Source organism: Meles meles, chromosome 19, assembly GCF_922984935.1.
Source record: "Meles meles chromosome 19, mMelMel3.1 paternal haplotype, whole genome shotgun sequence".
Taxonomy (NCBI): domain Eukaryota; kingdom Metazoa; phylum Chordata; class Mammalia; order Carnivora; family Mustelidae; genus Meles; species Meles meles.
Window position 1 is genome coordinate 27909819 of NC_060084.1, and position 130549 is coordinate 28040367.

The 130549-nt window shown below is 47.6% G+C and overlaps 2 protein-coding genes across 2 annotated transcripts; both read left to right on the top strand.

Annotated features, from left to right (window-relative positions):
• Positions 1 to 48176: 48176 nt before the first annotated feature.
• On the top strand, positions 48177 to 76617 carry CES5A (carboxylesterase 5A). The gene is made up of 13 exons (XM_045988165.1): positions 48177 to 48388; positions 49487 to 49691; positions 51508 to 51646; positions 53001 to 53134; positions 55539 to 55692; positions 57146 to 57250; positions 58966 to 59070; positions 60373 to 60513; positions 63297 to 63365; positions 65910 to 66057; positions 73417 to 73566; positions 75968 to 76040; positions 76155 to 76617. Exons 1-13 carry the CDS (start codon positions 48316 to 48318, stop codon positions 76378 to 76380), a joined length of 1722 nt encoding a protein of 573 aa, XP_045844121.1. The 5' UTR covers positions 48177 to 48315; the 3' UTR covers positions 76381 to 76617.
• A 12081-nt stretch (positions 76618 to 88698) lies between these two features.
• CES1 (carboxylesterase 1) lies at positions 88699 to 118202 on the top strand. The gene is made up of 14 exons (XM_045988409.1): positions 88699 to 88795; positions 91994 to 92201; positions 96218 to 96362; positions 98649 to 98782; positions 100809 to 100962; positions 102858 to 102962; positions 103902 to 104006; positions 106466 to 106504; positions 111067 to 111207; positions 112379 to 112459; positions 112734 to 112881; positions 116480 to 116611; positions 117538 to 117610; positions 117871 to 118202. Exons 1-14 carry the CDS (start codon positions 88744 to 88746, stop codon positions 118052 to 118054), a joined length of 1701 nt encoding a protein of 566 aa, XP_045844365.1. The 5' UTR covers positions 88699 to 88743; the 3' UTR covers positions 118055 to 118202.
• The last annotated feature ends 12347 nt before the right edge of the window (positions 118203 to 130549 follow it).

Consider the following 130549-nt stretch of genomic DNA (forward strand, 5'->3'; position numbering starts at 1 on the left):
ATGCTGTGTCCCAGGCAAGATGGCTCAGCAAAGGGAGTGGTCATTTCTGTTGGGGGCGGGGCGGGGGAGAGGTTAGAGAAGGCTGTACTGGAAAACACAGACCATGAGCTGACTCTCGAAGGATGCTTAAAATTCTTGAGGTAGGCAAGGCACGTAAGGGAATTCTGGCGAAGGATGTAGCCTCTCCAGACTCTCGTCTCTCATGGCATAGACCTTACTCGGCCTGTCTTGGTATTACTCGTGTGTATGGCTGTCTCCCGTAGCACATATGCTGCTGCATTTCACATCTTTGGGCCTCTGTTTCCTCATCTGTAAAGATAGAAACAGTGCTCCCTTATTAGAGCTGTTTTGAGGATTAAATTGTTCAATATGTATAAATAAGTATAAAGCATACAGGGGAGTGCCTTGTATATAGGAAGCACTCAGTAAAAGTTAAAGTACCATACTTTATAGATTATACATGCTCAAAAAATATTCTCCTCGTTATAGTGCTTCTTAACTTCAGTAACATCTCATCTAAAACAAAATCCTTATTCTGGCTGTTGGGAGCCCCTTATAGGCTCAGTCCTCAAAGGGCATGCCTCCTCTGAATGAGCTAATTCTCTGATCCCAATTGGTGTTGCTCAGTGATCAGCCAGGCCTGAGGGAATACCTACTAAAAGTCAAAGAGAGCGAGACATGAAGGAAAAAGTCTCAGGCCTCAGGCCTGCCTCTAAGACTTACGGATCAGCTGGAGAAATGTATAGGTGGGCCCAGCCCTAAGGAGACCCCCCCCCTCCCCAGAGCGACCTGGCTTTCGGGCTTGTGGGTGCTTTCACATCCTTGCTTCAACACTGGGAAAGTGGGCATCAGGGACCTCTCTGACTGGGCACAGAGATCCCAGCGGATTCTCAAGCAAGCACTCCAAACAGACGCACTAAGAACAGGAGATATTGGCCCACAGAGCTGCAAAGATGTCATTGTGAATCATAAACACCAGCCTCTCTTTTCTTGTTCTTTTCCACTTATTCTCTGAGGCATGGGAGGTAGAGTTCCAATTATCGTGGGAAGTGGGCAGTCAGGAGTGCTGCTGAGGATGAGCACAGCTCCTGGGGTCCTGGGTAGACTGGAGATGGCGGAGGCTCCAGGGAGGTATGAGAGTAGAAATGTCCCTTGAGAGAATGCTGAAGTCCAGGAGCTACCTGAGAACTCAGGCTCTCTTCTTTGGCGACCGTGAAGGACCCATCTACAGATTGGAGCTTTGGCAGCAAAGGCCATTTCAGCCTCTGTGTGTCATTTCTCTGACTCAATGTTTTTATATGTTGCTTCCTGTTTATTAAATTCTATTCCTGATAACTTTTGATGAGAGTGTTGGCAGGCACGCCTGTCTCATAGTTCATATGGTCCCAGGAAGACTAAGTAGAATGGGAGCAGAAGGGACGATATGCCAAAAAAGGCATTCATCATCGAAACAGATCACCAGGAGATTTCATGGACAGGTGCACTGACAGAGCAGTTACACACAGACATCCACCCAGAGAGAGACTGAGGTTGCCTCAGTTTATTAAAAAACAAAATGGAGAAGTCAGAGCTGGAAGAGAATGAGCTGGATGGTTCTCAAATGGGTCTTGAAGGATGGGTGGAATTAGGAGAAGAGATGGTATTCCGTGATGGGGAACAGAATTCGTGAAGCAAAGTTGTCCTAAATGAAAACTTGCTGAAACTCTGGTATGGCTCAGACATTGTGCTTGTTGCTCTCTGGGATCTAATTTCATCCTTAGGCTCAAGCTGTGGAACACATTCCTAAGTCTGGATCAATCTTGTGCCAATACGTAATTACCAAATGTTTATTGAACACCGACTGTGGATGGGAGTTTTCTCCACCCTACCTGGTGACACATTTCGTATATTTATTTACTTAATCAGCAGTCATTTCCTTAATGTGCACTAAATGGTTAGGATGCATCAGAGTACAAAGTAGTCATTCCTGTCCTCTTGAAGTTGACATTTTAGTTGGGGGAAGCAGAACAATAAACAACAGATCCAACCAATAAGTTGACTGGATAACATGTTAGATGACAGATGCCATAAAAATGTTGAGGGTAATGAAGGATTAAACCTACTGGGGGAGGGTTACAGTTTTAACTAGGGCAGTCAGTGAGCCCTTACTATGAAGGTAAAATTTGAGCAGAGAGGAGGAGGAGGTGAAGGAGGGAGCCATGCAGGTGTCTGGGGGACCACAGACCAGACTGGACAATGTGCAAAGGGCCTGAGGTGAGAACATGTCTGGTTCCTTTGAGGAATGGTAAGGAGACTGGTGTGGCTGGCCAGGAGTATGTGAGAAGGACTGTAGGAAGAGGTCAGGCCAAGTGAGGAGGAAGGCGAGGTCAGAGTATGTTCGGCTTTGTAGTCCATGTAAGGAATGTGGCTTTAATGCTGAGACAGGAGACAGCAGAAGAATAACTTAGTCTGCTTTAAGCTCTAGCAGAATCAGTCTGGCCACTGTGTTGTCGTGGCTCAGGGCTTGGACCAGAGTAGCAGCAATGAAGGTGAGAGATGTGATCAGATTCTGGATATGTCATCTGCCCATCCATCCATGCATCCATCCATCCATCCGTCTCTCTACCTATCTATCAACAGCTATATTGCAATATAATACACCATATAATTCACCCACTGAAAGTATACAATTCAAGAAAGAAGCAAAGGTTTTTGAGCTGGCAACCAGAAACATGGACTTGCCAACTAAGATGGAGAAAGAAGCAGGTGCATGGGAGGGGAAGAGCAGTGTTGTTTTGGGTGTGATAACTCTACATCACGTGCCAAGGCCAGAAACCTGGGATTTATCTCTGACTCTTGCCACTGCCTCCCCACCCCAAGCTCCAACCTCTGCACCTGACCCATCAAGTCAGATCACTTCTGTCTCTGAAAAGAAATCCATTTCTGGAGTCCATGGAGATAGCTCATGCCCTCCCCTGCATTTCCCATTTTGCAGATAGAGTCATGTGACTGGTTCTGGCCAATGAATTGTGAGCAGAGGTGACACAGGGCACTCCCTGGCCAAGGCTGTAAAGAACCAGTGTGCCTCCTTCGACTGTCTCTTTCCCTGACATGGTACCTTAGAGACCATGCGTTCCAGATGGCAGAGCTCCAGCGAGAGGGCTGCCCAACCCACACTGGACTTTTATGTGGGCAAGAAATAAACTATACATGTTTCAAATGTTAATTAACCACTGGGACTTCAGGTCTTTTCCTAATGCAATTTTACTTCTCTATTTCTCTCTGAGCACCCATCATCATTATTGCACTTAGTGGAATAGCCATCTAATTAGTGTCCCTGCTTCTACCCTTGCATGCCCAAGTTCATTTCTCACATAGCAGCTGGAGAGATTGAAAGTTAGAGCTCTTTGGGGGTGCCTGAGTGACTCAATCTGTTAAGTGACCGATGCTTGATTTCAGCTCAGATCATGATCTCAGGATCCTGAGGTCAAGCCCCATGTTGGGCTCCAGGCTCAGCATGGAGCCTGCTTAAGATTCTCTCTCTCCTTCTCCTTCTGCCTCTCCCCACCCCCACCCCTGCATGTGTGTGCACGCTCTCCATCTCTCAAATAAATAAATAAATAAATAAATAAATAAATAAATAAATTGTTTTTAAAAAGTGGTCAGAGCTCCTCAATGGCATCCCATTATGGTCGCACTTGTCCTCCAGTCGATATGTGACTTCCATCGCAGGGCCTTTGCTCTCATTTCCTCTGCCTGGCTCGTCCCGCAGCTGGCTCCTCACCCCTCAGGTCTCGCCTTCTCAGAGAGGCCTCCCTGACAACTCCACCTACAACTGCCCACCTGTCCTCCCTGTTATTCTCTGTCTACTTCAAACACTAATAATCCATCCTTTAATGAACTAATTAACACATCTACTCTGTCTCTCCCACTTGAAGTAAGCTCCAGAACAGGGACCTCTACTCGCCACTGCACTGCCTGGGTCTGGTACGTGTTTGACCAGTGGTAGATGCTCCATCACCGCCCTGTGATTCAGCCTCAGAGATCAGAGGTGCCCGGGGCGAGGTGGCTGTCCTCCAGGATCTCATGGCTGAGTAAGGAAGCAGGTCACTAAGAACTCTGAGTGAGAGGCCAGGGTACAGTGTGTCACAGGATTGCAAAGAATAGGCTCCTAGCCCAGTCTGAAGAGAAGCTAGAAGGACTTCCTGGAAGAGGGGAGCCCTGAGGCAGGCCCTGAAGGACTGGGGGCTGCTGGTCTGATACAGATGAAGAAAAGGGCATTTTAGGGGACGGAGGGATCAGCAGGGTGGGATTTGGCATGCTCAGTCTGGAAGTGGCCATAATGTGGAGTATGAGTTGGAGCAGTAGGAAATGAGGGGAGAGACAGCAGGAGCTTGTTCATAAAAGGCCTGGTATGTTAAGTTAAGGAGTTGAGACTTGACCTAGAAGCTGCAGGCAGTCACTGACTGACTACAAGTGTCTCATAGGCTTGGGCAAACTCATTTTAGGCATCATGGTGACCTCTGGTTAAAGGCTTTGCATTTGATACCCATTGGCTTCATGATTTCTCTTCCCTGTGGCTGTCTGATCTTTTCTTGTTGGGGTATCTACATTAGTGACTATGGCCTTGCTCCATTTCCAGGGCTAAGGGAATTTACAGACAGGATAAAGATATAGCCAGTGCTCCATCCTCCTCTAAAACCCTTAAATATTGCCAAATTATCCCACCAAATAACTTACTTAAAGATTTTATTTATTTATTTGAGAGACAGAGAGAGCATGAGTGGGGAAGAGAGGGAGAAGGAGACTTCTGCTGAGCAGGCAGCCCAACTTGGGGCTTGATGCAAGGACCCTGGGATCATGACCTGAACTGAAGGCAGATGCTTAACCAGTTGAACTATCCTGGCCCCCCTAAAAAAAATTTTTTTTAAATCACTTTTACTCCCAACAACAGAGTACCTGTTTTACTACATCTTTACCAATACTTCCTATTCACAGTCTCTTACATTTGGGGGGACTGAGTGAGTTATAATGATTTCATGGTTATTTTAATTATATTCCTTGAGTTCTACCAAAATTAAATACCTTTGCTTATGTTTATTGACCATTTTTATTTCCTCTTCTGTGTATTGCTCATTCATATGTTTGTCCATTTTTCTTTTGGGTTCTTTGTCATTTTATTGATTGATAAGAGCTTTTTACATATTATGGGTGTTGTCTGTTATTTCTTGCAAATACTTTCTCTGAATTTTCTAATCTGGCATTGTATTTTGCTCAGGAAGACTTTTCCCATCACATGATTTTGGAAAACTTCTTACATCTATTTGCACAAGTTTTTCGGGTCTTGGTTTATTTGATTTTTGTTTAGGTGTCTATTTAGGTCTCTACATTGGCTGGAATTCATGTTTGTTTATAGTGTGAGGAGGCAACTCTAATTTGAATAATTAGCCCCACTAGGTTTATTAAAAATGACAAAGGATGAGGCCAGACAGGTGGCTATTGAGAATATTGCTCAGGCAGGATCTGGGGGTCCTAAGTTGGTCAGCCATTTAGTCCTTTGCTTGCTGGATTGTGGGGAGTTCTAACAAGGTCCTGGGAGAGAAGCTAGGATGACAGGGGACTCTTGGAGTGGGGGCTGGTGTTTGGGATTGGGAAGTATTCCAATATTTTAACAACCCTTAGGGCCATATGGGTGTGTTCCAGATGACTACTGGTGGTGATGGTGAAGTGGGCAGGGATCCAACTGTGAGGTCGTAAAAGGCACCTACAAAGTTTCTCCTGTATCCTGACAGTATTGGGGAGGCATTGCTAGGAATGAAGAGGGTGGGTGACAAGACCACATTTTGTAGGACTGGGATCTGGATGAGGAAACTGAGGTGCTTGTCTTGGTTGAAGAATTTAACTGGGGGCCAAAAATCAGTAATTAAAATCAATAAGGGGCCCCTGATTGGCTCAGTCGGTTAAGTGTCTGACTCTTGATTTCAGCACAGGTCACGATCTTAGGGTCTTGGGATCAAGCCCAGCAGTCAGACTCCATAGTCAACAGGGAATCTGCTTGAGATTCTGTCTCTCCCTCTGCCCCTCCCCCTGCTTGCTGGCTCTCTCTTTAAAAAAAGAATAAGTATTTTAAGCAGTATTTTAAATTTTTAAAAGTAATGCAAAAAATCCACTATGAATGAAATATCAAAAATTTTTAAAAGATTTATTTATTTATTTATTTATTTATTTATTTATTATTTGAGAGAGAGATCACGCATGCTCATGCACACATGAGTGGGGGAAGGGGAAGAGGGAGAGGGGAAATCTCAAGCAGATTGCCCACTGAGTGCTGAGAATGACTCCGGGCTCGATCTCAGGATGCTGAGATCATGGCCTAACCAAAATCAAGAGTCAGACACTTAACTGACTGAACCACCCAGGCATTCCATGCCACAATTTTTTTCATGACGACATCTAACCCTATACTTGTAGGCCATGGCCTTATTTGCCTCAACCCAAACCCCATCCTCTCTGAGTCTGTCTTTGCATAAGTTTTTGATAGTTGTTCATCATGGATTTTTTTTTTTGCTTTAATTTTACTTTTAAAAACCATTGCACAGAAATATTATTTAGCTCGATTGCTGAGTAATTTAGGCGTCTCCATCAATTTTGTACCTCACCCAGCTCACCCTCATCCTGGCTCTGGCTTTGAGGTGGTAACTCAGGCTGGTTGGGGGTAGAGGCCTATGGGGCCAGCAGAGAGGGGAAAAGATCAGTGGAGGGGGGATGCACGTGAGAGATGCTGCCAGATTGTGTGAACATGGGGCGGGAGGAGATGTGCGGGCAGGCCTGCTGCTCGCTTCCCCTTCAGAATATTCTGAGGAGGGGGCACGAGGGGGATGCTGTCAGCAGCCCATCTGCGCTGTATGCCTGCCAACTAAGCTTGTGAGCCAAGCGCCCACTTCCCTCAGTGAGGCTGCTGGGGAACCATTTTCTCAGAAAGTAAGAAGTACCTTATGGTTGGACTTGGTCTTGCCTCGGGGTCGATCCCAGGGGGTCCCCAGGAGCTAATGGACCCATATCTGCTTCCTTCCAGTCCTGCTCTGACACACTCTTCTCCTCAATCACAGCACATGTGAGCCCTGGTCTCAGCTGTGACTTTTCTTAGGTGATCTGTGTAGAACTTTCCGCCCAGGGACCCTGAGACCTCATGGACACATGGACCAGCCTGTATCACTGACGTCTCTGTGCCCAGACAGTGAACGTAACCTATGTCTGTGGTCCTGCAGGAAGCAGACCTCAGAAATCCCTATGGAGCCTTGAGTACAGGGGCCTTCAAAGGTCATCCCAAGATGCAAGGTCAAAATCAAGTAGGACCTCTGCATCTCGAGGCCATGCTTGTCAAAATGGTGCAGGTCAGGAGAATGTCGTCTTCAGGCTCTAAACAAAGAAATCAGAGGGGACAGGAGAAAGGCCCTGACTCAGAAGTCAGCAGGCAGTTCTAGCTCTGCCTGCTGGGCCACCCACTCAGTGTGACCGTAAACAAATCCCCCAGTTCTCTGAGCCTCAGTTTCCCTATCTGTCATATTGAGAAATTAGGCTAGCAGAGTCCTATTGTTTCCAATACCTGAGTGTATACTAGGTACTATATGGGGAGCTCAAAAAAGAGAAGTTATTGTCCCGTTCTTGAGGCTGAATTATTAAGCCGGCATATAAGTTCCTGCCACAGTGATACCATGTGACAGAACAGCTCAGTCTCGGGGCCTTAGCACAGCAATCACTCATTCTCTTGCTCAGTCTCTCAGGTGAGCTGCTGTTCAGCTGGGCTAGGCTGGGCCCCAGGCTCTCAGCCACAGACTTAGTACAAAATTGTTTCACATGTCTCTCATCCTCCGTGGGCCACCAGCCCTTGGGTACATGCTCAGGATATGTGCTTTGCTCCACGGGCACCATGGCACAAGACAGGAGACCAGACTGGGCAAGCAGCCTCTTGCTGCTCACTTCACACTTTCAAATGTCTGTCGACCAAAGCAGCTCACATGGCCAACCCCAAATCATGAGGTGGGGGAGTTCACTCTATCCATCGGCAGCTATGGCAAAGATGTGGATGTATAACACTTGTGCAGAAGGGTGAAGAGTCAGGACCCACAACTCACCCTGCCACAGTTGAGGAAGACCAGAATAACCCAGAGAATTTGAGAAGGTGCTACATACCAGAGTGTGGCCAGTTGACATTTATGTGCCCCTTAGCAACTCAGCTTGGTGGCAATGGCATCACGAGCCAGCTCAGACTTTAAGGAGACCCAGGTCAGGTGTGGGATGATGAGACACTTGGAGACTCCCATATGGGAGAGAGCTTCAGCTTGTCAAAACCATCCCACTGTGTCTTCATTCCTCTGGCAGCCTTTGTATCACTATGTGGAGCCGGGGAATGAAGCTCACTGTGAAGTGCAGAACTGAACAGTTACAAGAAACCAGGTCCTGATACATCAGCACAGCACCTAGATACAGCGTTGCCTGAACCCAGACCTTCTCAGCTACAAGACTCCATATATTCCTCCTTTGTCTTAAACCAATGTTTGAAGTGGGTTTTCTGCCCTTACAATGGCAGGAGCAGTCTGTGCTCAATGCAAGAACTTAGCTACACAGGGGGATCCCACATGACAGAGGGGGGCAGGTACTGCCCAGGTGCAGTGTGGTATGGAGCCTCACCCCTCAAACTGTGGTTCTCGGATCAGAAGCGTAAGCATCACTTAGGGGCTTGTTAGAGATGCAGAATCTTGGGCCTGCAGTATCAAAATCTTCATTTTAATATCTTTTAACTAGAACCCCAGGTGATTCACGGGTGCATTAAAATTTGAGAAGCATTTGCACAGAGGAGCAGGACAAGCCTCTCCACCTCCCTGGGCCCTCCTCTGTGGCTGGGTGCAGTTTAGCAACTGACTGGAGTTGTCGACCAGGATTCAGATCTTGGCTTTGCTCCTTGTATGTTGAGGGGCAACAAGCAGGTATGTTTTAAGTATCTCTGAGCCTCAGTTCCTCTTCTGGAGAAGGAATAATAACAGTCACTACCTCCCAGGGTTTTTAAAAGGAGTCCGTGCATTTAACTCACAGAAAGTGCTGGGCACACTGCTAGGCAATGAAGAAGAGCTCAAAATGTGCTAGGTATGGTTATTTCCACAGCTCTCCAGTGGACCTGCTTTATGTTCAACCCACCTAATAACTCTTGATGGTTGAACAGCAGATGGGAAAACATGTCTGGGATGTATAAACTGATGAAAAAGTAGTGATTTTTCTAAATCTTAAAAGAAGATAATTCACAAGTGCTGATTCATCTGTATGATGTTACTGGTTGGTTGGTTTGCACCTGTACCTTTGGGCAAAGGTATGAGCCCGGTAAAGAGGTTAAGGAGAAGTCACTGTGTGACTTCCAAGTTGCATAAACCTCAGAAGAGCTCCAAGTGACGCTCCTTGAAGACCTGACACAGCCCAGCCCTACTGCAAGGGAACACAGTGGATAGTGGCCTGGAAGCTGGTGAAGGCCCTAAAGCGGGGAGGCCAGCTGCCTCCCAGGCTTCTGTGTATCTCCATGATTAACACTGCCCAGCTGCAGGCTTGGTCTGTGGCCTGGGGCTTTCTGTTATTGGTTTCGTGTGGGGTTGCGAGATGGGCCACCAGCCCACTTGAGACTGTGAGCTGAGAGAGGAATGGGGTAAAAAGAGACCCCAACAGGGCACTTCCCAGGATCCAGAATGAAATCTGCCACAATCTTGGAGAGGACACATGGATCTTCTGCTCAAAATAGCCCCGAGTGTTTTCAATTCCACTCTGAGGATCCATCCCAGGGGAGATGGCTTTTGGAATCTGTTGGGGGTAGAGGGACAAGTCATAGTACTTAGAATTCACTAAGTACTCTCAGGGCTCCCAATCTGTGGGTACCTGTGATGAAGACATTGAGACTGAGATGTTGAGAAACTCTCCCAAAGCCAGCCTCAGGCACGGGGAGGCATTATATATGATGAAGTGAATGGGCCAGAGATCAGGCAGAACTGGGCTCTTACTGTCTGTTTCATCACTTGCTCCATGAGATCATGGGCGAATCACTTCACTTCTTTGTACATTCATTTCCCCATCAAAAAAGTAGGCATGAATATGCCCATTTTGCAAGACTGATTTTAAACTCATCCACAGTAGCACAATTGCAGAACACTGTGCGGTAGATGGGACGGAATAAGGAGGTAAAGTTGGCTAAGAATGATTCAGAATCTGATGGTTTATGGGATCGGAACATGGGCCTGGCTGGTGAATTCAGGAAAGGCCTCTCTGAGCAGGTGCCACTTCAGCTGTGGCAAAAAGGAGGCAGCAGTATGGGAGAAAGAATTCACTATGGGAATTCATTGTCTTATTGTGGGAGAAACCAGGGCAGTGAAGTTTGGAAGGGGAAGGGTGAATTAAAAGATCAGAGAAAGAGCCAGTAATGGTCCTGAATGCCTGTGTAAGTGAATAAGTTGGACCAGTAGGGACCTCCAAGAAATCTAGCACATCTAGCCAGCAAGATGAGGCCATGAGGGGACTCATGGAGAGGGCTCTGGGGCTCTGTTGTCTCTGTGTGTCTGCCACTTCTCTGGGCACACAGCCACCTATCTGGAGGTGGGTCTGGGGTAGCTCTTGGTCACCTGTGGATCAGCAGTTAGGAAGATAAGCTAGACACAGCAGAGAAGAGTGAGGACAAGCTGCAAGGCTCCAGGGAGCTCTATGTCTGCTCAGCAGTGTATGTGGCTGCCATGATCTTCCATGAATAATGGCTGATCCTTCACTTCCTTCTCCCAGATCCTGTGCCAGCTCCCACTTTGGCCAACTCTGTCCCAGAACCATGCAATAGGGAGATTCTGGGAGATGTAGTTCCAGCTTATCCAAGTTGATAGGCCACTCCATTCTGATGCTGGTGCACCAGCTACTAAGATAGAGAAAATGTGGAGAGGAACAAGTTTGGGACGGGAAATATTAGGAGTTCTTTCCTGGGCGGGTTTAATTGAAGATGCCTATTTAAGATGCCCTCAATGATCCCTGTGTCCTGCTGTTCACGCCCTGTGTGGTCTTTTCATCTTGAGGTGAGCTGGATTTAGTGACTCACTTCTGGCCAACAGAATTGGGCAAAGGTGGTGGAGTGTCACTTCTGAGATCAAGTTATAAAATGACCATTGCTTCTGCCTTGGGTCCGCTTCCTTGTGCCCTTGCTCGCTTTCTCTGAAACAAGGCCATTGCCTTATTGTAAGTCTATGGAAAGACTCCCATGGAACAGCCATGGAAGTGAGCTTGGAAACAGACCCTCCCGCATCACACCTTCTGATGAGACTAGAGCCTCACCTATCAGCTTGAGAACCTCAGCCAGAGGCCCCCAGGTAAACGGCATCCAGATCCGTCACTCACAGAAACTTCAAGAGAACACGTTTATTGTTTTAAACTGCTACATTTGGGGGTGTTATGCAGCCAAAGATAACCGTAGGCATCCAAAGTGGATATTTATGCTGAAAGCTTAAGGGAGAGGTCAAGGGTGGATGTGTTTGTTTAGGAACCATTTGTGTTTGATGACATTTAGAGCCAAGGAGCTGAATCATGTTAGGTAGAAACAGTAGCTGGAGAAGAGCCGAGGTCTGAGGAATGAGCCTTGGGGCTTCCCACCATTCCACAGTCCCGCAAAAGTGAGAGATTCAGCAAAGCCAGCGGACACCCAGGTGGCTCGAGTGGAAGGAGGGAAAGCAGAAGGGTGCAGTGTCCGGAGTCAAGAGAAGGTCATGTGTCAAGGAGCAGGGGGCGCTCAGAGCTGCTGCAGGTCAGTCAAGTTGAAGACCTAAGAAACTGTCAGAGCTCATATGGATTTGGATGGTGACCTGGACAAGGCAGTTTGAGTGGGAGGCCACGTAGAAGGCCCTGAGAAAGGTGGGGGAGGGGGGGCATTCCGGGCCTGGCTGGGCAGCAGGGGGCCTGCCCAGAGAAATATGGACTTCCCCTTCCAATTCCACTGTAACTGTGTTGGCTTCCCTGTGTGGTTCTCGGCTTTGGGAGCTGGCGGGCAGAAGATGGCGGAGGTCGGGCAGAATGGAGGGTGGCCCTGAGGAACAGGAGAAAGTTTGGTGGCAGAGCCAGTGAGCTCAAGTGCAAGTGCTCGTTCATTCGGAGCATTTCTTTGTATAGTCTGAGCTAGAAATGCGAGTGAAAGCCGGTCGCTTGACAAACCCATACCGTGTGCAGACTCTGCCAGGAGGGAGTGACCTGTCATTTGGTTAGACATTGTCCTAGGAGGTATGTCCTGTGCTACCGGAGGGTAGGGGAAGGAGGACCTGGAGCATGCAGGGGGGTTGGGGGTGGTAAGGGGACAGTGAATGAAGACTTCCTGGAGGAGGTGGCCCTAAGCGGAAGCTTAGAGACTACTCTTGAGGACTTTACACTTAAAGCCCGGGAAGATTATTCCAGGTCCCTTCTCTTGCCTCCCCTCCAACCTACCTGCTTGCCCTCTTTTTCCAGCTCATAACCCTGCCCCCTTCTCTCTCCTTCTCTCCCTCCTCCTTCCCTGGCCCATGATGAAAGGCTTTCGTGGCCTCCTAGCTGATGAATTATTCATGCCCTTCAGCGGGTGTGCCTGGCATCCAATTAGGGCCTTGGCCAGGTTGATAACATAGATTAAAATGTAATTCATTGAGGTTGACATTTAAGCCCCAGTGTGAGTGGCAGGAAAGAGAAGCAGTGCTTCCCCAGAATCCTTGTGTTTGGGGGTGGGGGATGGGGAGACACTCAGCTACCTGCACTTGCTTAACCAACGCAAGCTGAGTCCAGGCAGCCTGTGGGCTGGGCCTTCTGATGCACCACCGCACTGGGGAAAGGCGCAGGGCAGGCTTTGAGCCAAAATAAGCTTTTTTTTTTTTTTTTTAACTTGGAAATAATATGAGATTTACACAAGAGTTGCGATGATAGTACAGAGAGTTCCCATATATCCCTCGCTGCGTTCTCCCTAATGTTACCGTCTTATGTAACTGTGGTACAATGATTAACATGGGTACAATACCATTAACTGAACTACGATGTTTCTTCAGATTTCGCCCGGTTTCCCTAGCATGTCCTTTTTCTGTTCCAGGATCCATTGCAGGATCCCACAGGTCAATGCAGGCTTCCGGGATTGCCTCTCAGCAGGGACAGGAGTCCCTCTCCACGTCCCAGGCCAGTAGTTCTCAAATCTCTGAGTCCAGGGAGTTACCTGGGATTTTGTTCAACAGGCATATTCTTGGGGCATCTGGGCAGCTCGGTTGGTTAGCATCTGCCTTTGGCTCAGGTCACAACCCCAGGATCTTGGGATCAAGCCCCACATGGGGCTCCCCGCTCAGTAGGGAGTTTGCTTCTCCCTCTCCCTCTGCCCTTCACCTCCCACTCCTGCTCGCTCTCTCTAGAGTTCTCTGTTTTCTCTCTTTCAAACAAATAAAATCTTGAAACATAAACAATTAAAAAAATAAAAGGCACGTTTTCTCCTAGACTTTATGATTCGTTAAAGCTTGCAGAGAACCCCGACATCTATATTTTTGAACAAGCACCCCAGACTAACGGAGGGCTGCGGGCCCTGACCAGCACTCCAAGCAAAGTTGGGTTGGTTCCTGGTTCCTTGGGCAAGGCAGGTGTCAACCTGCATATTTCCCTCACCCCCTGACTCAGCCCTAGGACAGAGCAGGGCCACCCCCATGCAGACCCTGGGGGGAGGAGGGCTAACATGCCAGCCAGGGCAAAACCCCAGGCAAGTCACAAGGGAGAGGAGAGGAGAGTCTCAGATAGAGACGTTTTTCTCATTTAATCCACAACATAACTAACCCCTATAAGTAGATATGATTTTTCCTATTTTATAGATGAGGAAATCAAGCAATCATGATATTAAGTGTAAGGGTGCCAGATGTAGCACATAAAAATGCAGGAGGCTCAGTTACATTTAAACCTCAAGTAATGCAATACTGGGTTTATACTTGTATTTTTAAAAGTTGTAGTTCATCTGAAATTCAGATGTAACTGGACCTCCTGTATTTTATCTTACAGCCCTACTAAGTGCTAGCATTTCTAACCTTTGGTTACAGAGCTGGTTAGTGGGCATCGATCTGGGTCTGGCTTTAGTTTGTGTGGCCTGTGGTGCCCTATGCTTACCTGTTTAGTACCCGCCTCACCTGTAGGACCACAAGCAACAGGACATGGGGACCATATGTATTTGTTCCCTGCTGTATCTCTAGGGCATGGCACGCTGTAGCAGTAGGTGCTTAATAAATATTTTCTGAATACATGAATGGGTAAATGCATGCATGAATAGAATCTCTACTCTCTTTGTACCAAAAAAAAGTGTGATTGCAGATAATGGTGATTGACAGAAAGCTAAGGTGGTGACGTGTCATGCGGTCAACTTGCTGAGAGAAGTGGGCCCTTGGGTGGCTCAGTCGGTTGAACGTCTGACTCTTGGTTCGAGCTTGGGTCATGATCTCAGGGTAATGGGATCGAACCCCGAGTTGTGCTCAGTGCTCAACATGGAGTCTGCTGGTCGCTCTCCCTCTGCTCCTCTCCCTGCTCTCTGTCTCTAAAATGAATGAATAAAATCTTAAAAAGCAAACAAAAGAAGTGCAAAAGAGGAGTTAGAGAGGGTCCAAGGCCTCATGTCCACACCTAGAACCCCAGCCCTTGCACCCTGAACAAGGACAAAGAGCCGAGTCTTCTCATCTCCAGCTCTCAGGGCCTCTGCTTCCCCGACGGGGAAATGAGACTGGGTCCCTTCCAGGTCTAGGCTTCTGTGATTCTATGATTTTTGCTTCCTAACCCCACCCTCCTGTGTAGATTAAAAAAAAAAATGTGGCCAGATAAGAGGATGTGCTGCCGACTATATTTAATTCCCAGCTCATTAGTTCTTCCCTCTCCTCTTCTTCCTCTCCTTCCTCCTCCTCCACGACAATTTTTCTAAGCCCCCCACAGTGCTGGTCTTGGGTTCCTTTCCTCGAATGCTCCCTTCCACCCCGTCAGATGAAATCAGAAGCCCAGAGAGACCCGGCACAGCACAGTTCCTCACATTCAAGGAAGACATTGGGAGCGCATTGTATCTTTTAAAATAGACCCGTTGTCGTTGGCATGTATTTTTAGCTGTGGGAGAGATTGGCATGCTCTCAGTGCCACCATCTGCCAAAGGCAGTTGCTAGGCAACTGACACTGACGACAGCAAGGGGATGACTTCATGGAGGATCTGGGGGCCCTGGTGGCACCATCCCTCTCCACTGTCTAATTCCTGCCTGCAAACAGCCAGGCCCAAGGGAATAAGCCCTCCTTGCCTTCTGGGAGAAGCCAGGGAGCTGGTTCAAGGTCTGTGGGCTGAACACAGGGGCTGCTACACAGCTAACATAGACCCTGGGCCATCCCTGGCACCTTGACTAGTAGATTTGCTGTTTAGAAATTTAGATGCTATTGTGATTTTGGGCTGTGAGTCCAGAGGATACATATCCCTCTTCCCAGCAGCCTCATAGGCACCAGTCTGAGTCAGAGCAGGAGCTTTTTGGAGGCTGTCAGCCCGGAGAAGGATTCATGGACCAAGTAGTCAGCCAGTGGCCAAGTAGCCCCAGGTTTTTGCTCTCTGGGTGATTTGGGTTGAGTCCCTGCCCTTCTCTGGCTCCCAATTTTGTTACTCTCAAAGTACGGATATTGAACCAGATTATAAGTCACATATAGGGATAAAAATCAGAACCACCACAGAGTGGAAAAACCCATGGGCCAGACATGCATTTGGAATCCGACTCTGCCCCTTACGGCTCATGCGTGACTTAGGGAAAATGCTGAACATCTCAGTCCCGTCTCAGGCAGCGAACCACAGCAGTAATGGTCTCATTCTGTGTTGTGGGCATCTAGCAAGGAAGGACCTGGAAGGTGTGTCGCAGGGCACCTCACTCTGGGGCCCGGTAAATGGGGAGGGCAATTCCATTTCCACAGCATCCATCACCATAATTTCCCCTCCTCTGTATTACTATTTCCTGCTGGCATGTTTCCAGCCTCCCTTGCAGCTAAGTTCTCCACAAGGACACATGAAAGCAAGGGATGGCTGCAGTTCCTGCCTCACTCCCTTTGAAGATGTCCTTCTTCCTTTCCTTTCTGGAGGCCAGGGCATGAACAGGAGCAGGACGGCCTGCTTGGGGTGGGGGAGCCAGGCAGGGCGATAAAATGAAGGGAACCTGGGTCCCCGTTCTAAGAAGAGGACTGCATGCGTGTGGCTTGCTGGGGGGAGGGCAAGAGCGCTGGCAGGGGATGAGTGTGGTGGGGGGATGACCAAAGGAAAGGCAGCCAGTAAAGCCCAGCCACCACAGCAGCTGGTAAGAGCTTAATTCCATCAAGAAGAACTGAGCAGAGCGTGAGCTTCAGAGCTAGCCTAGGCTGAGGGAACGGGGCCATGCTTACCCCCACACCCATGGGTCCCTGTGGACCGCCATTCCCAGGCATTCCAGTCTTCCTTGTGCTCGTGGGCAGAGTGGCCACCAGCAGCCCGAGGGTGGCCCTCCGCCAGAGGCACAGGTGCTGGCCATCGGAAGCCAGGCTGTGGACACGCACATGGTGAGGGCGTCTGAGCGGATGTGCGCACGGCAATCACAGCAGCCATGGTTCTGCAGAAAGAAATGAACTCCTGCGCTCTTCAGGCCCTACACTGAGGCATTTTTTTTTTTTTTTTTTTTTTTTTTTGCAGCTCAACTTTTACCTTAACCAATTCAATTTCCAAATGCTATGCATATTAGGAAGTCTCAGTTTTATGTAATCCCTCCAAGCTCCTAGACTCCAGGTGACATTCGTGGAGGTGACGTCATGGTTGGGAAAGCAAGGTTAATGCTAAGGAGCAGAAGTGTCTCAAGAGAGCAGGCGTCACATGGCCCTGCTGGGGCTTGGAGAGTAAATGACGTAGGCCCTCAGAGAAGGGCAGGTGAGTGTGGACCAGAGCTGAGCTTTATCTGCCGGAGAGGTCTGGGAGGGATGGGGTGGAGGACGTCCCTGCTGAGCCACGGGCAGCTCCCCTGCGAGGTTTGGGGCATGCAGGTACCTGGCTCCTGTCGCTGCACTGTAGTCTCAGACTCGTGGATGCTGGGTTTTGCTGCATTGTGCATGTAAGGAGTGGGCTTCGGGATGCTTCTCAGCTGGGGGAGACTCGGTGGACTGAGTCCAGCCACAGGGCGCATCGCCCTTGTTCCCTTTGTTCTGAGGTGGGGACACTGGGGCCCCTCACTGCACCCTTGAAGCCACTGATGTCTAAATAGTATGTCAGGGTTCCCCGAGGCTCAGCAATGTGGAAGCAGTGGTGAGTGTCCTGGAGTGCACTGGGGCTGGATGACTGGCCTGGGCTGGCGCTCAGGTTGGCAATGTCTCCAACAGTTTCAGGAAGGCAGAGCTGGTCCCACATCTGGATGAGCCTCCACATTTTAAGGATAATCGCACTGAACCCAGAGAAGGGAATGAACTCCCAAGGTCAGCAGAGGAACCTGAATCGAGATTTCTTCACTTCCTGGGAGGCTGGTGCAGCTGACATGGAAAATGGCTGGGCTGCCAGCCTCACATCTGCTACCGGCCACCTCAGGCCATTTGCTCCACCTCTAGGCCCCTTTTATTGATTCATGGAAGCTCGGGACTAGAATAGAACAGATAATCAGATCGGTTCCTCTGGCTCCAGGCACGTGGGCATCCTCAGCCCAGGCCTGCTGGCTTGAGGGGGCCTTTCCCTGTCCTTCACATACCCAAAGTTCTACTCTGCCATGTCTACCACACTGGTTGGCCAGTTCTTTCTGGTGTCCAGCTGCAGTCATTCCTGCTTTACTTTTGGTTTTATTTTAACTTCTTGGCATAGGTTGATTTTGGTGATGATTGTGAGGAGTGGGCTAAAATCATTAAATCAACATCGCCCTCACTCTCTATATTATTTCTATGGGAAAGGGGGCTTAAAAGCTCCAGCTTTTAAGGGAAAGGGCAAGGGAAAGCTCCAGCCCTCCACGCCTACCCTCATGGACTGAGGACAAATAGGAAAGAATGTGGCTGTCCACCCAAGCTCTCTGGGACTCGGTCACCTCCAAGACTGGGAGGAAGGGTGGAGGGTAGTGTCTCTCAGAGGCCAGTGGGCTGTACAGCCTTGACTCCAACCCAGGTAACTGAAAATACCCTTGCCACCTTGTCAAAAATCCCACCACCTCTCTCCACAACTCGTGTCTACAAACATGGAGCATTTCTCCTCTGTTCTACATTTTCTTTGTGTCTTGTTCTCTCTGGGAATATATGAGCAGCTTTCTTTGTTCTCTTTGGGAAATATGCGTGGAATGGAAAGAAGAATGGCTGCACTCTTAAGCATAGAGGGGAGAAGGAGGGTCCATGTGTAGCTCGTGCTAATTCCCTGTGCCCAGAGCAGGTGAAGAAGTAGAGAGGCCTCCGTGAGGCACCTCATCTCTGGAGAATCGGATCTATGGGTCAAGGTATTTATGCCAATACAAGACGTAAGATGGACTAAACTAGGGGGCTGGGGAAAGGTAGAGGCCCATCTGAATATCCCAGAAGCAAGAAAATAAAGCTTAGTGGGGACTATAGGAGCTAGAGAGGGCACCATGAACAAGTAGTGTTCCTGGGATCCTGACCCATAGGATTCAGGTAGGATGAACCAAAAAAAAAAAAAAAAAACAGGAATAAGAAGCTCGAGTGTTCAGGGGGAACAGGGAAGAAAGCAGAGGCCCTGTGCTATGAAGAAGTAGAAACAGAGCAGGAGAGTTAAGCTAATTCCAGGGGTGCATGGGAGCCTGCCGAGGGAGGGAGCAAATAAGCAAAGAACCAGGCAGAGCAAGGGAGGGAGAGGCCAGTTATCCAATTCCAAGCCCAGCCAGGAGTCCGTTTGGTCAGGACCAGACCTGTTTGATGGCCTGGGATATCTTCATGGGCTGGGAATATCCATGTCCATGCCCCAGGAGCTTTCTGGGGTGAGTGGAGATGGAGGAACACAATGAGTAGGGCAGCAGGAAGGAAGATGGACAGTTCCTTGTGGATTGTGATGTGTCTCAAATCCTAGCAGGCCTGGAGATGTCCTCACAAGTCCTGCACAGCATGTACATGAGGGGCAGTGACAAGGCATAGGGTGTCAAGGGGCCCTTGTCCTGCCAAGCTGAGCTCATTTCTCTCCACCCTGCCCTAAGAATCCCTGAGATGAGTGAGTTGGCCTTGCCATATCCAGGAGGAGTATCTTCAGGGGAGCTCTGAGAGTAACAGGGGTGGAATCACTTTATGCTGAGCTGAAAACTCTTCGGTCTGCCGCACTTTCATTCTGGAACAGGAGAATGAAATTCTCCATTCCTTCCCACAGCATTTGAAGCGCTCAATACCTTGGCTTTGGCCTCCTTTCACCTTCCCATCATCGTCCTCATCATCATCATCACCACCACCACCATCATCACCATCACCATCATCACAGTAATATTAACATCATCATGTTAAAAACAAAATTAAAACTAACTAGCTTTTATTGAGTATCTACATATGCCGGGAACTTTTTAAAGCATTAAACATAGTGTTACATTTCATCTTTATGACAACCCAGTGGGTAGGAACTAGTGTCCCCATCTCACAAATGGCAAAAGAGACAGCAAAGGCGCAGAGAAAAGAACTGGCCCAAGGTCTCTAAGCCAGCCTGTGGCAGGACGTCGGCTATATCAGACCCCAGAACTTCTTGTGTGTCCTGCGCACTGATGCCCCCAGCCTTTACGGTTGTCCGCCCTCTCCCCCGTGCCCCCCGACTGCCTTCCCACTTCTCATCCACCTGATGGACAGCCACACAAAACCTGGCCTGCAAGACCTAGCTGAAAAGTCGGCTCTTCTGCAGTCTTAACCAGCCCTCTGGGGCACAACTTTCTCTAAGCTCCCCCAGTGCACCCTGATTACGGTGTCGATCACATCATGCTGCTGGGTTTTGTTCCTGGGCTTGTTATTTCCCTCAGAGGAAGAAACCACTCTTTATATTTTTGCATTTTGTAAGTAAACATTGCATTGACATATAAAGGAACTGCGTTTTTGCTTAAGTTCATGCCTTCCCTCTCCCTTCCCTGCCAAGGTCTGGTGTAGAGCAGAGCAGGGCTGCAATAAATATTCATTGAATGGAGATGTCTTTCTGCCCCCACTCAGCTCCTTTCCTGACCACCCTGTTCCCAACTCTTTGCTGTGTGGGAGAATCCAGACATCTTGTACAGCTGCAGCTCAGTGTGGCCTATATTGGCTGGGATTCAAGGAGAAATTGCAGACAAATAAGTATTATTACAACCCGCATCAATCAGCATCTCTCTCCTCAAATGCTCTCACCAGGAAACAGCGGATCTCAGTAAGACGCTTTCTTGTTTAAGCTTAAGCATCTTTCTCATGCTTAGGGAGTGTATGATACTTGGAGGGTCACCAACGCTGATCACCTGTAACGGAGTCCGTAGAACATATTGCCTGTATTCTTTGAGATTCCAGGCCCCTGGAGGCAGACAGATCTGATTTCAAATCCTGCCAGTCACTGTATCTCTCTGTGAACTTCACAAGGGGCTTACCTTCTCTGAGTTTCAGTGTTCTTACAGGTAACATGGAGTCAATAGTACTTCCTGGGAATGTGTTACAATTAGCAAGTGAGATAGTGCTGTTAAAGCATCAGAAGATTTCCCAGGCGATTAATAAATAAAAATTTCCCTTTCCTCCCACTTCTTAATTAATCATTGCATTCTTCATTCTTTATTGGTGGGATGGTTCCGTAATCACAAGGGCTTTGCATCACCAGCTAAATATTAAGTACCAACCTTATCTACATTCCAAACCTCACAGAGCACAGAGTAACCAGTGTAGAGAAACTTTCCTTGAGAAATAGGGGCTTGATTTGGGCAGGGGAGGAAGAATCTTGTTTAAAATTAAATGTATAGATCTTCTGTGGGGTACTAGGGTATTCTGGAGAAAAGAAAATCCAGGGCATTAGAAGACCCAACCACAAAACTCCCCTCACATGACAATACCACCTTCAGAACTATCCATGATTTGTCTGCAGAGGAAGTCACCTATGTGATAGAGGCCTGGAAGATGGGCCTGGGGGCTCCAGGCTGCAGGAAGAACTTGTCCTGGGTCACTGGCTCACCTAGTGACCTGTTTTGAAAAAAAAAAAAAAAAAAAAAAAAAAAAAAAAAAAAAAAAGGTTTCTAAAATTTAACATTCTATTGGCTAAATAACTGAATGGATGGTGCTTAGGTGTCATGGAATTTAGCTTCCTTTGCTAATCTATTTGATTCAATTTAATAAAATATCCTGATACTCTCTTTGGGTCAGATTTAGTGGTAAGATTTGGGATCCAGGAAAGACAGCTTACCTTCTAGAGTGGTCTATGGGAAGGTATGAACTAGAGGCGTGAATACTGACTTCTGCCTGGGGGCAAGGGATACCTGACCTCAGATTTCAAGGATGTGTGACCTGTTGCCATTATTATGTGCCATATGTTTTCAGTTCATCAGCCAAAAAACCAGGTCATGTAGTGCTTAAGAGCAGTCACACAAACCTGGGTTCAATCCCAAGTCTGTCATTTATTAGCTCTGTTACTATAGACAAGTCACTGGATTTTTCTGAGCCTCTCCTTTTCTGTATCATGAGAGTAGTGATAAAAACTCCTACTTGAGGCGTGCCTGGGTGGCTCCAAGGGTTAAGCCTCTGCCTTCGGGCTCAGGTCATGATCCCAGGGTCCTGGGATCGTCCCCACATCAGGCTTTCTGCTCAGCGGGGAGCCTGCTTCCTCCTCTCTCTCTGCCTGCCTCTCTGCCTACTTGTGATCTCTGTCTGTCAAATAAATAAATAAAATCTTAAAAAAAAAACAAAAAACCTCCTACTTGAAATGGTTTTTGTGAAGATTAATAGAGGCAATGCATACAACACACTTACACAGTGCCTGTGTAATCACCCAATAGCTGCTGGTGGTGATGGTGGTGATGGTTTTACCCTGAGAAGCTGGGGAGGACCAGAATCTCAAAATGAATGTATAGGGTGTCTATGATCTGTTTTCCCTTGGGTTTCTGTTATTTTCTATGAGGCTCATAAATTCTCTTCCCGCTCTGCCATCAAGAACTGGCTGGCTCTACCACAATTCAGTTCAGATTTTCCGTCATCCCAGTGCTCATCCCTGGCAGGTATAGTAGGAAGAAGAGTCATTGAGAACAAACACAAGTGCAGACAGATTTGATTGTTCACTTGGACTTTGGCCCCAAATTCCAATGAAGCCACAGTGAGTTGGACTGGATCTCAGGATCAAGTCTTCCATCTCCACAGAGAAACTAAAGTCCAGACACCTCCTATTTCTCAGTTTTTTATTTCTCTCAGTTCCTGCCATGATAGGTTTCTCTCTGGGTTGACCAAGTGTAGTCTGGGTTCCTTCTGTAGCAGGTGCTATGTTGTTCAAATCATTTTACTATGAGTATAGACTTTTTCAACTTCCTTATATTTTTCTATCAGTTCACTCATTGTTTTCCCCCTTATTTTTCTGTCAGGTTATGCTTTATATATTTTGAAGCTTGTTAGTGGGTGCCTACAAGTTCTTGACTGCTTTAAATTCTTAGTAGATTTTTTTTTTTTTAGTCATGAGAGTGTCCATCCTTATCCTTATTCATGTTTTTCAACTTAAATTCCATTTTGTCTGATTCAGTATTGTGAAATATATTCTTCTATCTTTTCATTTTCAACCCTCTTATTTTATTTCAGGTGTGTTTTTTGTAAACTACATATAGTAGATTTAAGTTCAATCTCGTCATCTCTAACCTCTTTTAATTGCATATACTTGACATGTAATAGGTAAATTTAAGGTATACAATGTGTTACAATTTGATACATTTATATATTGTAATATGATTGTCATTGTAGCAATATGTAACATCTCTATCATGTTACATAATTATCTTTTCTTTTTAGTGGTTGGGATAATTAAGATTTAGTCTCCTAGCAGGTTTGTTAATGGTAGTACAATATTGTTGTCTCCATTCATTATACTATGAATTAGGTCTCTATAGCTTATTTATTATTCACTGCAAGATTGTACCCTTAAACAACAGCAGTTGTATCCTCCAACCTCCCAGTCCCTGGCAACCACCATTTTGCTCTCTGTTTTTTTTTTTTTTTAAGTTTTTATTTATTTATTTGAGAGAGAGAAGTGAGAGAGAGAGAGAAAGAGAATGAATGAGGTAGGGGGAGGAGCAGAGGGACAGGGAAAACAGACTCCCCACTTAGCAGGAAGTCCAACATGGGGTTTGATCCCAGGACCGTGGGATCATGACCTGAGCTGAAGGCAGATGCTTAACCAACTGAGCCACCCAGGCACACCTTGCTTGCTGTTTTTTACAAGTTTGACTTTTTTAGATCCCACAAATAAGTGCATTATACAGCATTTGTCTTTCTCTGTCTGACTTAAGTCACTTAGCATAATGTCTCAAAGTCCATCCATGTTGTTGCAAATGGCAAGATATCCTTCTCTCTTATGGCTGAGTAATAGCCCATTGTAATGTATATGCAAGCATATAGGTCACTAACATTTTTTAATGACCTCCAACTTTTAATAAGTGGGTTTAAACCATTTATGTCTATTGTAATTACCATTATATTTGGTTTTATTTTTACAATCTTGTTATTTCCTACTTTAACTGCTTTTCTTTTTCCTTTTTTTACTGCCTTTTGTTTATTAATGATTTTTTTGTTTTCTCTTTTTTCCTTCCTCTGCTAGCATAAATTCTCTTGTTTCTTAGCTACATTTTCATGATATTGTTTTGTGATTTCAAATTTTTTGGTGAGAGCTTTTGTTTTCTTCTCTCTGTGCTTATTAACCTCTAATCCGGTGTGTGTTTGTGGGGGTGTGTGCTACTTCCATTCAGCTCTCTTGGCCTTCAGCTTCAGGCCTTACGTTGGTGTGTGTGTGCGTGTGTGTGTGTGTGTGTGTGTGTGTGTGGTCTTATTCTACATGAATATTACAAACTAAGTGACTGAGGCAGCAAATCACTTAGACAAATCCATGTTGCCAGGGTTTCTGTGCCTGTCCAGACCCATTTCAGACAAATAGCTTACAATGGGCTACAGCCCCAGGCAGAAAGAATAGCTTTCCCTAGCTCAGATACAGGACTTGGAGCCTGGCTGTGGCCTCCTACCTTGCATGAGGAGTTCCTCGCCTCTCTTAGTCTTCAGGAGTTGAACTTGCTGCCTATTTCAGGTCTGGGAGTACAACAGGTCTGCAACTTCTCTGCATAACTTCATTTTTTCTCTCTCTCTCTCTTTCTCTGCATACCTTTAAAATAGGTTACATGTAGGTTAAAACTAACTTTAAAATACCTTTAAAATAGGTTCTTCTTAGGGATCTATATTTAAAGGGGTCTTGATTAAGACTGATGACTAGAAGGAGTAAAATGGCCTCCCCCAGGCTGACCTTTTATCAGAATTGTGAAAGGAGCAGCATTAGTCTTTTTTGCGTCCTCCTTCTCACATCTTTCTTTCATCTTTTCCCTCTCATTTCCTGTCCCCTTCCACTACTTCTTTATTGACCTGGACTCTTCTGGTCTAAAAATGGAGAACTCATCCCCTTCATCTGAGGGCCTTGAACTTCACCACCCCTCACTCTCCTCCAAGGTATTTGTGTTGTAAAGAAAAAAATCACCAGTAGTGACACTTCAGGTAACAGGTAGCGATGGAAATTTGGATCACACTCTTCATGTTTTTATATAAATGCAGGGGCATAAGGTAGTGTCTGCAGGGACCCCACTTTTGTATCCTCTGGGTCCCCTTCAAACTGAGCTGAGCTAAGGACTCTGATAGCTGTGGGTTGTGTCTCTGATAACCCTATATCGTTGTGAGTATCTTCTTGGGAAGGTTTAAATAGACAGTGATTTCACAGGATGTTGGTCAGGACTGAGAGAAGAGACCATAGTGATCTCTTCTTTCATTTGCTTCGTGTCTTCTATGGGCAGGTCCTTAGGAAGTCTGTCCTAATGGTCAGTGGAGAAGTTGTACCATCTCTTTCTGCCTGAGTGTGGAAGACAGCCTTCCTTGGGGGCTTGGCCAAACTGGACAGAAGGCAGCATGTAAGAAAATTTCTGCTGTCCATTCCATGCCTCATCGATGATAGCCCCTTCAGATGTCCAGCCACTGTTAGAGGGTGAATGTTCATATTCTCACTCCCTACCGCCGGCTGCCCTGACCTGTCAGGTGGCATAGTTTCTGTTTCATTCTAAAGGGAGCAGAGGATGTGGAAAATCTTTGGTGGCTTCTGGCAGGCGAAGGATCAAAGCAGTGTTTAGCAACCAAAGGCACAATCAAAAAGGCCAAGATCAAAGGGAAAAGGCTTCATTTGAGAGTGAACTCTTCTGTTCCTCATTACAGGCCTTGCCAAGGCTTCTATCATTCTCTGTTGAAAGGAACAAGGATGAGGAGTTTGGGCTGCGGCTGGCTGCTGAAGCCACGTGCTGACAGACAGTCCTGGAACAGCTGCAGTTTAATTGTAAGCCTTAAAATTAAAATAAAATCCACTGATTTATAAGAGGGAAAGAGGGTCAACACTAGTAAGGTCAGAAAAACCATTTTCAAGAGCCCTTGGGTTGGCCTAAATCCTGTGTATAAAATGGAAAGTGGAAGCGTTTGCCATGGAAACCTTCAGAGGGAAGATGAGGGAATTCGGGTCTTGGTGGGTGTTTTCAGTCCTCGTTGCCCCAGTGAGGAGATAATTGAGGCCTTCATAAATAAGAAATCTAGAAAGGCTGTACCTGAGCCTCAGTGCATTTTGTAAGGAGATATCTTCCTCACTGAGGGTGGGGAATCTGCTTCCCAAACTACCGGTGGGTAGCTTAGGGTATTTTGTGTTTGTAGGGGTTTATTTTAACTTTATATTGTACTTTTTTTTTTTTTTAACAGTAAACCAAATCTTTGAATAGGATGCCCCCAGGTATTTGCTTGCTGGCTTTATTTCCCTTATTGTCTGACAAAAAACCGCAGCTTGGATATGGCTGAGGTGAGCTGCTCTTCCCCCTGACTCGGGCAAACCCCTCCCCTCTTTGTGCCTCAGTTTCCCCATCATACCGCGAGGCCCTTACAAGCGATGAGTGCTTCCTGGCTGCACTTTTTAGAAAGGTGAACAACTTGGGCAAGGCACTGAGTGGATGGGGTTTAAGTGTCCTAGGACGACGACAAGCATGTGCAGGTTAAAGTCAAGTTGACACAGAAACTGCCATACAGCTCCCTGGCTTTTGGCCGCTTGACTCTTGTTCCTCACCCCAAATCTGCTTCGCTCGGACCATTTCCAGGATTCTTCCCAGCTCCGACGAGCAGAGCTCTGAGGCTCTGTGTCCTCAGTTTCTGGAAGTGGCTGTGGCACCACAATCGCATTTTTCCTGGACGAAGAGTTCTCTCCCTCTCCTACCGGCCCCAGCACGGGCTTTATAATGGGATGGCACCAGGCTCATTCTTCCCCAGTGAAAGTCTCCCTGTCCATCTGAAGCAAAGCTTATTATTCCTGGAGAGGAAAGCCTTGTCATTCTCGATGTGCTCCTCATAAGCCTTTTCTCTCTTCACCAACATGAGCGGCTATTAATCTCACTTAATTCCCTGCAGCTGGCCTCACTTTGCATGGCTGTTTGGGGATAAGGTTCTTTTGTTCCCCATTTCTTTTTTCCTTAGGCAAACAGATTTTCTTTTGAGTTCTGGATGGATGTCATCCCAAGTTTTTGGTGGTGAGTGGGCCTCTCAGAAACAACTTCTCCTGGGGCAGCAAACAGGGAAGGAGCCATGGCCTGTGGCTGGCCTGCAGTGGCGGTCAGGCTCCAGTGCTGACAAGAGGAGAGTGAAGGGGACCGTGTTCAGGTCTGGATCCGTGCTCATTTACTGCGCTTGACCTTGGGAAATCCCCTTATCCTTTGTGGGCCACATTCTGACTCTTGCAATGAGAAATTTGGATTTGATTTGGTTTATGAAGTTTAAGACTACATTGGAAACCTCTTTTGAATTGAAAGCTATAGACGTCCAATAGGAATCATGTGACATCACTGCTTTTCAATGGCAAAAATGTCAAGTGTATCATCTCCCACGGTTTCTCTCTTTTTGGGGGCAGAGGGCAGAAGGGGGAGAGAGAGAATCTTAAGCAGGCTCCACACCTAGCACGGAGCCTGATACAGGGCTTGATCTCACAATCCTGCAATCATAGCCTGAGCCAAAAGCAAGAATTGGACGCTTAACTGACTGAATCACCCAGGCACCCCATCCCAGCATTTAACCTTGGCACTATTGACCTTGGGTGTGGATAATTATGGAAGGCTGTCCTTAGGAGTGGTCAGTAGCATTCTTGGCCCCTACTCACTGGATGCCAGTAGCACTCCCCAAGTTTTAGACATCTCCGAATGTTTCCTGGGGTTGGGGGCAGGAAATTGCTCCTGCTTGAGACCCATTGTTTTAATCTAATAAAACAATTAAGAGGTGAGAGTCTCCTTTGAAGGTGGGGTGGGAAGGATTGTTACCCAGATGCATTCTCTGTGGCTCTAGAGTCACTGACACACCAGTGTTTTAGGAGACAAACTTTAAAAAACTGCTAAAGCCCTAAGTGTTTCTCAGCTCCCAACTCCCGGATGAATCCAGGATCCTCTTTCCAAGTCAGAGTTTTAACTGGAAAGGCAGAGGAGGGGGCTCTTCAGGGTTAGCCAGCAACATCCTCAGTGCTACAAGCTGCTTTTCCTAGGCATCTTTATTTGGACACCTTCTCCAGGAAGCCTTCCAGCATAACAACAATGAGGGAACATGCTCTCGACTCCTGCTACCTGTCCATTCTGTTCCACCAAACTGAGCTGCCCTTCTACAGGCTCAGGGAGAGAGGCTCTTTGAGATGTTAGCCTTGGGACCTAGGACAGGCACTTGAGCCTTAGGATGTCCAGAAAGGCAGGCCAGGCCATTGACGTGCTTGCCCGGGCTTGGGGCTTGGCAGGAAACAAATCCATGGTGTTTTTGGATCCACGCTGAGTCATAAGCCTTGCCTCCCAAGCCCTTACAACAGGACCTTCGTCTGAACCTCCACTTCATTCTGCCACACCAGCTGGGGGACCTTGGATGAACCCCTGCTTCCTCATCAGCAAAATGCAGCCATCAAGAGTCCTTTTACATGATGACTGAGAAGAGTAAATTTAGATTACCTATTTAAATACCTACACAGTGCCGGGCACACAGCGGTCTCCTGGAAAACGATCATGAGTGTGTGATTCCTGTGAAGATCTTGGTGTTGGCATCACAGTCCAGTCTCCCCTGTCAGGCTGTCATCCCAGGAAGCCCCCAGCTTCTGTCATGGTGATGGAGAGCTGGCCAGACTGGGGCAGTGATTCCTGGGCTCTATGTGGCCCCCTGGGACACATCCCTTTGTGAGGACAAACCCTTCCTTCCATAATTGGAGATGAGTGTTCAAAGGACTTCTGCCCACTGGATCTCAGTGTCCTGGTTTAGTGAAACAACCTTAGGGAGTCATACATCCCTTCTGCAGGTGTTTACCGAGCGCTAATGAGGTGGCATTATATTTGATCTGGGGCCTTCCTCCTTTATTCTTTTTTTTTTTTCCAGTATTTAAATTTTCCTCCTTTATTCTTAAGGGTTATTTGCTTTTATTTCGCTTTAATTATGTCTTTCCCCAAATAAATATAACCATTTTTTTCTAATTACAAAATAGTACATGCTCATAGTAAGTATGGCTTCAGGGGCGCCTGGGTGGCTCAGTGGGTTAAAGCCTCTGCCTTCAGCTCAGTTCATGATCTCAGGGTCCTGGGATGGAGCCCTGCATTGGGCTCTCTGCTCAGCAGGGAGCCTGCTTCCCTCTTATTCTGTCTGCCTCTCTGCCTACTTGTGATCTCTGTCAAATAAATAAATAAAATCTTTAAAAAAATATGGTTTCAAACAATACAGAAAAGTAAGAGAAAAGTAAAAATGACTAATTTTTGCCTCGAAGATCTTCCCACTCTTGACATCTTGGGGCCTGCCTTTCAGAGTCTCTGGACGCCCCTACACATGATTTCACATGCGTGCACTCAAGGAATATTCACTACTGACTTTGCTCTTTTTATTGAAGTACAATGAGTAACATGCACGTAGAAAATGTGCACAAATCCGTAATGTACAAATCAAACCTTTACAAATTTTTGCTCATGCAGATGCACAATGCAGATCAAAATACAGAGCATTTCCCAGACCCCCAGAGGTCTTGTGGTCATTACCTATCCCCCCACTATTTTGACTTCCGTCAGCATACATTAGCCTGTTTTTGAACTTTCCATTATGGGGCTTATGCAGTCCATACCTATTTTGTGTCTGGCTTTAAAAAGAAAAAAGATTCTGTTTATTTATTTAGAGAGCACGTGTACAGTGGGGAGAGGGGCAAAGGGAGAAAGAGAGAACCTTAAGCAGACTCTCCTTTGAGCATGGAGCCCAACATGGGGCTCCATCTCATGACCCTGAGATCATGACCTGAGCCAAAATTCAAGAGTCAGACGCTTCCCTGACTCAGCTACCGAGGGTGCCCTGTGTCTTGGTTTTTTAAGTTTGACATTGGGAGGTTCATTCATTTCATGGCCTATAGTAGCGCTTCATTCTTTTTTGGTAGCATTCCACATTTATTATGGAATACATGTGGATATATCACATTTATTTATTTATCCTGCTGATACATTTATTTATTCTATTAACACTGGACATTTGAGTTGATCCCAGGTTTTGACTATTAACAACCAATGCTGCTCTGCATGGTAAATCAGTTTTCTAAACACTGATGTAAAGACAATTTGTCATCTGTAAGTGCCCCTTAAGCAAAAAGGAAACGTGGAAATATCTGCCCTGTCCAGGCTTTTGGTTTCACTCTTGTACATTTAGAGGCTTGGAGGAGATGCTCTGTCAAGTTTCCTCTACCAGGAACATGAAGGGATTTGGAGAATCTAGACACACGCTTGGTTCTTCTCTACTCGAAGGTAGATGTCTTAGTGAGCGTTCTCCAGAAGAACAGAGCCTATATATGTATGTATATATTACATACATGATTTTGGGAAGGGTCTCACCTGGTTATGGAGGCCTCGAAGACCCATAATCTGCTATCTGCAAGCTGGAGAACTAGGAAAATCCATGGCGTGATTCAGTCTAGGTCCGCAGGCCTCAGAACTGGGACAGCCGGTGGCTTCAGTCCCAGTCTGAGTCTGAAGGCTAGGAGGGCAGGAGATGGTACATGTCTCAGCTCCAGCAAAAAGCGAATTTGCCCATCCTCCACTTTTTTGTTCTATTCAGGCCCTCAACAGATTGGATGATGGCCACCCACACTAGTGAGGGCAATCTTTTTACACAGTCTACTAATTAAAATGCTAATCTCTTTCAGAAACACCCTCACAGACACTCAGAAATAATGTCTTACTAGCTATCTGGGCATCCTTTCATCCCTTCAAGTTGACACATAAAATTAAACATCCCAGCCAGCTCACATAAGACCTGTCCGAGTGGACAATATGGTATTGACCCGTATCTCCTAAGTAAAACAAAGCAAACCGTCATCTTGGCCCTTTTCTCATCCTGGTTCACAAGAGTCCCAGGATAATTTCTTCCCCTTCCTGAAAACCCCTACCCCCACTGGAGAGTGTCTTGGGCTTTTGATCAGACTAATGAGTAGGTAATAACCCCTGCCCCCATCCTCTCCACTTCTTCTTGGCTCTCCCCTCCCCCACCCCCAGACAAAGTGCTTTGTTTCCCACTGAGGACAGCAGGAAGTGGGCCCTGGCAGTTAGATGCTCTTGGCACGGGCCTAGGCAAGCAGAACACTCAGCAGTCCCCTGGAGACACAAGCTAGAGAAAAGCAGAACGAGAGCTCTTTGTGCACAAGTGAGCAAGTGGGGCTTGGAGAGGTGGAGGCTAGTGAAGGCAGGTGGGAATGGTCCTGAGGCCCTGAACTGACAGAAAACCTCTCCTTGTGAATTCATTCCCTGGGGTGATCACCGGTCCACAGGCAGGCAGATCAGGAGTTAAAAAAGCAGGCTTCCCTAATAGTTTCACTTTCAAATGCTGACTCTGCTATTCAGCATCCAGGACCTTGGGCAAGATAATAACTTCTCAAAACCACTGTTTTGTCATATTTAAAATGAGGATAAACCCTATCCCCCAGGGTTGTCATGCAGATGAAATGAGACAATCCGTGTCACCCTTTTGGTCCACACTGCTTATACTTTGTCAGATCAGCACCCTGCGGGGGGAAAGTGAGAATCGTTTATCATCTGTGTACAGAAGAGTGGTCAGGAGTCAGGAACCACGGGCCTGATATGAGCCCTACCCCCTCTAACCCTCAGCGTCCCCATCACTCTGATGAACAGGCTGGCTTTGGTCATCTCTGGACCCCTCCTACTTGTGATTCTGTCAGCAATCATGAGACATGTTTGCTGCCGCCAAAGACAAATTTGCAGGGTTGGGGGAGTGCGTGAAACAGACTTAGAAGTTGGGGAACTAACTATTTAGTTCCCGTAAGCCTTAATTCTCTTACCTATAAAATGGAGTAGTAATAACACCCAATTCTTACAGTCATAGGAAGAATAAATAAAATAACATATATAAAGCACTTAGCACAGCAGAAGTCAATGGTAATAATAACGGAACGGTAAATATTACATAATAATTGTGTCATATCAATATTACTCATAAATAATTTAAGTATTTCCTCCAGTTACAAGGAGTTGAATTTTTAAAGCTTGACTCTGATGACAATCATAGAGAGCAAAGGAGTGTATTGCAATGTAGCTACCCCAAACTTAGTATGAAAGTATAATATTCTTTTTTTATTAAATATTTTTATTTATTTATTTATTTGACAGACAGATATCACAAGTAGGCAGAGAGGCAGGCAGAGAGAGAGGGGGAAGCAGGATCCCTGCTGAGCAGAGAGCCCAATGCGGGGCTCGATCCCAGGACCCTGAGATCATGACCTGAGCCGAAGGCACCCACTGAGCCACCCAAGCGCCCCAGACAGTATAATATTCTTGATCATTTATAATGCTAAGTTAGGATGCAGAGCTCTTGCTCTACATAAATGGTGGGAAAGCTTAGCCTGACCTTTTTCTGCGTTTCCTAACCCCCTCTCCAGTTCTGGAGATTGGGTCCATAATCCCCAGACTTCAGTGCCGTGGCGTGGGTGAGGGGCAAGAGGCTTGCAGGGTCAATCCTTCTCAATCATTGGTCCACGTGGGGTCCAACATCTATCACCCAGTGGTCCGACAGGCCCAGAATTTCCATGCCCTTTGTGGGTTACATCTGGGTCATGCGACTTGGCCATTTGTATGATGGCTTATAGGGTCTTGTGCCGAGGTACACATTACCATTCCAACTTGGGGTGCAGGACTCACCCCCTTTCCAGCCAGAAAGCATGATACAGATTCCCTCTGTTAAGAACTCATGCATTTCTCCTTTCCGCGCTCCTCCGCCCGTCTCTGCCCCCTGTGGAGCATGGCCTTCTGGAAACAGCAGTGTGGGACCGAAATGTTTGCCAGGCTTCAATTCTTTTTCTGCCTTGTTACATGCTTTCTAGCTCATCATAAGCAGCGAAGAGCACACTAAAGATAAAACATTCTGTCTTAAGAGTTTGAGGGTTTTTTTTAGGCAGCATCTAACATCTACATACCAACTTCTGTCTCAGTTATATATTGCTGTGCAACAAACCATCCCAGAACATAGTGGCTTAAAAAATAGCCATTTATTCAGGTCAAGTTACTATGGGTCAGCATTTTGGGCTGGGCTTACTCGGGCCGTTCTGTTGGTTTTCGCTAGACTCATGCATCAGTGGTCTGCTGCCAGTCAGCTGGGAGACCCTGCCTGTGTGGATTGAATGGCTGTCAGCCGGAGGAACGGAGCATTGGGCTTGACTCGCTGACTCCCATCAGCCAGCAGGCTGGCCAGACTGGTTCACACATGATAATTGCAGGTTTCCAAAGGGCAGCAAGACAAACCAAACCCATTATACGAGCATTTTTCAATTCTTGGTTTGTGTGTATTTGCGTTGTTTCATGGCCCAACGCAAGTCCCATGACCAAGCTCAGCGTCAATGTAGAAGAAGGGTTAATGCCAAGGATGTACATATAGGTAGGTGTGGACAAATTTGAGCCTTTCCTGCAACAATCTTCCAGAATTCCTTTTGGCTCCTTACCTCCTCCTTCTGATAGGTGTTGAAACACTCTTTCTTTCTCGACACAGTCCTGAAATCTGGGATTAGATGTCACAGTTATAAGCCCAAGGAGGGAGGGTAGGGTGAGAACTACCCTCAAGGCTATAGGAGGACCAGGCTAGCAGCAGGGAGCTCCCTGATGAAGAGACCTGAAGCCATTGCTCAACAGCCATGAGTGCAAAGGTGAAAGCTAAGTGGCTATCTGCCGGGTTGTTGCCCATGAATCAGCTTCCTTCTCTGTACACCATCCTGGTCCAAATCTCAGCTGGGGCAGGTGACCATGTTCTATCTGCTATTGGAGTTACCTGCATTTACACAGTAATTCCCTCACCTGGATCTGGGCTTGCAAAGGTGAAATGTAGGCCTTATTTTTCACCTACCCTCCTGCTCACAGAGTATTGCACAAATTAGTTTCTCAGCAAAGTTCACAGGAGGTCCCAACACTCCAAGGATGTGTGGAAGGAAGATATTTTGAATATTACCTCCTCGTTCCTTGTACCTATTTGGCCTTTTCCCCATTCAGTAATAAGGTCATTCTGCAATCGTGGCCTCAAGGAAGGATAGCATTGGATAAAGCAGCCCAAAAATGGGAATCAGCTCTGGACTTCTGAGGTTCCAAAGTCCATTCGGGAGAATGGACAAGACGCATGCTCATGAACATCATTAAGTTTGCAATTTCTCGGTCAGCATATGGTAGGAGCTTATTTGTGCCTTAACACCCTTCTTTGGTCCAAATCCACTGCAGTGACAGACAACATACAAAGGGGACCTCGGTGAAGCTCTGCTCAAACTCCAGACCAGAAAAGGAGCAGAGACGCAGAACAGTGAGCAGGGATGGAGCTACAGGCTTGGATCTGAAAATGGCAGTGGTGGCAGGATATTCCACTCTTCAGGGTAGTAATGGGTACTCAAAGTAAAAATTCAGTTGAGTTAGAGAAGATCAGAGTCCATGTATTACGCTCCTAAGTTTGTGCACTGGGACTCACACACAATCCCTACGAGCAGATGGTGAAGTACCCCTGGATACTTACTGAGTCCTTCTGGTGGAAATCAGAGACCTCACCTGGACTGGTGAATGGGCTTATACTGTTGGCAGAGAGCTGCACCATTGCAGGAAATGCCCAGTGTGTTTCCAGGGCTGTGGCCTGAGCTGAGAGTTTGGCCACAGGATATAAGGACAAAAAGCAGACTAAATCCAGTGGTTGGTTTTTAGAGCACATCCGGGGTAGGGGCAGTTGTAGAAGTCAGCACTGTATCCTGTCCAGCCCAGGTACCTGTGTATGAGCTATAATTACAGTGACCCAGGGCTGCCTGGGTGGCTCAGTTGGTTGAGCATCTGACTTTTGGTTTCAGCTCAGGTCATGATCTCAGGGTCGTGAGATCGAGCCCTGTGTATGGCTCCGTGCTCAGTGGGGAGTCTGCTTGAGATTCTCTCTCTCTCCCTCTGCCCCTCCTGCTTGTGCCCACACAAACTCTTTCTCTCTAAAATAAATAAATAAATCTTTAAAAACAAGAACAAACAAACAAAAAAATAAAAACAAAAGAAACAGTGACCCAGGCTTGACAGTGAGTGAATCCAATAATGGCCTTTACTTCCAACACCCAGCAAAACCCTTAGAAATTGGGACTTCATTGATTTATCTCCCAGCAAGCTGTTGAAAGATCATTTACCGAGAGTGACACAAGGCATAACTGTTCCAGCTTCATACATTTTTACATACGTTGACACCCATGTGATCCCAGATTAAGACACAAGATATTGGCATAAACCCCCCAAATTCCCGGGCCCCTTTCTGCTTCATTCTCCCCTCTCATGTAACCACTTTTCTGAATTCTGTCACCGAAGATTAGTTTTGCCTGTTGGTGCCTGGCTTCTTTCAATCAAGAGAATGTTTCTGAGATTTATTCACATTGTTGTACATTTTAGTAGCTTTGTTTATGTTATGGCTGAGTGGTATTCAACTGTATGAACATATCACAATTTATTTATTCTCCTATTGGTGAACATTGGTCTCTAGTTTGGGGCTGCTATGAATAAAGCCACTGTAAGCATTCTTGCACAAGTCTTTTCATGGACATATACATTTTTTTCTTAGGAATAGAATTGCCCAGGCACAGGGTTGGTGAATATTTAACTTGTTAGAAACTGCTATCCAATCAAAGTGGTTTTATCATTCTAACTTCTCCCAGCAATGGACAGTCTGCATCCTTGCTAATTTGTGATATATTTAGTTATTTTTAAATTTTTTATCTTTAGCTCTTTGGGTGGGTGTATTATCGTACTCACTATGTTTTTAATCACATTACCCTGATAGCTAATGATACAGAATACACTTTCCATGTGCTTATTAACTACTTGGATAGTTTCTTTTGTAAAATGGCTGCTCAAGTTTTTTGCCCGTTTTTTAAAAACTGAAGTATGATTAACATAGAACATTATACTAGTTTCAGGTATACAACATAATGATTCAATTCATATACACTGTGAAATGACTGGCATGGTAAGATGAGAAACCATTCATCACTATCCATGGTTACAACATTTTTTTTCTTGTGATGAGAACTTTTAAGATTTACCCTGTTAGCGTCTTTCAGATATGTAATACATATGGTTAACTACAGTCACCGTGCTGTACATTACATCCCTAGGACTTATTTATTTTATAACTGAAAGTTTGTACCTTTTGACCTTCTTTATCCATTTTGTCCTCCCCCAAGTCATTTTTTGCCCATTTTTAAATTAGGTTCTTTGTCTTTTATTGTAGAGGCATGGGAATTCTTATTTTTTCCACATATGACTCCTTTGTCAGATATACGTGTTATGAATGTTTGCACTCTGTCTGTGTCTTGTCTTTTTGTGCTCTTAAAGGTGTCTCTTGACAAGCAGAAGTTTTAAATTTTAATGAAGTCCAATTTATCAATTTTTTTTCTTTTCCCGATTAGTACCTCTCTCAGAAACCTTTGCCTATTCTAATATTATAAAAATGTTCTCACATTTACGTTTTGATGTGTCCCAAATTAATTTCTGTGTATGGCGAGGTAGGAGTCAAGTTACTTTTATAGTAAGTCTCGATGTCGGGTAGTGTAAGTGCTCCAAAATTTGTCAAGGTTTTATAGTTTAGAATCAGCTTTTCAATTTATTCCACCTCCCACCCTCTCCCCACCACCAAAAAGGCCTACTGGAGTTTTTGTTTAGGTTGAATTCACTCTATAGATCAATTTGTGTTGAAATGACATCTTAATAATACTGAGTACTCGAATCCATGAACATGGTTTATTTATTTATTCCTTTTAGCATTGTTCTGTAGTTTTAAGTCAGAGGTCTTTCAAATCTTCTATTAAATATATCACTTAGTATATGCTATTTTATACCATTATAATTTCATTTTCTACTTCCTGATAGTAGAAAAGATTGATTTTTCATTTTGAAAATAAACATCTTCTCAAAAACTTACTAACAGACGGATTCTTCTGTAGCCATGGTAACAAGTAGCCACCAGAACTGATTTTAAACTTGTTCAATTGATCAATGACAGCTTGCTTCAGTGAACATGCTTTTGCAAATCACAAATCCTCATTATCTGCTCACTTTTGAAAATCAGCCATCAGGGACAAAGTCACTTCAATAAACACATTTCCAAGGGGCAACTGGTCAATAGCAGTCTTACCTGAGTGAGCCTGCTTCCACAGATGATGTCAATTTACTTATGATATCTAAAAACCCACCAATCTGTGAACTCCAGTGTGGAATTTACCTTGTTACATGGAAGCATGTTGCTTCATTTCCAAGTGTCTGGAATTTTTCTACATATCAACTTCTGCATTGTGCCTATACAGAGAATATACTTATTTTCATTATTTTAATACTTTGCAATCTATTAAAACTTGCTTTAGGGCCCAGCATATGGTCTCTGTTAGTAAATGTCGATGTGGATCTGAAAAGAATGTGTAATCTATAGTTGTTAGTCTAGCATAAGTCAATTAGATCAAATTGATTATTAATATGTTGTTCAAGTCTCTATCTTTACTGATTTTTTTCTCCTTATTCTATTAGTTATATGGAGAGAACTGTATTAAAATTTCTAACCATGATTGTAACCATTTTCCATTTCTTCTTATAGTTTGAGTTTTTTCTTGATGTATCTTGAGGCTCATTGTTAGGTGCAACACAATTAGGATTGTTTTATCTTTCTGATCACTGTATTTTCTTTTTGTCCCGAAAAAATGCTCCTTTTTGTCTCTGGTAATATTTTTTACCTTGAAATCTACTATACTGAACTCACTGAAAATCTGTGTTAACTTGTAGCATTTAATCCATTTTTATTAAATGTGTTTACTAAAATGGGTAGGATAAAGTTTATCATCTGGCTGTGACTTTTGTATTTCTTTCCATCAGTTCTTCTGTAGTTTTTAGTGTATTGTTTTGTTTTGCTTTTAGAGAGGGAGAGGGCAAAAGGCAAAGAGAGAATCTGAAGCAGGCTTCATGCCCAGCATAGAGTCCAATGTGGGGCTTGACATGAAGCTCGATATCATGACCCTGAAATCATGACCTGAGCTGAAATCAGGAGTTGGACACTTATCCCACTGAGCCACCTAGGCGCCCTCTTTTGTACACTTTCTTGTCCCTTCTTTTCTATTTTCTTTTAGATTAATTCGAGTACTTCCATGTTTCTCTTTTTTTTTTTGGTCTCTGCTCTTGAATATTTTAGCTACATAATATAAGGAACTTAATATGATACAATCCCCTTTACCCGCTCCTCCCATGTCATAGATTTTACTTCTTTGTGTCTTAGAGCCCCATGATGCATTTGCATTATATTTGATTTATCATTTCCTTTCAGCCTGAAAAACATTCCATAAAGCTGGCAGTAACGTTCCCACTTTCATTACTGACCTTAGTATTCTGAATCTTTTCTCTTTTTGTTTTAGTCAATCTAGAAAAAAGTTTTGTTTTCAATTTTGTTAATCTTTTCAAAGAACCAGATTTGGGGTTCACTAATTCTCTTCTTTTTTTATTCTCTGTTTTATTTATACTCTTATATTTGTTGCTTCCTCACTTCCACTTGCCTTGGAATGATTCTGCTCTTCTTTATCAAGTCCTTAAAGGGGAAATTTCGATTATTTATTCAAGATCTCTCTTTTTTTTTAATGTAGATATTTATAGCACCGCTCTCCCAGCACCTCATTAGTTCTGCTATGTTGTACCTTGATTTCATTCCCCTCAAAGTATTGTTTTTAAGCCACAAGTATATACTTCTATAGAACATCTCAAAATATTTTGAATTCCCTTGTGATTTCTTCTTTGACCTGTTGGTTGTCTGAGCGTCTTGTTTAAATTTCATAAGTTTGTGAATTTTCTGCATTTTCTGTTGTCGTTGATTTCTGCTTCCATTCCATTGTGGTAGGAGAAGAGACCACATATGATTTCAAACTTTTAAAAATCTATTGAGACTTGTTTTGTGGTCTAACATATGGTATGTCTTGGAGAATGTTCCATGTGCCCTGGAGAAGAATGTGTATTCTGTTGTTGTTGGATATAGCATGCTGTGCATGTCTGTTAGGTCTAGTTGGCGTTGGTTTGGCAAGCTGGCTCTTGTACACAGAAGGCGAGGGAAGACCAAAGGTAAACCACTCCAGATTGGTGGTTGGCAGGTTTGATAAACAAGGGAACTTACTTACAAGGCTTTTGTTAGGCACCAGCAAAATGAGTAGGTCTCAACAGCCCCTCACCAGAATCTTACAGGTTTACACCTAGGCCTTAACTGGATTCAGTCATGTATACCATCCAGAGGGTCTCCACAACACCTGATTCTCGCAAAGCTCTGTCCTTTAAAATGGCTTCCACTGCAGGAACGGTGGGCTGAATATGCATTTGAAGGACAAGGGAGGGAAGGAGGAGTTTCCCAGTTGTCCAGATCCAGTTTCTGGGTCAACCAGTGGTCACATTGTCTCAATGACCCCCCCCCAACATTCCAGCCCTTGTGACAGGCTCTTACACTCCTAAACCACCCCTCTTCCTCGAACATGCCCTGAGTGGTCAACAAGGAGTTTCACCAGCATGGAGGCTGTTGATTTGGTGGCTGTCTGGCCGCACTGGAGGCAGATACCATCACAACAATAGAAGCACATGCCAGAGAAACACAGATCAAGATAATTCCCAAAATAAGTACCATTTTTTTTTCTCTAGGATCCCATGATCCATCCAAACCACTGATTTGTTAAGTTCCCTAGACTGGGGGGTTGAGCACTCAGAGCATTCACGTGTGTCCTCATGTGATTTCATGAAGATGATACATTAACAGACTCATCAGGTGTGAACACACAACATTCTGTTTGGATGATAGCCAGGTGCCTCTTTGGGAGGCAGTAATAATGTCCAAGTTCATCCTATCTTAGAGGACAGCTTTTCTTTTTTCTTTTTCTTTTTTAAAGATTTATTTATTTATTTAAAAAAGAGAATGTGCACACGTGCGCATTGGGGGAGGGGCATAAGGAGAGGGGAGAGAAACTCTAGCAGACTCCCCACTGAGTGCAGAGCCTGAGACAGGGCTTAATCTCAGGACCCTGAGATCACAACCTGAGCTGAAATCAAGGGTCAGATGCTAACTGACTGAGCCACCCAGGCACCCCAAGACAGCTTTTTTTATGAGAGACATTTCAGGGTTCAGGATAAGGAAATGCTTTGTTGTCTATTGTTTAAAAATTGTTGGGTGTATTTAGTAGGGGACTTTGAATGTGTGTTCTTCCAGCCCAATGTGAGAAAACAAAGATGGTGGCCAAGTGATCATACCAGTGGAAAACAGAACTTGCTTACTTTACCTGGCTGTGTGTACCATACCTGTTGGTTGGGGGAGATGGCATATCAGGCATGAGGGGCTGGACTGGGGGCAGGATATGCCAGATCACGACTCCCACCCTTTCTCTTTTCAATTGTGTGTGTGTTCTACTGCAGGCCTAGTGCTTTTCAGCAGGTCTGGCTTGCATCAGGACAATAGGATCCCACTGGAGATTGAGTAGTTCCCCCTCACCCCAGGGCTGTGAAGAAACTTGCCCATCCCAGTGGGATGTCCCATTGCAAGTTCTAGTAGATGACACTTTTCTCAGGCATGACGGGACTTGGTGTTCTCAGCAGCATAGCACATTGATTCTTGGTAAGAACCAGGGCAATGGCTATCCCCCATCACTCCCATACCTTTACAGTGTTGGGTGTCTGGACAAGAGTCTGCAATCTGGCATATGGGGCAGCGGGCCCTACTGGTTGATCATTAAGTGTATTAAAGCCACATTAGTCCTCCTGACCAATGTGATTAACCTGTTAGTAATATAATTATAATATATATAATTATATAATATATATAATATATAAATTATATATAATTATATATATTATATTATATAATGATATATATATAATAATTATATAAATTATATATAATATAATTTACTGCTTTAATATTCCATTATTTCTATCAACCCTGGTTATAGGGGCTATGAAATTTCCATTCAATGTCATACCTTTTTGCCCAGTCTTATACATTGTGACCTTTGAAATATGGCTTCCCTCAATCCCTGTATAATTGATAAGGATATTTGTACATGGTATTCAGCTGGCCCAAATACCAGGGTACACGAAAGGCTGCCAGCTTTGAGTAGGGTCTGGAGAGGAGATGGCACCCGTGGACCAATCATCCCTGCTATCTCAGTGATAGGATCTGGCAGGCCCTATGATACTGGAGGTGTCAGGAATGGGAAAAGATGCAGTGTGGAGTGTATGGCAAACTCCAGCGGGAGAATCATGATCTAGGTCTCTGGAATTCTGGAGTAAGGCCTTGCTAACTGCAGCAGAGAATTACACACCCTTTGAGAAGATCTCCTGGAGTGTTATTGGGTTCTGGTTGAGAAGAAATGCTGGATCATGGGCACCAGATGAGCATGCATATGGAATTTCCCATGATGAGACAGGTTCTGGCTATAAATTCCTTTAGGGAAGGTTTGAGGAAATGATTATTTTATATTTCTGTATCTATATCTATATCTATATACCTATATATCATATATATCAATAGAAATAAACTATATATATAGTTTATTTATTTTTAGTGGCATTGCATAGTTCTTCTTTAAAAGGACCCAGCATCTCCTAATCAATAGGCTCAGTATGTTTGAGAAGTGGTTTATGTCTGGAAACATCTGGTAAGGCCTTGTTATTTTTCATTGTTATGGCTGACATGAAACTTCTGCTCACCAGCTCTTAACTTTTTCTGGTTTTACAAGTGAAGCAATGCTCAAGGTGGCTGCTCACCTACCTTACTTCTAGAAAGTAGACCACTACCGTGGTCTGTTAGTCACTGTCATAGATCTCAGCGGGACAAGGCACCCTTGTTGCCACTCTGTCTTTGCCACCCATTGGGGCGGTTATTTCTACATTACTCTGGTGATTAAGTAGCACCGCCTGGCCTCTGCTATTCCAGATTCATTCATTGTTGACTGAATCTGAACAAAGCCCATTTTCACGGTGGCATCGCCTACCATCAATACTGACTTACCGAGAATTGTCAGCACTGGGCTTCTCAAAGAGGCAAGTGCTCTCTACACTGGTACGTTCCTCACCACCCTAGAGAAGAGAACTCGTGGGCACTTCTAGTAAACATCGCCAGGTCATGAATTCCCTCCTTCTAGGAAATAAATTCATTCTAACAGACCCACGTCCTGCACCTTCTGATCTCTTTCTTAGTACCTGGCCATGGCAATTCTAGCAGCTCCATCTCGTCCACGGCAGGCTGTCATCGTGTTCAAGCTTCAAGAAGCCATTCCTGTGCCTCTTAGACCAGCTTGAGGCATTCTTTCAGGACAATAAATCCTAAGTCCTGGGAATGTGCCCTTGTGTTTATAAATTCTCTCCTACCCAATCTTATCTTCTGCCCCACCCATCAGGTCCACCACCTTCAGGATTCACTCCCACACATGTTTTTCTCAATTGCTACCGGACATATTGGCCATGAGATGCAGTTAATTCAGCGAGAAAGCCATTTCCTCCTGGAGAAGGAAATATCTTCCCTTGCTCTGGCTAGGCTGAAAACTGGCTCTCATGATTGACCAGGGCGAATGCATGAAATAGGGTGATCTTGATGAGGAGAAACATTTTCATGGGGAGCACACAACACAAACCAAGTCTGCTCCCTTCTAGTAAGAGGGAGAAGGCATCTCTTGCTAGTTTGGAAAGTTTAGGAGAATTGAGTGTTCACTGTTCTCAAATGTCTCCATCCACACGACTCTGGGTCCCAACCATCTTACCTGGGGGTTGACTTAAGCATAGCTCTTCCATGGCTATACAATCAACCTCCTTTGCAGCTCCCTCACTGGTATGGTTCATCTGGGTCTCATCTTTAGCATGGTCTTACTGTGGTTCAAGGAGATAAAGCTATGCGTGTTAATAGCTCATTGACAAGAGCCTGTCATTTTTTTCCCAAGGCTTCCAAGACAGTTCATGAAATCCAGCCAACACCACAACCCTTGTAATTACCATCACCTCTATACCTTCAAGAGGCTGGGGTGAAGACATTTCTGACTGGTGCTCCTCCAGCTGGACCAAATCCCAGCCCACCCCTAAGAGTCTTTGTCGCATGATGCTGTCTGAATGGTGAGTGATCCAGTCACAGAATTCCGCTGATGGTCCAATTTCGAGGTCTCTTTCTGGTGCCCACTGACTTACTTTGGTTCCATAAGAGTGGAGCTTGGGGCAGGGAGGGCAGAGAGAAAAGACAAGATAAGGTGTATTGCTGAGACCGTTGCTGTGAGCAAAGAGAGCCCAGTTTTTCTAGAACCCTCTGCCTCTTGAGCAGCACCAGCACACAGATTGCCTCCACAGGCTGGAGTGTTACTCTCTCCCAGGCCTCATGCTCCCTTTATTGAGGATTACTCCTGGGTTACTCTAATTCCGAAGCAAAGTCGGAGAGGATATTTGTGATGGGGTGAAGGCCCTGGGGCAGAAAATAGAGAGTCACGTGGCCCATCCATGCTTCAGGTGGCATGCGTCAGTGCAAGGTGAGGCTGGTCTGCACAGGACTCTCCCCTGCAGGTATGACTTAAAGCAGAAGTGGGCTCACGTTATGTGACCAGGAGATAGCGATGTCAACATGGTCATCGCCATCATCATCATCATCTGTGGCTAAACCAGCCACTGAACTGGGATGGAGCATTGGAAATGGTATAATAGAAACATCAACAAAGCACACAGGAGGAAAGGAGAAAATGATTCTAGCACTTGAGAATAAGGAGGTCTGCCTGGAAGAGATGGTATTTTTGCGGGATCTTGAAAGACCAGTAGGACTTTACTAGGTGAAGAAGTCAAGGCAAAACATTCCAGGAAAGGAAAATGTGATTAACTAAAAGATTGGATGCAGGTGGGGTGCTAGGATAGGTCTGGTTATAGGGGTGCAGGGATGGGACCCATACTGATGGGCATAAATGACGGTGGTGTGATGATGAGGTTGTAGGGATAGGGGTGCAGGGATAGGAGCACAGTGATGGGGCTATAGGGATGGGAATATAATGAGGGGGGTGCAGTGATTGGAGAACAGTTATGTGCATGCAGTGATGTGCTTAGAGGGATGGGGTATGGTGATGGGGCTAGAGGGGTAGGGGCTTGGTGATGGGAGCACAGTGAGGAGGTGCAGTGATGTGGGTGCACTGATGGGGTACAGTGAGGCATCCATCTGGACAGGACAGAGCCAAATGGGAAAGGATCTGAACGTCCTGCTGAAGCGTTTGAATTAAATAGCAGTGTGAGGTGGGTCTGAAGAAAGGTCATGAGAAGGAAGCTCTAGGGTGCCCAGCCCCAGGCCTCTAGAGTGATGAGAGCAGTGCACGGTAACCCGAGTCCAGCCCCAGAGCATCCTCCCTTTGTTCTGTCCCCCCGCAGGCCGGCCTCCACCCTAAGGCCAGTGGCAGCAGGGTAGATTAGCATATGTTCTAAGCCAAAGCCAGGCCTGGGACTGAGGTCCTCTCCCATTCTGGTTTCTCCCTCAGGGTTTAGCAGAGCAGCCTGGGAGAACAGAGAGAGCTCATAAGAGCTCTTGTCTTGGGGGCCCTTGAGGCCACTGGCCTGCTGGGAACAGCAAGGTCCAAGGAGGTGATGTCAGGTGGATCCTCTGCTTCCTACAAGATTAAATGATCTTTAATGGCCCAAGAACTGCAGAAGTCAGCCCATGCTCCCCGACTTTCCTATTGCTCCTCATTCCCGCTCCTTTGCCCTAAATGGCAAAGGCTACAGCTTGGAGGCAGGAAGTCTAGGCTCAAGTCCCAGCTGTGCTGGCTCTTCAGTCCTGTGATATCTGATGATTCATTCTACCTTGCAGGGTTTCCTGCTCTGCAAAATGGGGATAATGGCATTACACAGGGTCATGGCTGTAAAACGTTTAACCCAGGCTGTGATACCTACAAGGCATTCGGTAAATGAAAGTAGTATCATTATTTCCTGTCATGTCAGTTTCCCAGAGGGTCCGCTCTGTCCATTAGGGAACAGTGAGATAAACAGTGGTGGCACCTTGGCAGAAAAGAAAATGCGAGATAAGTAGTTAGGAAGTCACACTCTCCACGGTTCTCTTTCAGGCTGGGTTTGTAGGAAAGAGACCCAGTTTGGCCATAGCGTGTTTCTTATACGTATCTATAATACTTATTAACTTTTCTTTTTAACCAGAAGAGAACAATTCCTCCACCCTACCCCAACCCCGTAGTTCGTGGTAGAAATTTACATGGAGCTCCATCAGGTAAACTCAGTCCTATTTAATAACTTGAATAATCTCTTTATGTCACATAAGCTTTTTCAAATAAATGCATAGCCTCTCAGATTTGCTTCCCATCCTCTCTAAGATGGCTTCTGGATGCATGAATTGGGAGAAGCTAATACGACCACACCTGTAGAGGGTAGAGGTAGCTTAAACCCACTTGCAGAGGTCCTGGCATTGTTGGGCTGTCTACAGCAAATTCCCTGTGCACCAAGTTCCTGGGATGATGATGAATTCTAACATGGTAAGCTCACAGTCTGTCCTTTTGTCTTGGTCAAAGCCCATGGATCCTTCCTTAGAGACTTAGTCCTCACCTTGGCTCTGGCCAACACTCATCACTGTGCTCTACCGAGGTCAGGCTGTGCTTCCACTTTGTCCTCAAGCCCAGGAAGCACCTCTGTGGGTCCCCTGACCCCTCCCTATATAGCTCCCAACCATAGTCTCAATTACTTCTGAGTTCCCTTCAAGGCCATATTTCAGGCCCTTCCAAGAACAGCTGATCTGGGATAAACAAGAACATCACCTGAGATCTGTCTTCGCCCAACCTCTTCTACTTGGTTGTGGCTGCCACAGGCTGGTTTAGGGATTTGGAGCACCCCTATGGCAGTCTTCTTCTAGAGAACCAAAGCGGCTGTCAGCTTCCCTAACACATCTGCCACTTTGGGACTTCAGTCTAAGAGGGAGATTCAGGTCACCTTGTATCACTCCCTGTTTTCCCCACCACTCTTCCCTTCTTCTTCCCACAATCTGTGGAGCAGGAGGGCCAGATCCTCCACACTTCCTGTTTTGGAGTCTTGTGCACCATACCCTACAGCTTTATTAGAACAGTTATTAGAGGTGGGGCATGATTTCGCCATATTGAAATGCAAAATACACTGGTTTACTCTTTTCAAAACACTATCTCCACTACATTTAATGGATTTCTTGATAATTTCTTGATAATCAACAGTTAGTCAGATTTCTTGATAATCAACAGTTTTTAAAAAAAATGATTTAAAGAACAATTTCAAGTAAACTGATAATCAAGTTAGGAGTGGGAACGGTACAAATTGCGAAGCTCTGGGTCCATGGCTGAGTCTGGGGAAACACCAGGTATTTCTGATAGAGTTAGAGGGCACGGAGGACCTTTCTGGTGGCAACTAAGGAGGGCCAGGGCACGGAGACAGTTTGAGTCTCTAGGCTGTAGACAGGATGGGTATTGCAGACCTTCATCGGCAGGGCCCATGAAGATGCCATTTTGAGCTGGCAAATTTGTGCCTTCAGAGTCACTTGGCCTGGCCTTGCCAGCAGCCTTTTTCCTCTGCTCAGAAACTTGTCTACTTCTCCACCCTGCTCTGGGTTCTTCTGGCCCCCTAGGCATTTCTGGAAACTGATTCATGCTTGGGTCTCTGGAATTTATAATCCTAAAATGCGTGTACAGATGTCAGCAGAAGATGGAAACACTGAGGCCCAGAAGAAAGAAAGGACTTGTTCAAGGACACCCTTGATTCTGAGGAAGAATCAAGAGAGAACCCAGGTCTCTGTAAATGGTCTCAAGGCCATGGGCAAGAACATGCAACTGCTTAGGTCAGCCATGCCAGGGGGTGCTGCTGGGAAAGGCAGGAAAACAAGTTGCCTTTGTTCTGAAGGCATTTTAAAGAACCATGTGTGGGTGGGTCTCGACAAGTTAGGGTCAGGTTGCAATCTAGCAAACACCACTGACCACCCACTCTATGGCCCAGACCCAAGCTAAGGTCTTTGATGTCTGAAAAGCCCTAAGTACTTGAACCTAGCAGCAACCAACCTGTCTGTACACACGCGCTGGGGTTTTGGTATGCTCAATGTTTAACCCACACCAACAAAGTCTGCAGGGCATGCTGGGAACATTTTAGAAATTCCCACCCCATCTCCCATTCATCTTCTGGGATTTGTGGTCACCTCAAAGGTGGGCAGTCTGAACATCTAGACGTCTGATACGGGCAGTTCCTGTCTTCCTCACTCCTCGTCATCATACCTGGGACTGCTGTCTACCGCTGTTTGCTGGATTTCAGGGGACAATGTCAAGGTTCCATTTGAACCCTAAGTGACTTTTGCTGAATTAAGAATCAAATCTTCAGAAAGGACTCGGCCCAAGTCCAATTTCCATAATTGCTGGTGTGGTCAGTGGCTCGTCAGAAAGGGACTTAAAGCTGGGGAAAAAGATATTTACCGGAGGACTTCTACTAATCTGTAGAGATTTATAGAGCACAGGCCTTTAGCAAAATACACCTGACAGCCCCCTGCTCTGACCTTGAGGAAGGCTTTCCCCGCCTGCTTATGTAGAGTTCTGTATCCAGCAGGCATATAATACCTGCTTGTGACAACCCTGCCTCTCTCAGAAGGTGACTCCTCTGCGAGACCTGTGCATTAGATCGATGCTTCCCAAACCCACCATTGATGTTGTTCAAGTCCTGCCCCCAGATCTCCAGGGTGACTGAGCAGAAGGACAGAATTTCAACATGTACCCCAGATAATTCTGATTCCACCCACCTAACCCCAAGCACTTGGGAAGCCCCATCCTGGGGCTATACCTTTACCCCGAGGGTGGTGTGGACCATGCCAGGAGCCGGATGGTGATGTTCCTGGGTCCTGAGCCACATCTTCAATGACCCACCTGAATGCTAAGGACAGGCTCCAACAGAACCACGTACAGGAACTTCACCTCTTTGGACTTGTCTCCTCACTTTTACGCGGGGGAGCTGGGTCTAGCTCAGAATTGCAGACACAGCTCAAGCCAATAGAAATACTGCACTGGGCTCATAACATGATTTCTTCAAATTTGAAACCACTTACAAAAATCGAGAGAGATCACTGACTTCTGGTTTGGTGTACGTACATTGTCATAAGCCAAACGTTCGTTGGAGTTGAGAAGTCTTGCCTCTTTAAGAGAGGGCATGTGCTCTGTCCCACAGTCCCCACCACATCCTATCAAGCTCTCTTGGCCAGCTTATTCACTGTTTGTTTGCTGCCTTCCTGGCCCCTGCAGACACTGCAGTTAAGGTCTTTGCCTTCCCTGATGCCCAGTGTCCCTTGTATTTGTTCCATCCCGCATGCCCAGAGCCTGCCGCACTATCCTTCCCCAGCTCACAAGTTAATCATCAGCTTCTCCTTATGTAAATCAGAACAGGAAAGTCTTGCTTGGCCAATTCCTCTGAAAATCTTGGTCTGCTGCCTCTCTTCACCAGCCGGTGTCCTGTGTTTGCCCGCTCAACATTTGTCGGCTAACAGGAAGCCCTTTCTTGCCCCCCGACCGAAGCTCTCGGAGGCCAGCTGCGGCTGTGAAGGTGCAGGGCATTCAGGCAGGCCAGCCGGATGAGTGGGGAGTGGGGGCACCGGGGCCAGACCCTGATCTGGGTTGTTTGGGTCCTTGCAGCTGCCACCAAGGGTGAGACACCCCGTGGGAGAGGAGGGGTCTCAGAAGATGGGGTAGGGGAATTTCCTTACCACTAGTGCAAACAAACCTATTTCTCGGAGGTCTGAAGGCTCATAAAAGGCTATGTAAGTAACCTCAGGGCCCCTGAGCAGTGTCCTGGTGTTACTGAAAACCATCCTCTGCAGAGTCTCCTTTGTGGGAGTGGGTAGAGCACGGTCCTGCCCTTGGGTTGCTCACACCTTGTTGGAGTTTGGAGAGCCCACTGTCCCAGGCACTGGGGAGGGTCATAGGATGGAGCCCATGCTTTCTACTAGCCCCTGCCTGGACAGGACTTTCTCTATTAAAATGACATTAGAACAGGTAGCACCAAGACGCCCGAGTCCTACTAATAAGTAAACAGATGGGCAGTGGGCTTCCCAACACTCTGTATTCTATGTGAAAACCGAGTAGCTTGCACTTTCGGGTTCCCAATATATCATCCTCCTGTCTCTGGGGGCGGGGGAGCTGATGTCGGGTGGCATCCCCATGAGAACTTTTTGTTTTTATTGATGTATATTTATTTTCATGTATATTCAAAAACATAGACCTAAGTCATCAAAAAGCACAATTCCATAGATGTTACTGCTTAGGATTGTCCTGGGAAGGATTTTTAAAAAGTTTTTAAAATTTAATTTTAAGAAAAATCAAAAAGCTCATAGTCGGGTAGGGAAGGCACAGACATGCCAGCAGGGGTGCTGATAGATATGAAAATGACCCTGGGCCAGATGACTTTGTGGGACCCTGGAATCTGGAAAGCCTGGCATCTATCAGAGAGTAGGGGAAATCTGCACTGTTGAAGGGGAGAGTTTCCTTGTTCCCCAAGAGGACTGGGGCAAATTTTGTGACTTGGTGCTGTGCTCCCAGGAGAAACGAAGTCAGCGCTCTGATGCGGGTGGCTTCTAAGGCAATCTTAAAATAAGCCATGGCCAGTGGTTTATTGATGGGGAGTCTAGGTACTTCCTGCTGCACAGCCTCTGGGCCAAGAAAGAGTGACCCCACTGAGGGGCGCTCCTGGGCTCGTTCCAGTTCTCCACCCAGCCACTCCTGATTCTGCCCTGTGTGTTCCCTCAGGGCCAGCCGCGGACGCACCAGTGAGGAGCACCAGGCTGGGGTGGGTCCGGGGGAAGCAAGCCACTGTGCTGGGAAGCACCATGCCTGTGAACGTGTTCCTCGGGATCCCCTATGCTGTGCCCCCTGTAGGACCCCTGCGATTTAAGAAACCAAAGCCTGCCTTGCCCTGGAATGACTTCCGAGATGCCACGTCCTACCCTAAATTGTAAGAGCAGTCTCAGTCCCGTGGTGGAAAGTGGCCTGGGCGTGGGGGCGGAGCACTGCAGGGGAATAAAGGTCGTGTAGGTCCCTGGGAAAGGTGGGGGCACCAAGGAGGAGGACGGTTGCCCATGGCCCCCCTAGCTGGCTGATCAGCGGGATCACTGGCAGTGGTGTTCAGAGCATGCAGGTTCCTTGGGCTCCCCTCTTGGACTTCCTGAATCAGAATCTCCAGAGCTGGGCCCAGGAAGCTGGTTCCACTGAAAGGTGTCTAGGGATCTAAGGATCGATCAGATTTGGGAACCACTGTGACAGACTTACTGAGTCTTGGTCCAGGTGTTTCCATGTCAATCTCCACCCAAGGTCCAGACTGGCTGAGGGCTTTGGGGTGAAGAACCACGTGAGAGGGATCTCAGCTCTAGTGCTCTCTGCCCGATGCAGGGAAATCCACAAACACCTGTGGAGTAGATGCACGTGTCCTGGGTCGGGAGCCCCCGTCACTGCTGATGTTCAAGCTGAGGTGGGTGAATCGTGATGAGCATAGGTTGGAAGGTGAGACTTCCCAAGAATCTTCTGCACTTGGTCTTAGCCAAAAGGCCGAGAAGCGATCCCCGAGAATCTTCTGATGCTCAGATTCTGTCCAGTCCTCAGGTTGGTTCTTGGTTCTTGGCCTTAGAGTCCCAGGCAGAAGGACTCCTGGTGTCAGGAAGCTCCCTAAGCCACAGAAGTAGATCCCATGCGGCCCAGGGACTCAGGACACGAAGCTGAAACTCATCTGTTCCTTTCTTCATGTATTCATTCAGCTAAGATCCATTGAGACCAACTCAGTCATTGCCTCTCTGTAACGTCCTGGGGGACATATGGTGGACTGGTCACAGTTGCCCTGAATGACCTTGTGGGCTGGTGGGGGTGCTAGGGGCATAAATAATAACGATTAAAATATAAAGTGACGAGGGCAACCTTTTAGGGGGTCAGAGAAGGATGCTGAGAAGAAACCACCCACCCAGCCTAGGAGTCATATATTGGTCTAACTCAATCTTACTGTGTCATAGCCTCAGTGCTAGGGACTATGAGGTACAAGGTGACCAAAACAGCTTTTGGCTGGTCACATTTGAGTGGGGGAAGATGGCGACTCTCATGTGCAAACCTAAGAGAACTTCAAGGAAAGAACACAACGTGTATAGGTGTTTCTGAAGAGCTGTGGTCTAACTGGGGGGATCTCAGAAGGCTTCTTGGAGGAGGTGGCACTTTTACTGAATCTGAAAGAAAGGGGAGAACATGAGCAAACAGATATAAGCAGAGAGCACTCTGGGCATAGGGACCAGCCTGAGCAAAGGCTTGGATACAGGAATCTCCCTGCTCATCTACCTCCACTGGGTCCTGGTGAAAAGGCCTAGAGATGTCCTTTTGTCCCTCTGGGGGCAGAAAAGGGAGCTGCTAGAGCAAAGTCCTTGGTATGTAACCCAGTGTCTTGCTTTCCAGTTTGGGGAATTGTTGAGCCATGTTGAATCTTGATGTGTGTGTGTCTGAATTGTGGTAGTGGCTGTAGGCACGAGTAGGTGCTGGAAGTTAATGATACAATTATTCTGCACAAACTGCTTTCCTACCCAAAAACCAGATCTAAAAGAATTATAGCATGTTTCTCTGTTTGTGCCACCATGGTGGGGGTGGGGGAGATGATTAGATTTTGTACCAATAGCTCCCATAGGCCTCTTCCGCTCAGACACGGGAGGCCACGAGGCCTCTCTGCTGTCACAAGACCTGGTCCCTCCCAGGCACGTTCACTGACAGCAACTCTGAGATCTCTCCTTCCTTCCTCCAAGGTGCCTCCAGAACTCAGAGTGGCTGCTCTCATATCAACACCTCCTCAAGGTGCATTACCCCAAACTGGAAGTGTCCGAAGACTGCTTATACCTTAACATCTATGCACCAGCCCATGCGGACACCGGCTCCAAGCTTCCTGTAAGGCTGCCCGCCATGCCCAGGGCTCCAGGGACCCACACAGAGGGGCAGGGTGTCTAGAATCAAACCTATTCCCTGTTGGGTAAAAGGGAAATGCAATCACTCGATGCATCAATAACTCTTAAAAAGTCATTTAATGACAGATTCACTTTATCTTCCTTTCTGATTGCTTCTTTGTTGGCAGTGGCTTGACTTGAACTTTGATTTTTAGTTTGTTTTGTTTTTCCCCTCTGTTGAGTATTTAATGGCCTGTAAACATTTAGAAAGACACTGCTTAAAAGGACCCTGATTTTCTGTTTGCTTGTTTAGGAAATCCTTTTTTATGTTTTTAAGATTTTATTTCTTTACTTGACAGAGAGACAGTGAGAAAGGGAACACAAGCAGTGGGGAGAGGGAGAAGCAGGCTTCTTGCTGTGCAGGGATCCTGACGCGGGGCTCCATCCCAGGACCCTGGGATCATGACCTGAGCCGAAGGCAGACGCTTAATGACGGAGCCACCCAGGCATTCCTGGGAAATGAAGGGCAGGGCACCTGGGTGGCATAGTCGGTGAAGCATTGGACTCTTGGTTTCTGCTCAGGTCGTGATCTCAGGGTCATGAGATCGGGCCCTCTGCTCAGTGTGGAGTCTGCTTAAGACTCTCACCATCTGCTCCCCTCCCCGCCAACCTGCACACACTCTCTCTCTAAAATAAATAAATAAATAAATCTTTTTTTAAAAAAGAGAATGGAAAGGATCTATTAACAAGTATATCAATCCCAATAGTACCATGTGAATGTTTTATGTTCCCCAGTCCGAATTTTTCTAATCAATAGAGGAAAGTTTTCATACTTCTCCTCCCTGTCATCTCTCCTTGCTTCTCTTCTTTCTGTAGGTAGGGGAAGGAGTTAAGTTAAAATAGCTTAAGTGGTTTGGCTCTCCTACATGACTTACAATGATTTCCATCTTCCTGTGGGTCACAAGTTCAGTGATATTTAGTTAGTGCTTTCTGGTCACTTGAAATTGTTCTAAGAACTTTAGATGCAGGATCTTGTTTAAATATCATGATCACCCATCAGTGAGATACTTTCGTTCTCCAGAGCTTACCTATGAGAAAAATGAGCCTCAGGGAGGTTAAGTAATCTTCCCAACATCACACAGCTCATCCGTGGCACAGCTGGGAATCCAACCCAGGCACTTCGGTGCCAGAACCCACAAGCTTACCCCCTGGCCTTCTTCAAAAGACAAAGCCTCTGATGCTACTTAGAAAGGAATGCTTTCCATTATATTTCCTTTAAGAAAGAAAGTCCCAAAATGCATGGGGAGGGGATGTGAATGCCTGGCAGGTTGACTGCAGAGGTCTTATCCCTTCCGCAGGTCATGGTGTGGCTCCCTGGGGGTGCCTTCGAGACTGGCTCAGCCTCCATCTTTGACGGGTCCGCCCTGGCTGCCTACGAGGACGTACTGATTGTGACGACCCAGTACCGGCTAGGAATATTGGGTTTCTTCAAGTGAGTGTCCCCACGTGACCGACACCCTGGGTCCCCAAGGCACAGCTGTGCGATAGCCACAGGGGATTCAGTGCCCAGCCACCTCAGGAGGAATGAGCCTTCAATGATGTTGAACAAATGTGACCCAAAGGAGTTAGGTAAATTTTGCTGCTGTAACAGATAAACCCCCAAGTCTTGGTGACTTAAAACAAAACAAAATGAACATCTCTTTCTCATTCAAGTAAGGTCCAGCTGAGTGATCCTGACTGAAAATGGTCTTTCTATGTGGTCCATCAGGGCCTGGGGTCCTTCCGTCTCATGGCTCTGCCCTCCTTCAGGGCCCAGACCCTATCTGCGTTTGACCGGCAGATAGACAAACAACTCTCATGCAAGGGAGTTCCTTCTGGGTCAGCCCGGAGGTGGCGCTTGTCACTCTTGTTCATATATCGTTGGCAGAGCTCAGCATGTGGCCTCACCCAACCGCCCGGGAAGGTGGAGGAGTGTAGCCCCAACGCGTGCCCTGGAATTTGAGGAGGCAGGGTGGGTGAGCAGTTATAGGGCCTCATGTCCGGCCTCCTCAGATACTCCCCTGGGAGGATCATTCCTTCTCTCTCCACGGTAAAGGCCACCATGCGTCAGATACTCACTGTGAGCCAGGCACAGCGCTGCGTACTAGCCATACGTTGCTTCAGCTTGCCCCCAGAGTAATCCTACGGGAAATGGATTGTCGTCATTCCCATCCTGCAGTTGAAAAGTGGAGGCACAGAGAGGGGAAGCAACTTCCCAGGGCTCACAGAGCAGAGCTTGACCACTTCTGTATCCTATTTAGAACACAGCAGACCCTAAGCCCTGGCCAGGGGGCAATGAGAGGACAGCAGCCAGCACTGTGGGGAAAGTGGCAGGAAGCTGAGTGTGATTCCACCCTTTGGGCACTCTCAGTGTTGTGGGGGAGATACCACAGGCACACAAATATCCATGCCACCAGGCAGGATGTGATTAAGGCCCCGAGGGTGCCAGGTGGGAGGGCGGTACACACGGGAGGGAGCTGTGAGGAATCAGGGCGGCATCACGAGAGAGGCAGCATTGGAATCGCACCTCCAAGACGAGGTTGGGTTTGAGAGGAGAGGCTGGGGAAGAGTATCCTTGGCAAAGGAGCCACCCGAGCAAAAGCTGGGAAGTTGGAAGGAAGTGAACTTGCACAGGGGCCGGGAATGATATTTGCAAGCTGTGCTGGCGGCCCGTGGTCCTGGCCTGGGGCTCTGGGGCTGCCATGGGGAGAGGAAGGGCTGAGAAGACCCAGAGCGATTGCAGTCAGCTGCTCTGTACGTGGGGATTCCTCTGGCAGAAAGGGTTCCGAAAGTTGTTCCTAAGATCTGGGTCCTAGTAGGCAGGTAGATAAGGATGTGGCAGGAGAGGGGATGTGGAAAGGCCTTGAAGGCCAGGCCAGCATGGGGGCTGAGGGACCCAGCCATGCCGTTCTCAGAGCAGCCTATCAGGACGGTCACTCCAGAGCAAGCAGGGGCTGGGCAGGAGTCTGGTTGGGAGGCTACAGCACAGCGTTGAGGCTGGCTGTCGGGACAAAGTGGGATGGTAGTTGAGTAACCAGAGTGATCACAAGCATGTACACAGCGCTTACCGTGGGCCTGCACGGCCAGTCTTCATAACCACATGTGATACAGGCGTCACAACTAGCCCTGTTTTAGGCCTGAGAACATTGACAGGAAGCATTGGCTTGCCCAAAGTCACCCAGATCGTAAGTGATCAGATTGTGAATCTGGATAAATGGAAATGGAAGAATGGGAACCCATGTGAAAACCACAGTGGGTTGGAGGTGAAATCGCCAGGGCTTGGCTCCTAACCAGATGTGGTGGTGCTGGGAGAGAGAAGGCAGGGCTCATGGACCAGCACAGGGAACCAGCAGGAGGAGCCATGAGGGGACTGGAGAATGGAGGGGAGTAGAATGTGATCCCAGGGCTACTCACATATGGTGTGGACCACACGGATATTTTGATAGGTGTTTCGCTCTTATTACCATTATTATTCATGTAGTCATTCCCTGGAACCTCTGTGCCCAGGACATCTAGCTCCCTGGTGCAGACCAACTCTCAGGAACAGGAACTTTCTGGAATCCATGGATTCAGGGGAGCCTATGAATACCCTCATATTGCACTTACGAGATTGCGCATTTTTCTGGGGTATGTAACTTTCGTCGGATTGTCAAAAAAACCAAAGACGAAACCAAATCCCAGCAGAATGAGAGCCAAGCGTGGCTTTCCCTATTGCCCTGCACCTGCAGCCTTCTCCCCTTCTGCACCAGCCAGAGTGGCAATGCCCTGCATCCTCCCAGAGCTCCACCTCGAACTCCCTGGGCTTCGGGAAACAGATTGAGGTCCACTGAATTTTCTCACCTTGCCTCTTGCCCCAGCACAGGGGACCAGCATGCTCCAGGGAACTGGGCCTTCCTGGACCAGATGGCCGCCTTAACCTGGGTCCAGGAGAACATCGAGTTCTTCGGTGGGGACCCACGCTCTGTGACCCTCTTTGGCGAGTCAGCGGGAGCCATAAGTGTTTCCAGCCTTGTGAGTTCTTCTCTCTGCGGGGCTTGAACGAACCTCGGTGTGGGAGGTCACAGAAATTAGGACCATGAATCACTCGTAGCTGATTGGTGCTTTCGTGCTGAATGGACACTTGTCTCCCTCAAACCTCCCATCGTCAGTTAGGAGCTTAGTCTCTTTTTGTGGACAAGAGCTGTCATCAAGAAGAGTTTGAATGAGCTGCCCAAGAACACCTAGTGAGTCACAGTCTGAAGAAAAATCCCGTACTTATATTTATAGGGTCGAAGCCCTAGGATCTAATTACCAGGACAGATAATTACCCATTTAATAGAAAAATGTAGCTAAAACTAAAGCAACAAAGGATGCATATAACGTTTTATTTCAACTTCCAACATAAAGTGTGCATTTCTTCACCAATGTCGTGTCTTTTCAGGGTTGGTCTGTTGACCCGAGATCCACCATGGGCTCTGGGCATAACCCCCTGCCCCCAGATTCATGTCCTCTAACAGCTGCTTTAGCTTCTTTACAGCGAGCATGAACTTGAGATGCCTGCATTGTAGTCCTAGTGCGGCGTGCTCATGGAATCTCCCATTGCCTCCCCACATAGCTTATACTCTTACCTTGTTCACACCAAATTAATCTGATGGCGCTATTTTTCAGCTACTTGCTTTCATCAAAGTTTCTTTCCCCAAACATAATTTTGTTTTCTTTCTACATGCGTACTTCATTGGTTCCCACGATATCTCATCGATTAGGTCGTTATAGTAGCAAGTATAACTGACAAAACAAATCTGGGAGCAAACACACCTGACTCTTGGCCAGAAACTGGTGGGAATAGAAACGTGTGTGGTGCTAGAAAACAGCCCACTGACTCCGAGTGGTCAGCATCTCCTGGGCCTCAGTTAACAGGTTAATCACAGAAGGCAGTTAACATGGGAGTGGGTTAAGAGAGCTTCTGCTGTATAGAACTTGACAATATACAAGTTATTTTTCTATCTTCAAGATTACTCGATAAGGTGAATTAGAGTAAACCAACTTTTACATATATGCTAATAGCCTCCATTTCCGGAGTGTGTAATATTTGACCAGGGATCGTGCAAAGCCTTCTATATCCGGTACTTCTGCTCTGCACAATTCTGTGAGATGGGCTCCATTTTCTCTCCCAGGTTTATAGGGAGTAAACTGATACTCAGAAATATAGAAAGCAACTTGCCTGAGGTTCTCCATCCGGAAAGTAAGGGAGTTAGGACTCTCACCCGAATGTTTGACCTCAAAGCTCCTGAGGAGTCTGGGGCTCAGAGACGTTAAATAACTCGCCTGAACCTTTGTGGCTCGTCCTTGAATTCCCAAACCAGGGTCCCCCCCCATATGTGTAGAGCTTTTTAAAGGGACTTCCTGGGAAGGATGGGTGGTGTGTGTGATGGATGGGGGAGTCCCCTGCATAACTTTGTCCTGGTCTCCTGTGCTCTCTTTCCAGATTCTGTCCCCCATGGCCAATGGCTTATTCCACAGAGCCATCATGGAGAGTGGGGTGGCCATCATCCCTTTCCTGAGGGCCCCCGATGACGAGAGGAATGAAGATGTAGGTACCTTGTTAACACCTCTTTAGCTTCCTCGGCTTGGTCACGGGAGAACTTGGGCAGGTGTTGATAGACTGTGTGCTTGGCCATCCTTACTTGACCACGGTCAAAGAATCCAACGCTGGTCAATGTGAACATTATTGCTCCATGGAAGGCCTGGTTCAGGAAGTAGATCTCCAGTGCAACACGGCTGGTGTGCACAATTGTGTGTGTGTGTGCATGCGTGCGTGTACATGAGTGTGTAGGTGATAGTTATTACATCTTATTCGTTGGATATATTACTCAGACCCCTGTGTTGTATACAACTCATCTCCTGTAACTGCTCCATTCCACCTAGAGGACTATGTTAAGAAAGAGCCTGAGGCTGTTTCCCGTTCAGTGGAAAAGAACACTGTGAATGAAGCACGTTGCCTGGCGTGAGCTTGTGAGGGGACAGTGAGGCATATGCCCAGGGCTTTTGTCATCTGTCCTCTTGCTTTAGTGCTCTGCCAGGCAGTGAGGACCTGGAGGCCAGGGTTATATCTTTCATGTCCCCGTCTAGTAGGTGACTATCGATGTTTGCCAAATGAATGAGTTAACAACTGAGCTGATTCAGTCAATGAATATTAGCACGGGGCTGTGGAGCCATCTCCTGGGGACCATGCATTTTAGAGGTACATCTGCTTAAACACCTTAGAGAAAATAACAGTACATGCCAGGAGCAGAGGCCTAGAGATACAGTATTGTGAACGTCCTCCCAATACACAGGACATACTGATTTGGGGAACACGATACATCAGCTTTCGGTTTGTACACATCGTTTTTCATTCGGCTACACATCTATTGAGTGTCCCTTGTCTCCCCAGCTCTATGGTAGGACCTGTGGGTTTATAAATGGAGACACGCCACACTGACTTGAGAAGACCATCATCTTTTTATGACAAGGAAATTCTGGATGGTGGTCCTTGAGCCCCTACAGTTGTAGGCAGGTTTTGTAGGTTTGTGCATTTTCCCAGGGAGAGGGTTTGTAGCTTTCATTGGCTTCTCAAAGTCTTTGTGACTCCCAGACATTGAGGGACCACCACTTTCAAGGGACAAGTGCCCAACAAAAGTTCAATGACCAGGCAAGACAGTGTTTAGGAAAATGCTAGGAAGAGAACGTGGGGATTCTTGAGGTGATGAGGAATTAGAGGAGGAAGGAGTTCATGAAAGGACATCCCAGAGGAAGTGGGGATGAGTGGAGTTGGTGGGAGACAGAAAAAGATGTTGGGGGTTTTCCAGGTTGCACTGGGGCTCAGCTGAGCAGAGCTGACGGGCTGAGAGTGAGCCGGAGTCCTGTCTCAGGGCAGATAAGTCATGCTTGCAAAGCTGCTCCTCACTCTTGGGGCTCCTGAGTTGGGCTTCCGGCCTAGTGTCAATGGAGCCGACGTCATAGCACTGGTGTCCCCGTGACCAGGAAGCCTGACTCTGTTCCGTAGCTACGGAGTGCCGCACCCCTCCCCCAGCTCCAGCGGTCGCTAAAGATGGCCAAGAGGGTGAGACAGGAGCGTAAAGAGGTCCAGGGCCAGCCTGACCTCAGTGTGCACATTCTGTTACACATTCATGGGGGTGGGGTGGGGGCTGGGCAGGCTTCATATATGAAGGACCAGCCGGGGATTGGATCAAGGACTCTTTTCAATTGTCATTTTCTTGGCCGCTTCCAGGGCTGTGCTCTGACCCAGTCCTTCTCTGGAAATAGTTGCAGGTGATCGCACGCATCTGTGGCTCCAACGCGATGGACTCGGCGGCCTTGCTGCAGTGCCTGAGGGCAAAACCCCCCACGGAGCTGCTGGACATCAACAAGGTGGGAGGGACAGGAGACTCTGGGGGCACACAAATCCCACCACTCCCTTCCTTACTTTGATTTGGGACTTTGGGAAGATGGAGTCTGGGATTCATAGTGATGGCTGTAGAAACACAAGGCAGAATATCCAGAACCCTGATAGGTAATGAAGGAACCTGTGGGCCAGAGGTGCTGTTTAGCCTAGAGAAAAGCCAGGAAAATATGAAGGTTGTCTCTAAGTCACTGAGAAGAGGGACCACACCTGTTCCACATGCTGCCAGAAGTTAACTCAATGCCAAGAGCAGGAGTTCTGTTAGGAAGCCATTTTGGCTTGATATAACCACGAATTTTCTAAAAACTCAATGGTCTGCAAAAGGCCAGCTCCTAGAAAAGGTAGTGAGACACCCACCTCTGTAGGGATGCAAGCAGAAGCTAGATGACAGCTGACAAATTTCGGTCACTGGGTGATTCATCAGACCAAATGAGCTTTTATGTCCCTTCCAATCTTGAGAGCTTCTGATGGCCCTTGGAAGAGCAAGGTCATTATCTTTCAGATTCCAGCATTTGTTGGGTATTTAGCATGGATGAAGGGTCTGCTGTGAGCTGTGCTAGAATGTGGGAGCTGGTTGACCTTGACCTGATATTGTGTAAAAGGTCTTTTGTGTACTCCCTTCCACCCCTACTCTCAGAGACCCCAAAAAACCATGGACAGAGCCAGGTGTTACTTCCTGAGACCCAAGAAATATCTAGCCAGATGAAAGGCAAAGACACACCGATCCCCACCACTACTCTGACCACCTCCACCCGCACCCCTTGTCCACCCCCAGTCAACTACTCTGTACATGGCATTTGGCCAGTGGTTCGCAGACTTGAACATGCATCAAAATCACCTGGAGGCTTGTCGAAACAAGTTGGCTGCGCTGCATCCCCAGAGTTTCATATGCAATAGGCCTGGGCTGGGGCCCGAGAATTTGTTTCTCGTAAGTTCCCAGGTGATATGCTTCTGCTGCTGCTGTCCAGGGCCCATAAGCTGAGATCCACTGTTGTAAGCTCTTGTGTTTTTTTAGGTAGATACTAATTATTGTCCTTATTTAGCCGATGAGGAATCCAAGGCAGGAAGCTGAGCCCCTTTGCCCAAGTAAGTGGCAGGGCTGGCCAGGCAGCACGCGGGCCTTGGGATGGGCCAAAGGTGGCTTAGTTTTCCTTTCTTAATGCAGTTTGGCCACTGCTAGAGTGGGTTGGCTCTGCTGGACTAGGGATTTGGGGACAGCGGGCTTTATGAACAGAAACAGACACTGATTTTTCTCTTCTTCCTTATTCCAGAAAACCAAGTCTTTCACTCGAGTGGTTGATGGTTTTTTCTTTCCTGATGAGCCTCTAGACCTACTGACTGAAAAAACATTTAATCCAATTCCTTCTATCATCGGAGTCAATAACCATGAGTGTGGCTTCCTGCTGCCCAAGGTAAGAATCCCAGCTGTCCTCCCTATCGCTCCCTCCGCAGTGAGGCCGCTGTGTGCTTCCACGCTGAGCGCTCCTGTCCGTGACGCCAAGCACTGTGAGGGAGCTCAGCGGTCAAGGACACGGAGATGCCCCTTCCCCTTGCTGGCAGAGGGTAACTGAAGACTAGGGGCAGCCATAGCCAGTGTCTGCTCTGCTCCTCATAGAAGGCTCAGGGAGAAAGAAACAACTCTGTAAAGAAGTAAGGGAGGAGGCTTTCTTCAAAACATTATAAATGATTATTTCAAATAAGCATGGTTACTACTTTGAAGATGAAATTCACGCAGGTTTGGAAAATCTCAGGCCTTTCCATTTTCATGTCCAGCCTTGGTTCTGGCATTTTAACTTCCAAGAGGGCTCTCGAGGCTTGTCCAAGTTGCAAAATTATGGAATCCCTTTAGTCATTCAACAAGTGTGCACGGAATGTTTGCTACCTGCTCTGCACTCTTGCAAAAACCAAGCGTTCGGTAGTAAACAAGTCCCCCGGCTCCAGCTTCCGGCAAGCTGCTGTCTGACTGGGGAGAGCAGGTGGAATGCAAGTTTGAATAGCTGGTTTCGCGAAGGGACAGGTGCTACAAAGGACATAAGCTGGTAGGAGAAGGTCTTTAGGGAGGAGAAGGGGTAGAGAGGAAAGACTTCTCGGGGAGGGATTGTTTGTGCTCAGGCTGAATGCTGAGAAGGAGCCGTGATTCCTTGACCCTGACATGTAAGAAGCCCTTCCTGATTTGAAATAAACTTTTCATCTGTCCTCCGAAGGGAGGAATGCTCAAATTCATAATATCACCATAACTCAATTATAGAACCCAACCCCTTCCTTTTAAGCTGAGGGAGAGGAGATAATGAAATACAGAGGTTTGCCAAGGTTCAAGGCTAGTTGGTGCTGTTTAGAACCAGAACCCTGAGTTCCCTGGGCTGTCAAAAGCATGTTCTGCCATGATAAATTTGACCTATAGAGCAATGATTTCGGGTAAGTGGCAGTGGGGATCTTTCTCCTCATACTGTGAATGAGGCAACTGAGTCATAGACTGCGGCTTAAGGAGGGCTCTTCAGGGTGCTTCTGGGTCTGCCAGAAAGAAGGCAGGTGCTCCTGATGACAGCCACCACCACTGTGACCACTGTGACCGGTCTCGAGTGCCTTCCACGTGCCAAGTTTATGCCATCGGCGCAACAGCTTGTGAATCGATGCAAAGCACCATTAGTCCTGTTTTTTGGTTAAAGAAACTTAGCCTCAGAAAGGGTGAAGTTCCTTTCCAGTCTCCCAGTTGGGGAGGATACAGTGGTGTATAATTTTTTTCATGCACTTAGGCTCTGCCATTAAATGTTGGGTTCTCTGTTAACCTGCTCTGTGACCTTAAGTGAACTGCCCAACTTCTCTGAACCTATATTCCTTTAACCTGTGAAATAGGGCTGATCTTACTACCTGCTTCACACGCATCCATCAAATGGCCTGGCATATAGCAAGTGCTCAGTAAATGTTAGATATTGGAATTATTCAAGTGGCACCATGGGATGTGGTGGTCAGGTCTGCGTAGCTCAGGAGCCTGGGTCGGGGCTGTTATTTCACGTGACCTTTCAGTGATATCCCCTGCTGACCGTTGGTGACCAGGGGCAGTCCTCCAAAAACAAATCTCAGCTTCTGAACATATAGAGAGGTTCTTAGTAGTTGAAATATACTTGCGGATAAAGTGAATGACTCTGGGGGTTCCCACAGATGCCAGGAGACAGAGACGTTTAAATATTTACCCTGGCGATTTATTATCCCAAGATTTTCAGCAGAAAATGTCAAAGGGAAATTCATTTGACATGTGGAGAGTACTTGTACCCTCTCATGTGTTTAAGCTGTAGTACTGGCCAGGGAGGTGTCAGTTAGCAAATAATTACCCACAGCTTGTACTGGGCCCCAGGCAGAGCCTGGAATCTTAACCCCCAGCCTTGCTGCCTCGCTGGCTGTCGGCGAACTGCTGGCTTCTCAGAGGCCCTGACTGCAAAGGTCTCGAGAAAGAGAACAGTAAGTCACTAGCTTCGAGATTTTCTGGCCTCTCTTCAGACTTGATGCCAGAGCCAGGCTATAGCCTGTACCAGTTTGCCAGGGCCGCCAGAACAAAATACCACAGACCGGATGGTTTAAACAACAGAAACCTAGTTTCTCACAGTTCTGGAGGCTGGAATTCCAAGATCAAGGTGTCGGCAGGTCCAGTTTCTTCTGGGGAGTCCCTCCCTGGCTTGCCCATGGCGGCCTTCTCCCTGTGTCCCAGTATGGTCTTCCCTCTGTGTGCTCACGTTCCCTGTGTCTCTCTTGTGTGTCAGAATTTGCTCTTCGCATAAGACCACCAGTCAGATTGGATGAGGGCCCCACTAACGTCCTCCCTCTCATTTAATCACTTCCCGACAAACCCTATCTCCACACGGTCACATTCTGAGGTAGTGGGTGTTAGGGCTTCAACATGGGAATTTGGTGGTGCGGGGCATGTCAGTTCATAACATTGTCTTTCCACAGAGCAGCCGCTCAGGCCCCATAAGACCACAGGTGTGGCAGGGAAAGGCTGCATTTTAGCAAACGTGGGAAGAAACATCATTGCTTCACCAACCTATGGAGGTTCTCCTACATGTCACCTGCTGGGGGCTGAACAGGTTCCTGCTCGCCCCAGCCTCACTTCTAGAAGGCAGACACTTTGGCTCTCGGAGAGAACGCTTTCCCTTCAGGTGACCTGAGGTGCTCACGGAGGACGCCCTACTTCTCTCCACAGAAGGAATTTCCCGAGATCCTCGGGGGCTCCAACAAGTCTCTCGCCCTGCACTTGCTGCACACAATACTGGTAAGTGAGCTTGGACAACTGAGTTTTCAGAATCATCTATTTAACAAGCCTCCTGGGGCCACTCTCGGGACAAGGGGCTGGGGCTATAGACGTTCCCCATTCACTCATTCAGTGAAGCTTTGCTAAGCAGGGCTCCACAGTCCCTTATTCAGGTCCAAATCCAAGGAGCTCTGAAAACCAGCGCACAGGGCAGCCACATCTGCCTCAGCTGGGAGGTAGCCGCTGGTCCTTATCATTCCTATTCAGTTCGTTCGTCCCCCTATTCACGTGCTTCTCTGCGGAGACGGTACTGTAGGGGCGGGGATGCCCCCCTCCAGAGCATGTGACATCATATGCAGCCTCGGTACTGAATTATCTAGATACAGTCCGAAAAGTTCTTCTGAAACACACCCGGGACTAGGGACCCGTACTCACTAGACACCAGCCAGGCACCGTATTAGGTTCCAGCCAGACCAAGGACCATTACTCAGTCATTTACTCATGGACTCCCGGCACAGATATATCACTATTAGGTCTTAGCCAACCACTAGAGGTAGGGATGGAATCCTTTCTCTTCTTCCCTCCTTCTTGCCTTAAACATTTCTGCAGCGTGAACTCTGTGCCAGGTTCCTTTCCGTTACCTATTCATGGAATGAATGTTTGTTGAGAGCCCACATGTTCCAGAGCTTCCCCACGCCCTGAGAGCAGTGAGAAGCAGGCTCTCCCTCGATGCTTGCAGGATCTGCAGACCGCGGGTGGCTGGAAGGAGGAGGCACTTCGGTACAGTGTCTTAACAAACCAGAGCAGAGGAATGTCCAAGGCCCCCTGGTGCTCAAGGGAGGGAGCAGGTAGCTCTCTCGGGGAGAAGGGCCTTGAAGAATGAGTTACGTTTGTCCGGCTCCTGGAGCAATGGGCTGGGGAGCCGGAGGGCCCAGCGTGGGCAGTTAGGAGCAGAGGAGTGTGGTGAGGTCAGCTGCTGGGGTTGGCTGCCACTCAAGGAGGAAGCTTCCAGCTTCTATATGCTCTGAAAGGAATGTGAAGCTCATCCCGGGGGCTGGGAACAGAAGAGTGACGTGATTGATTCCTATTTTGGAAAGAGCCTTCTGGACACAGAGTGAGCCAGATTTGGAGGCAGGGGATGTCGCAGGCCTCAAGGCTCAGAGGGGATGTTTGATGAGTCTTGGCTGCCCAGTGATGAGAATCGGGACTAAGGTTTGAGAGATACTTAAAATGTAAGTCAGACAGCGGGACCTTTCAGGCTGGATTGGAGATGACCTCATGGAGGATGGCCTCATTGATCTTGGCCTTAGAAAAGGGGAAAATTCGAGCAGAGGCTACTTCAAGAGGAGGAGGGATCTTGAGGCAGGTCCCAGGAGTGGGAAGGAGGCTTTGTGGGAAGGTGCAGGAGGACGGGAAGGGCGTGCAGTGTCTCCTAGGTGGCAGGGCAAGAAGTACTTTTCAAAGGTTTAAGTTATTCTCTGATGCAGAAGACAGAGCCTTGCTCTAGAATCCCAGGGGTCTGCATGGTTACTGTCCCGCTGGAGCTCGCCAAAGGTTCCACAGGGCACCGTACCCACCTTGGATACCACCTACCTCGAGCTCATAGGGGTCTGCTGATCCTGTGGTCCAAGTCAGGAGCACCCACTTGCACCAGAGCCTGGAGTTGCTCTGGGCCTGATTAAAAACACGCAGTCTTCAGAGGACCCGCTGAGTGGGTCTGAGCAGTGCTCCCCAGTGTGCTCTATACTGTCCCCAAATTCCAAAGCAACTTCTGCCTGGCTGTGCCTGTTGTCATGTGGCGGGTGAGAGGGTGATGGTCGAGGTGCCATGACTTGTGCCAGCATTTCCCAGACCCCCAGGTCCCCAGAAACCTCACCAGTGTGGCAGACCCTGCATCTTCATGAAGTTTACTTTGCAACAGCTGACATTTCTGCTCGGGGCGAGTTGAGAGATGGAAGCCCGGGAGGCAGCCCGTGCTGGGTCAGGAAAGCACAGAAGGTCCTGTTCAGGGATTTAGCAGTGGGTCTCAGGGAGGACTGATGGAACTGAAGACAGGCTTTGTGGCAGCCTGCACATTTCTTTCTCCAGATCTCGTGTAATCCTCCAAACAACCCATTTTTTTATGGATGAGGGAACTCCAACCAAAGACTAGTTCAAATCTAAGAGCAAGGGACTGGAGGCAGCACTGTTTCCAGAAGCAGGGTCCCAGTAGTAGCCGCGAAGGCGTACGCTCAGAAGAGTCCCACCCTTGGTTGCCAAGGATGAGTGTTTCTGAAACATCTCAGGGAGGCATGCGTACTGTGATTAGGAGCACACATTCTGGCTGCATATATAGACTCGCAGAAGAATCATGGTTGCACCTGTTTGGACAACCACTTACTCTCTCTAAGCCTCAGTTCCCTCATCTATGAATGGGGCTAATTTTGATATTTGCACCATAGGGTCACTCTGTGGATTAGATGAGACATTGCACATAGAGACCCCAGAATCATCTCCACCCAAGCAAATGCTCATCGTGTTGGCTATTGTTGACCTGAGTCTCCTGTGACCATGATTTTTTTACAGCGTATCCCCAACCAGTATTTATACCTTGTGGCTGATCAGTACTTCTCCAACAAGCACTCCCCGGCTGAGATACGAGATAGTTTTCTGGACTTGCTTGGAGATGTGTTCTTTGTGGTCCCTGGGCTGGTCACAGCTCGATATCACAGAGGTGAGTCTCTGAGTACCCACATCCTCTACCGTACAGCAGGGTCACAGTCCAGCAAGGCCAGTGACTTCTGAGAGCCTTGTGGCCTGATAACTGGCTGCCTGCTCTACCTTTTTGTTCCCACAGTGAAAGGGAGTTCCCAAGAATGTGTGGGATATAACCTTGCACTCTGACTTTTGCAATTCCCGTGCCTTTCAGGGTTCAGGGATGTTGGCCAGTTCTGTTGTTTCTGCTTCTTCTCCTTTAGCACTGTGCAGAAAATTCTTATCTACCCATGACTTGCGAGGACTCATTTCCCAGATTCCTTTCTATTTAGAAGTGTCTTCCCAAGCATTTTAGCTCTAAGGAGTAGTGGAGCAATCAGAATAAGAGTATTGTTTGTGGGGATACTTGTCTCCCTCCCTCCCCGCCCTAATTCCTTCTCTCTCTCCTCCTTTCTCCCTCTCTCTCTTTTTCTTCCATTCCCCTTTTCCTCCTCTTTCCACAGTTTTTTCAAGTCTTTTTTTCTTTTAAAAAAAATTTATTCATTTGACAGACAGAGATCACAAGTAGGCAGAGAGGCAGGCTGAGGGGGGTGGGGTGGGGAAGCAGACTCCCTGCTGAGCAGAGAGCCCGATGTGGGGGCTTGATCCCAGGACCCTGAGATCATGACCTGAGCCGAAGGCAGAGGCTTTAACCCACTGAGCCACCCAGGTGTCCCATCCAGTTTGTTTGTTTGTTTGTTTGTTTTTTGTTTTTTGTTTTTTTTGTTTTTTTTTTTTTATCCAGAACCTACCATATGCCTAAGAGTATCCTCGGCCCTAGAAATACAGCAGTGAACCAAACAAAGACCCTGCCTCCATGAAACTCACATTCTAGCTGGGGAGACTGATAACAAAGAAGTAAAGATAGAATGTATATATGTTAGATGGTAATATAAGTAAGATAAACCGGGGCAGGGGATAGCAGTTGCAGGGAGCTCTGGGATTCTGTATCATAAGGTCTATTGAGGAGACAAGAGAATGAGGACCAAGAATTAACTCTTGAATTTGGGAACACAGGAGTTAACTGGTAACCTTGATGGGAACTATTGTGATGAGATGACGTATGTAAAAGTCTGGTTAAAATGGATTCATGAGAAAAAAAGCAAGCTGATCTTCAGAAAATAATCGCAATCTCAAAATCTCAGCAGTGGTTTTGGAAAAAAGGAATGAATTGATTTTAAAACTTTACATGGAAATGCAAGGATAGCCAAAACAATGTTGAAAAAGAATGACAAAGTTAGAGGGCTTACAAGTCATCTGATTTCAAGTCTAATTTTCAAGATGCAGGAATTAAGAAAGTCTGGTATTGATTGAAGGATAGAGTAGAGAGTCCGGAATATAATTAGCCAATTTTTGACAGAGGTGCTGAGATAATTTAGTGGAAAAAGGAAATTCCATTCAACAAACAGAGCTGGAGTAACTGGATATTTATGTAGAAAAAGTGAACCTCAACCCCCTACCTCACACTATATACACAAATCAATGTGAACTGAGTGTTAGATCCAAACGTAAAATCTAAAATTGTACTGAATCAAAATTAATACATATTTTTTTGCTCATCAAAAAACACTGTTAACAATGTTAGCAAAAATGGTGGAGGAGGGAATTCCAAAAATCTGTTCCACCACAAAAGCAGTGAATAAACTGGTAAGTACTGTCAGACTCAATTTGATCAGAACCTGGAAACATATCAAGGGTTTATTGCAAGCAAGTGAACATTTAATTAAGATATAGATTCTTGGGTCTCAGTGAGAGAGTGTGGCATTTCAACTTACTCTGCCCCATTTCTTGATACCAGCTAGGCAGTGGCCTTAAAGACAGCAGCCCACATTTATAGAATAGGTTTCTAGTACTGGAGGGAGAAAAAAAGGACCTCACACTCAAAGAATTGTGTGTTTTGTTTTTGTTTTTGTTTTTTTGCTTTGATCTATCTGGTGGTTCCCTAAACAACTAAGCTCAAAGGGTTTGCTTTCATTTCACATTTCACCTAACTCAGAACTCTCTCAGGCATTAGGCACCTACCTGGGGGGCATTTTCCATCAATATTTAAAGGTAAATGCATTTGCTGGGGCGCCTGGGTGGCTCAGTTGGTTAAGCATCCAACTCTTGATTTCAGCTCAGATTATGATCTCTGGGGGGTGAGATCAAGCCCTGTGTCAGGTTCTGCACCAGGCATGAAGCCTGATTATGATTCTCTCTCCGTCTCTCTCTGTCCCTCCCCACCCACACTCACATGTGCACATGTGTGCATGCTCTCTCTGAAAAAAGAAAATAAATAAATGTATTTGCTGCTGCCACCAGATGCAAGGGATAACAGTTGGAATAAATAATAGACAATACTTAGGAGGAAAAGCTGGGCAATAGAATGTTCTGGAAATAAAGGCTTGAGAAGCTCCCTCATAGCCCTGGGAATTTAGAAGGCTTCGTGCTTGTCCAGAGTGGGGAGCATGCTTAGAAAAGACCCGAGATGGCCCTAAGCTGTTATATCTGGCTGACCTGAAGGCTCTTCTCATACAGAAAGTGGAAGCTAAATAAGAGTTGTAGAGTCTGGCTGAGTGTTGAGGATATGCTCTGACACCCACATAATGCCCGTCTTCAAAGATTGGGAGATTTTGTCTGTTTTAGGCACTTATGAAAATCTCAGCTGACCCATAAAATTATTAGTTGACCATGAAGATAACAAGAGAAAAAAGAGTTTGGTGGCCACACATGACGAAGAATAGTCAAAATTAGTACAGAAACATTTCTCAACAAACAAACAACAGCAACCACAAAAAGCAGTAACAGCAAACCATGGCAAAGGGGTAGAATCTGATGTTCAGAGTTGCCACATTATAATATTCAAAATCTCCACTATTCAACAGCCATGCAAAGAGATGGGAAAGTATGGCCCAAAGACAGGGAAAAAAGAAATGAATAGAAACTGTCCCTGAAGAACCCCAGACATTGGATTTTCTCACTACTTTAAACCAACTATTAAATTTACTCAAATAGCTATAAAGGAAACCACATATAAAAAATTAAAGGAAGCCATGAAAATAATGTTTCACCACATAGAGGAGCAATAAAGAAAGAATTTATAAAATTATAAAAAGGACCAGATAGACATTCTGGCATTGCAAAATACAGCAACTGGAATGGAGAATTCACTAGAGGCACTCAGTGGCAGATTTGAGCATGGAGAAGAAAGAAACAGAGAACTTGAACATAAATCCATAGAGATTACTCAGTGTGAGGATCAGAAAGATAAAGGAATGAAGGAAAATGGATAGCGCCCAGGAGACCTGTGGGACACCATAAAATATCCCAACACATGCATGATAGGACTTCCAGAAGAGAAGAAAGAGAAAATAGGTAAAAATAATATTTAAAGAAATAATGATCAAAATGTCTCAAATTTGATGAAAGATGTAAATATTCATGTCCATGAATTTCATTGAATCACAAGTAGGAAAAACTCAAAGAGATCCATGTAGAGACATATTATAATCAATCAAACACCAAAAACAGAGAAATTCCTGAAAGCAGTTAAAGTGAATAGACTAATCATGTACAAAGTAGCTTCAATAACATTGACAGCTGATTTCTTTACAGAAACCACAGAAGCCAGGGACAACAGAATAACATACTCAAAGTGAAGGGGGAAAAAAAAAGGCCTGCCAACCAGGATTTCCATGTCTATCAAAACTATCTTCAGAAATGAAGGGATAATCAAGACATTTCCATATAAACAAAAATTGAGAGTTTATCACTAGCAAACCTGCCTGACAGATGCTAAAGGGAGTACTTAAGACTGAAACAAGAGGACACTAGACAGTATCTCAAATCCATAAGAAGAAAGAAAACACTTCTCATGGTACTCATGTTACTTATGTTTAATTACAGAAGTCAGTATTGATTTATTTTTGATTCCCTAATGTCTCTTTGTTTTCCTACATGATTTAAAAACAACTGTAGAAAATAATAATTATAAATCTATGTTTTTGCATACAATGCATCAAGATGCCATTTGTGACAATAACAATATAAAGATACAGAGCTATAAAGGGGGAAAGTTTTTGTTTACTATTGAAATGAAGTTGGTATTAGTTTGAAATAGATTATTATAAATTAGGAAGTTAATTGTAATCCCCCAGGCAACCACCTAGAAAATAACTAAAAATATGTATGTATGGTAAAAGAAACAAGGGGATCAAAGTGGTACCCTGGAAAATATTATGGTGATGGAAGAATTGAAGAAGAATATAAGACATATGGGGGACAAATAGTAAAATGGCAGAAGTAAGTCCTTCATAGTCGGTAATTATACTAAATGTAAATGGATTCTCTCAAAAGGCAGAGATTGCAGAATGAGTGGATTATAAAAATGGTCGGGTCTAACTGTATGCTGTCTACAAGAGACTCATTTTAGAACTAAAGACACAAAGAGGTTGAAAATTACGTGGATTATTAGATCTAACAACAAAAGCATCATCAAAAAAAACCCAGATAAGTTGGACTTCATTAAAATGAAAAATTTGCATCAAAGGGCAATATAAAGAAAGTAAAAAGACAACCCACAGAATGGGAGAAAATATTTGCAAATCATTTATATGATAAGTGTCTATTATTTGGAAAATAAAAGGACCCTTATAACTCAGCAAAAAACCAAACAAGTCGATTAAAAAATGGGCAAAGGAGTGAGTGGACATCTCTCCAAAATAGATATATGAATGACTAATAAGCACATGAAAAAGTGAGCAACATTATTAGCCATCAGGGAAATGCAAGTCAAAACCACAGTGACACACCTCTTCACACCCACTAAAGTGGCTTTAATAATAAAAATTAAAAAAAAACCCCAGAAAATAACAGTGTTATTGAGAATATGGAGAAACTGGAACTCTCATGGGCTGCTGGTAGGACTGGTAAATGGTCCATGTGATGTGGAAAGTGGTTTGGCTCTTCCTCACAAAATTAAACACAAAATCACCGTATCACTCAGCAACTCCACTCCTAGGGATAGACCTAAGATAACTGAATACCAGATGGCCAAGCAAAAATTGTGCGTGAATGTTCATAGCAGCCTTATTTGGAGAGGCCAAAAAGTGGTAACAACCCAAAGATCCATCAGCTGATAAATGGTATACATATAGTATATACATAGTATACACATATGATAGGTTTTCATTTCTCCGTAAGAAGAACACCTGCTACAACATGGTTGAATCAGGAGAAGATTATGCTAAGGGAAAGCAGCCAGATACAAAAGGCCACGTGTGTGATTCCATTTATATGAAATGTAATACGCAAATCCACAGAGACAGAAAGCAGTTTCCAAAGGACAGGAGGGAAGGGCAAATAGGGAGTGACTGCTTAATGGGTCCTGGGTTTCTGTTTGGGGAGCTGAAAATGTTCTGGGCCTCAGTAGTGTTGATGGTTGTACAACATTCTGAATGTATAAAAACTACTGATTTACCATACTTAGAAATGGTTCAAGTGGTGAATTTTATGTTATGTGTTTTTTTAAAGATTTTATTTATTTATTAGACACAGAGAGAGAGACCACAAGTAGGCAGAGAGGCAGGCAGAGAGAGATGGAGAAGCAGGCCCCCTGCTGAGCAGAGAGCCTGATGCGGGGCTCAATCCCAGGATCTGAGATCATGACCTGAGCCGAAGGCAGAGGCTTAACCCACTGAGCCACCCAGGCACCCCTGTTATGTCTACTTTACCTAAAACTACCAACCAAACAAAATAACCCAGTGCTGCTCTGAAAATGAGAAGGCAAGCCACAGACTGGAAGAAAATATTCACAACGTAGTTATCTGACAAAAAATTCATATCCAGCATATGAGAACTCTTACAATTCAATAATGAAAGGACAAATAATCCAATTACAAATGGATAGAAGACTTGAAAAGACACTTCACAAAACACGATACAGGAAAGCCTTTTTTGGCTCATGAAAATGTTCTCAACATTATTAGTCATCAGGGAAATGCAAAATAAACCCCAAATGAGGAAACCATGGACACCTACTAGAATGGCTAATATTGAAAACACAAACCACACCCACCAGTACTGCCAAGGGTGTGGAATATTCAGAAGTATCATGTATTTCTGGAAGGAACGTAAAATGGTACAACCATTCTGGAAAACTGTCGGTTTCTTATAAAATCAAGTGCATACCTACCCTATTACTCAACCATTCTACTCTTAGGCATTCACTGAAGAGAAATGAAAGCATATGTCCTTGCTGGTGTATGGACATCTGTGGCGGCTTTAATCATAATAGCACCAAACTAGAAAGAACCCAAAAGTCTATCATCAGACGAGTGGGTAAATGGACTGTGGTATATTCAAGCAATAGGGTATCCTTGGTGGTTGAAAGGAATCAATGACTGATACATGAGATAATATGAAGAGTCTCAAAACACCACACCCAGGAAAAGAAGCCAGACACACAGAAGTACATATATTGTGTTACTCCATTTATGCGGAGGTCAAGGGCAGGCAAAATTAATCTGTGGTGACGATCCATAAAAGCGTTGATTGTCTCCTAGTAGAGTGACTACAAAAACACACAAGGGAATTTTCCAGGGTGATAGAAATGCTCTGTATACCCTCGCGTGGTGGTTACAGGAATGTGTATACATTTGCAAAAACTCATCAAACCATGTAATTAAAATCTGCACTTTTTATCGTCCATAAGTGACACTTCAATTAAGAGAGAGAGAGTGAGGAGAGGGAGCAGAGATAATGAGTATTGTGGGGTCCTGCTAGAAGGGATTTAGAGATATAAGCCAGTCGCTAGAGGGGAAGCTGAGACCAAGAGTATGTGTGTTTGTGGGTGTCTGTGTGTGTGTGTGCACATGTGTGTGCACGTGTGTGTGTGTGTTAACACAGACTTTGCTGATGGCAGTGGTCCAGGAGAGAAACATGGATAATGCAGGGAAAGGTGGGGTGGGGAGGAATTAAAAGCAAAGACCTTTAGCAGAAGTGAGGAGAAGGAATGTTGGAAGCAGGGAATAACTTTGGTTTGTCTTGGGACAGTTGAGCCAGGATCGATGGGAGGTAGCTCTTTGCTCAAGAGGAAAGGTTTATAGCCAAGTGAAGACCTCTTGCCCAATCGGTCTGCCCTGAGGGCTAGTGAGCTGCTGTCACCACGGGGGTAGGGGCTGCTGTGGCAGCAAGTGCTAGCCTCTAATAAGGAAGAGGGAAGTTAGCAGGGTTCAAGTCCCTATTGTCTCTGAGCCATCCCACCCACGGGTGTGGTGGGCCCTCTGGGTGGGAACGCGGGGCCAGCCCCTGCACCACCGCGTTGGGCGCTGGCCACAGGCCCCCTCCCTCCTCTGTGCAGATGCTGGCGTACCTGTCTACTTCTACGAGTTTCAACATGGGCCCCAGTGCTTAAAGGACAGAAGGCCGGCTTTCGTCAAAGCCGATCACTCTGATGAAATCCGCTTCGTCTTTGGAGGTGCCTTCCTCAAAGGCGACGTTGTCATGTTCGGTAAGGAGCGGGCTTCAGGGGGGCTTCTGCTCTTGTGGGGACTTGAGCTTGGGATGAGCTGGGGAGAAGCCCTTCCCCCGCCTGACATGATGCAAGAGCCCCCTGGTACTGGTGCATTGGAATGTAATCTACAGTTTACAGACCCAGCCATTCCCTGGAAAATGCCCCCACTCTTATTTTTAGAAACCGAGATGAAAAGGAGTTGTCAGCATTTGCTTGATGAATGTTTCTCTTTGTGCTAAAGCCTAAAGGGCTGAACCGTTAGGGGCACTCATGCGATCTAATTTTATTTTATTTTATTTTTTTAAAGATTTTATTTATTTATTTGACAGAGAGAGAGATCACAAGTAGGCAGAGAGGCAGGCAGAGAGAGAGGAGGAAGCAGGCTCCCTGCGGAGCAGAGAGCCCGATGCGGGGCTCGATGCGGGGCTCGATGCCAGGACCCTGAGATCATGACCTAAGCCGAAGGCAGCGGCTTAATCCACTGAGCCACCCAGGCGCCCCTAATTTTATTTTTAATTAGAACCACTTTCTTCTCTCTGACCACCAATCTTACCCTCCCTGCCCTTTCCAGAACTGTTGATGAGATTACCACCCAGGGCTTTAAAAGGCAAAAAAACCAAAAACCAAAAAACCCCAAAACAAAAACAAAACAAAAAAACCCCACAAAACAACCAAACCCAACAACCCATGTTTTTCATAATTCCCGAAGTCCTCTGGACCCAGGTGACCTAGTGTAGAGGTTGTGCACTGCTACTAGCAAGGTTCACTCATCCATTCCTGAACTTATGACCTATTCAGAGCCTAAAATAAGGAGCCAATCAGATGAGGTTATCCACCAAAAAAAAATTATAGCAACTACACATAACAGATACCACTAAAATATTTCGTTAAAGAAATTGCACGACTCAGGCCCTTGACCAGGTCATGCTGGCCTCTTGTGTTCCACACGAGTACGTTTGTGTGCTGCGGTTTATTCGTTACGTCATTTATTCATGCTCACCCTAATAATGCAGATAATAACACAGCTGCCTCTTGGGTGGTGATACGGACCCAGTGAGACAATTTTCACAAGGCACGCGAAACATTATCCATGTTTCTCTCCTGGACCACTGCCATCACCACTGAGTGCTTAATAAATGTCACTGTCCTACGAGCAGCCTTCACTGAGCTCATACTGTGGGACCGGCACAGGACTCTCCAAATGGGAGAAAATGAACCACATGTGTATCAAAGTTTCAATTCCTTAATATCTAAAGAGTTCCTAAAGTCAGTGGGAAAAGAAGAGCCCAGTGGAAAAATGGCTAACAGATACAAAGAGACAGTTTATGGAAAAGGAAACGTGAGTGGCTTAAACATCAAAATCCACGTGACCTCACCCATAACAAGAAGATAGCATACTAACCTTGACTAAGGAAGACTTTTTCATCTCTCAAGGTTGGGAAGAGCAATGCATTTTACATAATGTATTTGAGCAGGTGCGGGGAGACAGACAATTTCATATATTAATGCAAAACTTCCAAATTTAAAATGCAGATAAGTCTTTCCCCAAGCAATCCAACATCTAGAATTTTTTTGTGCAATTATACTTGTGCACAGGCAAAACGATAGGCATGCGCTGCTGCATTGCTTTTACCAGCAAAAGACTGAAAACGCTGTGAAGATCCAAGAGAGTACTGGGTGCATGAATTATATATTCACATATGATTGCGTAGATACATATTCATGCATTATACATTTAGAGAATAATAAACGGCAATAAATGGAAGGTTTTTAGGCGACAGTGTGGAACTATCTCCAGGATACGATTTTGTAAAAAGAAAAAGACACAGAATATGTGTCCATGTCATACTGAATGTGTAGGAAGGTGTCCGCTTAAACCCTTTACGTGTCCAGCCTGCCGTTGGAGGGCGCTCGAGGAGCTGGTAGCTATGGTTATCTCTGAGGCTGGGCACTGGGGGTCTGGAGGGAAGGGACGGGAGGGAAACTTACTGTCATTAGATGCCCTTCCTGCATTTGCATTTTGTACTTTGAGCAAATATTACTTTCTCCAATAAAGAAATGCAATAATTAATTGAGGCGGGGAGTGGTGGAAAGAGACCGAAAGGGGGTCTCTGTCCCCAGGGAGCTTGCAGTCTCGCAGGAATGGCTGGAAGAGCACTGGCTAGACGGGGAAGCTGGGTGTTGGGCCTCCTCAAGCATTCGGAAGCCACGATTCCTTGGGCGAGCCCTGGCTGCTCTGGGCCTCAGTACCTGCGGCTGCAAAAGGAGTGCATTGATTGGTGGGCTGGTGAGAGGATCCCCTGGGAATGGAGACGGGAATGCCATTCAGCACACCTGAGTCACCTTGGCCTTCTGGTGAATCCTTGTGAGAGCCGAGTTTTGCGATTGTCTCCTTCAGAAGAAGCCACGGAGGAGGAGAAATTGCTGAGCAGGAAGATGATGAGGTACTGGGCCAACTTTGCGCGGACTGGGTAAGTGAGCCCTGTCCCCGCCACCACCCCCCGCCCCCGCCCCGGGCCCAGGCTCCCCCACAGTCAGGTGTTGGAGGATGGAAATCTCACCCCCGTCTCTGTCTTCACTTCCAGGGACCCTAACGGGGAAGGCCTGCCTCTGTGGCCAGCCTACAGTCAGAGTGAGCAGTACCTGAAGCTGGACTTGAACATGAGCGTGGGACAGAAACTGAAGGAACAGGAGGTGGAGTTTTGGTCAGATACCCTCCCCCTGATCATGTCCACTTCCACAGCCCTCCCGGGTCCTCCTCCCTGCTTACTCTCCCTTTCTCTGCTCCTACCTTTCTTCTCTGCTCCTTGAGAAATTGTGTGTGATTTTGGTTTTCCTTCTTCTGCAGTTTCCCCCACGATCATTAGCTCCGTTTTTGTGTTTAGCTACTTTGTGAAATCAGCTGCTTTTACTGATGTTTTATGGACGTGGGGATGATCTCTAGGGGACTTCTTCTCAATACCGAACAAAGCCGCTTGCCTTGGAACACTACCAGATCTCTTCAATAAATCTGTAGTAGGGCCGGCCTATTGGTTGGCATCATAATGATCTTGTTACTAAGAGGAAACAAACTCAGAACATGAAGTATGTACGGGGAGCAGAATTTAATTCTGTGCTCAAAACTCTCCCCCGACCCCCAGCATCTAAGGTGAAGTGCACTTCCTATCAGAGGTGTATGTTACCTGAAATCTGAGTGCTCCAACTCCAATCCAGGCAGGTTTCTGCCACAAGCCAAGCATGGATGTCCTGAACCTCGATGGCCTGAACTGGGTCTCTTCCCCAGCTCAGGAGATATGAGGGGGAGGAGGGGTGGGGCGGCCAGAGAGCCTCCTTCTCAGCAATTGAAACCAGAGGTCTTCCAAGGTCAGGAGCCAAGAAGTCAGGCGCCTGGTGACAAAGTCAGGTCAGGGGGGACACCGAGGACAAAAGATGTTTGCCTGATGGGGCATAGACTGATCCAACCCTCCATAAACCTACACTGGGTGCCTGATGTGTGCCAGGCATATCCCCACTGGGGCTAGAGTGTTGAGCGAGACACGCCCTCCACCAGTGGTAAGCAGACACACAGTAAGCCAGCATCCATACAAGTGTATAGCTGGTGACAAATCTGAAAAGCTCACTTAGGGAGAGTAAGGTGTTTCATGTAAGTACAACAGGGGGACCTAACTGAGATGCACGTCTTAGGAGATTCTCTCTGGAGAAAGGACGAATTGAAGTTAACCAGATGATAGGTAGGGAGAATATTGTAATACATCATTTGAAGGAGGCACTTTTACTTTTTTAAAAGAATTTATATATATATATATAGATAGATAGATTTGTTTATGTACGTATATATTTATATATGTATATATTTGTTTAATTGAGAGAGAGCATAGTGAGAGAGAGAGAGAGCTCAAGTAGGCAGAGAAACAGGAAGGGGGAGAGGGACAAGCAGGTTCCGCTGAGCAAGGAGCCCAATTCTGGGCTTGATCCCAGGACCCTGAGATCATGACCTGAGCCGAAGGCAGACTCTTAACGGACTGAGCCACCCAGGCATCCCATACTTTTACTTTTTATATCATATTAAAATTTAATATTTAATTTAATGTTTATAGAATTATCTATTCATTTATATTTATTTAAAATGGTAATGTATTTAATATTTAATATAATCTGATATTTAATTTAATTCATATGATAACTTATAATCCCTTTTCTATCCATGTAATTTACCAGGGTAATTAGATTTTCTCTGTGATTGCTTCAGGATTACATGTGAAGTGCATAGAGTAGGAGGGTTTCTGAAATGTCAGTAATGTGGAGTTTTTCTGGGTCAGAGATCTCCAACTCCTAGCCTCAATTTGGCCCCCAGAAATGTTTTGTTTAGCCCACAGGTGTCAAAAATGTTTTGGATTTAGTTTCCAATTAATATGAAATCAGGGGAATTTCACTTTAGAAGCCATGTTTCTAGCCCCTCCAGAGAAAAAGAACGGAAAGGGAAAGAGGAAGAGGAGAAAGGGGAAGAAGAAATCTGGCAACATTGAAGCTGCGTTCCAGCCTGGTAACCAGGGCTTCTGATAGCCCATACATCACCTTTGTACAAATTAGAAGGTATCCTTTCTTCAAAACCTTCTACAGGCATCTTCCAGGAAATCATCTCATCATTGACAGAGATCTACATCTGTAATGTGAACAGTACCTCCTCTGAAGTAGTGCTCTTGTGCAGTACACAACCCGCACAACTGTTCTGAGTGACCCCGATGGAACAACCTGCAGGAACTGAGTAGTGGCCACCCCTTTACTTTTTTTCACAGTCCTCACTATTCCCCTTTGTGGGAAATATTTGGTTTGTCTCTAGAGTTTTGTTGGATTTGATTTGATTTAGTGATTCAGGTCTAAGATTGTAAGGGAGGGGGGAGATTTTCTGTAAAAGCAGAAGTTATTAATTTCTCTTGTGCCTGGGTCCATTTCACTCATTGATAGTACCTGACCCCCGAAGATGTTAAGGTTTGGACCCCTGGCCTCTCATTTTATAGAAATCTATGGAGACATGAAGGAATTCACCCAAAATCACTCAGTGAATTAGCAGCAAGTCAAAACCAGACCTCGAGTCTCTCTCTTTCCAGATCAGGACTCTTTCTGTCATGCTCCCTGTCTCCCTCAGCATAGGGCCCAAATCTGTTGGATTGTCTCTGGCTTTGGTGGTTGTGGAATGGCTGATCAACAGTACTTGGGGCATTTTCTGGCTCTAGGAAGAAGAACCAAGCCACACACAAGCAAGCTGGAAATTCAGTTGTCTCTGCAGCTGCAGAAGGCTAATTTCTACACTGATATTTGGCTAAACTAACAGCTAGAAAACACCACTCAACTCATTTTTTAAAATACTATCATATTAAATGACATTACACTTATTTATACACTGCACGCAGTCCCGGCATCCTCAAATACGGTTCTAATTTTGGTAGGTGTCTTGCAAGAGGGAGCATATTTCCAATGCATCTAGATACAGGGCCCTCTTGCCTTATTCCTGTCCACGTGCCATCAGATGTTGTGTTAAAGCTGAAATATAAATGCTCCTTGGCATCCTGCTTTTTTTTTTTTTTTTTTTTTTTTCATTTAATTCAGGGTTTCCTATCAGAGGTGTAAGTAGAGGAATCACCCCAGTGGGCTTTTCCAAAATTCCACTGCCCAAGCCTCTCCCCAGTCCAACCAAACCAGAAACTTCTTGGATGGGACCTGGAAACATATGTTTTCCTTTTTTAGGCCTTAGATGCACCCCCCTGATTAAGAAGTGCTGAGTATTCACAGCGTGATATGTGTATCCCAAGTTGCTGGAGGATCTTCAGAGAATCAGCTTTTCGTATCTGTCTGATGTGGGTGTGTCCCCATCTCCAGCCAGTAGCCTGCTCCTGGGACATTTATGGATATAATTTGATGAGCAGCTTTGGAAATGGGTGCTTTTACTTTGTAAAATTATTCCTGCCATCTGGATCTGCAGAAGATGGACCCAGTCACAGGCCATGCCCTTTTTAAATTGCCCTTAAAAAAAAACCCAAACTTTATTTATTTGAGAGAGAGAGAAAGCGCGTGCATACATGCACAGAGGGAGAGGGAGAGGAAGAAGCAGGCTCCCTACTTAGTAGAGAGCCTAACGCTAGGCTCCACCCCAGGAGTCCAGGATCATGACCTGAGTCAAAGGCAGACGCTTAACTGACTGAGCCACCCAGGGGCCCCTAAATTCCTCTTCCTATGTTCTACAAATTCACTTCCCCAAAGGGTCCCTTACTTCCTTCTTATCAACAACACAGATGCATGTTTTTCCCATTCACCTCTGCTTTCTCACCACTGTAAAAACAGAAAATACTTCATTACTTTCTTATTGTAAATTAAACAACTTCCTTTTTTCCATCCTTCCTTCCCACCCTCCCTCCCCCTCCCACCCCCTACAATCTTGGACCTGAATCACTAAATCAAATCAAATCCAACAAAACTCTGGAGACAAACCAAATCTTTGCCTGTGAATTCTCTAATGTGCAGCAGAGGGCAGCATTATAACAGGGGAAAAACTGCTCTCCTCCCCTCCGAGGCTCCTGAGATGCGGGTGACGTGATACTGTACAACTTCGGAGGTTAAAAACAAGAACAACAACAAAATGGTTAAATTATAAACCAATACTATTTATCATCGTTGCTTTTCTCTGTAACACTTGGAAAAGGGCCAATTTCCAGCCCATTACCTTCAAAGTCTGACTCCGATGACTACACTCGCAGACAGAGCAGAGGTTGGGACCCACAGGCTTTTTTCTTTCCTAATTTTTGTACTTCCCAATTGGGGCCCGAGGAGCCCTCCTGAGATGGGCAGGAAAGGGTCACTTCCCTGGTGCCTCCCTGTTATTACTCCCCTCCCCTCGAGGGCCCTTTAGACTCTGGACCTTTTTGGCCAACCGCAAGCCCAGCTCCCCGCCCTGTGACCTTGGCTGCAAGTCCCAGGTGGGAGAGGGGGTGTCTCTGCATCGTGTATCCACAAAGCAGGTGGTGACAGGTTTCTATTGCTGCTGCGTAGTCATTATTTGTGCGAATATGCCAAAATCTATCCATTCTACTGGTGCTGGGCATTTGGAGAGTTTCCAGTTTCGGGTTATTATGAAAAGAGTCGCCACGAATACTTTAGAATGTGTCTTTTAATGACTCTGTGCATGCAATTGCTCTTGGATATTTACCTGACTTTGCTGGGTCACCAGCATATGTCAACTTTAGTAGGCACTCCACGAGTTTTCCAAAGCGGTGGTGCAGACTTGTCGTACCAGCAGAGTAAGAAATTTCTAGCTCTTCTGTGTTGTTGTTGACACTTGGTATTTTTCTAAAGGATTCTTTTCACTTTTATCCTTATTCGCTACTTTATGTTTCCTTGCTTTATAGCTTTGCTATAAAGCAACAATTGATTTCCAAAAGTTGCGTTCCTGTGGACCACTGACGTTCAGTTAGTAACAGAAGGGCAGGGCTAGGTGACCAGCATTGGCTTCATCAAGGGTCACTGTGACTGCGTCATTTCCTTAAACTTAGAGAACATTCTCCTTTTGACATTCAGATCTCTGGACAGAAACCACACTATGGCGATGTTAGGAAGGCTCTTTGGAGGCTCTTTTGTAATCAAGTGATCGGATTCCCCAGATTCAACCAGTTCTGGGGCTAGCAGAGGCAGAGCACATGTGGGAACTTTGGTCTGGGGATGGATCTCAGAAGGGAGAGCTGCACGCCCATGTGCATAATGGGGGGGGTAGCCGCACCCCGCTTTCACAGGTACCCAGGAGCTCTAAATTTTCTGCTGCCTCCACTGTGAATGTGTTAGTCTGAGTGTGTGTATGGGGAGGGTGTTCCTCATGAGGAATTTTTCCCTTTCGCTGCTCTAAATGCAGTTGTCATTCCTCTGTCTACCTTCCCGTTTCTAAAATACTGATGTCATTGTTCTCTCCTCTTCCATTCTGTGTGCACACATGCTTATGCCTTCAGAGATTTTATTTTGTGGGCTTTTGTGGGGAGAGGCTGGAAAGAAATGAAGTTTCTGATCCCTCTGTCATAGGAAGTGGCAAAAATGCTTTTTAGATGAACAAATAAAAAATATATGTGTTTCTCCGTTTGACAGCAACATAGCATTCCGTAGTCGGAATACTTGGTCACTTATTTGGGCAGCCACTATTTTGGGTCTCTCCAATTACGTCACAGTTTTTGGTCAGTGTCATGGAGGCAGACGTTCTGACGCACACAACTTTGGGCTCATTCAGAATTATTCCTGGTTAGAGAATAGTGTGGACAGGGGGCATGCCGCTTGGCGGTGTTTGGATGGATTCTGCCACAATTGGTCCCAAGGAAGCCTGTCGTAGTTTCTCACTCATAGCGATCGTTCTTGTTTTTCCCACACTCTTGTCCATACTTGGCACAACTACGAACACAGCAGTGGTAGAAATCCTTGCCATTTGGATCATGGCCATTTGAAAGTCTGCCTGTAATTTGCATGTCTTGATGTTCGTGTTTCTTGGTATGTTGAAACGACATTTTACATGTGCGTAGCCTGAGAGGCCTCTGGAACTTAGGAGCTGCAATGAAGGGTGTTGACTGACTCATCCTTCCCTCTATCACTCGCTGGTTTTCACCCTGATTTGCTCCCGATCTGCTTCCGTAGAAAGACACGTAGGCACAGGGAGGATATTGACTTGGGGATGGGGTTGTGATGCCCCACCCTCAGCTGTCCACCAGCTCATTAGGCATTCTGAAGGTTTCATGGCCCCTCAGGACCCTTTAAAGTGAGAACCGAGAGCCAGCCTTGATAGGTCCTGGGATCTGGGCAAACCTTTGTGCAGTCCATTTCAGAGAAACTGATGTCACTGTTCTTGCTGAGAGGCCGGGGGGAGCCTGGTGGGCAAGCTTCCTTATGCAGAGATCTTAGCTTTCTCTGGAGAGAACTCACCTCTCACCTCCCAGTGACGATTTAGGAGGAACCCTCTTGACCTCTCCAGTGGCTTGCCTGCTTCTGCCAGATTCTACTTTCGGAAACACCCTTTCTCTCTTGTCACTCCCAGGATTAAAGACTTTCAAGGGCTCCCTATTGTCCAGAGTGAAAGCCAGCTCCGCTTAGATTACCATTCAAGCCTTCTGTCCTCCATTTGCCCTTCTGGCCTAAGTGACCTCCTCAAGAAGCCTCAAGAACTACCTTGCCCCAGTGCTAATGTGCTCTCTTCTTTGCTGTTTCAAATCGTGCTCACCCCTTAATGCCTTGCCTAATCAGAAGTCATGGACGGTTTGGACATTCATAGACATAAACTCCAACAATGCTCAGCATAAGAAAACACACAAAACACTTCTCTCGTTAAAGGTTACTGTATCACCCAGATGTCTATAATACAATCTGTAATAATGATTTGAGTTTGCTGGACCGTTTTCAGAATATAATTCAATCTTAGCTTTCTGGGGCTTCCATTTTTTTTTTTTTAAAGATTTTTTTTTTTTTAATTTTTATTTGACAGAGATCACAAGTAGGCAGAGAGAGAGAGAGAGAGGAGGAAGCAGGCTCTCTGCTGAGCAGAGAGCCCGATGTGGGGCTCGATCCCAGGACTCTGGGATCATGACCCGAGCTGAAGGTAGAGGCTTTAACCCACTGAGCCACCCAGGCGCCCCTGGGGCTTCCATTTTTATGTGTCTTTCTGATTCACCCTTTCTCCTTCTTTACTTTTTTTTTTTTTTTAAGATTTTATTCATTTACTTGACAGAGAGAGATTACAAGTAGGCAGAGAGGCAGGCAGAGAGAGAGAGAGAGGAGGAAGCAGGCTCCCTGCTGAGCAGAAAGCCCCATGTGGGGCTCCATCCCAGACCCTGGGATCATGACCTGAGTCGAAGGCAGAGGCTTTAACCCACTGAGCCACCCAGGCGCCCCTCCTTCTTTACTCTTAAGGGGCTGAAGGAAACCTTTATAGAGTAGCCCAAGCAAGCAGGAACTAGGTTTACAATCAGGCTATCAGAATTTAAATAAAAGAAATACAGATGTTCATTGTTTACTAAAGTATAGTACACATATTCCTGGAGTTCTGCAAGATGATTTCAGATGGTGCACAAATAAACTTTAAAGCATTATATAATGGTTATGTCTTTATTTTGCTATGTGTTAGGAAAAAATCCCTAGTATCTAATTGATGATTTAGTGGATATTATTATCTGTGGTAGGCATTGCCATTAAAATCTGTCCAACCTCCTTTGGCACACAACCTCCTTTGGTATCTCTTGGCCTTCTTTATGATTAGATTGGCCATGCAGCTACGTTCTTTCCAATGGAATGTGAGTAGAGGTGAGGAGGGCCACAGCCAGACCTGGCCCAACACCGCCCCCCCCACCCCGCCCCTGTTCACTCCTCTGTGCTAATTACAGCTGACTAGAATTGGCACCCAGGGTAACATGAGAAACTATGAGTTAAAGATGGTAAAGCTGCCATGTTCTAGATCAGGAGTCAGCAAACTGGCCCGTGGGCCAAATCCAGCGGGCCACCTGTTTTTCAAATAAAGTTTTATTGAAACACAACCATGTCCATTTGCCCAGGTGTTATCTATGGCTGCTTTTGCTACAATAGCAGATTGAACAGTTGCCACAGAGACCATATGACCCACAAAGCCTCAAGTATTTACTACCTGGCCCTTTACAGAAAACCTTGACTGACCCCTTATTTAGATCATTGGAGGCGCAGCACCACGTTTTTTTACATCAGCTGAAATAAGCCCCTGACATTCTGGGACTGTTTGCTACCATGGGTTACCCAACTCTTACCATGTATTCTTCCTCAGCAGAAGCTAAAGTAGGCAGTCCCATGGGATTGCCTGATGGGGATGGCATGAATGTTGCCCATTGGAGATGAAACGTCTCCAGTGGTTTGTGCCTTGTGCAATGACCTCTTATGTTCAGGGCGAGTGAAGCCTCCCCCAGGTCAAACTTTCCCACAGGTGCTCTGCCTCAGTCAATCCTAGGACATGGCTTATATTTCTCTGAGGGCTTGTTCTTGTAGGTGCTCTCTGTGTGTCTGTTGAGGACTTTGTTGGGGAGGTTTGGGGGGATAACTTGGAGGTCTCAGAGATGTCTTCTCCCCTAAGATCTGTCTAAACACTTGAAAGCAAAGGCCAGTTTCTAGGATTTTACCCTTCAGACTGTCTAGCTCCACGTGAGAAACCTTAGGGAGTTTCCCAGGGGAAAAGAGTTAACGCAGTCAACCACCACCGAAGCGAGAAGAGCTGTATTAGGTACAGAGCTAATGGGATGCAAGCAGGCCATATACATTAAGCAAAACTGAGGTGCGATGGCGTTATGTAATGGCATGAGGCTTGGTGAGCTCGAACTTCACCTATCACTCTGTGCAATAATCATGAGCCAGTAATGGGTTTCTAGGCTGCAGCCAGACATGGCAAGGTCTGGGAGTGCTGCCTCTGGTTGCACAACCGGCTAATGTCACGAGCAGGCGTGTGATTAGATAGTGGGATTGGGAGAATAATCCCTTCATCCTTTTATATTTTGCCAAGACAGCATTCTCCAGATTTTTTTAGGTTGAGAACCAGGGCTTTGTTCCCAGGCTGCACAGATGAGCTGGTCAGGGCAAAAGGTATAATGGTTATGCCTTAACGTGTGTGTGTGTGTGTGTGTGTGTGTGTGTGTGTGTGTGTGTGTGTGTGGTGTGCTAAGTGGTTAGAAGCAGTCTTGTCTGCTTAGGAAGACAAGCCAGATTGTCCCAAGAAGATAGAGATAGGGGTCTTTTTCTTAGGGTAGTCTTTATGACTCCTGTTTCTTTCCCGAGTGAAAGGGAGGAGCCCCAGCCCATGTCATTCACCAAGCGGTCACCTCTGGGGACTGACTCTAGTACTGTCAGTAAGACCTCACCCCTAATCCCAATGCTCCCCTTACTGGCCTACCACAGTGGCTAGAATGAGTGCAAATTACCCTTTTTTGAAGTAAGGTCTCCAGATTCGTTTCATTTCATTTCAGCTCTAACCTATGGCCTTGGCCAAGAACCCATGAGCTTTTCTGAGTGTCACGTGCTTTGTGGCTGGTGGTTGCTTAGTTCTCTTGAATGCTGACATTGCTCTCACCGGACAAGTGCAGGCTTGCCAAAGGACCCCAGGAGAGTAGTTCAAGCGTAGAGAAGGCATAGTTGCCCTTTGATCGCACCAGCCTGGAGACCTGACCCACCACCCTGGAGACCTGACCCACCACCCTGCTTCACATCTACTTCCTCTTCACTGACAAAAACACATCTCATGTCTCTGGTTAAAGGCAGAGGGCTTGGGGCGTGTGATTCCCGGCTGGCCAGTGACTTCTCCGCCACAAGTCTGTCTCTACTGGGAGAGGGCCATCATGAAGACTGAGCCAGCAGCATGCCCAGTCGCTCTCTGTCCCAGGAACCCTAACACTCCTGTTTCCATTCATCCTCCCAGGCAGCCCAAGGGGCCGGGAGGGGTCAGCGGGGAGGTGTGGGCGCTTTGAAGGGTGGAGATGGAGAGGCACCCAGGGAGAGAAGCCATAGGTGCTCACTCACAGGCAAACCAAGCATGCATTTAGGGCACTGACAAAGTCGGTTTGTCAACAAAGTTTGGACAGCACAGCAAACTAGTTAAAAGTATGGTCTGGAACGTTACACAGCGTTTGTTCAATTCCCAGCTCTTCCTAAACTTGATGTCCTTTGCCGGAGCTGAGTCCCAGGAGATAGGGGTATTAATTCACAGGGTTCCTTTGAGAACTGAGGGAGGGACTGCATACAAAGCGCTCTGCCCCTTGTTTGCCACACAGTAAGCCCTCAATAAATATTCACCACACGAATGCCTGAATGAGTAGAGGTGGAAAATATAAGTAAAAACACAATACGACAGCCAGAAAATGGTGGTTGTAACACAGATGTATCACCTTCCAGGATTTTTTTTTCTACCCAAAGATATGTTTTTACTAAAATGGAATATTATACATGACTGGATTTTTAAGTATTTATTTTATTGAAAGTTAATTCATGAGGCTCCTGGGGGGCTCAGTCAGTTAATCATCCAACGCTAAGTTTTGGCTCAGGTCCCGTTCTCAGGGTCTTGGGAGTGAGGCCCCCATCAGGCTCCATGCTCAGGGCAGAGACCGCTTGTCCCTCTCCCTCCCCTTCAAACCCTCCCCCAATAAATAAATAAGTAAATATCTTTAAAAAAGATAATGCACATACTATAAATACATTTTTTAAGTTTTTATTAAGTTAAATTATTTTATTAAGTTAAATTATTAAATTAAAATTTGACTTAAAATTTTTAAGTGTACAATTCAGTGTTTTTTGTAATATAGTCACATAATTGCATAACCATCACTGCAATCTAAACCCAGAACATCTCACCACTCTCTCTCACCACTCTCATCACTCATCACTCATTCTCACATGGTACGAAGACTCCTACCCATTATTAGTCATTCCTCATGCCCCTCTCCTCTGCCCCGAGCAACCTCTGATCTTTTTGTCTCCATGCATTTGCTTATTCTGGGCTTTTCATAGAAATAGAATCCTAAAGCATGTAGCCTTCTGTGTCTGGTTTCTCTCATTAGTGACCGGTTTTCCAGGCCCATCCATGTTGTAGCAAGTGTCCATACTTTGTTTCTTTTCATGATTGAATAGTATTCCATTGGATGGCTAGATCACACTTTATCTATCCATTCATCAGTTGATGGTCATTTGGGTTATTCCCACTTTGGGGTATTAGGAATAATGCTGTTATTTGTGTCTTGTTTCTGTGTGGCTCTGTTCTCGGTTACCTCGGGTATATACCCAAGAGTGGAATTGCTGGGAATATAGTAACTCCATGTTTGATTTTTGAGGAACCACTAAACATCTCCTATAAAGCGACCATAAATATTTTAGAACCTCTTTTTCCCCCACTTCACAAGAGATCATGACTGTCTGTCCTTGTCAATGAATGGGGTGTTCATCACTAGCCTAAATGAATGCAGAGTGTTCTCTTAGCCAGCTGTACCAGACTGTGCTGAAGGAATTCCCTTTCTTTGGACATTCAGTGATTCTGTGAAACAGGCTTTGAGCAGCTTCATCATCCTTGTGCCTCCAGCGGACCCATGACACTTTCCCAGGTATACCCAGAGCACTTTGTATCCCTCTGTTTGGGGGTTTTGCACTGTGCAGTGGTCCACCAAACACGCCCACCATGCATCTCATCTACTACATGCTGAGCTCTGTAAGCAGAAGGAATATCCCTTGAATTCACCTCTGTATCCATCCTATGTAGCATCTCGTCAGGCATTGGTAAATGGAGAATGAATGAATAAATGGAATATTGAATACATGGAATGATGGATGGATGACTAGAGCTAGGGAGTGTGGAGATCTAGAGTTCATTTGCTGTGAAAATATTCTGTCCAAAGATCCCCGCCTGGAGAAGGAACGCATTCCCTGACCCTGGAGGTGTGTGACAAGAGGCTGAGTGGCTTGGCAGGAATATTATAAAGTTAATTTAGACATCAAAAGGCAACTGGATAGGGCACCTGGGTGGCTCAGTCAGTTAAGCGTCTGACTCTTGGTTTTGGCTCAGGTGATGATCTTTCATCATTTCATGGGATCAAGTCCCACATGAGGCCTGAAGATTCTCTCCCTCTGTCCCTCCCCTCGCTCATTCTCTCTCTTTCTCTCTCCCTGCCCCCCCAAAATAAATCAATTTTTTTTTTAAGAAGGGAGGTGGGGGGACCTGGATGAATTTAAGGTGTTCCCAAACTTGAGAACACAGGACTGTATGGAAAAGAAGCCCAAACAGCTGAGACAGATTTGTCCTGATTTCCCCAGTAGCTATGGGGCTGGCACTTATTCTAATTTTCAAGCTTGTTCTGAGAACCATAGACCAAAGCCTCCCCCTCCTGAAAGGCATCTGTCTGTTCCTGCCTGCCTTGGGAAATTCATAGTGCTCTCAGGTTAGAGTTCTGCAAGGGAGAAGTTCTTATGTAACATGCTGCTGGACCAGTCTGGGGCTCTCTGTAATCAGAAACTCTGTCCTGGCTTGGGAGAAGAGAGTAAACTCTGGGTGGGCGTGGCCAAGAGCTCTGGGGCTGTGGCAGTGGGAGTGGGGCAATGGGGCGGGACCTGAACAGTCTTTTAAGTGGTGTAAACAGCTTGAGGCGCTCGAGCTGCAGCCTGTCCACAATGCAGCTCTCTGCTCTGGTCCTGACCTCCCTTGCCACTTCCATAGCTTGGGGTGAGTCCTTCTGAAATAAAACAGCGGGGTGGGTTTGGAAATCCTTGCCCACGCGCGTGGTGGGAGGTGGAGGGGAATGAGATGGGGGAGATGCGTGGAGGGGAAGGGTATGGCGGGTCCAGTTCTGCGGCAGCCAGAGGGCCCTCTGGACTTCACCCCCTTGTTGCCCAGCCAGTCCCTGTCAACCTGAGAGCCGGGGGAGCACGAACACTCCCAGACCGCAGCTGCATGCTCCCCGCGCAGGGCAGACAGTTAACCTCATGCCTCCTGGCTGGGGATTCCAGAGAGCTCAGTTTGTTTTCTGCCTGATTATTCTTCTGCGCATGGCCAAATCATGGAGAGTGGCTTAGCAGAATATTAACAGGAGTATCCCGGGCTTTTTGCAAGTGTCATCAGGTCTCTTCACCTTTAGGGAAATCCTGTATTACTATAGTAACGGAAAAGCGAAAATCCTCTAATTTCTTTGGGCTACAATAACAGGGACTAATGGAGGTCTTTCCTAAAAGCAAAGTGGCTTAATGCAACTTGCAGAGAGCCCAGGATACATTGCTTTGTGCCATTTCAGCTTAGGAAAAGTTTCGTAGGAATGCTCCCCGTTCAGATGTCAGGCAGGGGACCTGGACGGACTGTGGACCCAGAGGGTGTAGGTTTGAATCCCAGCCCAGCACTTACTAGCCCGCTGTCCTTAGGCGTTGTGCCTAAGGTTCCTGTGCCTTGGTTTCCCCCTCTCTACCATGGGAATGAGGCAGTTGTCAATGGGTCGTTGTAAGGATAAAACAGGTTGTTTCTAAACAGTGCCTAGTATGGAAAGTACATATAAAGAATTTATAAATGAAGGAGTTGTTCTAAAATGCAGTAGTAGAAAACTTGGCGTGTGGTGAGGCCAACAGATCAGGAGCCAATGGCCAGGACTTGTTACTCACAGCTCCCAGGAGGAGGACGCATGCCCACCACGTCCTGCACACTGAGGTGAAGCTCAAGGTGGGTTAGAAGAGGAGGGAGAAGGGAAGAGGGAGGAGGGAGGAATTCCGTGCAAGAGCCTTGTTGTAGTTACCTGGGGAAGGAAGAGGTGAGACCGGATATGCAGGTTTAGGACTGGCATACTGACCAATTTCGGTGAGTTCTGAGGCACAAAGGCTTCTCACAGTTTTTGGGTCCCTGGCTCTGGAGTGATTAGGGCAGGATGGTAGTGGCTTGGCCTGGGAAGGCCTGGTAAAGAAGGTGATTGGGGTACAGGCTCTGCATACCGGAAGGGAAGTTGATTCCTATCGCTGGAATTGGCTAATTCCGAGAGGGTGGTCCCTCCAGGGTCAGCAAGGCCCCGAGGTCAAGCGTCAAGTGTACACAAAATAAAGCCCATGATTACTACAGGAGTGTAGCGAGGGACCCCAGAATGCATCTATGCCCGTTTACAGGCAGGCAAACGGACTCAGAGAGGGAAATGGACTTGCCCAAGGTCCACTAAAATCCTACTCTGGAATTTGTCTGTGGCTTGTGAATGGAGAGCCAGGGCTGGGACCCTCAGAACTGGGAGGGCCCAGGTCCCATGTGCACTTCACCTTCTTTCTGATGGTGACATTGTCAGAAACCTGGGACCGAACGTGAGGGCAGAGTAAGAACCAAAGGAGGAGTGGATTATTCCCTTACTGCCCATTACCCCCTGGCAAGGCCATCCCGTTTCCCGCTGTAGAAAGTCCACGCTGGCTCTCTCCATTTCCTCAGCTTCTTCATCTATAAAATGGGCATCTTGTGAAGTCGAATTTAAGTGAACCAGAATGCAAATCTGGCTCATAGTAAGCGCTCAGCATCCAAAGCGTACCTGTGTACGGACGTCATGCAGCATAAACAGTATGTGCGAACTTACATAACACGACGAGCACAGACTGCTTCTGTAGCCGTAGCTGCTCTGCCTCTCACGCTGTCCACCTGCTTCCTCACCCCGGCCCCTTGGGCTCCTGTCCACTTCGCCTCTCCTGCAGGTTACCATTCGATCTCCTTCTGTGAGACTAAATCTGGATCACCCTTCCTTGTTCTGCCCGCACACTTTGGGGAGGAGGTTGACCTTTTGTCTGTGTCCACAAGGGAGCAGCTGGCGTGATGCCAGGCTAGAAATCATTTCAAATAAGGAAACATAAACATAGAGGCTGCCAGGGCAGGAGGAGGGAAGACTTGGAGGAGGGCCATGATCCAGAGTCTGAGGGCCCACTTGCACAGCAGGTAGAACCAGGACTGGAGTGGAAGGGACAGCCCGGGAGAAAGGGACAGCTCAGTGGGGAAGGACTGCCTGCCCCACGACGACGGAACAGGTAGGAATCAGACCCCCGGGTTCTCTCCCCTGCCCCGGAAGCCCCTGCTCAGAGCCACCGGACGTATCCCCTGTGAGATGATGCATGTCACTCTTGCATACTCTAGGACTGGTGACTGCTATACGTGTACCCCCAAAGAAAGCCCCAGACCTTAGCCTGGTACTGACGCCCCTCCCAGGCTTGAACCTCTCTCACAATACAGGCTGCTGTCTGCTCCCCGTTGACTCCCTCTGGCTCCCGTGGGCCCTTCACTCTTCCTCAGGCCAGTCTTGCATTTTGCTCCCAGAGCCTAGCCCCTGCTCTGCCTCACATCTTTATCCCCCCACCCCCCGCCTTCTGTCTCCTGCTGTGGGCTCCCCCCTCCCTCCCACTGCCAGTCCCAGCTCCAAGGGTGCCACTTCCACCATGCCACCAATGCGGAGGCCTCCCTGCTGCTTCTGACCCTTGTGGTACTGGTACCTCTCTGGGGACTCCGGCCCCTTCCTTCCCACCAGTAGGGGCAAGTGTGTTTGTAGCTCATGCTCCCTGCATGGTTCAGAAATTCTGAGAGGAGGGTCAGCCTCTTTTTCATGTCCTACACCAGTGGGCAGCTCAGCACCTGAGGCCTACTGGCCAGTTATTTCCAGAAGCTTCTAGGAGTGGCAACCAGATGGCTTGTTTCCCTCAGCAGCTCTCCTTCTTGCATTTCTTTTTAACTTGATGCTATTATACCTCCATTTCCAACTGGCTCCTCTAGATAGCCCCAAGTAAGGAATGACAGTTAACCTCAAGCATAACTGAGGTCCTGAGGGTTTAGGTGACTGATTCAAGGTCCCTGCTCAAGGTGGAGACCCACTGGGAGTCCAGGTCAGACCTTTCGGGCTGATGTATCCTCTTTCCTCTGGATGTCCAGGGTGGCACCCGTCCTCGCCGCCTGTGGTAGACACCGTGCAAGGCAAGGTCTTGGGCAAGTATGTCAGCTTAGAAGGATTTGCACAGCCTGTGGCCGTCTTCCTGGGAGTCCCTTTTGCCAGGCCTCCTCTGGGGTCCCTGAGATTTGCTCCGCCACAGCCCGCAGAGCCATGGAACTTCGTGAAGACCACCACCGCCTACCCTCCCATGTAAGTTGGCATCTCTCGGGGGGATGCTGGCCTCAGAGTGATGCAGGAAGCATCCAGGGCAACGTGCTGAGTGGCTTTGTTCTGAAATTTCCAAGCTGTTATAAACCTTCTAATACCTTCTAGAACACATAGCATTCTAGAGCTCTATGCAACAAACATTTATTGAGCACATTCTAGGTTTCCTAGGATCCACGAACAAACAGCAAAGTATCCCTACCTTCATGGAGCTTGCATTCTAGCAGGGAGATGGATGACAAAGAAAAAATATGCAAATCAGTCAATAAATTATGCAATATGTTAGACTATGATAAGTGGGAGAAAATTAGAAGTTGAGCAAGTAAGGGACATAGAAGTAACGATTCTCCTGTCTTGACCTTTGCCAAAGCTGGGGAGCAGGGGTAGACCAAGAGTTGTTTAAGTGGGGAGAGCTTTGGGGAGTTGACTCGAAAGTTCTTAGCTCCCAAGTATGTCTAAGTACTTAGTTATGAGCAGAGCAATGGCCGGTGTGTCCCAATCACCCTGACCAAGCCAGACAAAGTAGCCAATATCTGCCTCCTCCAGACACCTCAGAAGCCTGTATGTATCCATTATGACCTTATTCACCTCAGCAAGGCATTCTGGAAATTTCCAGGGTCCTGCTCCTTGCTGCCTTCCCTTCTTTTCTTCTTCCTTCCTTCCTTTTGTTTTAAAAAATAGTATTTGCTCTTTTTATTTCCTGACTTCCAATGTAATACATATGTATTACAGAAAAGGGAGGAAGTACCGGTAAGGAAAGGTAAGAAAATGAAAATCACATACAATTCCTCCACCGACAGAAAGAACTGCTGCTCATATTTTAGATTCTGTTTTTCTAGTCTTTTATCTGTTGGATATTTTCTTCCTTAAAAATAGAATCCATGAGATTTTGCACTCAATTTCAGCGTGTGGGTCCCCCCTTCCCCACCACCACCAACCAACACAGAGAAAAAAATCTCCAACACTAAATGTGTGTCCTACAATTCAACTAATTCCTACACTGCTCTGCCTGGAGAGAGTGTCAGATCCCACAGGTTAAGGACTCGGCCCCACAAGACACTTTCTGCATCTGATGCCAATTACAAGCCCAAGTTGCTATCTATGCTTGACTTTGGCTGTAAGTCAAAGGTTCCTATAACTCCTTCCTTGGGTTCCATTAATTTGCTGAGTCACAGAAGTCAGAAAACTGGTTTATTCACTACACCACCAGTTTATTACAAAGGTTATTAGGGCATATGAATCAAGAGCCAGATGAAGAGATCCATGGAGTAAGGTCCTGAATAAAGGAGCTTCTGTTTTGGAGTTGGGGGTCCTGCACAGTGGCCATGAAAGCTTTCTGGTTCACCAACTTGGAAACTCGCAGCAACCTGTCCCGTGGTTTTTTAAGGAGGCTTTGTTATGTAGCCATGATTGATGAAACCAGGGGCATTGGCCACCATTCAACCCCTAGCCCCATCTTGCTCCCCAGAGGTCAGGGAGGCAGAACTGAAAGTTCACTGGGTGGTTTATGTGGCAACCAGCCCCTAGCCTTAAGTGTGATCAAAAGTCACCTTATTTAATAAAGATATCTTTATTGTTTCCTTCACAGAGGAAATTCCACGGATTTTAGGGAGCCTGTGGTCGAAATGGAATGGAGGCCGAATATGTATTTATTATAAATCACATTATCACATCATACAATACAGATAGTTTGGATGCCTGCTTTGCTCATTTATAAATCTAGCAGGAACATTATTCTATGTCATTAGATATCACAGCTGGACTTGTAATGGCTGTATTACATTGAGCCTTGGATTATAATCTATTGACCCCATCTCTTGTTTGGGGTCATTAAGTTCTTAATGTTTTTTTTTGTTTGTTTGTTTTTTTAAGATTTTTATTTATTTATTTGACAGAGAGAGATCACAAGTAGGCAGAGAGGCAGGCAGAGAGAGAGAGGGAAGCAGGCTCACTGCTGAGCAGAGGGCCCGATGCGGGACTCGATCCCAGGACCCTGAGATCATGACCTGAGCCGAAGGCAGTGGCCTAACCCACTGAGCCACCCAGGCGCCCTATTGTTTTTGATAGTATAGCTACACTCTGATGAATATCCTGCAGCTAAATTTTATGTACGCCCATGAATATTTTTGGGTAAGTTTGAAGAAATGTTATGAATATGCACCATCTGTTTACATTTCCCTCCAGAAATGTTCCAGTGACACTCCTTCCATTGATATATGAAAACCTTCACTCCCCAGATCTTTGGCAATGCTTGGGGTTATTAAAAAAATGCTTTTTCGGGGCACCTGGGTGTCTCGGTGGGTTAAGCCTCTGCTTTCGGCTCAGGTCATGGTCTCAGGGTCCTGAGATCAAGCCCTACATCAGGCTCTCTGCTTAGCGGGGAGCCTGCTTCCCACCTCTCTCTGCCTGCCTCTCTGCCTACTTGTGATCTCTCTCTCTCTCTCTGTCAAATAAATAAATGAAATCTTTTAGATAAGCTATCGAGCTGATCTCCTGCTACCTGATGTAGTCTCAGCCTGCTACTTCTCCGCCATCTTGACTCCTCCCCTCAATAAATGAAATCTTTTAAAAAATGCTTTTTGGCTATTGGATAGGTGAAACAATAATAATTATCATTATAATTAAGTGTAATTTTGCTATTTATTCCACATTTATTTGAACACTAGTGACCTTGAACTCTTTTCCCCTCTCTTGACATTTGATTTTCTTCTTTTAAGACTGTTAGGCTCCTTGCTCTGGTGATCAGGGGAAAGTTCCCTTAGGATGGAAATTAAGGAGTCATTACTAGAGACTCTGATTCTGCCACTTGCCAGCAGTGACTCAGTGACCTCATTTACAAACTGGGGGCAGTGATACCTGCATTCTGGTACCTTGAGATCCAGAAATGGTCCTTACAGTGTCCTTAGAAATACCATGCACTGCATAGTATAGATCTTTCTGGCTGTGTGACCTTGGGTAGGTTCTCTAACCTCTCGGTACCTTAGTAAAAATGGAGATAATTATAGATTCTATGTTAGGGGGCTTGCCATGGAGGGATTAAGTAAGTTAGTACATAAAGAGTACTTAAAACAATGCCTGGCTTGCTGGGAGGTTCATAAACCTTACCAGTTTTTTTTTTTTTTAAGATTATTTATTTATTTGATAGAGATCACAAGTAGGCAGAGAGGCAGGCAGAGAGAGGAAGGGAAACAGGCTCCCCGCCGAGCAGAGACCCTGACGTGGGGCTCGGGATCATGACCCAAGCTGAAGGCGGAGACCTTAACCCACTGAGCCACCCAGGCGCCCCAACCTTACCAGTTTTAATCTGTGTTGGGTCTTTAAGGTCTGTTATTGGGAAAACCAATAGTGTTTGCCTGGGATGGGTAGATTCTTAACATGTCAGGACTACATGACACTTATAAAAATCACTTTCTTCACACTGACCTGGCAGATTCAAGCCAAAACAGGCAAGGAATTCACCCGAGGTCACCCAAAAGATTAGCCAGAGTTACAAGACTAGAACACAGTTCTCCTGATACTGCCCAACAAAATATTTCATCCCTGACCTCTTGTAGGGCCTAAATGTCTGTCGTTTGAGTGACTTCCCAGGATTATGGAAGTCTGCCATGGACTAGAACATGCTGATCTGGTGGAGGACATGTTTGCCTGGAACAGAGAGCTGGCATGCATCCAGGGCATGCAGGAGATAGCCCTCGCCCAAGCGGTCAGTTTATGGGCCGTCTCCTCTCCTTGACCCAGGCATCTCAAAGGCTCTGGGAAGGGGACAGATACCAAGCCTTCTTACTATCTAGCCTTGGGAGACCTTAGTGAGCCTCAGCCCCCGCCCCCCAACCCTACCCATGCACCTAAAGAGCCTCCTAACCATCCCGGTGTCTCCAGCCTGGTAGGAACAACTCTGTTTATCAGCCTCAACCTGCCTGTCCAAGGCCCAGCTCACCGCAGGAGGCATCTTGCTCAGCTCCGAGCGGAACTCAGAACTTCTTCTTTGCCCCTCTCCCTAGGTGCTCCCAGGATGCAATGGCGGGGCAGGTGCTCTCAGACCTCTTTACCAACAGAAAGGAGAACATTGCTCTCAAGTTTTCTGAAGACTGCCTTTATCTAAATATTTACACTCCCGCTGACTTGACAAAAAAAAGCCAGCTGCCGGTAAGTAGAAGGTTCCAGCACTGCAGGTCTTTTGGTGTAGACTAGAAGGGGGTGAAGGCAGCTTGGGTGGGGTGTCATTTCAGAGACCTCAGTGCTTCCTGTTCCCACCACAGCCAGACCGTTGGACCACAAGAAATGCAAGCTTTCCATGCCTCAGTTTCTCCTAGGGACAGACCTCCAGGGGAATTTGCTGTACTACTGTCATGCTCATTGTAATTTTTCCAAATCGTTTCTTGATAAGAGGAGGACCAAAATGATGACTCTTAGAGATAAGCCACCCTTCCTTTATAGGTAGAGAGACTGAGGCCCAGAAAGGGGGAGGTGAGATCACATGGTGGGATTGGCAGGACCAGAGCAGAGGCCTTCTGAATTTCAGACCAGTGCCCTTTGACAGACTAGGAGGCGAGTCTGTGGGAGCCCTTTCCTCAGCACAGTAAGATGCTTCTCTCACAACCTCCAGGGTCGCCTGAGAGATGTTAGGGGCAGAGCCTGGAGCAATCCAGGAAGTTCATTCTTTTGCCTCTGGCCAGATACCTGGGATTTTATTGTAGCTATTTTCCTTCCCTAATTGTCTTTGGTGAGACTGATGACTGCATGAGTTAGCATTTCTAGAATAAAGGAAGCTGAGAGATGGGGCAACTTCTAGACTCAAGTTGGGGCTTGGAGGAGATGTCCAGGAAAAGGAGGTGATCCTCTGGGTGGAGAGGTGGGGGTTTGCACCCAGCCATCTCCTGGCAGGATGCCCAGGAGCGGGGGAGGGCATCTGTGAATCCGTGAGCACTCAGTCCTCTGTCCTCACATTCTTCTGTTACGTACTCCGTGCCCCCATGTGCAGAGCTGCATTTGGGGGTCAAAACAAAGGAGGGACCAAACAAAACACCAAAAAACAAAACAAGAACAAAACACACACACACACACAAAACCCCAAAAACCCCATCACCAGACACCCTTGGCTTTGGAGGGCCCTACCATCTGGGATGCTTCTTCAGGAAGTCACTGCTGACCAACCCTCATCTCAGCCTTCACTCAGATGACTGCTAACTCGGTCCTTCCACCCACACAGAGGCAGGGACCAGAGGCAGAGGAGGAACAAGGCAATACCTCTCCATATGGACAGAGGCTCTGAAACTACAGAGTCTGGGCTTATATCCCGGTTCTGCCTTTTACCAGCAGAGGAGCCTGGCTCTGTTTCCAGAACTGGGGTAATCACACATAAGTACCAGTGATGTGCATAGGGCTTTGTCTCAGTGGCTGGTGAGGGCACAAAGCAAGTACTCCCGAGGCATAAGTTAGAGTCAAAGGGAAGAACTTACTCCTCTCCTAACGGCAGGCCCACTGCACCCTGGCCAAAGGCTGCAGTGGGCAGGGTGCCTCAACGGGTGGACTCCAGAGCCAGACCGTGTGGGTTCAAGTCCTGCTTCCACGCCTTACTAAGCTGCGTGACCTCAGGCAGGTTTCTCGTCTGTTAATGGAACCGTATTAATCCCTATGGCATGGAATGCTACTTGGCACATAGTTTGTGTTACAAATTCTTTTTTTTTTTAATGAATAAAATGATTACAACATAATTATTTTAGCCGCTCCTCCCTCCTGGCCACATGAGCTCTTACAATGCCAGAGCCAAACGTGATGAATTCCTATATCTACCCTCGTCCTCGATTCTAAACACTGTCCTTGGCATAGAGTAGGTCCTCGGATCCTGTTAGATGACTGAAGACTTACTGGAGGAGGTGGCTTTTAGGCTGGGCTTTGGAGGATGCGTGGGATTTGGGGATGCGGAAGAGGCAGAAAGGACGGCATATGGAAAAGCGATCGCACTGGGGGCACGTGTGCTTCTCAAGACAGTCCCTCGGGCAATCCAGTTCAATTCACCGCGTAAGGTATCACTAAGATGAAGCCAAAACACGGGGCTGTGGCAGCAGAGGAGGCCAGGCTACGGGACGGGCCCAGGCATGAAGGTGATGGGAGTGTTGGGGAGAAGATGACACTCTTAGCCGTGACTGTTCCCACGATGAAGTTCTGAAGCATGAGCTTCACTGGCACTGGGGCTGGGGACCCAGGCGGGGGCAGCCAGGGTGTCCTGGCTGGAGCAGTGGCCTGGGTCCCAGTTGGGAGGAATGGGGAGAAGAGCAAATGTCTGTTCTAACTTTGCTGGGGACAGGTGGACTTCTGGTAATGGCCTCCTTGAGCCACGGCCAAGAGGTCGGCGGCCAAACTAGACAACCTATTGAGGTCCTGCCCAGCGCTGCTTCCCCTCACCAGTACGGTTGCTTCCTTCCTGTCCAGGTGATGGTGTGGATCCACGGAGGGGGTCTGGTGGTGGGCGGAGGGTCAACCTATGATGGGCTGGCCCTCTCTGCCCATGAAAACGTGGTGGTGGTGGTCATTCAGTACCGCCTGGGCATCTGGGGATTCTTCAGGTAAGATTCTGCACAGTCCTCGCTGCACCTTGCCCCCCGCCCCCAAAGTGAGGGTGTTAGGCATTCAGCTCTGGCCAGGTCAGTCCTCAAAGGGGTCTTTGCCAGGTTCCCTAGGAAAGCACCCAAGTCCTTTCCTCACTGGGCTCTACTTACCTTCTAGATCCCCAGCCACCCTGGGCCACTTGCTTCGGAGCTTTTGCAGGTCCTCTTCCCTCTACCTGGAATGCCCATTCTACCTGACAAACTCCTATACATTCTGCAAGGCCCAACCCAACCCTATCACCCCCTCTGAAATGCCCCCGTCTTCTTCACTTGTGCTATTCCAGCACATCGCACACCTCTGTGGAGACAGCCTATAGCAGCACTTAGAGGCTTACCTATCCAACGTGGCGGGAAGGGAAGGAAAGAGCATCCTCGGGGCAGGAGCTTGGTGCGTTTTTCCAGGTGAAGGAACTGGGTGTCTGGAGCTGAAGACTGTCCAGCGGACAGCCCTCCTGGGCACCAGCCGCAGTGGCCCCTGACCCTGAGATGACTGCTGGGCTGGATTGGGAGAGGGGTGGACTTCTCACAGGAAAGACCCTCCCCTCCGGCCCCGGGCTGGAGGAGGATTATCCCCAGGGAGTCCTGTCCCGGGGTGTGGTGCCTTCGTGGAGACACCTCTTCTCTCCCACCCGCGGTCCGTCTCTCTGCTCCCCATTAAGGTCAAAATGCTACATGGGTGCTTCCTGTGGCTCCTGCTCCCAGTTTGTCCTATGCCCAGTGTTGCAACAGCTTTTGGGCCAACCTTGGGAGCAGCCCCACACGATTCCTCGCACGTGATCTTCTGGCCTCTGTGTGCATCTCTTTCTCCACCTCCACTGGTTCCCTGGGTGACCTCAGGAGCCACGTTCCAAGCTCCCTATTTCAGCTCCTGCTTCGCCTTTGAAACCCAGATGTGCCTCATTAACTACCACCTTGCACCTGTTGCCACCTCCACTGAACGTCTGAAGGGTACCTCACCCTCCAGGGGGACAGACTTAACCCTTGACTCCCACTGCTCCTTCCCCCAACTTTCCTACTTTGCCCACAGCGCCTCCTGCCGGCTGCTGGCAGACCCCTCCCACCTGCTTCCCACTGCTCAGGATGGACTTGGCGGTCAGCCTTGACTTCCTTTTTCTCACCTCGTCACATCAGGGTCAGCAAATCCTCTTGGTTCCACCTTTAAAATATATTCAGAATCCTACCACTTCTCACCTCCTCCCTTATGCCCCCTAATCAAAGCCCTTTGTGCCTCCCAGATTATTGTAAAGACCACCTACTTTTATAACCTGCTACTTTGATGCTGGGTCTCATCTACACAGCAGCCAGAATGACCACTTAAGACATAAAAGGAATTTTTTTATAGGCGTGAAATGACTTCCCACATTAGTAACAATGACATCAAAGTTCTCACCAAGGCCCACAGAGTCCTTCAGCTGCTGTACTACACTTACTTTTGTCCATTGGACCACAGGACCTTTGCACTGGCTGTTTCTTCAGCCTGGAATTCCCTTCTTCAGGTATTTGCAAGGCTCCTGTGCTCATTTATTCAGGTCTCTATTCAAATACTACCACCTCCAAGAGGGCTTTCTTGGTCCTGTGATCTGAAATAGGACCCCAGTCTTTTCCCTTACCCGACTTTATTTTTCTTGGAAGTACTTTCACTACCTGGTATTATTTTCTGTATTTATCCATTTGTTTGTAATCTGTAGTGTGAGCCTCTGTATAGTCAGAGATTTGGCATGTTTGGTTCTCAGATGTATTCCTAGCTCTTAGAACAGTGTTTTGCACAAAGTAGATGCTCAGTAAATAGACGCCAATTGAGTAAATGTAGAACCCTACAACAGAACAATGCCACCAGAATGGAAGACAGAAGAAGACCCTTGTGTCAGGGCTGTAGAAGGCTGGTCTTTTTCTAGAAGGCTCACCTAGAGTCCCCTAGCCCCATCTGTGGTCGTGACAGCCCTGCCATGTGGTCTGTGCTCCAACCCCTTCCCCGTTCTTACAGCACAGGGGACGAACACAGCCGAGGAAACTGGGGTCACTTGGACCAGTTGGCTGCACTTCGCTGGGTCCAGGAGAACATTGCCAACTTTGGAGGGAATCCAGGTTCTGTAACCATATTCGGAGAGTCAGCAGGAGGTGAAAGCGTCTCTGTTCTTGTAAGTGTTCCTGGCCCTGATACGGCTGCTGATGGGACCCCTTGGAGCCTTTGGACCAGTTGGCAGCTGGATTTACAGGACCTGGACTCAGGGCTGACCCGATCTGCACAGCGTCAGTTGGTGGAGAGCTAATGGCAGAGCTCTCCTTGGCCCCCAGGAAGCTCAGAGCCCAGGCTAGCATCCTAGGGCCTTGAGAATCTCCAGCCACAGCTACAGCAATGATACTCCTCCTCAACCATGGTTGAGTGCATGCTCGCCCGCTCGCTCTCTCCTTCCCACTCGTTTTAGCATTAGGACTCACTTCACTTCTCCTGGCGAGTAGGGTGGGTATAGATTATGAGAAAGAGTTGGACAAAGGGTCATTCTTCAGCTGGAAGCCAGATCTGCCAGTCAAGGGGCATCAGCACCAAGAACAGATCAGGGGCCTCCTGTGAGGACAGCTGAGGACTGAGATGTGGAGCTGGGCTGGGAGGGAGGGACAGGGAAGCCTGGGACAGCGGTGGTGGTGTGAGCACCTGGGGCTCCTGGGGGCCTGGTGTGGGGAGTGGGGCTGGGGGAGCCACTGAGGGCAGCAGAGATGGAAATGAGATGAGGAAATGCTGGAAACCAGAAAGCTCCCTCCAGCTCCCTCACTGTTGAGCAGACGATCAGTGCTATTACTGCTTTTAACGTATGTATTGGTTTCCATGTCCAATACTCAGAGGAAAAAGTTTTTATAGTTTATCAAGTGGAGAAAAAGGAAAAGTGCAGATAAGCCCAAAGACGAAGAGTCCTCCATAGTCCCATTACCCAGGGCAGCTCACCACAGACATTTTGAGACTTAATTTTTCTAGTGTTTTCCCCATGACTCACTGCTATCTATTTATCCATCTGTCATCTGTCTACCTGTCTTGAGATTTTTTTAAAAAGGATGTTATTTATTTGAGAGAGGGGGAGAGTCAGAGAGCTTGACAGCAGGGTAAGGAGCAGAGGGAGAAGCAGACTCCGCGCTGAGTGGGGAGCCCGATGTGGGACTCGATCCCAGGACTCTGGGATCATGACCTGAGCCGGAGGCAGATGCTTTAATGACTTAGCCCCCCAGGCACCCCACCTGTCTTAAGATTTTTTTTAAAAACCTTTCTTAACATATCCTATTACAGAAACATTTACCTAAACATTGCTCTTCCATTACTATCATTTTGTTGTAGATTCCGTGGTAGAGATCTGCATGGTATTCCACAGTAAAAATGAAAAATCCTTCATTTCCTCAATCTCATAATATTGGAACCTTGGGTTATTTCCACTTATATTATAAACATTATGAGCATTCTCGGAAATCATCGTGCACCTCCGTGATCACTCTTCTTAGGATAAATCCTGAGAGGGGCGCCTGGGTGGCTCAGTGGGTTAAAGCCTCTGCCTTCGGCTCAGGTCATGATCCCAGGGTTCTGGGATCGAGCCCCACATCGGGCTATCTGCTCCGCAGTGAGCCTGCTTCCTCCTTTCTCTCTGCCTGCCTCTCTGCCTAGTTGTGATTTCTCTCTGTCAAATAAATAAAATATTAAAAAAAAAGGATAAATCCCGAGTAGTGGAGATGGGGAATCAGAACTCCGTCTAAATGGCAGCTGGCAGTTGCCGCCCTGTCTTGAGACCTCTGATTGTCACAGTCGGCACACGCGCCACGCTTCCTGTGCTTCCCTCGCTCTGTGCTGCTGGCGCCCTCTAGCTCAGCTTCTCTTGGAGGAGCCGGGCCCCAGCGTCAGCCTGGGAATAGGACAAGGCCTGGTGAGGACCTGCCACATTCCCTGGGTGTCCGGGTCTCCAGGGGGACGGTCCAAGCCAGAGTTAAGGATGAGGTGATTCTTGAAACCCCTCCCCATGAGCATAAACTCTCTTCCTGTCCACTGTCCTGCCAGGTGCTGTCTCCCCTGGCCAAGAACCTTTTCCATCGGGCCATCTCGGAGAGCGGCGTGGCCCTCACGTCTGCCCTGGTCAGGAAAGACATGAAGGAAGTAGCTCAGGTAGGTCTCACGCAGGACCACTGCCACACCCTTGGCTCTGCTGTCCTGGAATCTTCAGGGGCCTTTCTTGCCATGGGATCCAGCAGGCATCCTCAAGGAATCACGGAAGTGAGAGCAGTTGAGTGGAAGGGCAAGGAGACACCTCAGCCAGTCTCCCGGTTTTAGCAGAACTGGGACTTGAACACGTGACTCTGAACTGCCAGTGCAGTGCACTGTCCCCTGAGCATTCTTCCCAAAGTGCGCTGCGGGTGGTGGGGGGGGGCACCAGGCCACACAGTGGGCAGGGGGCTGTCACCGCTTCTGGTCTCTCTCAGGGTCTGAGTTCTGGTCAACCCCCTTACAGCATGTGGGCCTGCAGTGACCCCTGCCTTAAGTGCCTCTTGGCTGGGGTTATTTCTGGGAATTCATTCATTTCATTCATTCATCACATAATTTTGATAAAGCCAGACATCTCGTAGCCTCATGAAGTTTCCATTCCATTGGAGGAGACAAATTAATGATTTCATAATCACACAGATTATAAAATCTCAAGTGACAAGAGCAGTAAAGCAGAGATATCTGATATCGTAAGGGAATCCAAAAGGAGGACTTAATCTTAATGTGAGCATGAGGTTATCGTGGAAGGTTTCCTGAAAGGAAATGTGCAGCAAACAGGCAGTGTGGTTCTGGATTCCGTGCTCTTAAACCCCACCCCGCTCTCCCTCCCTTTCGACTCTCAGCTCTGAGATCATTTTGCGCATTTGAACAGAGATACAGTCACAGAGACAGACCTTGTTTAATTGGCACGTCTGGGACGTAGGACTCCCACCTGCTGGTTTAGAGTATGTTCTGCTCCCCTCTGCTGCTCTTAGAAGTGAAGGTTGGGGTAGAATTCCTCTTTATTGATTGGGGCGAAGGGACGTGGCTCTTGAGTTCTGCTCTTGCTTGTGATCTCTACAGCAAATTGCTGTCTTTGCTGGATGTAAAGCCACCACCTCGGCTGTCCTTGTTCACTGCTTGCGCCAGAAGACGGAAGATGAGCTCTTGGAGACGTCGCTGAAGTTGGTAGGTGTATCCACTCTCGTGACCGCACAAGCCCCCCACCCTGTGCACTTGGGCCCAGGCTCCATTATTTTGGCGGTCCCTTTGCCCCTGCCCTAGAAAACTGCCTGGGACAATGTTTCTGGCCCGCAGGGAACAGTGTCAGCCTCTGGATCTGAATAGGAATTTCTTTTTTCTTTTTTAATATGAAGTATCACAAACATTTGCGAAGTTGTGAACCAACACAATGAACAAAGAGTATAATAATCTCTCACCTCAACCCAAACTTACTATTTTCCCATTCTTATTTCCAAATGTATATTAAGGAAATTAAGCATTACATAGTCCCAGAGGTACCTGAATTACTGAATTACTGAACTACTACTCTGAATTTTGAGGATGGGATATTAAGAACAAAGATTCTAAGGAAGATTGTCATAATGTATCTTGCTTAATTTAGAAACTACCTCAGTGATAACCCAGTGGTGGTCCAGTTATCTAACTTTTTCTGAGACTGCCTCAGTTGTGGTTCTAGAATAACTATACATGCACACACCTATCCAGCCAGTCAGCCATCAATCCACTCATCATCTTATTATCCATCTGTTCATCTGGCAGTCTATCCAGTTTATCGGTATTCTTTGATCAGTTTAATATCCCTCCATCCATAACTTTTATTCAGCCATAACTTCCATTCATTTCCATCATCTGGGTGTCATCCAACCACCATATATCTCCACCCCATCATTCAACCGTCCAGAATCAATGATCCATCCACCATCATTCAACCGTCCAGAATCAATGATCCATCCACCACCCGGTCAGCTAGTTATTATTCATCTATCTACCAGTCCATCCAGTTCATCCACACTCTGTGTATTGACAAACTCCACCCATCATCTAGCCATCCATCCCTCCAGCCATCCATCCATCCATCCCTCCATCCATCCAGTCACCCATCCATCCATCCCTCCATCCATCCCTCCATCCCTCCATTCATCCCTCCATCCCTCCATCCATCCCGACATTAATCAGATATCATTTCTGCAGACAGGGACTATTCAAGGAGGAACACACTCACAGACTTCGTGGACTAAGGGTGTTGGGAGTATAGAGAGAGGAAATTCCCATAATAGTCAGCAGGGGTGCTTCCTAGAGGAGGCAACATTTAAGGACTGATGGATGGCTATGACAGTGTGTCATCACAAGGACACCCAGAGAATACAGCAGGAAGGCCCAATGGGAACTTTTCCTTCTGTGGGGGAGGGGTGTGACTGTGAGCTCAGACATATCCTGAAGCCCCTGGACACTCTGTTGGGGCCTTGGCTCCTGGAGAGACTCCTGGACCCTGGGGCCAGGCCTCTGGCATTAGCCTCTGCTCTGTTTCCTGGTTGGATTCCAATGTGGACTTGGGCTTGGATCTTGTTTTCTCGGGCTCAAATAAGGTGAGCAGTGCATGCCAAGAATGAAAACACAACCACGTCTGATTCCTGAAAGAGGCAGGTTTATTTCAGCAATTCTCCATTGGCTTAAGAGGACCAGCTTAGAAGAGTTGGTGATATTGAGGAAACCTAGAGGACTTAGGGCCATAACCCATAACAAGGAGTGCCTGACTGGTCCTTGGATGCATACTGGCCAGACCTAGTAACTACAGTGCAATGTTACAATCAATGCACTCTTTAGCTGATGTATAACAGAACCATGGGATAGGGTGAGTTTCAGTGAGCTTGTCTACGTCAGGACTCACTGATGCAGGATGAGGAAACTCATCTCAAAGTACCTTGAGTGGAAAAATAAATGTAACAAAATCTTTAGGTAACTAACTGAAAACAAAACTATGGTTCAGGAGAACATGGTTTTAGGCATGGCTGGAGCCAGGTGCACATATGATATTCTTAAGAATATATCTGCTCCATTCCTCGGCTTTTTTTTTTTTCTCTCTCTCTCAGTGTTGGCTTTGCTCTTAGGCAAATTTGTTCCCTAGGGAAGGTAAAGTCCATGACAGCATCTAGACTTACCTCCTACCTGTTTAGACACTGCTCACAATCATTGCAGCAAAAATTTTGGGGTAAAGTCTATTGGATTGATGTGGGAGTATGCTAATACCTGAACTAAATCCCTGTGGTCAGGGAGATGGGGCACCACAGGTCACATATAGATGCCTGGATTTGTGAGTGAGACTGGGGGAAAGGGAGGTGCCCCAAAGGATGACTAGTGTCGCCCAGGGGGACAAGAAGGGGAAACGGATGGAGGACAGCACGGGCAGGAACAGCTGACAGAAGGCTTCTCCAGCACCCCCACCCCCGTCCCACACCTCCGCCTGTGCCCCTGCCCAGGGGAGCCAGTATCCTGCCCACTTCCTCTTGGCCCAGCCGGGGTGGCACCGAGAGGGAGAACCTGACACCTTTGGCACTCCGCTCACAAAGATTGGCTTTTGTCCCGGGAAGCCTTCTCACACACAGCCTCTCCCTTTGTCTTCACAGAAATTTTTCACCCTTGATATGTTTGGAGACCCCAGAGAGGTAAGGACATTGGGTTTCTTGATTACAGGTTTTAAGTCTTGACATGTTTAAGCTCCAGTTAAATATGAATGAAAAAAATCTTCTGTTGGGGCTCATGGCGACTCCTTGTGTTTACTATACTGAGGCCCAGAGAGGGCTGGCCACTTGCTGGGATAACACAGCCAGGGCGACCAGATGTGAGACTGGAATGGGTTCTCTTGACTCCCAGCCCAGGGCTTCCAGTTATCAACTCTGTGTCCCCTGGGTCCAGCCTACCCCCTACTTCTTGTTTACATTTCCCACTCCCAAAAAAGTCCCTCAGGAAAGGACTGGACTAGGAACTTCCACTATGGGGTGGTGGGTGAAAGCTGATGAGGAGTTTCTTCAGGAACCTTCCCTGAGGAGCCTAGGACTTTCCTGGGAGACTGCAGGTTGAGGAGCTGTGCAAGCTACACGATTTGGAGGGCCCTCTGGAAAGGGCTGAGAATCTCAGTCCTGAGGACACCACCCCCCAGCCATACCCGGAACCCCAGAAACCTCCCTGTCTCCTTCCTCCTCCCCTCGTGCCTTCCAGCACCTTGTCAGATTCTGAGACATTATCTCTGCCACACCTCACAGTTCTGTGCTCTCTGCTCTGTCCTGGGGATACTGGCATCTACCTTAAAGGGCGTCGTCATGAGGATTCACTGAGATTCATTCCGCAAAGATTTCATTAGCACCTACTGTGTGGGGACCTGATTCAGGAGCTGGGGAAATAGCAACAAAATAGGCAAAACAAAGATAATGCCCTGCCCTCTTGGAGTGAAAGGAAGGTACAGTAACAAACAAGATATGCTGTGTGTTTGGTGATGGTCCTTGCTGCGGTGAAAGAGAAAGGAATGGGGATAGGGTTTGCGGTGGTTTGGATTTGCATAGTAGGGTCAGGAAATGGCTCAACAAGAAGGTGACACTGGGACCAAGTTCTGGAGGTGGGGAGGAAGGCAGCTGTCAGGAAAACTGGAGGAAAAGTGTCCCAGGTAGAGGGAACAGCAGTTGCAAAAGTCCTGTGGCAGGAGGTCATTGTGGCTGGTGTGGAGGGAGTTGGGGGAGAGAACAGACTTGGGACCAAAAAGGAAAGAGAGGTATGGGTAGTCTCTTTAAAGGACTCAGAGTTTGATTTCAAGTGAGATGGGGAGTCTTCGGAGGGTTTTGAACAGAGGAGGGAGTTGACCATGGGTTTACAAAAGGGCTTTTGATTGCTGCATGAGATTGGAGGTAGGGAAGGGTAGGGTAGCCCCAGGGAGACCAGCCCTGAGCTGTGGCAGACAGGCCCAGGCCCGTGGCAGCCTCTGCTGGGCGAATAGCAGTGGGGATGGTGAGACGGGGCCAGAATCTGGGTAATTTTGAAGTCATGGCTGAGGGAGTTTGCTAATGGACAGGATGAGGGGCGGAAGAGAAAGGGGAGGATGGAGCATGTCCCCGGGGTTTTGACTTCAGCCTGGTAGTGCCTGAGACACCCCCGCCCCCAAGGGCAGCCCCTTGCGAGCACTGTGGAAGGAAGCTGTGGTGTTGCTCTGGGTCTCATGAGTACCAGTCAGCCCCACTGGGTCAGCTCGGGGCCCGTGGTCTCGCTTCTGCAGTTGGACTCTCTTCTCCTCCCCATCCTTGCCCCACGATGCTGCTAGACTGACCCTTGTAAACATAGGTCAGGGCACGTCACCTCCTCGAAAGGCTGGTCTTCCTTACAAGACCAGTGCCCTCGCCCCCATGGAGTCATTCCTTCAGAGCCCAACCGTGCGGCTGCTGTGTGCCGGGCATCGTGCAGAAAATGTCCCGCACCACCTGCTCCCCCTAGGCCATGCCCAGACCAGAGGAGGCTTCGGGCCCTTGTCCGTCCAAGTCAGATTCTCTTGACAGAGCTTCCCCTGTGGCCATTTCCCCCCAGAAATGGCCATCATTGGCCCTCACAGAGCAGACGCAGGTCCCTGGAGCCATAGGGGCTCAAAGCCTGGATGTCGTAGGGTTCTACCTGCCATCTGGTGGTGGGAAATAAGGCACATGGTGTATGGAGCGGGAAACATGGCTCGTGGAGTTGGCATCTAAGTGAGGGCTGGGCAGCACGGCCCACGGGTCCTATCTGATGTGCACGGGGCGACCTCCGGGGCCCAGGTACTGGGCTGAGCGTTCTCCATGGATCCAGGCTCTTCATCCCCATAACAACCCACCTTACAGATGATGAAACTGAAGCACAAACAGGTGAAATAAGTGTCCCAAATTGCCAGCTAGTCGGTGGCAGAACCAGGATTCGAGTCCAGACAGTGCGGCTCCTGAACCCACGCTCTTAATAACTATGCCCGTGGCCCAGAACGCAGTGTAACCACACCCAGAGCCCGTGTCCCAGACACTGTCATGGGAATCAGGGGCCACTGACTCTGGCCCCATGTGAGTAATTTTCATCGAAAATGAGGACTTTATCAGTGTAAGGCGAGCCTATCCCTGATGCTTTTATTCATGAGTGATGGGGAGCTCACTACCTCCTTGATGCGAACTGTTAATCAGTAGCAGGTTATGTCTAAAGATTGCATTTATTTATTTATTTATTTATTTATTTATTTATCTTAGAGATAGAAAGAGAGAGAGCAAGGACGGGGGAGGAGCAGAGGGAGAAGGACAAGTGGATTCCATGCTGACTGTGGAGCCTGACTTTGGGGCTCAATCCCAGGACCTAATTGGCTTGAGCTGAAATTGAGAGTCAGACACTTAACCCGCTGAGCCCCAGGCATGCCCAGTAGCAGCTTCTGTTTAAATAGAGACCCCTAAGTAGAGTCAATCCTTGTTGATGGTGAATTCCGTACTGGTGAGTTCATCGGCTCTCTCAAATGTACGTGTAACCCCAAAATCAATGCTTGTGGCATTTTTGCCATCATTCACGGACACGCAGGGAGTGACGAAAAGCTTGAGTGACTATGTGTAGACTCTTGACTGAGATCAAACACGGCTACCCTCTGTTGCCTCCCGTCTCACACTGTTAACTCGTGTTCTTTTCACGGTCTACATCGGGCCCCATTTTCCACGCTTTTGTGCTTTCTCTTGATGGTTTCACTGTTGAAGATGGCCCGTGGGCACAGCGCTGAGGTGCTGTTCCCTGCTCCAAAGGGCAACAAGGCTGTGGTGTGCCTCGTGGAGAAAAGTCGAGTGTTAGATCAGCCTTATTCAGGGTGGCTCACAGGGCTGTGGGCCGTGAGCTCAGTGGTAATGGATCAGTGAGGCCGCCCGGCAGGAAAAAGAAGGGGCAACTTGCCAGGCTGAGGCCTCTCGGGCAAGGGCTAGAGTAACACCCAGTGTGTGAGGAAGCTGCAGGAGATCGGCTGCACTTGGGGTTTGTGAGATGACAGCAGATCACAGATAACACGGTCGCAAGGCTGAAGGTCAAGAAGCTCCAGGCACGTTACCCCGGGCCCAGGAAGACGGTGAGCCCTTCTCAGCTGGTGTCTTACGAATAAACACTGCACAGAATTCATTGTTTGTGAGCAATGCATGTTACATCAGGTGTCTTTAAACACGCATAAAACAGGATTGACAAAAACGTGACCAGGTGCTTGCAGGAACCTGACGTTGTATGTCCCCCAGGAGCCGTGGCTCAGCACCCGCTAGTTCAGAGTTCACGGTGGCTTTTATAGAAATGAACTAGTATGGACACCAGAGCTGACTGTAGATACAGAGGTCATATAGGCAAACATGTACTTCAAATTGAGATATAGAAATATGTACATATATATATTTTATGTTTTTATATTAAAATCATATAAAATGTATATGTTTATAAATTTCAATACTAAAATGTATATATATAATTATATATTTTATATATTTATAAATTTAATACATTTATATTTAATTTAATGTATACTTATATGTATATAAATATCTGGAAATAGGGGCACCTGGGTAGCTCACTCTGTTAAGTATCTGCCTTTGGCTCAAGTCATGATCCAGGGTCCTGGGATTGAGCCCCGCATCAGGCTCCCTGCTCCATGGGGAGTCTGCTTCTCTCTCTCTCTCTCCCTCTGCTGCTCCCCCTGCTTGTGTGCTCTGTCAAATAAATAAATAAAATCTTTAAAAATATGTACATATGAAGATATGCATATACGTATACATTTTTTTTTTTTTTTTAGAGAGGGAGCACACAAGGAAGGAGGTGGTGGGGAGGGGCAGAAGGAGAGGGAGAGAGAGAGAATCTTAAGCAAGCTCCATGCCCAGTGCAGAGCCCAATGCAGGGCTTGATCTCGTCACCCTGAGATCATGAACTGAGCTGAAATCAGGAGTCCAATGCCTAATGGACTGAGCCATCCAGACATCCCTGTGTATTTCAATTTGAGTGAGTTTTGCCCCCATCACCTTACCGCTGCTAGTTCCTGAGTCAACGTTCTGCCCTCTGGGGTCACGTGCACTTGGCTCCCTTTGTTCGGGAACTAGAGTTCTGTGGCCACCACTTGTGGTTATGCAGGTCTGGGGTGTTGGCTTCCAGCTCAGACTGTGGAGAGAGGGACATGGGTGTGGCCCCTAGAGGGGAAGCTCAGACACCATGATGCCCTCCTCCCCAGAGCCATCCCTTCCTGACCACGGTCGTTGATGGCGTGCTGCTGCCAAAGATGCCTGAAGAGATTCTGGCTGAAAAGAAATTCAACTCTGTCCCCTACATCATCGGAATCAACAAGCATGAGTTTGGCTGGCTTCTTCCAATGGTGAGAATGTGGGGTCCCCTCCATTCTCCCGCACCCATTGCGTCACCCCCTCATCTCTGCTTGCAGGGCTCCTCCTTCCCCAGAGCACCCCTGAATCCAGAGCAGCTGTCCCCTTCACACAAGTTGACATTTCCAAGGGGAGCTTCTCTAAGATGGCCCAAGTGTCACCTGGGGACCTCTGTCCCCACACTCTCTATTGTCTTCCGATCTAAGAACCCTGACATGTGGGTGCCAGGAGGGCCTGCGAGGATGATCTCCAGGAAGACACATTTCTGGCTCTGTCACAGGGGGTGGTGGGACAGGGTATGGCACGGCAACCCCAGAGTCAGGCCTCCCTGCTCCCACAGAACCTGGGAGAGGAAGGAGGCTTCCTGGCTGAATGTCTGCATTTCAAGGAGTGGCTCTCAGGTCCTGGAGGAAACGGTTTGGGTGGTAGATTACATCTCAGAGGGGGAGAAGGATTAGGGATTGCATGCTCTCTAAGGTAGGGGGCTCGGGGACCTATCAAGCTATTGCCAGGATTTGGTCCGAACAAACAGTAAATTCCCCTGGTCCCAGGCGCTTTCTCAGGCAAGCATTTTAAAGGGCACTGGGACATCCTCCCCATCCATCCTAGGCACAAGGCCTTACGCTTCCGGCAGCCAAGCTGTCGTTTGGTCAAGTCCCTTCATGTGGAGGCTTGGGTGGGGTGTTTTGTCACAGTCCTGCCGTTCTCACTTCACGGAATTGCAGAGGTCACTGACGGACCAAAGCTATAATGGCAGGATCTGGGCCTTCCTGGGCCATCTGAGACAGGCAGGAGTACCTGTCGGGTCTGTGTCCTTTGCCCTCTACTTCAACAGTAGCCAGGCTTAAACCTTTTTCCTGGGTGTCGCCTTGTCCAGGGTAGGGATTCTTGCCTGAAACACACACACACACACACACACACACACACACTGCAAAGGCCTGAGACAACTTCTCTCTACATTGACTGTATCCTTTTGCACGGCTTGAGTTTCTGGTTAAAATAAGCCCATTTGTTTCATTGATTTTGCCCAATGCATCAAGGACCCATGCTTGTCTAAGTCATGACAAAGTGACCTTCAGCCTGCATCGGTCCGGTTGGTTGGTAAGGTTGGTGCTTTCTGCTAGTTGTCGATGCATCACACGTGTGTCACTGTTGTTCTAACAGATGATGGGTTACCCACTCTCCGAGGGAAAGCTGGACCAGAAGACGGCTGCATCACTCTTGTGGAAGTCCTACTCCATCGCTGTAAGAGGCCAGGGAGCCACGGGAACTGGCTGAAACCCTAAGAGGGACAGAGACTGGCCCCAAATTGCTGAGCAACTAAATGGCAGGGTGAAGCCCAGAGATGGAGGGTTCTGGCCCCACTTTTCTGCCCTTCCCCCCATCAGCACACAGCGGGGGTGGTTGCACAGGGCTGGAGAGAGTCACCATTCTCACACGCCACCCTGGGCTCTAGAAGCTGCGTCATTTCCCGGCGGGGAAGACGGCAGGGGTCACTTTTACTTCTGCTCCATTTCAGGGGGTCCCTGAGGAACTGACTCCACTGGCCACTGAGAAGTATTTAGGAGGGACGGACGACCCCGCCCAAAAGAAGGATCTGTTCTTGGACATGATAGCAGATTTGGTATTTGGTGTCCCATCTGTGATCATGGCCCGTCATCACAGAGGTAAGTCCCAGAGATTGGACAGGAGAGAGACACCGACCCCACCGGCTTCTCTGTTTGTCCTGCCCACTTCTCAGCATAGACAGAGATGTGGAAGCCACCAAGGGTCAAGCTTCCAGGATCGATCCCATATGGCCTGGGATAGAGACACCGTCTCACTTTAGGTCCGCCAGAAGGCAATTCTGAGAGGAGGACTTGAATGCGAATAGCTTGTTAGGGATGGGATCCCAGAACACACCGGTAGAGCAGCGGAGAAGTGGCACCGAAAGGAGAAGGAAGCCACTGGAGCTGCAGAGGAAGCGGGTGGGCACTGTGGACACCTGGAGCTGGTCATCTCATGTCCCCGGTCATGTCTCAGGGTGATTCTGTGCGACTGGCAAGGGTATTTAGCCTCCCACTCGTGGGAGTCATGGGTTGAAGCCTGTTCCCAAGGGGCTTTTAATTTCCAGGAGCTCTGACTTGCCACACACATGGGCAGAATGGTCACTTGGTGGCCAAAGCCTTCAGACAAGGAGCTTCGGATGCCAGAGGTGGAAGTCCGGCCGGTGCACCCAGAAGCTGGGGGAGGCGATGAGGGACCAGCAGCATCTACCACAGGGGCTCCTCCCCCGATGTTACTGTGGTCTGTGAGGCCAGAGGGCAAGTCTTAGAAGATACGTCTTATGGAAGGTTTCCAAGATCAGAGCTGGGGCAAACCAGTTTGTTAGCTCGTGGAGCTGGGGGTAGACTGAAGCCAAGCATAAAATCAGTCCGGTCCAAGACCAAAAAACCCAAACCCCAAACCAAAAAACAAAAAAACAAAAGAAGCGAGCAGTGGGAGGTGTGGAGGCAGGTGTTCTAGAGAGTGTCCCTTCTACCGATGGCTTCTGTCCATCCTGGTGTGTGGTGCGTCTACCACAGGCCTATCCAACAGTGATCCCAGGCTGTGCAGGTGGAGTCTGAGGTCAAGGCTGGATAAGCTCATCTAGAGAAGGTGCATCCCTTCGGAGCATCTTTCTGAGGTCCTCACAGGACCCCTCCTTCACCTGGTCTGCAGGCCAGGAAATGGTTCTTGGTACAGACCTCTCTTCTCTAACCATGCTGGGAGGGTTTTAAAGTTCAGGACTTTCTAGGCGTGAGAAAAAGCAGCTGAGCTGACCTGTTCTGTTCCCAAGCCCTCAGTATAGTGAGTACAGGTGCTCCTTCCTCCTCCCAAGGGTCCCGATGAACTCGTCAGCCAGGGGCCACCGGGGGTCAAATTTGCTCTTTCATAAACTTGGTCTTGCCTCTGGATGCGTGTGTGATTCATGATATCTTATTCTGCTTTGTCTGCCGGTCCTAGCCCTACTCGGACTTGTGTTTTTTTAATCAGAATCTAGTATCCTCTGACTTTGACTTCAGAGCCTTTTCCCGGGACTGCACAGATTTCACCGATGATAGTCTTCATTCTGTATTTATCCCACTCTCTCTTTGAAAGAACTTCTCGGAATATAAAGTTAATATCCTGCACTGGGGTATTATGTGGGAACACGTGAAGATGGAATTCGATACTACTCTGAATTCCTCCACCAAGAAACATCTGCTCTAAATTTTTGATATAGTTTTTGAATAATCTTTCCATGTCTAACATATAACTTAGAAATTAATGTTGTATCATGTCTTCAAGAATCACGTGTTCGGTATATCAATAGCGTTCATAAACGCTATATTGTAAGCCTTGGTTCCGTGAAAAGTCTTCATGCTTAGCCCTTATGTGCATAAATCTTCAGTCAAGTCTCTAAAAGTTTTCTGAGGATTGGTTGCTAGAAGTGAAATTCCCAGGCAGGGCCCTAAGAGCATTTTAAAATTCTTGATACATGTTGTGAAATTTCTTTCCACTGTATGAGTGGGATTTCTTAATTCTCTCACTTAGGAAACTCGGATTTAAAAGTAAAGATAATGCTGCTAATGTCATAAGCTTTTCCTTGCCAAAAAAAAAAAAAAAAGAAAGAAAGAAAGACAGACCATCCCCATGTTTGCAATGGTGTACCTCTCTGCCTCTCCTATTTTCCTGTTATCCTAACCTGTGCCCCCACTTTCCTTTAGACACCTGTGCTTGTAGGAATTTTATACATCTCTGTGGTTTTAGGCAGAAAGCTAAAAAAAAAAAAAAAAAAAAAGAGAGAGAGAGAGAAAGAAAGAAAGAAAGGAAAAGGAGAATTATCTTTAGTGCAATGCACTTCCCAAAGAAGTTCTCTCCTTCGCGAAAGGTCTTAAGGGGCAAAGTGACAGCCCCTTCTCTCGGTGAGTTCTGCTTGACCTTGAAGCAGCTGCTAACAGGCAGATTTCAGACCCATTGACGGTTGCTTCTTCCAGACAGGACCTCTTGCTAAACCAAGGGCACCTTGATGGGGGTGAGAGAGGTAACTCAATAAATTATTCTACGTCCTCATGTGGGGATGGCGTATATGGTTAAGTCATTTTTTGGACAAATATTTAATGATATGGAGAAATGATTATCATCTATTTCAAAATGACATCTACAACATCATCCCATTTTTATATTCATGGAAGGGATATATGCTAGAATACGAACACGTGTGTCTTCGAGTGGTGGCATCGTAAGTGATCTTTTTGTTCATCCGTTGTTTCTGCACTTCCCAAGTTAGTTCTTGTACGCAAGGAGGGAAACGCTGTGCGATGTCTCCTCCAGCTCCACCGGGGGCTTGGCCGTTCCCCCATCAGAGTCAGTCCGTTGTGGGTGTTAGGGTGTGCGCAACGCTGAGCTCCCCGGGGTGGCGGCTCCCAACCCAGTCCGGAAGGAGCGCGTGAAACGACTCTGGGTGAAGCCGTCTTCAGGAAAGCTGACCCCCTCTGTGGGCTCAGAGAGAGGATTCCGAGAGCGGGGACCCCCTTCTCTCTGCTGCCACCCCCTTCTCTGCTGTCAGGAAGCAAGATAGGTGATAGAGAAATAGAAAATGCTGGGGTTTTGGATTCTTGAGATGCAAGAGACAGACTGCCCTTTCCCCGTGTTCGTACTTAAATATCGGAGCTGGCAGATACTTAAACGCAACCTCAGATTCGTGTCACTCCTCCCTAGAACTTAGGTGAGGAAAACACTGCAAACTGTCCAAACTGGGCAGGATAGAAGGTCCCTGTTGGGCCGCAGAGGGCCCGCGAAGGAATCAGACCTGGGCTGTCTGCAGTGGAATGGTCGGAGTCAGCGGTTCCTGCACAGATGTTGTGCGTAGACGGCAGCGTCTGTGTGGATTGACCCCGGGCCCCTGCAGCAATGGTCCTTCTGAATGAGTCTACACCCCCTGGGTCCAACAGCCGCTCATTCAACCTGAGCTCACTGAGTCACTCAATACCTGGCTCAAAACCACTTTCGCCTCCACCGACGGTGTGTCTTCAAGTGAATACAGACCTTTCCCAAAGGTCCGGGGGTTTTCTGCAGGTCCACACTGGGTCCAGTGCATAGCCGGCCCTGACACTGGGCAGTTGCTATTAATGTTGCTGGTGTTTGTACCCCGGATCCGGGTGGCCCTCCTGGTCCCTGAGCGCTCAGGGCCCCTGGAGACCTCGGCACCACCCAGGTGGACGTCTGGTAAAATGACCTGTGTGTGACATCATCTCTCCCCAGATGCCGGAGCCCCCACCTACATGTACGAGTTCCAGTATCATCCAAGCTTCTCATCAGACATGAAACCCAAGACGGTGGTAGGGGACCACGGGGATGAGCTCTTCTCCGTCTTCGGGGCCCCATTTTTGAAAGGTGATGGTCTTTTGGTGACTACAGACTTATAGTTAGAAGATCCGGGTTGGAGCCTCAGTTTGGGGTGGCCTTGGGCAGGTTCCCCTTTCTCTCTTGTTCTTACCCAAATACACCAGAGTAGGGCTGAGCTCCAGAGATTACCAACCTTTCTCTGACTACAGAATAGACAATGGAGAAGGTGTAGCCTTGTGCCCCCATTGGTAGTGTCTCTGAGAATTGGGACCTGGCTGTCCGTAAGACACCTGGTGGGTCACCTACAGGGCCCTACCCAAGGGCCAGAATGCCACCACTCACCAGAGCATATCAGAATGTGAGTGAGAACAAGGTCAGAATGGCTGGTGACCTTGAATCAGGGCTAATGTACGTCTGTGTGTCTGTCCATTCAACTGTGTATCTACCTAAAACTCATGTCTCTAAACTTAATATGCTTAATAATACAATACTTTAGAGACGACCTCTTGCCAATATCCCCAGTGTCCTAACTAGCAGTGACAGATGACGTGCATGCGACCCGCCTCAGGGCTGTTTGTGACACACCAGTACCTCTGGGCATTAACTACTTGGGTTACTTTTCAGATTTTGTGCAAATGTGGGAGGGTGAAGGAGACCGAGCAAAGACCCCAGGGAGCACAGTCCTGAGGTGGGGCTGCTGTAGAGGCCCCCCTGGGTGTGGCGCTGGGCCCGCGACAGCTGGGGGGGCAGGATATACAGGCATCGTTGACAAAGGTGGCCAGCTGACAGACGGACCACAGCCCTCCCCTGCATCCTCTATCAGGATCCCCCAGGCTTAATTGCACACAAATTACCCACATCTTCTTGCACTGCGGATTTTGATGCTGTAGGCCTGGGGTAAGGACCCGGATTCTGAATTTCCCACAAGCGGTCCAGGGCTGTTGACCGTGGCCTTTTTTTCTTCCTCTGCACAGGTGGTGCCTCCGAAGAGGAGATCGGGCTCAGCAAGATGGTGATGAAATACTGGGCCAACTTCGCCCGGACTGGGTGAGCTGGGTGACAGAGATGGAGCAGGGCTGGGGGCGGGCCGGACATGTTGGCTGGGACAGGTAGCTCCCAGCCCTATGACCGTGACAATGAGAGTTCTCTGAGAGCGGACAGGCTGCCTAGGATTTGGTGAGCCCCCTGCCTCTGGGGGTGAATGAGCCTCCTGGCAGAAATGAAACCAAGAGGCCTTGCAGATCTCACAGTGTTGTTGGGGGACCCCACGGTAGCTTTGGGTAATTCTCACTTGATTCTGTTCCCAGGAACCCCAATGGGAAGGGGCTACCCACCTGGCCAGCTTACGACCAGAAGGAAGGGTACCTGCAGATTGGAGTCACCACTCAGCCCCTCCAGAAGCTGAAGGACGAGGAAGTGGCTTTCTGGACTGAGCTCCTGGCCAAGGGGGCGGCAGAAATGCCACCTCACACAGAGCACGTGGAGCTGTGAATGAGAGACCTGCCTGGCCTTCGGGCCCAGGGAGCCCAGACCGGGGTATTCTACAGAAGGTGTTAATGAGCCAAAGACGAATCTTACCATGGAGGCTAGGGATTGTCTGGTGGAGGAGGGTGGAGGTCGGGGAGGGGGAACTGTGGGCTTCCATCTGGGGAATAAATTCTTTCGGAGACCAAGTCAGAGTCGGTGTCTTAGCCTCGGTGGGCGCCACTGTCTGGAAGCGGCCTCTGGTGGGGATGACTTGGTCCTGGGAGCTGCCAAGGGGGACTCTGCCTCTGGTCCTCAACAGCTTCCAACAACCGGATGCGGGCGGCCAGAGTGCCCTGTCCCTCCCCTCCAGGAAGGGGCATCGTCTGTGTGCGCACTCGAGGTGGCCGCGAGCGGAGGTGGCGCCGCGCCCCAGGGCTGCTGTGATGTGGCCCTTACAGACTCTTCCCTGGGCCCAGAGCTTTTCTTCAAAGGACACAGCAGCCTGCTGGGCCCTTCCCTGAGGCCATTTCTTCCGAGCAACTTGACTGGGTCCTTTCTGTAGCCTGGGCATCAGGATTTTTTAAAAACTCCTTATGTTTAGCTGATATGTAGTCAGCATTGAGAACTACCGGTCTGGTCCATAAGTTCCTGAAGGCGGGGACCCTTTCTATAGGTCTCTGGGACTCCGGGGCCCTGCACAGTGTGTGTGCTGAATATGGACGGATGGTGGAATGCATAAGCAAGGGAAGAAAGGAGTGTTGCTAGGTTCCTGGAGATTTGCAAAAAATGTAGGCCTTCGCAGGTGATGAGACTAGATGGACAGACTGATACATGGTGGTCAGATGGAACTTTACAAGGTCAAAGTGCTCATCGGCCTTCAGTGATCCGTTGATTATACCTTTGAGTCCTATAAGAAGAACAGTAACTAAAAGTTACCGAATATTTTCTATGTGTCTTCATAATAAAGTACTTTTCCTATTCATATCATCTTCACAGCCGCACTTTGAGGTTGCTATCAACCTCATGAATCACTTGCTATCAACCTCATGAATGTTAACATGGGGCCCAGGAAAACTCAGCAAGGAAGTGGCCAAGGACCAAGTCCCAAGGAAGGACCAAGTACATAATTTTCTGTGTAAAATAAAAATAAGCCTTTATTATTTTTTAAGATTTTATTTATTTGACAGAGAGAGGGAGAAAACATAAGCAGGGGGAGTGGGAGAAGGAGAAGCAGGCTTTCTGCTGAGCAGGGAGCCTGATGTGGGGCTCGATCTTAGGACCTGAGCTGAAGGCAGAAGCTTAATGACTGAGCCATCCAGGCGCCCCTGAAATAAGCCCTTATCTTAAAGAATTATTAAAGAATTTCAAGATGGCAACATCTAAGCAGAGCGTTAAAGCAACCATGAGCCTGGGGCTTTGGGTCTCACACCTTTGAAGCCCACCCTGCCGACAGAGCTGGGATAGAAACAGCAGTCTGGTTCTAGAACTTGAGCCCATGGAGCAATCCTTCCTTCCTAAACATCCTATTCTCCTGAGTCATCGGCTTTCTGCCAAAGGCACCCATTTAACTGACTGTTCTCTGCTGCCCTCTCGTGGGCAGTGTCCACATAGCCACACCTGCTTCAGGGCTGGATCCAGGACCATAACCCTGGGAATAGACCCTAGCAATGTCCCCGGGGTGGTGACTGTGCCAGAGCTGACCCTTCCAGGGGTCGGCATTCAGCATTCAGATTGGTCTCTTGCAGACTCCAGACTCCTAACCATACAGCGGCATCTTGGGTAGGCCCTTCCCATGTCTTCCTCCTATTTCACCCTGAGATGAAGTGTCGCCTGGCCCTGGTGGTCCCCCCAACAGGAACTAATCCAGCTCCGGGCACCTCAGAAACATTCAGGAAACTCCACTCATGTGGCACTTCTCTGTAAAGGATCTGCCCTTTGCCTCCCACCTGGACGGGTGAACGATTCCCAGTTGGCCTCCCTTCCCCTTAGCCTCCATGCCACGGAACCAGAGTGATCCATCCGAATGGCCACCCTTGTGTTCACTTTGCTGGATGGCCGCCTTGTCATCTGATTTTGAAGCTCTACTCATTAAAGAATCTGGGCTGGCCTCTTCACTTGCTTTGCCACTAAAATATGGCAGAAGTGATGTTGTGTTTCTAGAGGCCGTGCCCGTTGTACATGCACACTCTTGAACGCCCATCACTGCCATGGGAACAAGCCCGGGCCAGCCTGCTAGGAATGAGACGTCCCACAGAGGGGAGCCATGCTGGCCGAGGTCGACAGGGACCAGCCCGCCTGACCCGCAGCTGCTGACACTTGGGTGAACCCAATCAAGTTCAGCTGAGGCCTCCCAGGTCAGCGGGACTTCCCAGGTGGTCCACAGACCTATCAGCCAGATACATGGTATTGCTTTACATTTTGCGGGTGGCCTGTCACCCAGCAATCACCTCCAGATACAACACGTAACACCCAAGTATGATCGCATCACTCCACCGACCTGAAACTTTTTAATGGCTCCTCATGCCCTCTGGAAAAAATTCCATCTCCCTCTCCAGCTTGGGAGGGCCCTCGTCATCTGTATTTTACTTTTTGCTGCGCCCTTCCACATGGAAATTTCTACTGCGTATCTCTGGAGTTCTCCATGCGTCCACGCTGTCACTTTCGCTAGTCTCATGACCTGGAATTTTCCCGACTCAGCTCAGGTACCGCCTCTCACGGGCGCCCCTCTCCGATCTCCCAGGTGGGGTTCCATGCATGATTTCTCTGCCAGGTTCTGAGATGGCCTTGTCTCACTCCCCTCTGTAAATCCAACCATCTACTGAGGACCAGCCATGTGCCAGAAACTCATCTAGACACAGGAGAGAAAAATAGAAGTGGTGGCTGCCTTCTGTCCCCAGGCTGCTGGTCCCCTGAGAGATCATTTCAACAAACTGTGGCAAGTTTGGTGAGATGGGTGGTTAGGAAAGGCTTTTTATTTTTTATGTTTTTAGGGGGACATGAGGGACAGATAAGAGTCAGCCGGTTTCAGAGAGATAGGGAAAGACCAAGGGATGAGGCCCAAGGGGCGAGGCCCAGGGGCACGGGGAGTCCTTGGGGACACATCTGCAGCTTGTATGGCATGACCAGAGCAGAGAGGGGGCATGAAATGAAGAAGGAGTCTGGATTTACTTTGAAGGTCTTGGGGAGACATCCGTGGGTTACAGATAAGCATGCAGTAAGCGCTCAATATATGTTTCCTTGTCAGCATACCATCTGTGTCCTCCATTAGACTAAGAGCTCTTCAGGGGCAAGAGTTTCTCCTTTGTCCACCCCAGTTCCTTTCTGGTATGTACTAGGACTAGGTATGGTTCTCATCAAAGAATGAATGAGTTAATGAGTAAATACATCCACCCAAGAAACAACAAAACAAACCAAATGGATCTTTTCATCCAGCCAAGAATTGACCTTTCACTCCTCTGGTTCGGGGAGGTGTTGAGGAGGTTCCCACAGGCGCTGAGGAGGGTCAGGAGAACAAAGACCCCTGGTTCCTCCCGCCCCCTTCCTCCGCCTCTGCGCTGCAATAGGAGTGTGCTTTGGCGCCATCTGGTGGCCAACGCTGCTTCCGTTGCTAGGTGCCCTCTGGCCAGAGAATGTGAGAGGGAAGCTGCAGCGGGCAGAACAGCTCAGCTCAGCGGACATGCATCCCCACTCGCTCAGCCAGCTTCGAGGGGTCTCTGTGGATGCCAACCCAGGTCTGCCTGTCCTCACCCTGCAAGACCTGAGCCTTGAGTACCACCGTCCCCACCCAGGATAGGAACTGATCTCAGCCCATGCGACGAAGAAGCCCTTCTCGATGGCTGCTCCGATCAGGGTGCTTTCCACAAGGGCCGTTCTCAGCAGACGGTGGAATCCAGGGGGAAGGAGACAGAGGAAAGGAGGCAGTGATCAGCCTCGTCCCAATATCCTTCTTGCCCTCCTCCTAAAAGAACCCTGGTTTTGTGCAGGGCGGCAATGTACCCAGTGACCAATTCCGTTCCCCTGACAGCTAGAAGTTGCCCTGATACATGGGTCTGGCCAGTGAGACACAGACTGACATCCGGGCGAGGATCCGGGAGACCCGCTCTTCTCCAGAATAAAGGGTTGCCGACTCAGTTAGCCTCTGCCTTTGTCCTTTCTCTGTACTTCCCTTCTTCTTGCCTGAAAGGTAGGCAAATGCAGGTCAATTAGCTTCCTTTCTTTCTTCCTTTCTTTCTCTCTCTCTCCAGGAGCATGAGAACCATGCGCTATGGATGGTGGAACAGAAAACTAGAAACATTCCAAATCCATGATGGCTTTCTTAAGTGTCTCCAGAGCCATAGCAGGCTTCTGGGCATGTCCAGGTAGAGACCCGCTCATAAGTTCTTCTCTGAGACCGAAGATGCTTCTCTTCTCGTCTTCTTCCTGCTGAGGAACACACCTCTCCCTGGCCCATTGCCTACTTGACACAAGAGAATGAGAAAACCTCATTTGTTGAGGGACCATAGTTAGATGCCTGTTACACTTGTCATCCTAACCCTTAGAGGAGATGGATAGGGAGCCCAGGGGAACCTGTATCCAACATAAAGAAACAGAGAGCATGAGGTTAGGGCATGGCTAGCTTCTCCGGAAGACAGGGAACCTCTGTTCAAGGTGAACTCTCTCACAGTGGTGACCTAGTGCAAGTCATTTGTTTCTGAGCACACTGTAGGCACTTAAATATGTATAGATTTAAATGCATGTTTAAGTATGCATTTAAATGCATACTGTTAGGGCCAATTTAATGTTAAAACCGGTTTAACTATTAGGGCCTGCTTAGCCAGAGCAACTCCATATTGCCCAGGGAGCCATATTGTTGTTTATATCCACGGACTTCATTCCGGGAAAAAACGCCCCCATAGTTCCTGGTATGGTTCCGGGTATCGATTCTGGGAGTAAACTAACAACAGAAGCCATGTACTTTGGGTCTGCAGTTATGCCCTATAAAACCAGCCTGTGAGATTGGGAGGGGGTTGCTCTCTTCGGAGGCGGCCCTGGCCGGTCAGTCTGATTTCTAATGCTTGGCATAGAATAAGGCTTCACATAACTTTTACTTTGTCTCAGTCTCGTTCCCCTGGTCGGTCAGTCTAACTTCTAATGCTTGGCATAGAATAAGGCTTTGCATAACTTTCACTTTGTCTCAGTCTTGTTCCTTTGCTAACGGACCCCAATACATACATATTTAAGTATGTTAGTTTGTATACAAACATATATAACACATACCTGTAAATTATCTACGTGTGTACGTAGATACAGATGGTTTGTGATGAAGAGGGTGTTGGAACTAGTTGAGGACCCACGATCCTACCAGCCGGACAGAGTTATGCCTGCATGGCCAGGGACCAGGGACGATGGCAGATCAGAATGTTTAAGAACACAGACTCCCTGGGTTCAAATCCCAGTGTCACCAACTGGTACCTTATTTCAACTCTCTGTGTCTCAGTGTCCCCCGTTTGTGAATGGGGGATAATAACACTGCCTCATGGTCTCATCAGGTGAATTCAGTGAGATGAAATTGCAAAGCACTTGGAACAGTAACTGGCACTGGGTAAGCCAGTGCGTTGGCTCATTAAATGTCAGCTCAGTGCGTCTGGCCTTGTCCAAGGTGCTTATACTCCTACGGACTCAGTCCCCCTGGGAATGAATCCAAGGCTGTTGAGACTGGAAAGGCCACATTCTCATTCTCTCTTTAAGAAAACCAGGGACGGGACACCTGGGTGGCTCAGTGGGTTAAGCCTCTGCCTTCGGCTCAGGTCATGGTCCCAAGATCCTGGGATCGAGCCCCGCATCGGGCTTTCTGCTCAGCAGGGAGCCTGCTTCCTCCTCTCTCTCTCTCTCTCTGCCTGCCTCTCTGCCTACTTGTGATCTCTGTCTGTCAAATAAATAAATAAACTCTTTAATTAAAAAAAAAAAAAGAAAGAAAACAAGGGACCCCTTGTGTTTCCCTTCTCATTCCAAATCTCCGGGTGGGGGCGGGGCTCTCTACGTGTAATAGTCTAGTCGACAGTTCTAATCTTGGCTCCCATGCTCCTTGATCTGACTCTATGGCTGATTTGAGTCAGAATTGCCTTGCCCGGGGCGCCTGGGTGGCTCAGTGGGTTAAAGCCTCTGCCTTCGGCTCAGGTCATGATCCCAGGGTCCTGGGATCGAGCCCCACATCGGGTTCTCTGCTCCGCAGGGAACCTGCTTCCTCCTCTCTCTCTGCCTGCCTCTCTGCCTAGTTGTGATTTCTCTCTGTCAAATAAATAAAATATTTAAAAAAAAAAAAAAAAGAATTGCCTTGCCCGTCCTTACCTGGGAAGTGGGAAGGCCTCAGATACAGCACCCCCTTACTCTTCTCTATTGATAAGGTATTACTGTGTGTGGCTGGAGATGGAGGTCAGGGGAGTCTGGGGGCCTGTCATGCAAGAACAGAAATTTAGCAGGGACCTGGGAATAGGTCAGGTGGGCAACAGGTAGGGGCTGCGATGTTGGGCTGACCATGGCCTCTAGGTCTGCACCCAACTTACTGTGGCCAGGGGCTGGGCTTGCTTCAGGCCCTGCCTCTTCTGATTTCGAGTCTGTCCATCCTCAGCTGTTCCCCTAGACCAGAGCCTGAAGCTTTGGGGGCTGGGGGCTGTCCCTCCTAGGAAGACTTGCTCTGCTCACCAACAATCCTTTTACGGCTCCTGGGTATGTCCAGGCAATGGACTTGGCTTGGGCCTCCTCTGGAGACAGAGGTGGTCTTCCTTGATTTCCTGGAGCCTTCTGGCCCTGTTGGTCTGGCCCAGCTCAGCCCCTCCCAGGCCTGAGGCAGACACGGCCACCAGCTGATAAGCTACATAGTGGCCAGATCTTCTGGGAGTCTCTGATTGCCACACTCCTGTCTGCTCCTCCTCTGGGCTGGAGCTGAGGTCAAGTCCTGCCTGAGTCGCTGCCCAGCTGGGGGAGCTTCTCCTATACCGCAGCCTAATGGGGGCTGACAGCGGAGGGCTTGTGGGGCGGCCAGTCCAGCAGAAGGCTGGCTGTTGCCAGGCAAGGCCCATGGGCCCTGGTATTTCCTGAAGCTTGAACTCCCTGCCCAGGTGGTCACGTGCACTGGGGCACAGGGAGACTGGGATGTGGCCACCCAGACCCCAATTCAAACCTCAGCGGCACCAGCCGAAGGAGGGGACAAAGGAACAGAGACATCATTTTGGCTGCAGGAAAACAGCAATGACCAGGCTGCTTTTGAAATGGGCAGAGGTGGGGGAGGGGAAGGAGATGGACATTTGTCGCTGAGCTGATCTGCTCTAAACACGTAACAACGAACTTTGGCGGCACAGGCTCTGCTCTGAACACGATGTGAACATTTAGTCCTCCCCACGGCCCCAGCACTTGTCCTTCAGCGGCTGGGCGTCCTTGAGTGGGTCACCTGTCAACCCCGGCCCTCAACTTCCTCGTCTGTCCAGTGGGCACACTGTGGTTATCGCTGCCTACCTTGAGGGGTCGCTGTCGGGAAAACCAAGGACATGTTGGATGTGGGATGGATTCAGTGGAAACTCAGCATGAATGGGGTGACAGACATTCAGAGATAAGCTCTCTTGTCATCCCTGTTTGGTTGGGGTTGGAGAACAGAGACCGACACCATGTATCACTTGTAGAGAGAGGCCCCCAAAGGCTATGTGTGTGTGTATATATATATATCACCATGAGTCTCAAACATCTGAGAATCTGATGAACATGTGCATTCTCTCTCCCACAGAAATAGACACAAACTCATCAAAGCCAAAGTTCAGAAGGTTCCGGAAGTCTTTGAAGTCCATCCATAAATAGTTTTCATAACCCCTGACCCATTATACAGATGAATAAACTGAGGCCCAAGGAGAGTGCCTCACACCTATCGGCACCTGTGGAAGGAAACAGAAACGAAGCTATAGTTCTCCACAAATAGGCCAGGGGTGTGATTCAATGCAGGAACTTGGAAAAACCTGCCGGTCGCCTCAAGCAAGGCTCACCTGTGCGGCCTTCTCCTGCCACATTTGTCAGCCGAGGGCACAGGGCGGCAGCTAGGGTTGCGAGGCTCCTCATCATCCCCAGAAGAGCTGCCCTTTCTGCTTCTGGACCAGCCTCCCTCTTCTACACCCGCCGGGCGACTTACTCATTAAATGTCAGCACACACAAAGGAAAGGCTGGAAACGGCTGGAAGGGGCTGCATTTCTTTTGATCCATTATAATAAACCCTAACTCCAATTTTGGACTTCAAACAGAACGATTGGAATCCTAATCCCCTCCCTGGGATGTCTGCCCAATGGCAGCTCGACAGACCACATCACCCCCCACCTCAAGATCATTGGCACGAGTGTATTTGCTTCTCCCGAGCCTGCTGCAAGCGGTTGGGCTCATGACTCTCCACAAAGGAGCTTCATGGAAAGGACTTTAGAGGTTGTGCATCCTCTCTCCCCCACCCCTGTAGGGCTCTGAGTCCCCTCCATAACCTACCCAAGAGACACTGTGGGCTAACTGCTTGCATATCTCCAATGATGGGAAGCTCACCACTTCTAGCCTATTCTCTGTTCTGGTCTAATCTTGTAAGCTCTCTTCTTGGACTTCCTATTGTTGGTTTCAATTCAGCCTTTGGGTTCACCACCCAGTCCCCGATAGCAACACCTTGTTTATAGTGATGTCACTTTAAAAATAATGAAAAATTAAAACTAATAACAATAAAAATAATAACAATAGTTATTAAAAGTAATAACATTAGTACTTATCCTCAAGGGCTTTGCATTAATGTATCCTTCTCTCCCCAGAAAAATGCACATATGCATTAACACACAATTAATTAATTGCGCACTGAATGTAACCCAACTGAACGTTCTTTTTTTTTTTCCAACTGAAGGTTCTGATTCCCTTGAACTTCAGCCCCAGAAATGAAAAAGCAAAGCTAGATACCTAACTTGGTGTTACTTGGTATCTATTTTCTATTTAAATAAAAATATGTCTTAAGAAATAAAACCAATGTAAATAAAATAAAAAAAAAGAAATAAAACCAATGTAGCTATTTTAGTAAGTAGCTCGAATGTCAAAAAATTAACAAATAAAAAAATTTAAAAGGTGTGTCATTCTCAGAGCTGGGATTACAGATTTCACCCCTTCCACTCTCCTGTTCCATGGGCTATACAAAGAGTTATTTGGGTGAGAGGTGGACCACTATGACCAGAGGCTTTCCTTCACCAGCCGGAGGTTGATTGCAGTCACCCTCCTTTGTCTTACGTAATTTGTAGAATTTTACCTTCATGACAGAAAGAATCCAACTACCAGATACGTGGCACAGGAAATATCCTTTATTATCTGCACACTTATTTTTCCATGAAGAGAACAACTTTGGAAATAAATCCACACCAGACAGAGAAACCTGCATGACATTGGAACGGTCCATGACACAGAGAGGGCACCACTGGAACAATCCTTATTTACACAGAAGTAGAGAAGCAGAGGGATGAGGGCAGGTACCCCAAAAGCAACTTCACATTCACCAGTGTCTTTGGTGGCAGTAAGGACGCCAACGCCCGCACAGCTGTGGATCCTGGGGCTCACAAGGGCATTACACGTCACCCTTGACATCCTCAAAACAAAAGGGTTGGATTTTTTCTTTTTTAATAACCAGTGTTTCCGGCATCTGTTGAAGACATACCAGAAAAGGAGGAACTACCGAATGTCCAGAAAAATCCACGTTCTGGAGGCCAGACATCAGACACCGCTCTACTCCACAGGTTACAAGTTGCCGGATGGTTCTGGAAAGTCCTACGGTAAACAGTGTGCTTCCCACATGGTACATTCAGCACAAGAATATCCTCATGGAGAAAGGAACATTTTTTAACTGGACGGGACCTTTGATTATGGGATCCAATCCTTGCTTGTAGACAAAGAGCCCCGAAACCCAGAGAGAAAAAGCTCCCCCGTCCCCAGGAGCCCAGCGAGGCGGCCGTAGACCCAGGTCCCTGTAACTCGAAATACTGAACGGCGCATGCTTTTCTGTTCTTCCCCAACCCCTGGCTTCCAAAGGAAATAAGTGAAATGAGCTCAGCGGGCTTCTCTACTAAGAAATGACCTCTTTGGTGAGCATGTTTCCGTCGCTCATCACCAGGGCCGCGAAACGGGTCCTACACCCCGAGACAGCCAACCACCCCCCACACCCTGGGCGGGGCCGCTGGCCAAGAATTAAGGCAGCTTTGGGGACTTGCATTCAGCAGGACATTTGGCAAGAATTGGAAGCTCCCCTCTCTTCTTTGTCTCCCTTGCATCTAGAATGAGGACCCCACCCCCCACAGGAGGACACGGACCACTGGACACGGAGCAGATATTAACACTGGGGGGCGGGTCTTAAACAGAGAGTTTACATTTCATGGACAATAATAATCCTTTAAAAGTCTGGGAAAAGGCAAAAGCGTCCTATACAGTACACAGGAGCACCCTCACGTTGGGGAACCTCTGCTATCTATAAAAGGCCACAAAAAAGAAGTCAAATGTGACTCAGGAGAAAGGACATCCTCCCCAGTCCCATGAGTGTGAGTGGGAGGTCAGCCCAGGGGTCTGCCGGCACCTCCACAAGAACTTCCAAGGGCTTCCAGGATCCCCCGCCCATCACCACCACCACCCCACCCCCGGGGAGGAAGGGGGGCCCCGGACTTGCCTCCCTCCCCCCTCCTCGCCCCAGACTCAGCAGTCCCGTCCCGCCACAAGGCTGCGCCATGGCTTTGGTCTGGCAATGGGTCAGCTAGCACCACATCCCCGACTCACCCTTGAGACAAACGTCTGGAGGCAGAAAGGCCACATGCAGCTGGCAGGTCCCCTCTATAGGGTGTCCCTGTTCTGATACGCACAGGCTCTCCTGTTCACCCTCATATCAGCCAGCTGTCCTCAGCTGTCACCCCTTGCCGTTCCCCAGGGCGACTGCGTTCATCAGGAAAGACGCCACTCCATGATCCCCTCTGCCAACCAGCTAGTTGAGAACAGGTGACATCCTCTCCCCTTTCTCTTCCTCCAACACACTGTCTCTTGCTAAGAGACCCTCCCTGGCTGCTCAACTGGGTTTTATTTTTCATGACCGCCCTGGGTGGGGGAGACCTTAGTGTGCAGGGCATTTCGGAGAGCCCTGGGCTGAGAGTCAGGTGATCTGACCTGAGGGTCTGACTGGGTCTCTTGGTAGCAGACAACACTTGAACCAGAGTGCCCGAAATGCTGGGCCTTGGTGTTCCCATCTGGGAAATGGGGACAGAAACCAGCCCTGTGGTCTGAGCTGGGAGGACAGGAGGTGATGGGGACGCATGCACCCTGTGGAGAACGAGCATAACCCTGAGGGAGGAATTACCCTTTGTGGGACCAGATCCCACCCGTGACGGGTCATCCTGCCCTCATCTCCCAGACGTCCACCTTACTGTTCCACTCCGTTGGATGCTCTGCTCCCAGGCCCCGCCTTCCACAGTGGTTCAAGACACCTGCCCCCTGGGCTGTCCTACACTTTGAGCCAATCTTTTTATACGGAAAGATCAAAGGGCTTCTGATATTCCCTCCTGCCTCCAAAAAATGACCCACAGACACTGACTTAGCAGGGAAATCTCAGGACCCTGAGAGAGGAAACCACCTCGCTGCCCCCAGCAGTCCCCCATAGAACCATATTCCTCAAACTGCATGGTCCACGGTCAGGCACAGGGGACACCCCAGTTTTAGGCAAAGCGCCTTCCGGTTGTGTGTCTTCCTACCCTCCCAGGAGGAGTGGCTCCTGTATTTATTGACTTCTGGCCCAAGATTCTTCAGCAGGGGCTTCCGCAGTCACAACAAGAACTTCTGAATCTCGAATTCCAGCGAGGGCATAAGAAGAGACTCAAACCATAAACAGAAACCCCAAACAGATGCCACCAACTTAACCAAACTATGAATCCATTCTCTGAAGGAGCTGAAACTAACCATCACCACCAGGGGGCGACACGCGCGAACGTGTAACAGAACTCAAGCAGGACATTCTCTAAAACCGCCAAGGGCTCCGTCAGCTCAGAATATTCTCCCTCCGACTTGAGTGACTAGGTTGCACTGTACTCGGTCCCACCTTGCCCTGAGGTGCCAAGTCCAGACCATGAAGAGACACAGAGGGGGTTTTCAGGGCCAACCCCTCACCATTTGAAGAGCCCTAGGACCGTGCTTGGGTGGGATTCCCCAGGAAGAATGTTCCAGAACACACACACATCAAACAATGTAGTCAGAGTGAAAACTATGATGGTTTCTGCTCATGATCCCCCAAAGCGTCTATCCGCAGACCCAAGACAGAGACAAGCCAACCCAAGCTCCCTGACCAAGGTTCAGATACCACAGTGCTGACCCGGTGGCAAGAGGATCCCCACCCCCAGACCCAGGCGAGCTTTTTGTTTGTGTTTGATTTCATGGCGTCTGACCAAAAGGAACATCCCCTCTCTGATTTGGACGACAGGGTTTCTTCCGAGACCCAAAGTACAAGCAAGCATTTTGGGGAAT

Excerpts from the sequence above, each read along its gene's own strand:
- CES5A (XM_045988165.1), top strand. The coding sequence starts at position 48,316 with ATGAGTGGGGAGTGGGGGCACCGGGGCCAGACCCTGATCTGGGTTGTT. Across the intron at positions 55,693-57,145 it reads CCATAAGTGTTTCCAGCCTT|ATTCTGTCCCCCATGGCCAA; the intron begins GTGAGTTCTTCT and ends CTCTCTTTCCAG. Across the intron at positions 60,514-63,296 it reads GTGGCTTCCTGCTGCCCAAG|AAGGAATTTCCCGAGATCCT; the intron begins GTAAGAATCCCA and ends TTCTCTCCACAG.
- CES1 (XM_045988409.1), top strand. The coding sequence starts at position 88,744 with ATGCAGCTCTCTGCTCTGGTCCTGACCTCCCTTGCCACTTCCATAGCT. Across the intron at positions 98,783-100,808 it reads GGCATCTGGGGATTCTTCAG|CACAGGGGACGAACACAGCC; the intron begins GTAAGATTCTGC and ends CCGTTCTTACAG. Across the intron at positions 111,208-112,378 it reads TTGGCTGGCTTCTTCCAATG|ATGATGGGTTACCCACTCTC; the intron begins GTGAGAATGTGG and ends TTGTTCTAACAG.